This window comes from Chelmon rostratus, chromosome 5 (assembly GCF_017976325.1).
Source record: "Chelmon rostratus isolate fCheRos1 chromosome 5, fCheRos1.pri, whole genome shotgun sequence".
Lineage (NCBI taxonomy): Eukaryota > Metazoa > Chordata > Actinopteri > Chaetodontiformes > Chaetodontidae > Chelmon > Chelmon rostratus.
The window spans coordinates 8,584,474-8,728,652 of record NC_055662.1 but is presented as its reverse complement, the minus strand read 5'-3'; the positions used below and the strand labels follow the sequence as shown (position 1 = coordinate 8,728,652).

At 41.6% G+C, this 144,179-nt stretch overlaps 1 protein-coding gene across 1 annotated transcript; it reads right to left on the bottom strand.

Annotated features, from left to right (window-relative positions):
- Positions 1-56,319: 56,319 nt before the first annotated feature.
- Positions 56,320-131,201, bottom strand: antxr2a (ANTXR cell adhesion molecule 2a). The gene is made up of 17 exons (XM_041936769.1): positions 130,724-131,201; positions 125,671-125,742; positions 122,238-122,309; positions 121,085-121,166; positions 120,881-120,985; positions 120,503-120,571; positions 118,216-118,296; positions 114,890-114,950; positions 114,095-114,190; positions 111,229-111,298; positions 102,874-102,952; positions 102,056-102,151; positions 96,778-96,828; positions 95,536-95,625; positions 93,459-93,632; positions 92,651-92,731; positions 56,320-56,828 (listed from the first exon to the last, which is right to left on the bottom strand). Exons 1-17 carry the CDS (start codon positions 130,894-130,896, stop codon positions 56,790-56,792), a joined length of 1,491 nt encoding a protein of 496 aa, XP_041792703.1. The 5' UTR covers positions 130,897-131,201; the 3' UTR covers positions 56,320-56,789.
- Between the last annotated feature and the right edge of the window lie 12,978 nt (positions 131,202-144,179).

Sequence of the window (144,179 nt, the reverse complement as noted above, 5' to 3'; positions counted from 1 at the left end):
CTGGTTTGGCAATCATCCACCACCGATGATTACAGTTAAGACTTTAAAAAGTAAGACTTTCCTGCAATCTTCTCTTCTGGTATTTATTTCTTTGACGGGGGACAGGAAAAAATAGTTAAATAAAAGCATCTGTCCAGCTGACACTGTATTTGTCATCAGTCCATTTTCTTGGAAAAGGACAAAGACTCTGTGTTGTTACTGTGTTAATACTAAAGAGTGCTTCAAACATACTGTGGACTGGCCCTTCACGTACTCGTTTTGTCTTTCAGGTGTCCTGTATCCAGTTACAGTTAGAATTCAATAAATTACAATTGTGGCGTAATATATTGACATCTGTAAAGATTAGCATGTTTACATGTGTCTTCTTCAGCTAACAATTAGCATTTTAGCATGCCAAAGTTCGTCAAGAACTTTTTGCAGCATAAATGAATGCATAAATGAATGTAAATGAAAGTGGGGCCATGAAGGCGCAAACCAAATTTCATGGCAGCCCACCCAGTAGTTGTCAAGACGTTTCACTATGGATCACAGTTTTGGACCAACAGACTGATGAACCAACCAAAGCTGCCATTTCTGACTGCATGCTGCTAGCAGGGCGAAACATAAGTCCAATATTAAGCCAGGATGCATAACTTCGGTCAAAAAGTGTGCCTGGGCTTACAAAAAGACAGACCAAGGAGGTGAAAGAAAATAATTAGATACGGCCAAGTGTTTTGCAACAGCAGGGACGGGACAATTTATGCCTCAATCTAGGCACAAACTTCCACTTTTCTTTTTTTCCGTTTTTATTACAGAGCTGTACAGCTTCAGAAGATAATAATGAACTGTAATGGATGCCAAACAGTGAGGACAGGGAGTGAATGTAATTTTCTCAATGAGGGCATAAATCTTGCACGGAGGCTGTTACTGGAAAGTCTTGTGGATATTCAAATCTGCTGCTTTGATTGAAGCAGTCACAGTACATCACAGGCATTGTAATTCGACAGAAGGTTAGTGCAGGTGATCTGCCACAATGCGATCTTGTTCATTGCAGGCCTGGATGCTCTGTGGGCTCTTATTAGTCAGCCATGATTTTAAAAAACAAAGCATTGATAGCATTGCACGGGAAGGGGCGATTTAATCAACACCCCTCCTGCTTGCTGTAATATATATGTATACGTTGTTGCAACAACAATAGGGTCTTGTTTCATTTAGCTGTGAAGTCTATGGGCTTACATTAATTCAGACCACAGCCAGGGCCGTGGATTAGAGGATATTAAACATTATCTGAATAAGAACAGAGGTGCAGAGGAAGGCATGCATGAACAGCTATGGAGAGATTAAGGTCTGACTGATCTCTCTGTTAAGCCTCATAGCTGCAACGTGATGAGACCCTCTGGTGAACAGCTTTCTGTACTCGCTTCTGCAGGTGTCACCACCGGTGGTTAACTGCACTCACAGCTTTTGATCTCTTATACCTCAACAGTATATCTGTAGTAGTATACTGTGCACTGTATATATTTTGTGACATTTCATTAGTCGTACATGACTCACTCAGAGGTAAATGAACTTGTGTGACCTCTGATCAGCCTCTTGAACTCCAGCTTGAGAACTACTGGATTAGTTTGCTGTGTCTGCTTTTTTTTATTCCCAAATTGCTAAAGACGAGCAAGTGAATGATGATAACTGATTTCAAGAACTCTGGGAAGCACTATATGTGCACTAAAAACGTTTTAGCCAAGTAAAATATCACCTCAAATGCTTGTTTGACCTCCGTGAAGTTGTCAAATTACATGTCTTTCATGGTAAATGGGCGTGATTGCACAATGGACAGGTAAGTTCAGCCACTGAAAAAAAAAAAAAAAAGCTGTGCATATAATTGTACAGATGTGTCTGATTAATGGGTTATGTATTTGAAATTAATTACAGAGCAATAAATTAGCGCTTTAACACGAGACAAAGTGAATTGAATCTTTCTCTTTCTTGAAGGATAAATAGAGAGATGAAATATAATGAAGAAAGAAGGAAAGTGATCATAAAGAAATACATTTGCATACTAATTAAACCAGCGTAATAATCTTCCTAATATTCTTCAAAGGAGTGTACTCAATAGAAGTCATTTCCATAACTTATTGAATTATTGTCCTACTGTCCTACAGTACTGTGGGGAACTTCTTTGCTTCTACTGGGTAAGCATTTCTCGTTGTTTTAAACTTTCATGCTACTAAACTTCTGCTAAATTCATTGTAATTCCCGGCACACCCTGAACAGGGGGTTAAATGTCCTTTCAATCTGTTAATTGCAAGACTTTATAATTCAAAGGAAGGGATCCAAGACCTGCTATAAATCAAACAACTACTCACAGGCTTTTAATGAATTCCTCCCCGTGACATTGCAGGTAGTATCGTCTAACCTGAAGACTCGCACTCTAAGCACACTTACCACTAAAAAACGCTTGTTAAAAAGTGATCCACACTCATACAAATCACCTGCATCTGCTCAGGTGTCTGCTCTGCAGCACAATGGGAGTTTTATAAAGTTCACACAAATATTACATTTCTGAAGCAGATGCTAACCTACATTCAGCACTGCACAGTCCCTTTCGACATTTGGTGCTCCTCGACAGTTTCAGCAGCACAACCTGTCGTCTCCAAAGAGGCTCAGCAGCAGAGATGCAGTATTCACCTGCTGCAATACTGAATGTCTGTCACCTAATCAAGTATGCAAAGGAAGAAATAACAGGAGATAGAGTCTTGGGCACACTACATGACTTTCAAAGTCACCAGATCTCTGTACTGTTCACGCCACAACTGTCTGTAGTCAGGACATTTGGATGTTGATCAGTGACAGGGGCCACACGTTACAAGATCTTTCACCACAAGGACAAGCTCTTGGATTGTGTCTTTTAATATTTCACGCATAACTATGTAAAAGCCGATTTGCCTTTGATCTGAGGGCTTTCGTTCTTTCTAAAAACTGTCGGGGAGTGGAAAATCAGGGCTGCAACTCACTATAATAATCAATACAGGACTCAGTGTTGCCAAATTAATTTCATGGAGTTGTTTGACAACAGAAAGTGACACTTTTTTTTTTTCTTATTGTACATTGTATTATTGTATGTTTTTTCCATCTTGTACTGCATGTTAACATACGATACACTTCATGGGATCCTGTTCTATCACTGTTCATGAACAACAAACATGTAACATCACTCCTGTGCACCAGAGCAGACCATTTAATGCTGCACACTAAACGGCTGTCCACACCAAGAACTATAAGAATTACTATAAATTTGTTGTTCTAACTCAAGTGAATAGTGGAGTCCACACCAAAATTATAATGATGATGATGACTGTGGCAAATGATATTGCTGGGATCACTTTCAGAGCAATTTGGTAATTAGAAACACTGAGAGGCAATCAAAATCCATCCAAATTTACAAGGGGTCATGTTCAACATGGCAAGGAGACTCACTGAAGTTTAACAAAATGCACCCCTGTTCCATGTAACAGTCTACAGACGTTGTCAAGAAGGACAATTGGGATGCAACTGGGCTCAACCCCAGAATCAGCGGTAAGTGTTTTGTTATTATTAGCAACAGAAATGTGAAGACATGGCTATTGATATATATAACATAACATTAGGCTGTAAATTACACACGTTCATTTTGTCCTTACTGATGTCCTCTTTGACAATCGCCAGGATGTCCCACCTTTCAACAATATCAGAAACACTTTGTCGAAAAAGGTTTTTACCAAAATCTCACACAGCCCTACACTGTACTATTCTGGCAGCGCCCAAGAGATTAATGCACTTAGCTGTTTTGTTTTATAATGTGAAATAACACCAGAAGGGCACCAATGGCCAGTCAAATTGTGACTCCTGTCATTACTGCTACCATTTAAAAATACAAAACCTTCACAAAAGACCTTGAAGCCAACGCCGCACTGTCCAGCAGTGAGCAGCTTCTTGCTTTCTGTTATTCCCACTAATTACAGGTCAGCAGTGTCAAAAATTGTTTTGAATGCTTGTGGTACACAGTGAAACTACAGTGTAAGTGTTTCACACAACAAATATTATTTTAATATTAATTATTATATTAAAGCCTTTATGACTCAGACGATGGTTTAATCACTGTTGAGTTATTGCCACTGGACAATCATTTCTATGAAAATTCCTGTTGTAACAACAGGAAGAGGAAATAAGTGAGTGTGCACTGCAGTGAGAGTAGGTGGGTCTTACATTGTGTGTCGTATATGTGTGTGCATGCACAAATGTGTGTGTGTCGTATGTCTGTCTTTATAAGAGATACTGTAAGTTGGCCTGTTCTTACCCTAACTCTGCCCAAATGGCAGTGAACGTGGATGCATTGACACACAAAAACTTTCACTAGTTGAGATTAAATAAATCCTTCTGTTAATTTTCTGGCCGTCTGTCCCTCATCTGCAGTCATCAGGAGCGGCAGTGTGCCTCTCCATCCCACTGGGGTAAACCTCTCAGAAGCAATATGTAATTAAACTCAGAGAGCATATTCTTTAATCCTAAAGGCTATTATAGATTTATGGTCAGTGCATTGTCTGAGCTCCACAATGGCTTTTCCTCACTGCACTCTTGTGGATACTGTGAGCCCATATATGTTCTTAAATGGGTAGATAAAGGTTTTGTAACCCTTTTAAATCTGGCTTCGTAATGGGAGTGCTACAATGGCTTACCGTCCTCGTGGGGTAATACGGTGGCTTTTGTATTTGGCTCGGGATGGATAGAAAAGCTTTGAAAGGAAAGAGGAATCTGTAATTATAATGCACCAACCGTCATCAATGACATATTTTTGAACCCATTTCCAGTCACATTAGAAACAAGCAGAGCTGTACATGTGAAATTGTAATTATGGTGTATTCATTTTGGCTCTGAGGGATTAAAGTATTGAGTATGTTTAATTGTAAGTGTTCTACATTTTAGAACAGCGGAGCTCCGATTAAGAGTGACCCATCCCCACGACAGGATGCTTTGAAATGCCATTAATACTTAACTTAATTGCTACTTTTATTTGCAATATTTGACTCAATCTCCAATCTTTTGCTCAGTGGGAAATTCCTGATGGTGGGGAATTGCTGACGTACTGTTTCCCTTGTGTCCTAATGAGCATTGGAGGATCAGGGTTTTTTCTCTGCAGTGTTTCTTCTTTTCATTCATTTTATTTGGCCAAGTTACAAGATGATTCACAACAAAACCACCTTAAAACTATTATTTTAATCAGTTAAAGCATGATCAAATAATATATTTTGTAATCAGCATGTCTTTGGACTGTGGAAAGAAATGACAAAGTCACAGAGTACAAACAGGAAAGTAATTAGTATCAAAGAGAGAACATGAAAACTCCCCACAGAAAGGGCCACGGGGAGATTTAAACCACAGACAAGATATTTTCTTCCGAATTCTGTCCAATAAAAGAGCCCTTTGTGAGTTCACGTGACTTTTGTTTACAAGCTGTAAATCTGTAACAACAGGTATTTGTTCAAGAATTCAAGACAGAAGTTCAATTCGAGAATACAACACAGTTAACTTTTCCACTGTGTGCTGGACAAAAGAATCAGTATCAATTGCGATCACACCCTTTATGTGCCACAAACAAGTAGTGACTTTTTGTCTTTTCCAGCAGCAGTTGGATGCCTTTGTCCTTTTCTGTCACACACAACTGAAAATCATCAGGTCCTGGTCCCTCAATGATAATGTATTCTCTCTTATTTGACTTTTTAATGGGCTTTCACCTAATTATCATCACATGGTTCCTCAGATGTGTGCTGGAGAGGGAACTCAGGAGTCGGGGAACAAAAGGAGGTCAGATTTGGAGGTGTTGGCACATGGCCTGATCCGCTCTGGTACCCCCCTCTGCCCGCTTTTGCATGATGATAAATTTTCCCCTTGAACATGATGTCAATATGTTGATGTGCCTTCCTTTATTAAGATACCATCCAACTGATAACAAGTCCTGCTGTGTGTTACCAACATAAATAATTAGAACAGAGACCAAGGAACGGCAGGTGGCTTTTGGCACAAAGAAATAATCATACTTGATGTGGAAAATAAAGTAAAAGGACCCATCTGTTCACGGCGGGGGGAGCTGAAAAAACACGTTAACATATTGTCAGTAACATTATGAAATACACAGTTAATAATTTAGTCATGGCACATGGCTCCGGACACTTGTTAGAAATAATCGACAGAAGTGAGCCAGGTCTTCAAATTAACCGCTGACTTGCACACTCATGACTTGTCCACCGGCCATTTTGTCACACGCTCTTACAATTATTTACCCTAAGGGCTGATGAAGAAAGGGGTAGCAAAGCCATGTAATGCTGAAATAATCATCGCTGATATACAGTAAGATCAGCCAAGAGGCAGCAGCAGAAGGGAACTCTTGAACCCTGAACTCTCTGTCTGCCCAATACTCCGGTTCAACAACCAAGATCTTAATTGTCTCCAAGAGCATGAAGTGCAATTTACTCAATTTATGTCACATTGTTTAAATTATATTTGGAAAAATTAAATTGCTTTTTTCATGTGTCAAAAATTACAAGGAATGAAGCTTGGATGGATTATGAGTAGGGCAAGGTATCAAAAATGTTGGATACCAGTACTAACCAGTACTTTTCTAAATTTGGTTAAAATCTAAATCTATATTTGCATATTATATCAATGCATATCAATACAATGAGAGACATACTGCTTGTATATTATTTCAACATAAACATGCCTTTTAGAAAATAAACAAATAATCTAATGTCCTATATCATGTTGTTGTTGTTGTGTGAATTTTTCGCTAGTTTCAGCTTGACCTACATTTTTGTTTTTTCAAATCGATGAAAGTGACGTGCAGTTTTCAGCTGGTACTTCACCACGTGTCACCGGAGATTTCAATGTCCAGGACAAGCGGGAGAAATTTCAGTCAAATATTATCTGATTATGGTCTTGATTTTTTTTTGTTTGAGTGACTTATTGAGTCAGGACATGCCTACATGATAACTGAGCTGCATGACTTTCTAACAAGAAACATTAATAACAGTTACTTTAAACACAGGTACTAGCTTTGCACCCCTGTAAGCCCACTTCAGAAATCCATCTATGCTGAAGTTCAACAGTGCAGTATTAAATAAAGCGATACTTAGGAGAGATAAATGCATAAATGGGATTTAAAAAATATAATTTATGTCGTGAATAAATGTATGCCATGGCAAATGCACCATCTGTATGCACCCTGGCTCTGAGGCCATTTTGGATACAGTCAAATTACCAAAATGAAGAGGCCGTCTACAATGGCCACTTGAGCCAATCAAAGTTCAAGAGACCTCCTGTCAAGAGCTTCTTGGCTGTTATGAAGAAGCACTGGCACATTAAGGCCACTGCGGGTGCTTGCATTGATATAATTTCCTCGTATTCTGTTGTGTATCAACAGGTTCATCTGTGGACGGCCGTTCTGCAAATGAGATTTATTTACTTGCTTGTTTGAGATGATCAGTTTAATGTTTACTAGTGTATGGAATCATCCTTGGTATATAAATGAGACGATTAAAGCTGCAGGGCTTCCCCGCTTAGGGAGTTGAACAGCCGCCTCCCAACGCAGCGGTGCCTCCACTACGCGACCAAACTCCAACACACATCTCGTGCTTTTTCTCTGTGAGTCTGCATAAAGACGCAGTCATTACAGTTTGAGAATACTGCAGCCTACAGCCAAACCACTGATTAACAAACCTCTGCAGATGACAAGAGCTATTTGGGTTGAGGATATAATCCACTCCTCAGGATTCCTGTATGTGTCTCTGCAGTATAGTTCATTTATCCAAGGTGTAAATATATAAGAGTAAACAGAGAAGAGGGGGAAAAGAAAAAAACACATGCTCCTCTGGATGTTTTGTGTCTGTCTAAGACCAAAAATAAGAGAAGTTCAGTTTATAGCTGTGAGCTACTGCTGACACACGTTCACCCTTGTCAGGGTGTGACCAGTGCTCTGCACCAGTGGGGCTATTTAATAGACGGTCGTGGTTTGTTCATTTTCAGATGTAAGACTGTGATATTAAAAGGGGTTACTGAAAGGAATATGAAATGTTTACTTGATGTCACATGGATAGATAAAAGCTGCAGCTGACAAAATGCAGCTCCTACAACTACAAAGTTCAAGGTTCATCAACGCTGGCAACGCTTCCATGAGCCAAACCACAATTCTGCATCAGAATCTTGTAACCTCAACAAACCAAAGGACGAAATTCACTTTGAAGAATCTTGGCTTATTTCAGACCCATTTCAATAATTTTTACCCAAAACACTTCAAACTAATTCAAAACACAACTCTACTCTACTTACACTACTCCAAGCCTGCATACCGGTGGTGTCTCGACACACACTGCTGCAGGTTGGCATGCATCATCTCGTCAGGGTGCCCCACCGTCCCCATTTCCCATTGCTGACATACATCCAGTCTTCAGAAAAGCAACAAATGAATCACTTCAGACTCCTGCACCTCGACTACTTCCTTTGTCTTTATGACATGTCCGGTGTGTGCTATGGGTGAAACCCTTTTAAAACTGTTAAACTTAAAGATGTCTCAACATGACACTTCCATAAAAGTCAACAGGACACTAGTTTGGAGGATAGCATGTTCAGATCTGTACAGAAATCATTTGGTGATTTAACTGTCAAATAAGAATCACAATACCTGTACCGGATCCTCTAAACCCCTGTACAATACCAATCCACTTATGTGTTATAAGTTGAAATTCTAGCATCTCTGGTACTCATTAATTAATTATCCTGACTAATGGCTGAAAGAAGTAAAAAAAAAGCACCTATCAGCAAAAAGACAAAGGTTAGCTCAACAAGTTTGCAGTGAAAAGTGTATGTCACATCTCTAACATGAAAGTTTCAATTCTCATCTAACTCCCCTTAATTCATTCTTTTAATTCCCCTTTAACAGCACATCCAACTCAAGGCTCTTTCCAATCTTGTTTCAATTAAGTGTGACATGTTCAGACAAGGTGGTGAGGTACAACAGCAGCAAAAGGGGGAGAAAAAACAACAACAAAAAAAGCCAAAAATGGCTGCTCCTGTATCCCTCGCAGGGAAACATTATTCCTAATAAAACTCTTTAATAAATACTTCAGGTCCTTGGAGAGTTCCTTGAACCTGAAAGGAAACGCTGTCTATACCCAGGAGCAAAGAAGGCCATTACAGCTTGTAGTCGAAGATTTAATAGGTGTCATAATTTATCATGTAAACCGAAAAGTGTTTCTTAATTAAGTACGCACGTTAATGAATTTTTTAATTTGATCCCTGTAAGTACTTTGCCATGCTAATTGCAATATTCCACACATTAGTTATCGGCTATTGCCCTTGGCTATTTGCTGTCGTGAGGAAGGGAGCCCCTTTCCCCCTCAGCTTAAGTTCATTAACAGAGTCTGAGCCTCCAGTCTGAACTACAGGGGTATCGTGTGCTTGTGTGTGTATACATGCACGTGGGTCTGACACTGTGGTCAACAAACAGATACTGATTGTTTTTACACTGACTGAACTGACTGCAATTGGATTTTACTCATGGAAATTCTTTTTGTATTGATAAAGTTCAATAACTTGCATTTCCTTTGGTAGTTTGAGCATCTGTTAGCTCATACCACCACATCCCTGTGCCTCACACTGAAATTTTGCATGAGAGTAATCACTGAGTGAGCTATTTAAAATGACTAATGTGAGCTGGGCTCAGTCTTGATGACTGCCTTTGTATCCAAAGTCTCGCTATCGCTGGTGGCAGGCTCATATTGTTCAGTGCAATTAATCTGTTTGAGAAACATAATAATGGAGTTGCCAACTGCTGCCCGCGCTAGTATTTTATTAATCAACTGCAATTAGGCAGTGTCGCTATGTCCTTAGGATGACTTTTCATTCACTTGCAAGGGAAAACAGTGCGCCAAACACAACAGTGCACTCAGTGAGAAATACTGTTCGCTGCTACAGAGATCACAGATGGGCTCAGACAGACATAAAGTAGCAACAATGTGGGGAAATTATCGTCGGCAACAAACCAAATGCTAGTGCATTTTGGCGGTGGCTGTTAAGTTTGTCTACTTTATCAGTGACTTCAGCAAATAACAAACGCTATTTCAAGGCTGACTTACACTCTGAAACTCCAGCTGGCTGCTGAGTTTTAGAAAGTATACCAGCAGCACTACTGTCGCCTGAGGATGAAACAGCTTCACATCCCAGACTGCAACCTAACAAGTCACAACTTACAAACACAGGCTGATTATAAAATGAAGACAGTTTACAGGCCACACCACCATGTTTGGTAGACTAGTGACCACACTGTCGCGGATGTTCATGATGATGAATTTTTTCAGCAGACGCTATGACATGATGTCAATACTGAACCTAAACATAAACATAAATATAAAATCTTGGAGGTGCTGTAATGGCTTTTTTTTTCTTTTTGAGAAGCTCAAAGTGAATGCTTAAACTGTTTTAGTTTTTCAATGGGACATTTTGTACTTGCAATGAAATATGGTGATAACAGTCACTTTGCACCCAGGCTCTGATTTAGGGGCGAGCCTGGGCCTGAGCCTGGTGGGCCTGTTTTGTAATACATACTTTTAAAGCTCTGGGTATTGGTTAAGTGCAATCGGAGGGTAACTAGCACATTTAATATTGCTTAAAGTGATTTTAAACTTTAATTTTCTAATAACACCAAAATTTGTGTTTATTTTGAGAACAGACAACTGAAAAGAAACACAATAGTATTTGGACTTCTATCAGAGTTGTTAATAAGTAAGTTTATAAGCACCACACAGATTCAGAATAGTTTCCGTTAATAATGAACAATTAATGGTAACGTTATTCAAAGGATACATGAATTTAATCTAATTACTGCACAGTGAATCAGACCTTCTGAGTGAGTCTGTTTCTGACAGTCTGCACAATGCTGCAGTGACTTTCTCCTCCCTTCAAGCCCTTGCAGTACAGTCACGGTTAAGATGGATTTGCTAAGCCCTTTAATTTAGCCAAAGCCAAAGGAACACAAGGCCATTAACACAAATTTTACCCTCAAACCCCACCCCCTTTGTGTCATGACATTCAAGCTTAATGGAGAACTCAGCAAAGGCAAACGCTTCCCCATAAATGTTTCATGAAGTAATTCCACCCATATGAAGAAACTCAGAAAAAAATCTGTTGACATTATCCTGCTGATGTTGTCGGAGCATCTGCAGAGGAAATGTATTTAATATTCACAGGCCGTCTTACACTGTGACATTAGCCGAGGAAGATAATCCCTCAAAGATTAAATTAAATGTAGGCTGGAGTGTTTAGTGCTGCTATTGTTTTCATTAGTGCAAAAAGGAATTGTACTCTGTGCGTACGATATTAAATTGTGCTGCTGGGCGAGTACTTGACATCCACACTCCCCCACCCCTCTGATAAAACATAATGTCATTCAGGGTCCATAATCTCCAAGCAGCAGGTTAGCATTATAGTTTTTAACTACACTTAGCGGTTACTAAATATGCATTTGTGGTATTAAAATAAATCTCCTGTTGAGATAAAAGCAGAAGGTGCACTTCACTCCCTGCCTGCTTCGAGCCATTTGTTCATCTTCACTTCATGAGGTGAAACAGGGGGGTGACGTGGATTGTGAGGATGATAATAATGCAACATTTTACTATTTATTCATGTATTCAGATGTTCTCTGTTGCAAGGGCTTTTTGTGGAAATGTCAACAGGTTGCAGGAAAGCAACATCTGCGAATGTTGATTAATTATGGTTTGACAGATGTTACTGAATGTCTGCAGAGTCTGGGATTTCAGAAAACAGTAGAAAGCCTCATCCAATCCTGTTATCCACAATGAACAAGTTGGGTTATAAATGGACATCAAGCTCAACTTTTTTTTTTTGCACTTTGTAGCATACAAACTTCTCTTAGATTACTGTGCAGAGTTTGCATATGGTATATTCCATTATTTCATTTAATATGCAGGTTTAAATTAAACACCATTCTTCCCAATGAAGAATGACGCTCATTTCAGTAGAAGCCAGAAGTAGGACAAACCAGAGAGAGTAAAAATAGAGGAAATGGGAGATAGAAATATATAGTATATACAGTTTTGTATATTCCACCATGGCTTGATATATGGATTAAAATGTGAATAAAGTATGATTTCTTCTCACAAAAAAGTTGCAGAAACTTATACAAAAATTATAATTTTGAGAGTTTTAAGAATTTTAAGAGTAAGAGTAAAAATGTACAAATTTGTTTTTAAAAAGGGCACAATTGTGTTAAAAATATGAAATATAGATGCATGTTTGACCATATAAAGAAGGTGAAAGTACAGTAACTACAGTGTGAAGCTGCATTTAAGTGTTGCGGCACATAACTTTCTAAGCACTTCAACATCACTGCTTTTCATGTACATTTTAAAGATCATGAAGGGAAGAATTAGTTTTTGAGTTCATATCCAAAAGGCTCCCCGAGGATTTTTTAAAAAGCCACAAAAACAATGACTAAGACAAATTTGCACTATAAAAACAGCCCAAAAATCTTTATTTTTCCCCTTTTCCTGAAGATGCTCACTAAAGGGTATCTTCTGGGGACACAGAGTGTCTTGACTGACATCTGTGAGACTGTTCAAGGCGCTGCACTGCAGGCCAGTTTTCAAGGTGATGTGCTTTGATTGCTTGTCTCTAACTTGTCATGCTACTGCATTTACCAAGAGGCACAGTGATCCCAGCAGGCCAGAGCACATTTAATAAAGGCATGTTTTCAATTCACTTGTTTGATTGTTTGCTCATGTATTTGCTTCTGTATGTCACACTGCTGGTTTGGGGTTTTATTCATTTAAGATACAGTAAGTACTTTATCACAACTCCCAACTTTCTCCCACATTATTTACTTCCTAATGCATATCCTTTTTGTCAGAAAGCAATGTATTCAGAGGCATTTCAAAAAGCAGCCTTTAGCTGCAGTATACCACTACAATATACTGGGGACTCTTTTGCTTTTATCTAAGTTCCCACACAGTCCCATCATAAATTAAGATTAATCTAGTGATGCTGAAGCGTGAGTAAGCAAGGACATGGCTGAGACAAGAGACAAGCAAAAATATTGCTAGGGTAAATACTGTTGCAACCTTGCTGTCAAAGAAAATGACAATAAAGGTTTCTTGAATCTATGTGTCTCTGGATGATGTTAAAAGTGAATATATGCTATCCAATTATATAATATTATACAATATACATTATAGAATAATATACGAATAAGGTGAATAGTGTTGACAGCATTTGCATCATAATATAAGTCAAAGTTTTCCTCATTGACACATTCAATTCCATGGTACCATAACACCCTGCTTTTTCCCCCTTGGAAAACCATGTAGGTAGAGGTGTTTCTGTTCTTTAGCCTGTCCTCCCTGATATAAATGGTGTGAAGCACCAATCAGTATAACGCAATATAATTCAACAGCACAACAGACAGCCAGTTTCAACAAAAACTGAACATTGTAACAGTCATGGAGGAAGGATTTTTTTCAGGACTTTTGTGTTAGACTGCATTAGTCTTAGCTAGGTGTACCTAATAAACTGACAACCACATATATGCATACTTGAAAATTATGATCCATTCTATGTTGCCATAACAAGTGCAGATTTTATCAGTGGCTTCCCTGTTGACATCTCTTTTAATTTGACCTTGAAAATTGCGACCAAACCCCTGTTGCCCCTCATGTCTCAGCCAAATACAGTGTCTTAACATTTTCCTCATGAAAAACCTTGTAGAGGACACTTACTAGGGTTGGTCAACCATTAGGCCAGATGAGACACTGGATCCAGGCACTGGATAGTCCACCCCTGCACCAGGGTTGGCCTCTGTCACCTCAGGATCCCTGACATGGAGGGCTGCCCCCTCTGTCAGCCTGGCGTGGCTGATCAAGCTGTTCCAACAACTGGAAGACATCACAAGTTAAACACTCATTATTTTAATTTGATGCTAATCATGTGTTAATGAGACTAATCCTCGCAATGATTCAGGTAATTTGCTTAATGGCTCCAGTCCAGATTACAGCAATCAGTCACGTTTGATAAGACGTCTGTTGAGGGGCAGGGGGGAAAACTCGGTGGAGGATAGGAGGACAGGGAACAGGTGAAGGCCAGCAGGCCTCCGGGAGAGTGAAGACATGCTAGTTCACCAGCCCTCTCACCTTTGAGCCATTAATGTCTCAGCTCTGCATGAAGGAGAGATCTTTTTGATATTTCCCCTTATTACAACCAGAAGGAACTAGAAGAAAAGGAGGCAACATGAGGCTGGTTTTATGGCATTTAGAGCCAGGTTCTCAAACTTAGATATCAAATACAAATTGTGGAAAGGGATGTGCATGAAGCCAAATCAATTAAACAAATGGCAATATGATTACTTCCAATCAACACGGGATGGCTGCCTTGATGGCAATTCAGAACTTAAAACAAAACCTGATGATTGATTATGCTAATCTTACCTGTTAAAACAAAATACATAAGAGGTAATCATCCCTACACCAAGTGGACTATACGCCACACTACAAGTTAACAATTCACGTTTCAGTTAATCACTCCATACGCCACTCACCATTCCCACCAGATGAACGCTGAACATACTGCAAAAACACTCAAAGTCATGAATGTCCATCAACTGCCCACTGCTGTTCATTATGAAGTCATTTCCATACACACAGTTCATATCAGCAGATTCAATGGGTTTTATCATCATAAACAAGACAAGTAGGTTTGAGTACAAAAATGTGAAGCTGTATTTGTCTATTGGATGGATGTGTGATGAATGTTTATTTTCATAGTCTTGTAGTCTTGTATCATATCTTGTAGTACTGTTAACATTGCTGTAGGTCTTACAGTAGTACTTTCACATTTCATATTGTGCCTTGTACCAAAATAGGAAAAAAAAAACATTAAGACATATAGTTTGCACATTATTTACTAACTATATTGTACTAGTAAAACTATATTTTTCATTATCATAATATACTAGAGGGGAGTTTATAAACATTAGCCTTTCCAGGCACAAATCAGTTCTGAAGTCAGAATTAATCACATTGCTCGAGTAATATTGTGCAAAGCCACAAGTCAATATTTCAGAGTTAGCTACACAAGTAAACCTGGATAGGCAACTTAAAAAATTAAATAATAAAACATAAACGCTTTTATTCCATTCATACATAGCCATGGTATTCATGCTAGCAAGCTGGATGGTTTTTTTAGTAAGCTAAGTTGCTGCCTTACTGCGGTGATTAGCTACAGGCTAGTCTGAAGCTCAGTTAACATTAGCTAAATATTGAGGTTAGCTTGTCTAAAAAACCTAGCTAAATCAATATAAATAAGTATTTTGTGAGGCCTGATAGACTTTTTTCAGTGAGCAGCCATAACATTAGCTTCATAACATCATAGTTTCTTCTTGTCTTACCTCTTGACAATTTTCCACTGTGCTCATTTTTTAGATATTACTCCTGTCTGTCTGGAGCCTCCTGAAAATTTCAGCTAACACAACAGTGTTTAGCTAGCATGGGGGGCGGGACTTCACTATTTATGTCCTGGGAGGACTCCCACTTCCTCCAAATACAAAGTCAATATACTGCGTAGTTTTATATTTTTATGATTTTATACATTCTTATTCAGGCTCATTTAATTTATTGATAGGGCCTTAGTGGCAATTTTCAACAATCCATTCAAAAAACAATGTTTGTTTTTGGAATGTTTGCTTGACTGACAGGTGTCTCATCCTATGACAGTAAGCTGTAGTTCCTGCTTGCTCACCCCACCTCAGCTCCACCATCTTTCCCCAAATTAAGACTCTTTTACCGCATTAACTGACAATATGGGTTATGCAAGTGAATTTGTTCTGGACCCACTGAGGCAGAGGCAAACACCAGTACAGAGTTCAAGGTTTTTAATGGAAACAGGTTGGTAAAACAGCACAGATGGTGGTGGCAAAAGACTGGCTGGCTCGGGAGCTGGAAAAGCTGAACGCAGGGAAACGCACCATAGCAGCAGCAGCAAGGCACACATTGGAAAAAGCACAAGAAGACACTGATGATTTCTTAGGAGAAAGAACACCCAGCAAAAAAACTGATCTGGTTCGCTGGATACAACAGGAGAACGTTTGACTCTACTGAACAGGATGGAATTATGTGGCACAGGAGTGGAGTCATGACCGGGTTTATATGGAGAGGCTGATTGGTGGGAGTTGAGACCAGGTGTGCCTCATCTGCCGAAGTCTCAGGGAGAGAGTGTGTGCCACAACAAGCCATGCCTCCTGCCACACACACACCCTGCAGGGAGAGAAAAGAAAAAAACAGAACAGAGAGCAGCATAAAAGTCAAAACAGACTAAACACAAAACCCAGACCACAACAGCAAGTTGTAACCACCAGTACCTGCTCAAAAGTGTCCTGTGGCAAAAAAAAAAAAAAAAAAACTGTTTAATTTTAAAATCAGTAATGCTTATGAACTATGCATGTTGAGGAGTGTGTTTGTTTGACTGACAGTTCTCTTAGCCAATCACAGTCTATGGCTTGCTCAACCCACCTCAGCTCTGCCCAAATTATTATTTTCTGGTCCCCAAAACATTAGTCTTCATTTGGATCCCTTTTGAACTCCAGAATGGTCCCTAGTCCTTCTGACGATGCACGCAAGAATAATAAAAAATCAATGGCAATTTAAATTTACAGTATCAACGGAAAACAAACGGCAGAACAAACCAAATATAAACATCAGAAACTAGCCTAAGTAAAGTAATTACGCATAATAACACAAGGTGGCTAATAAAAAAATTCCAATGAAATCAAAAAACAACCTGTCCAAAAACAACATCAACAGCAACAAAGAGAATTATGAAGAAATAATTTGAAACAGCACTGCTGGGCTGGAAGTGAGGTGTGAAATCATACAACAGTAAAAACAAATAAACCCTAGGCCTCTTAGAATTACAGATGGACCCCTGGTGGGAAGACACATTGTCGAGCAGATCAGTCCATCCTGAGAGGAGGAGTGAATGAGTGAGCTCTCTTCCTAACTCAGATCAAGCAAGAGACGCTACGCCCCTGACAAATGGCCACAGCATAATGACCTGTGAGTGCTAACAAATATAAATCGTTTCCTCTTGCATTTTTACTGTCGTCAAAACAAATGCTCATTAGCCTTTTATGAGGGATTGTGTGAATAATAAATAGATCCTAATTACCCCCTATCACAAATGCAAATGTGTGAATTAAAAGCAACGGGTTGTAAAACAATAGAGCTTCTGTCCTGGCCTAATATTATATATACAGTTACTGAGTTATTGAGCAGTTAATGGTTTAAATTAAATTATTTTTTGTGCCCAGTTGCTTTACTTAACATTGATCTTTAATCCATCCTGTTCCCACGGAGTTGTAACCATTTTCTATTCCAATTATTCTAAAATGTTTTTCTTTTTCTAGCAGTTCTGCCTGAGACGATTATTAAAGCATTTTCCATTTCTCTGACCTTTGCCCTGCTGATGATTCATATGACAAATGTTAATATTTTGCAGTTCATTTATATCATGAGTTATGTGACTAAACATGTATTCATTTTAAAAATGTGCATTATGATATTTGGACTCACCCTGTCCCACAGCTATTTGCATATTGTTCACCAAACAAACAAACAAACAGCATTAGACAGCATTATTATGGAGGAGGCTTTAAAACAATGACACTTAGTCAAATCGACACATTTCTACGAAGTGCATTTGTCACCTAAATCAGAGGATAACCTATATTTTACACACTAATCTGAGCTAAGCATGTCAGATGCCTTTACAGGGGGCCCAGCCCATTGTTCAGGCTGAGGGCTTATCCATGTTTCACAAGCTGAGTGACAATGGACTTATGAGTCAGCCCAGTTGGCCTCTGCAGCTTCTGATCACACAGTCACCAGGTTCCTTTTAGTGGCAGCTGTGTTAATGCACCCACACCTTCTGCTGATGCCTCGTCTCACTCCGACAGCTGAGTTTAAGTTCACTGAGAAACACATGTATACACGTTCACACACCTACACACATCTAAGTTGGACTATGTAGGACAGAATCAAAGCAATTAACTTGGGTGTGGACCTACATGATGGGTTCTCATTTCTGTGAACTCCTTTGGCTTGTTCAGGTCACGTTTCCTTTGTTTATTAAACTTGTCAGCATGCTTAACATTACGTTACTGACACAGAAAGAAGGATGCAGGCAAATTTTGCATTAGGAGAATTGACTTTGTCCTCACAGAAAGGGGAAGAGTTGTGACTGTGCCAGAAATGATACTTAAGTAGGAGTAGGATAGGAGGTTGCTTAAATCATCTTGTTGTCCCAACTCCTCGTTGAAGCTATATGATGTTCACACTGAGTAAAACTCCAAAACTCCATGGAAGTATTCTTTTCCATTCATACTCCAAAATCACCTTACATGTTTAGATTACCTTACCACCGTTGGAAAGTCTGGGACCTCTTCTACAATTGAAAATCAGGTTCTGCAGGAGCAGCGTTTGGCCGTGCAGCATGAATTTGTGATGACTGGTCCTCCTACAGGTCAGAGTTTAAAGCATGAAAATCTGCTAAGGTCTAAAAAAGCCAGACACTTTGATTTTGCATGCGATTAATCATGCAAAATTAATTTCAAACTTACCTTGAAGCATAGAATGTTTCTGTTTTCTGACAGCTTCGTTATCAAAGTCTAAACTCTAAGTCTAAGTTGAATGGATCTTCTACAGCGCATGCATGGTGTTTGCCTGTGAAAGACCTTAGAGTCAATTTCATAATTGGAACTAAAAACCGATATTAGTTTATATTTCAGTGAATTTCAGCATCCAAATGTAATGAAAATGTGTTGGGGTGAAAGTAAAACCTCTTTGATGGAGGTGATAAATGCTGGAGCTATAAGGTGCTTTAGATTTAAGCTGGTTCAGAGTCTGTCAGAGATGACGGGGTGACTGACACTGACTTGTAGCGACCCCCACTGTCATGTAGATTATGCTTTGTCCTACAACAAAAAGCTCTTTCTCTTACACTTGAACTCATCATGGGGATTACAGAAAAGGTAGCTCACCACAGCGACTTCCATTTCTGTTATTGTTTGTCAGGCAGCTGCATGTGTGGATTTAGCAGCCGCCAGCTCAAGTCTAACTATGTGTGGATTAGGTCTGCCTGATCCATTAGATGGATTATTATTATTACTGTGTCCCAATATCATTTCAGTTGTCACACCCCAATACTTTGGGCTGCATATGGGTGCATGATTTATGTAATGGGCAGACAGAATTTCACTGATATAATGTGCAGGACAGATGTGGCTGTTGTAGACATCCCATAGTTTTACAGCATTCTGCATTACTGGTGCCCAAAAAGGCCACATGAATAGAGGATCACTCAACCAATTTTACACATGGAGATCAGTTCACTCATCCTGTGTCATCTCTTCACACTCTGTGGCTCTGGAGGAAGATTCCTGAAGGCTGAAATTTAAATAACCCCTGATGATGTCATCAGGGTTTTCTTGGCATGGGCTTGGAGATGACTGACAAAAAGCCTGTGTTACATCCTGGGACGCTGAGTTTATGAGACACGGTCATTTACCAGGCAGAGGAAGCATAATACGAGACAGTTGAAATGTGTGAAATGCAGGATCTAAAAGTCATATTTTGGCCTCGGCTGCTTCAGTTTTGACCCTCTTTTATCTGTTTCTCACAAGTCACACAACTTGGCAGAAGTAGAATACTAACCTCCTGGAGTTCCCCTTTAATTATTGACCTGTTTTCACTTGTCAGGAGCTGTGTGAATGGTTTTAATCTAGCAGGTGCATTTAAACAAAGGTCACTTACGGTCTTGAGGTGATGAGAAATTTGTTCTCTGCATTCAAGCCACCTGGGGACAAACTCCAGCTCTAAGCCAGGAAACGAGGCGCTGCAGGAAACACACAGTAGCTAGTAAGTAGATATATAAAAATCTAACTTAATTTTTAAAAGATTTAGCAAATTTTAAGGAAAAAATACAAACAAAGCTGCTGGACAACAAGGTAATGCTCCTGCATAACCTAATTCAGTTAAATAAGAGAGATAGTCCCCATAGTAGGGAGTTTTTAAACAGAATATAGCCCTCAAATAAGGGTTGGTTACCTTTTGTGGCACAGAACTAACATCCTCCCTGTAGTTAAAGCCAAAACGCTGAGAGGCAGAAAAACATTCCCTTCAGAAATGATCCTCTTGTTGTGAATCTCACACAGCTCCCTTCACAGGTCTCTGCAGGAAATGCTCTGCAGCGTCTGCCTCTCTGATCACTGGCCTGATTAATAGGGGTCTGAATTGGAAATTTAATTGGATGTGGTTACAATTATAAAGCCATGCTCTCCCCGGAGCGGCAACTATGACTGTCGGACGGCGATGACGGGGGAACAAGATATCAGCGGGGGAAACATGTTCTGTCACACCACCCCCACGTTATTCCAATAGAGAGGGATGTGAGGTGTGTCAGATCGGTGTCGCCCACAGTGGAGCTGTTAAAACACCCAGACTGCTCTCATGGTGGCAGCCGTTGACCTCTGTGATGGTCTCTGCTGAATGGTCAATTTATCACAAACGGCCGGTGTGGACGTTGATGTCGATGTCAGTGACTTTTCCACATGTGGTGCCAGGTTTTACTGCAGGTGCTGTTGTGGCCGTTGAGGTGGAAATTCTTACAACACTGCAGCATGCACAAACAACACCTTTCTTCAGGTGTACTTACCCAGAGAACACAAAACGCTCTTTTTCCAGCACTGTTGAACACATCACACGTGGGAGCTGCATAGTACAACACAGAGTTTTATAGCAAGCCAATGAGCAGCTTCACTGGAGCAGCTCTGTGCAGTGCTCGCAGTAAGCCTCACCGGTAACCAATATGGTAAGCAGGGCTTGTGCAGACATGCATGTTCTCTTCCTCTCTGCATCATTTTCTCTCCCTCAACATTTCCTCAGCTTTGAGTGTATTTGATCCATCTACTTAGATTTTCCAACCGATAAACCCTCTCAGACATCACCCTCTCACTTGCTCACATTTCCCCTCTCTGTAATTGCAACCCCCCCACCCCGCCTCCAAAGGCCTCCAGAGGTTGAGAGAGCCCTCTTTTGGCTGGAATTAGTATTACACCATCCCCATACCACCAGTCAAATCTCATCAGTGAAATGAAAAGGGCTCTGTCACAACCCAGGGATCATTCCACCCAGCTCTGGCACAACCATGCGTGCTGTTAGTCCAGCATACATTATAATCCCTGACATATGTAAGATCCGTGTCATGCTTTTTTTCCATAAGCTAAAAAACTTAAAGAGGATGAATTTGAAGCATCGGCCACCTATAAGCTGCTTTTATCCGTCTGTAGCAGCATCCACGACCGACAAAGGAACCAGAACAATTATTTGATTGAGGCCAAGAAGCAGTGGTTGTGTACCATTGTCCACGTTGGGCTGGATCTCTATCTTGTATTGTACACAGTAGAAAGTAAAAGACTTCGACTTCGCAACATCTTTAGAGCAAATTATTTAATCTTGATTTACTCCCATGAGTTTCTGTAATCCTGTACTTTTTCAGGGAGTCATTTGAGGAGATTCTTGTCTTATTTATCAGCCCTTTTTAATTTTTTTGCATTACATGCTCCCAGAGCCCCCATTTTTTTAAAAAGGAATTCCAGTGAATTTATTGAAATTCAGAGACACATGACACAGTCATGGTGGGGGGCTCAATGCTTGAATGTCAGTCAGCACAACATGAGACCGAAGCAACAGTGGGAGTGTGTGTGTGTGTTGCAGTGCTTATGTGCAGTATGTGTGCATATGCATTGTGAAGTGGCTTCTCTGACCAGGTTCATGGCTAGTAAGCCATGTGTGTTGACCCCTCTTTATACTCTCTCTCCTGTCCTCAGTGAATGTCTCTGCACCCCCCCCCCCGCCCCACCCCTCCTCACCCGCCAGCACCCCCCCACCTTTGACATGCCAAGTTGATAAAGAGAACGTTTTATTTCATGCCCGGCATCGGCACCATGGCTGCTCTGCATGAGCGGGTCGTTCGTCAGAGCGTTGGACAAGCGAGGAAGATCCTCAAGCAGCAAGCCCTGCAACGCATAAAGTGAGATACAAAACAAATGGGCCAAAAAGAGAGAGAGAAAGAGACAGACAGAGAGAGACAGGGAGAGAGAGAAAAAAAGAGAGAGAGAGAGAGAGCAGGAACCAAACATATGTGTGCATCTGAAAGTCATGTCCTATTTAAGTGACTATTATTAGAGCGGGTCACCATCTGCAAGTCTAGTTAAAGCAAAAGGGGGGAGGGGGGTGGTGACTCTGCAGAAGATAATGCTCCAAAACAAACAAACATATTAGCACATGCTAATGTTAGCATGTTAGCAGACAAGCTGAAATCTAACATATGGCCTGCAATGACTTTTCAGACACAGCAGCAACTGTTGTAGTGTGTCTCTTCGTACATCGTCGTCGTACATTCGTCCTGGACATAGATTAAATTATAAAGGTTCCTCAGCTTTTAATTGCACCCTCGCTGTTTGGTGAGCACCCACATCTTTCAAACTGTCTTTTAATGCAGGATGTCAATGAAACTTGAGGTTTCAAGACAAGATAACCCTGATGACATCACTATGATGCGATGAGGGTCATTTTGTTGCGCTTGACAGCATTTTCTCCCAGTAAATAAAACTTCATATTTCATCTGTTCTGAATTACTGCTGATATGGAAATGTATTAATTCCTGGATATTCTGCAATAGACACAAAATGCATCAGCACACCTGAAATATGTATATTTTGTCTGAAACTATGTCTCAGGCACGGAGCCAGAGTGCAGCAGCAGTTGAGCAACGCTGCATTAAAGAGTCAGACCTCTGCAGTTGCTCCAGTGTGCTGCTAATCGGAGTGGGTATGTTGTTCTCAGAGCTAATGTCACCTTGCTATGAAGGCACATATTGCGCAGTGTGAGAGCAACTGCTTTTCAGCCCACACAAACAAAACAGATGTTGTGGGTGTCAGGGGTCGGTGTGCAAGCTGCACGGGCCTTAATCAACTATTTAAACAGCTGAGAGCTAATGACGTCATTACAAACACAGATTTACAGGCACTTTCAGCTCCCTCTGGTGCGACTGGACACATTTTCATTTGAATTCATCTCATTATATTTGTAGTATGATATTTTACCTGTGTATCAGGCCCACAGTGTGTTTGCGTCTGTGCTGGGTGTCATCCCGCGCATCTTATCTGCTGCGTGAGCTGTTGGTCGGCTTGTGTCAATCACACTGTGTGACTCACTCGAGATGTGTCACCATCCATTAACCAGGTCACCAGGCCAACACCTTGTAGACCCATTGTTTTATTCAAAACATGTTCAGGATTCATCCAGCTGTCAAGACAGCAATGAAGAGATTTTAGATTTTCTAAAAGAAAAATACAATAGAATGTGTGCACAAGTGCCCCCGGATAAAAGCATCCATCTCATGGAATATGCTGTATTAGAGAAAGCAAGCTGTGTTGCATCCCAGCATTTAAATATGACAAGTATTCTTTCATTTTCTATTTAGCAGACATTTTTTGTTCATTTCTAATAAAAACACATCTCTACAACCAAAGACAAGCTCATTCTGTTTGTCCCTTTGGCTTTGATTTATTCAAAAGCAGAATATGTATTTCTTTTCTCTCGCTTTGACTTCTTAAACCTGCGTTACCTGATTTTTTTTGGCCACTTGGGGGAAAACGGTGTTGTTGTTGGCAAACATCTAGCAGACATGGAGAAACATTAACATTCATTTTGAGTCGTGTTTGTGTCCACCTGATGAATGTTAATCTCCTTTTGGTTCTGTTTTGCTCTCCACTGACTTAAACTCTTATGCAGGAAGTGGTCAGTCTGTGTTTTTTTTGTTTGTTTTTTTTGTTGTTGTTCACTGAGAGAGCTGCCTGTTGCATCTGGAAATGGGCCAGAGAGATGGTGAAGGTGAACCACAACAATGACGTTTCAGGAAAGCCAGAACACTGAGCGAACAGATCCTTAAACATTCCGGATGAGTTTGTTGGATCCACTGAAATGAACCATCCTGGTGGGTCTTCATGCAGCAGCTATGACTGAATTCTAAGTAGATCCGGCGAGACAGCCTCTGTTAGAAGTCACCGCTCTCAGGATGCTCATAACCTCAGCGTATGCACCTCCTTCTCTTTGTCCCACCTCAACTTTTACTGTGATTGCACCCTCTTCTCCTTTAAAGCATAGCGCTCTGATCCAGACTGATAAGTGCTTACACAGCACTCATGTACACAGAGCAGGTCGCGTTTCCCCGAGCGTCCCGGCGCATCCTCAGAAAATTAAAAAGCAGATCGAGGAGACGGACTCTGTGTTTCCCCAAGCCTCCCATTGGCTGCTACAGCAACGATGGCGGCGGCTTCCCGTCTCACTGAATGACTGAACAGTGTGGCGTGGCGGAGGGTACGTCAGAGAAGTGAGACGGACAGATAGAGAGGAAGGGAGCGGGAGAAAGAGCCTGGGGGTGCTGCAGTCAGTTTGTCAGAGAAACTCAATGGCCACCAGAGCTCCAACCTGCGTCACTTTGAATTCCTGGTCTCGCCACATGATATCCCCCCCTCCCAAACCGCCCCCTCCACCCCATCCTGTCCGCCTGGAGATAGAAGATAGTTGCCCTGGCCGTGAAGCAAGGCCGGCTGTAACAACATGTAGGCCCAGACAAATGATTGATTCCCTCCTAATTCTCTCAAATAGGATGAGGAGGGTGGTGGTGGAGGAACGGGGGGCCGAGGAGACTGAGTGGTGGTGATGGTGGTAGATCCGATGGGTGGGGTTGTGGAAGAGGAAAAGGGGCGAGAGACAATAAGTAGGCCACCCTGTGTCAGGTAAACTTTGGGCTTGTAGCTAACTGGACATGTCAGGGCGGCTAAATGTTGAGCTGTCGCCTTGGAACAATGGAGTTAAAGATATGGCCTAAAAATCTTGCTAGCATCACATAGAGAGAGACGTGAAGAGGGAGCAGAGGACAGGGGGTGGGAGAGAGGGCCATGAGTCGTGCACAGAGTTCCTGTGGTTCAGGTTTTACTTTTATGCTATATGTTGAGATGCACAGGTTGTTGGTTTTGTAACCTACTTTTTAAACATTAAAAAACCTTGAGATGCACTGGAGAGTTCGCCTGATGATCAGATTGAATCGCCAATTTTTTTTAGGTCATCATTTATTTTGGTAGTTGTCTTGTTGGTCCACCTTCAACGACCATCACCGCTGCATCGATCTCATCCACACTTGTAACAGTTATTCCCTTAATAACATATTCTTGATTAATCCCGCCTACAATGCTCTGATTGGCTTGAACTGAAAAAATCTTGGGCAGCAATGGAGAGTTAATGGACCTCTGCTGAAAATGGCTAATGTGGCTAAAAAATAACATTAACACAAAAAGAAATACACATATAGCTTAGCTGAATGGATGGCTTGTTGTATGGGATTGTATGTAAATAATACATTATTGCAATAATAGCTGGCAAACAGCTGTTGATCTGTGGCTCTGTGTTAGCTACAAGTTAGCTACAAAGCAAGCCAGCATGCTAATTTAGCAAAATACCCTTAAACCCTGCAACCAAGCACGTGGGAAATGCAAGTATGTACTTAAATTAGTGTATTTGGTACAGACATGTTTTGATTAATTGGACACCAATTTTTTTGTGTGTGAAACACATCACTTTGCACACACCTGCCAGCGGTTTACTGGACTCAGTAGATCGGCATCAATCACCTAACTATCTGAATTAATACCAGGCTGACTCACCACATTTATTTAGTAGCTACAAGTGAACAACAATGGTGGCTGTCCTATCAATAAAGCATGTTGAGCACCCTACTGGTGCATGATCTATACATGACTAATATGAATTCATATAACAATATATGATATAAAACAGAGAAAAGCAGCAAATCCTGAGAGATTTGACATTTGAGAATGTTTGACATGTTTCAATGTTAAAGGACTTAATGAACAATCTATCATCAGAGCTGCAGTAGTTGGTAAACAAATGGACAGGTCAATAATAATTTCAAACCTTTGACTGCGAGGGTATTTTTATGTTCTTCTTCCTTCCACTCAGCAGTCTCTAGCTGTTCTAATAAGTCATGTAAACGCATGGGACAAACGACAGTGATCCCGAGCTCCTCTACAGAGACTGGGCATCTGCCTTCGTTAATCAACGGCCCCTTCCCCCTCCCCGAGTACGAATCGGAATAATGAGTCAATTAATGTGCTAAAACGTCAGTGAGAGATAGCAGAGAGTGGGAGAGAGAGAGGGGAGGGGAGCTGGAAAAGACAGTGACATGAGAGACAGGAACGCCGTGTGAAAAGGAAGGAACTGAAAAGGAAACAATTTACAGAACAAACCGGGTATTGTGCTATTTCATTGACAATGAACTGTTTGTGGATCTCTCTCTCTCTCTCTCTCTCTCTCTCTCTCTCTGTGTGTGTGTGTGGCAGCCAGCAGTTGTTTGCAGTGCAGTGCTTTGGTTTTTTTTAATCGCATCCACAGAGCCACACCGCGGCGTCCGTGCATGACTGATGGTCTCGGCTGACACCCGCCTCCCCTGGCCTGTCTGTCTTAAGTGAGGAACCCCCGGGTTTAATTGCAAAGGGCACATTGGAAATGAATCATGAGAGAAAAGAGAGAGGGAGAGGGGTAGAGGGAGGAAGAGTGTGCATTAGAAAGTGACAATAAAGTGGGCAGGAATGTGCCTGGTTGTGGTTTCACTTTGTTAACCAGCTCTGCAGTGTTTATTTTCTCAGTGACCTCTCTTACAGCGTGACCAGTTTTTGTGCTTAGTGCTCACTGTTGGTACTTCTGCACCTCTTCTGTTAGTTAACAGTGTGGGAGGAACCGTAGATATCTTTTAATCTAACCTCTTACCCGTACCCAACATTATCTCTAAATATCTACCGTCTACAGGAGCCAAAGCTCAAAAGAGTTGGTGGAATATTTTTAAAACACCCACATCAGGATCACCACACCCAGACCAGTGTTACTGACCTTTACCACTACTTAACCACCATGAAACAAGAGGCCATGCGAGGCAGTCATCGTCGCAGTGATCAGTTAAATACGAACAACATCAACATCAGGTCAGTACCAAGGAGATTTTAAAATCTCCAGCCAAAAATATCATCCGCACTGTCAACATTTTCATTGAAGCATGAATAAAATCAGCAGCGTAACAGGTTTATCCCTCAAATGAAGATTAGCAGAAAAAAAATCCACCACACTCCACTAGTTTCTCCACACACACACACACACACACACACATACACACACAGTACTAGTAGTATTAGTAACCCCTAACCCTAACCCTAATTCTGTTCATCTCCAAGATAAAGACTTCTCTTAAATGACCTGAGCACCTGAGCCCAGAAATACTGTTATGATTTGGAGATTTGGAGTGTTGGACTTGTACAAATGCTGTATTTAAGTGCTTCGGTCTTTTTCTGACTGTAGTGAACTCCTGAACAGGCCACGCATTTCCATTAATCATCCTCTCAGCAGTGACACATTATGAGGAGATTCAGCTCATCATTTGATGTTACCATTGTGGCAAGTGGAAATGAGGTACTAATTGGTAATTTCTGAGACCTTTCAACAAGGTGACCAATCAATATGGAAATATAACTGATGGGTCAAACCATGGCAGCAGGCAGTGGAGCGAAATGATTGTATCCTGTTTGCATTCACGCTCAGCCAACTCACCACACGGCTCTACAGCGGTTTGTTTAAGACAAGACGATTTCAGCATTAGTTGATGCTTTAGTGCAAAGAAGTGTGAGCACTTTGAATATACAGTAACAAAGTATTCCTGTGGCCTGCTGTTATCATGGGGGACAGAATAGCTGGTAAACAGTCTGTCCACCTCCAGAGAGCTTCTGCATGTTCTTAACGGTTTGAAGCACAGCGAAGAGAAAAATATCGCTCTTGGATTTTAATTAAATCAGGCGAACACATGAGGTCCTCAAAGAAAAGGAAGCAGTTCTATCAGGCCTTTCATTTAAGATTTTTTTGTCCTCCACCTTATTTTGTTTCACTTTAATATTTTGCCTCATTAAGCAGTATGAACTTAAGAGGAGAATGGGAATTTGACAAGACAAAAGCCAAGTCAAATCAAGCTTTAATTATGTAAGTGCATTATCACACAATGGCAGAACGCTGTGCCATAAAGCAACATCAACACATTATTAAAGGGGCTCTCAAGCGATGTATTATCATACTTTCATGAACAAGTTTAATCACTAGTATGAGTGACGCTACAAAACCCCTGGATCCTACATTTCCAATAATGCAACTTGGTGTGGCATCCCAGACACCTGTGCCTGGTTAACTTAACATATCTTTCAAACCGTTCACTCCCCGTTTGTAAAGCAGCCTTCTGTTACAAATTTGTTGCAGCAAAAAGCTAAGATCACCTTGCTGACATCATAATGACATCACCAAAGTGATTTTGTCAGACCTGCAGAGCAACAGAAGACATTGTACTGTTGTTTTCAAAGGCTGCGTCGTACTCCTCCGCCTTTAAGTGGAAGAGTGTAGAGTCAGAAAACAGAACAGTATTTACACAGGGAAGCTGCTCAGTTAAACTCCATTCTCCTGCTGTTGACCAGCGGTAAACTGAGATAATCTGTTAAGTGCACAGCGATCACCACAGCTCGGAAAGAAGCATGACACCGCATGCCCACACCAGAGTACATATGTGGCATTAAGAGACGCCGGTATTACAAATTGGCTGTAAGTGTAATTACCCCTGTTTCTAATTGTCCCCAGTGGAAGCGGCACTGCCCATGCCATTACAATCCACAGCCACTTCAACCTCGCTGATCAATTATTTCCACTCCTGAATAATTAATAACAGCTTAATTGTCCACGTTGCCGGCGAAGAGTCAGGGCCTCATTTACATCATGTGAGCTCTGCAGGAGGATTCTTTATTCATACATCTTGTTGTGCATGTTTTCACTTTCTCACATGTTGTTTTTCATTACAGCTAAACACACAGACGGAAATCAGAGAGTGTTCACATGGTTATAATCCGCAGCCACAGTGACCTGACTGATCAATTATTCAAAGCCATTTGCCTTTGAGTCAGTCACTGACACACTGCACGGCCGACAGGAGCTTGTACAGCTACTAGGAGAACACCAGGGGGTCCAGGCCCCAGCGGAGCTGCAGGTTCAGACGCCTGCACACTTACTTTCAGCCTGTCACTAAGAGTCACCGACGACCTTTAATGCTCTCAACCCCAGCACGACCCTCCTGAGGCTAAAGTAAATTAGCATGAGTCTCCGAGGAGCTCCTTTACAAGGCGAGGGTCTTTTAAGATACAGCTTGTGTTACGAACGTGTGATTGTAAAATGGAAGGAGCGCCGCTGTAGCGTTCAGAGTGATTCAGGAAGAGCAGGCAGCCGGGTTTTGATAGCGACAACCCTGCAGGGTGGAGGACGACGATGGGTTGGGAGCGGGAGGCACCTGAATGCAACATCAGTGGGAATCAGTGTTTACAGCAGCACACGCTGAATATCGTCACGCAGACAGGTGAGAAATTAAAGGGAAAAGCTGAACAAATGCAGATGCCTCCACACACGACGGCTCACTGAACAGCTTGATAAATATGGCAATGATGTGAATCACGCTGTGGCCTTCACAGTCACCAGATCTCATCCAGATCAACACCCCTTTAAGAGCATCCTCTCATCAAATGCTATAACACGTTTAACCCACTGCCAGTTCATGGGGGGTTTTTACATTCTGTGCCAGATATCTGATAGGTCTGAGCGATGATGCATTTCACGTTTGCTTGGAATAAATAAGAGCACTTTGTACTGTTTGAGGAGCGCCTCATCATGAGGCTTGAAATTTATACTTCTGTCAATTAAAACATCGTAATTTCAAGTCAAAGTTTATTCTGATTGAACATTGAATTTGTTGTGCTCTGAGTGAAGACTTGGCTGATGGATTTCTTTTTGGATAAGGCTGCCTTTATTTTAAAGTTTCCCCTTTTTAAAAAAAAATTCTGATTAGTGAAGTATTATTTTGTGTAGCCACAGCACAGCCTTACTATTGGCCTCCAAAACCACTTAATTCTACTGGGCAACATACTTCTTCACTACACTGAACAGGTCCAGTGTAGTTTCTCCTTAAGCAGCTCTGTGGATGTTTGATACCTGCAGAGCAGCTCCATGTCAGCTGAATGTCACTCAGCACGCTCAGTATGGCTTTTTCACCTGGTTTTAAAATTCAGACTAAACAAGAATAAACATAACCACTGAGTAAACACACAACACCCCTCGGTCAGGTAAGTGTATGGAGCTGTTGATAAAATAACACTTTAAATCTTAACAGCGAACAGTATCATTTTGCTTCCTCCCTTGCGACCAGTTTTACTGTTTCAGCGGTGTCATATAAAACACACCACTGTCCATACTTTGGTCTTTTATTTGCTCTGTAAATAACGCTTTCTGTGTCATTTCCTTGATTGCATCCAAACACGCACAAACTACTGAATAGCAAGACAGAGAAGCCTTGAAAGCACTTTTCCTCTTCCAGATGTTGGTGACATCTCCCAGGCCAACCGAGCCTCGCACAGACAGGCTAAGTCGCCCAGAGACTGCAGTCAGAGGGGAAATTACATGAGGAACAAGAGCCAGTTTGTGTGCTTTTCCATGCAGGCTTAAGGGAACAGTGGGGAGGGCGCTTTAATAGACAGTGCGAGAGGTGGTGCGATGGCACTGGATCCATGGCAGCTGTTTCCTTCAATGTTTCATGCTCATAGCCACAGCTGCTCTCCAAATGAGAGTTAATATTGCAGGGGGGCCGTCCACCCTGGGTCGAGCCTTGTCGCATGGTCTGAATGTCAAACTCCGCCCAGCAGGGTGACACCGGCTCAAAGGACACACTGTGCGATTTTTCCCCTCTCTCCTCTTTTGCCCTCTCCTCCCTGTTGATGTGTCTTTCTGCCTCATTGGATCTTTTTACCCCGACTGGACAAGGGTGAAATCTGTATTTTTCATGGGCACACCAATGTGTTCCAGCTTTAAATGAAAAAGAAATGAGGGAATAAAAGACGGCTGTCTCGTTATGGCCAGCAGAACTTGACACTAGGATTCGGCTGGTATGTGTTTTTGAAGGCTGTCACTGATACTTCAGAATTTTTCCCCCGCTCCAGTTTTATTGTTGTTATGCAAAGATTCGCTGCTCATTAAGCAGCATTTAGAGCAGCACAAGAAATTAAAACAATAAAGCAGTAAATCCGCTGATGTTATGCTGTTTACAGCTGTTTAACCACTGGGGAACTATTTTGTACACAATTACAGAAATATTTTACACAGTTAACATTTTTTAATTCAAGTAATTCTACATGGTTGCTGTCATGTCTAGAATCAATCTATTTTTTATTATACCTTGAGCTACTGCCTCAAAGTAAACATAAAATATTCTCAATATTAATTGATCTTAATGTAATTTTTTTTTCCCCTAACGCTGTATTCACATCACATGATCAGAAATTATGTTTACACCACTGATGATTCCCATGAGAGTATCTCCAGTATCCTGGCTTTTAACCATGCCGGAATAACTTTCGACCGTGCTACATGGTGTTCATCCATGAATGGTGTTTTGTCGAACTAGTACTTCAGAGGTTAGGAATGAAAGTTCATTTTCAAGCACAGATTGTTTTAAGCTTTTGCAGTTTCAGCAGTAATTAGAGAGAAGCGTTCAGCCCTCCACGCTGGGCAAACTTTCGAAAAAAAAACCCAAAACATCATAAGTACAGGATGCCTTTTGGGTTTTGCGCTGTACGATATGAAGAGTAGCAGCACGTACTTTTACAGTTATTTACCATAAGAACGCCAGCCAAAAAGCACCTCCTGTGATTCACAATTTCTCATGAATAAGCAAATATCATTAAGCTCAGCTGGGCCAGTTTGCAGAGAAAAAGCGGGCGATGTAAAAACTGAAAGGAAAACAAAGGGGGGAATTAAGACAAACCTTTGAACCAATTATTCCATTTTTATTCCACCTCTGTCCAACAGAATAACATTTCTGGCTGAGTGCGTCAGGTTATTCCCACTGAGGTGGTTCATCAGGCATTTTTGATGCGACTGTTCTGGAGACACGTGTAGAGTAACAGCATCCATGTCACCACAGCCAGGGCCACACTCTTCACACAGACACACACATGGCCCGCGCAGTAGACCTGTGTTTCCTCTGTGCTGATAATATCCATAGTGATAGATGTAGGGTGCCCCTCGACCCTCTGCTGTGTCTCACTGCAACGTCGGCCACTAGATCCCTTTGGACTGCCACACACACACACACACACACACACACACAGTGGTGGCAGCGATGAGCATGATTTGAAGTGTCCTGTCTGCGGCGGTGCAGCTGCATAAAGGAAACAGCTGCTGAAATATCACAGGCGGCCTCCCCGTGTCTCCTAGTATCTGTCACACACACACAGTGGCCAGCTCAGCCCGGAGAGAGCGGACACAACAAAGACATCTGCAAGATGGCCTCGGACACACAACCCCAGTGATGTGTGCACTGCTGTGATGTCGTCTTCTCTGAGCGCATGACAAGCTGTGATGTGCTCCTCTCTCCGGGATTTATCCTGCTCCTGCTGTTTTCTTTTTCTGCTGCACGGCGAGAGGCTGACACGCAAACAGGAAGTGATGCTCGGAGTCTCTGTTTGAAGCAAGAAGAGGTTTTCCTGATGCTGCGTCTCCGTCCGGTTCGAGGACGTCCAGGCCTTTCAGCGGTCACTCTGGTTCCCGCTGTCTCCATCCTCTCTGCTTCGGCTCGTGTGATTGTTACTACCTCTGATGGTACTCTAGACCTCATGTCAGTGCAGTTCACGTGTGTTTACATCTTGAGTCTAAATGCAGCCCTTTAAAATCCTTGGAGTTAATCTCGACCGCAGTGTGCAGTAAAAAGCAGATGGTCAAAGACAAGTTGTGACACAAGTGGCGCCCATCTTAAGATACAGAAATGTGCACAGGGAAATAATTCAATGAACTAACAATGTCACAGAAATCTGAAACTGCATGTTAAATGAGATTCAGAATAAATGCTGAAAGGAGCCTACATGTATTCTTATGAAATCTTCTCCTACCTTTATCTGCACTTCTGGCTTACATGATCTTCTTATCTCATCCAGAGCTCAATATTTAAGGTTGTCCCGTCACACGCACCAAACATCAGTCCTGATAAGAGTGTAAGCTGAAGAGAAATGGCGTCAATCTCGTTCCTTTTCTATATACTTGTGTAGCTGAGTAGGTCAAGGCTTTTCTGGTTTATTCTCAAAACACTTTTTTAACACTGGTGTCATCCAGTCCAGGGCTTCGTACTCATGACCGATGAACAACAGGCAGACTCGGGAGCAGGTGGCTGGAGATTAACCTGAAGCAGGTGAGAAAACACGCAGGTATGAGGAGGCAGAACATACAGATACTGGGTGAGGAAGCGGTGCTTAAATACTGGCAGATGAGCGTCAGGTGTGATGAGGAGGCGTGGGCAGGAGGAGCCAACCTGCTGGGTGTGAGCTGCTGCCCACCACAGACAGACAGGGAGAGGCAGACAGAGGGAAAAGGCCGCAGATCCTAACACGTCCATCAAATGACAGAGAACATCAATGGGATGTCCCTCACTTTCATTTGATTCCACATGTGGACAATTGGTGGCATTAAAACACTGTAAAACGTGTTCTCCACTAAAAGAGAGGATGAAGAAATGTTTCGTGAAGCAGCATTCACGCAGCACACTGAACAGGCCTTCACGCAAAATATGATATGGTGAGAAACACTGAACGGAAACAAAACCATATTTGATTACAATCAAAGCTCCTTCGGGTGCCTTTAATGATACTCTGCTTATCTGGTCGATAGAATTACGACCCCAGAGGAGTAAGAATGAGATGCAACCATACATCAGCAAACATCTGCTCACTGTCAGTTAATGATTCATGCCCCATTAAACCATATCATCGACCAAAAATATATAAAAAGACAATATTTCTTCAGGAAACACTCGAGGTTTCCTTTTCACCTCATCAGCTGTTTAATTCTCAGTGGGAGTTTTAGGTTCCTGCAGACTTTCAGCTTTCACGATGCTATCTCATCACACTTTGAAGGGAAACAGAGAGCCCTGCCAAGTTATTTCTCATAGACGTCCCATACACCCCCACACCTGTTGCGTTACGGCTCCTTGGGGGATGTGCCATACTGCTGACAATTACAAGACATAAAAAAAAAACTGAACGTAAAGAAAAGTCAGTGGCATATGGATCCTATCTGAGCGGCTCGGGAGGAGTTGAGCTCAACCAGATGTTTTGGCAATCCGGCATGCTGAAAGGTGGAGTGCGTTATTTGACAGATGACCCCATGGCTCATACGAGCCAGCGACTTAACTGAGCTCTGAAACATTTGGCCCTAAGTTGCTTTTCCATGTCTCTAGCAGGACCCTCCCTTTTCCTTCTGAGAATACTGGTGTGAAGCTGCCATTCATGCTGCCATTTCTACATTCACATCAAATAATCTGTGCTGCATCGCTTTTATTGACAGATTATTTTTGAATAAAAAGCTGAAAAGGAACGTCTCTTTCTTGGGGCTGATACAAAGATGCTCTATTTTACCTCAGAGTTTTAAGCAGGACTCTGGGTACAAGCATGTCGTCAGCTGAATAAGCAGCTGGAGATCTTCAGGTGTTTCATGTACTCTCTCTCTCTCTCTCTCTGGCAGCCATATTGGAGGTCTCGTGTTTGTTCATTTTCATGGAGGTGCTACTCTGTCAAAGATCTACACTGCTGCCTTTCAGTCATTAAACATTTACAAGCTGAGCATTCAGAAACACTGCTGCAGAACAACACGCTCCGAGGTAAGCAAGCTAGCAGCCTTTTGTAACCTGCGGATGTCTCTGCAGATGTTTTCACAACAAACAGGTATGTTTTTGATTAATCTAGGGGTCCATTTGTTGGCCCAAGTTGAAGGGCTCTCCATGGAGTTACAATGCAGCTCGCACACTCCATGGCCTAGCAGCAGGTGTTTGCAGGAAAGGATCCATCCATCCATCTAGCTATCTGGCTAGGTAGCATATGGGCAACGTACACAGTATGCTACCCAGTTGCATTTTGGGCTCCATCACGGCTGTCAGAGACAATCTGCTACCATTCTCGCCGGTGTGTGTGTGTGCGTGTGTGTGTGTGCGTGTGTGTGCGTGTGTGTGTGTGTCCACCGGGTCCATGTCTGGAGTATCCTACGCTTTTTCTCCCCTGCTGTCTTTATGCACCAGGTCTATTTTTGCTGGAGCAGCTCGTGATTCTGAATGATGAAATTCAATTATGAATGTGTATACATGCTTGTATTTAAATTAAATTACATTTTTAGTGATGCACTTCACTCGTTTCTGACTATTCTCACACGTAACAAAGCAAAACTACTGTGTGTGAGAGAGAGACAAGGAGAAAAGCGAGGGATGGAGGCCTGTTCTGTCCCCTCCTGCTCTCTCTGATTACTAACTTTCTGGCTTAAGGATTTGCTTTAAATATAATCACATATATATCCTGTACCTTTCCTGCTGCTTGACTGGTTACACAAACTAAAAGAACTCTGTCTAAACCACTGAAGCAGCGTTGTTGCTGTCTTTACCTACAGTCACTTTATTTAGATGGGAAATAAACAGAACAGACTTGTGGTTTTACTCTCTATTACAAGAAAGTAATGAACACCTGCAAGCCAATCAGGACTGTGGTATTTTAGTGACTGTGGTGCAATATTTAATGACAGTAACTACACACAGCCACACAGATCTGGAACCCACACACTGACTCCATCTATGGCAACTGTGATTTCTTATCTAACTGCATAGCTTCATGGAAATAGTTTGACTGCAGACACTAATCTATATTTCATCATAAGCATATTTTGCATGTAAAGTAGCCAATCAGCTGCCCAGCATGTCAGAGATGCGTCAATGAGACAATGTATGTCTGCGTCCTGGAGAACCATTTGTCTTACGTCTGGTTATCTCTGCATGCTACTTCTCCCATATGGCCTTCTTCAAAGAACAGGATCTCTGTTGGAGCCGTTTTCCCATCTGGCAAAGTCATACAGAGGCTCTCAGAGCAGAGCTCGCAGGGTGACGCTGAGCTGTATCAACAGTGACAAAAGTATATTGAATAATTATCTTTGGAATTAATACATTAGCCCAAACTTAAGTAAATGTCAGCGGATCAGTATATGTGGAGATGAGAGGCAGAGCGGAGGAGAAATGTGAAGGACGCTGCGCTTCATTAATCACGTCGTCCAAAGTAATGTAGGCAGATGAAATGATTCTTACAGAGAGCTGTCATTACAATCACACTGGTCATTTTAGATATCTAATTCACCAGTCACCATCACAGTCTTCCTAACTAGATGGGGGGGTGGCAGAAAATTAACTCTCTCTCTCCTGATTCCTATCCTATTGATGCACGGGCATATGTGAAACGGGGCGTTTCAACCAGGCACTTTTACAGTCATGCTGATCTCCACACAGCAGCTGACCTCAGCCGCGTGAGCAGCAGCCTTTCCTCTTCTGACTTTGTCGGCGTTTCCAGTGTGTTTGTCTGTTCGATCATTCACATTAATCACCAACCTTCTCACAGATTTTATCCAATCTTCTCCACATTTTTTCACATGTACATATAATGTGTTTGGATGACACCCAAAATGTTGCTCATTTGTCTTCTGATGGTGAAACTGGTTAAAAATGTCTTGCTTAACGGTCAGGTATATTCATTTCATGCAAGATAACACTATAAAACAACATATTTTAGTTTAGTTAGGAGTACATAGTCCTCTACAGGGCGATGCTGGCTCAGGAGGCAGAGCGGCTCGATCCCCAGCTCCACCTGTCCACCTGTCGGAGTGTCCTTTGGCGCTGAACACCAGGCCAGCACCATGCATGGTAGCTCGTTCTAGATTTTTTCTAGATTCAGGTTTGACTCGGTGCGGGCCAGCGGCCTCACCTGTGTGCTCTTGACCAAGTCTAGTTGTCGTTGTGGTGCCCTGTGCTGTTGTGCTGTTGGCTGCTCTTCAGGCAGGCTGGCGAGGCTGTTCTGCCGTCAGCTCTAAGTCACCCAGAGAGGAGCAGTGTTCCTCAGCTGTGATCACACTTTCAGCAGAGAAGTGCATCACTAAGGCAAATTTATGCTGTTGTTCCTGTCACATTTCAAACTTTTCTAGATCCAAAGAGATAAGAGTTATTGAAATGATGCTCAGTGGCCACTTCATTAGGTACACCTGTAAACTACAACATCCAATCCAATACAACAGCTCAGCCATGAACTTCAGTTTTGACTGACACTATCAGAGAGGTAAAAATGAATTTACATTGAACTAGATTATATTGAGAAGTGTTTCTAATGTTTTGTCTAGCAACAGATTTCATTATAGTGCAACACCAACTCTAACTACCTCAATAATAAATATACTGTATATAATATACACCTCTCTGAGAGTGTCAACAAAAACATTCTAGCATTATAATAAAAGGTAGACTGTGTGGCAGAGCTGTTGTATTGGACTGCATCCATAGTTAACCTCACCCTGAAACATGACTGATATTTCCTCTGACACGAACATCAGTTTGTCTTGAGTCACACACACCCAAACCAGACCCCGCTCGCTCAAAAAGTGTGTTTACATTATTCACTGGTATGAATAAATCACTCCCGACTCTTGATTGTGCAGCATATGTGAGGCCTAAGTTGTGTTCATCTGCCATTCCAAACATCTGTTTAGCCACAGCCTCTGCGGAGCGCTGCTCAGTGGTGACCTAGCCTGAGCCGCGGGGACGTGAGGATGAAATATACATGACGAGTGTAGAAAAGAAAACAGAAGTGAGCTCAGGGCGGTGGGTTATTGATGATCCTCCATCCTGTCTCCTGAGCTCCTATTGCTCCTTTTTCCGTTCCCACAACTTCTCCATATTACATGATGGTTACAGGGTCAGAGGGGCTTACATGCGTTCCCGATTACACTTTAATTGGTTGCACGCAATGTTGTTGATTTGTAACATACATTCTAATCCTGTTCATCATTCATGTAATTTGCTTTGAATAAATGCTGTGCAAAACAAAGATTACTGCAGTGAGGTCATCTAAGGAGTAACTGACCGTTTGATGAGAAAATAAGCTGCATGACACCATTATTCTCACCTTATTTCATATTCCAGTTAAAGAGTGACACAGGGTTTGTTTACTTTATTAGCAATTAACCAAAACCACAGTGTCTTTAACCTTAAGTGCTTTTGTAGAAGTCAGCATGTAAACGCCTGTCCACCCTGAACTGCTACCTGCAGCTACATTTCAAAATGTATGTCTGCACAGCTTGCTGATAAATATCATTTAGTCTGGGAAAGAGTCACTCACTGGATAATGAGACAGGAAGTGTAACTCACTAGCAGCCCTCTGCTCGTCCCTCAGAGGACAGAAAGAAGAGGTGCATGATTTGTTCTGTGATAACAGGATGCTGGAGCATGCACTCATGTTAATAGCACTTAAGAAAACACGGGATATAAAGGCTATAATGGCAATTTAAAGTCTGATCCTTTTTCCTGTTTGGTGCATTCAATGTCATTAACAACTACAAGACACCATGAGCCTAATCAGCTGTTGCAATGGAGAAGATGTTAGACCAAGCTGGGAAACTCCAGCTCCTCCATATTTGGTCTTCCTCATCACTGCACCCACAAACAAAATGAGAAGCTATTGAACCGATCCAAAAGCTAAAATGGACTCAGTTCAAGTCCTTGAGCCCAGCCTTTAAATTCTCCCACCAGTAGCAAATGTACTCTGGATGTCAAGCTTGGAGGCTGGATGTTCCCTCCTCAGTCTTTAGCTGCTTTGATTTTTTCTACCATGAAGCAAAATCTTTTCAAAGCAGTTGCTAATTGCTTATATGAAGGATCTGAACTTGAGAATTTCGTGGCTGTGATACAGTTCAAAAGGCCTTAAATGACCAGTCACAAAGTACTGTGGATGAAAAATCATAAGGACATTGACTTCTAAAAACCTTTATTGCTAGATGAATAAAAGCCCCTTTCCAGAAAATGACCATAATGGAGTATATTTACAGGGACAGATAAGACTTGCACGATTTAGGGCAGAGAAATTGGATTTCCAAATCTTACTTCATGTACTTCATGTGTCTGTACTCTTTGAAAAAATTCAAAACCTACAATTGGGAACACGTGTTGTGAAACTGTTTAATTTCCTTTGACTAAAACAAGGGGGAGGAATAAAGAAAGAACTCTCAACAACGTGGACCTGATCCCACGAGATAAAACTCCGTATGAAAGAGCCGGCTGGGCTCAGGAACGTGGCAGGCGTCCTCCTGGCACAGTCTGCGCTGCTAATTTATCTAGATTAAGTTGTCTTGATCCTGTTCAAAGTGTGACCTCCTCCATACAGTAGCAGGTGCTGAGGCAAGTGAAATGGCCCCGGATGATTGATGCCTTTTCAATTAGTCACAATGTGAGACCTTCACATGTCACTCTCCCTTCCTTATTAATGACGTGCTGTGTTAATACTGGGTGTGTTACAGAGCCTCTGAGTGAGGTTTGTAATTAATGTGCGCGGCCTTAAAGACACAGGACGACTGAGGAATCATCCGATAACAGCTTCAGGTGTTTCAGGTTGGCATTTCATCTCATATTTATGTACTTAATTATCTACATGTACACCGAACTCATCAAAATGTGCACACAGAACACACACAACGATTTTGTGTGTGCGCACTAAGTGTCATTTCTATGTATTTATGAATGAATTCCTGTATAATTGAAAAGAACCCCCAGTTGTAACATTTGACTGATAGAGAAAAAGTTCTCCCTCAGGCTTCCTGTAATTGTGAGAACAGGAGAGATGTCTCTGATGCACTGACATTTAGACGTGCTTTTAATGCCCCTCACTTCATTACATGTTTTAGCCAGCAGCATCAGTATACAGTATATTGTAATTTGATAATGTGTCATAATTATAGGATTAAAAAAGGTGATTTTCTATATTGGTGTTATGGTTAACCAATCCCATGAAAATACTAAATCTAACAATAAACTGATCCCATTAACAACAACTAGTACTGTTTGTGTATGAAAGCCTGATGTAGCTCCCTCCTCTGTGCCACACAGCTCCACTGTTGTCCAGAAACTATTAAAAAGGCATCAGTGAGCCACACTGTTGCACCGACTGACACGTTCATTCATTATGAACCACTGTAGTTTATTTTGACTCAATCACACACACTGTCCTGCTGCCTCAAATACTCACAAATGTGTATCAATCCGCCACTGAAAACAGTCCCCAACAAGCGCACTTTTGATTCTAGCTTGAGTGAGGAGAAACTAGTGGGCCTGAGTGCCACAGACAGGAAGTTGGTGAGTATTGAGAGATGGACTAAGGGCCTGATCACACATGCAGTGTGTGCAGGTGAATGGCCATTGTCTGCCAGTGCTGAATGTGGGCAGTGCAGGGTGTGACGCACACGGATGTCAGATTACTGGTTTGTAGTACGCCTGAGGGGTCAATCAGGCACACTTCTTTTTGGACTACAACTTCAATGATCAGCAAAGCTGGCAAAGCGTAAATGTGAATCGGGTTTGCCATCAGAAGCAAATGTTTTATTGAGCCTTTTACTCACAAAGAATGAAAGTGAACGGGAGGCGAATATTTGCCTCTATGTGTTTATTTCGAGCATGTGTGACTGTGCCTAAAATATATAACATTACCAGCTTATTCTTTTATTTGAACAGCACAAACATCTTGATTTTAGCTCTCAGTCAACAGCAACTATATTTGAAATGTCTGTGTGTACTGCCAACTTGATAGATGTATCTAGCTAAAACTAATGCAGTCTAATAAAATATTCCTGCCTCAGTTGTCTTTCATAAAGGCTATAATGTTCAGTTTTTAAGGTTTTAAAGAGGTGTCAGTGAGTGGTGTCGAGAGATGCTTCTACTAATTGGCAGAAACCATATTAAAGTTAGTATAATTGATTATATTAAAGAAGAACTAACAAACAAACAATGCGCACATTCACAAAAGCAGCCCGTGCCTGCAAGTGACATGTTCTACATATTTTAATCTCATCTAATGTTGAATCCAGGAAGACGTTTCATGTATGTTTCCCAGGCATTACAGTATTAAGAATATACTAGAAACAGGATAAGCTGCAGAGCTGGCCTCGCGTGACTTCCGATCACCACTCCCTGCCTTAAGAAGTGCAGGAGCTAAGCTGTGTAATATGTTTCTCCAACAGATTTTCATTTGGCCCTCATTACAACGTCAGTGACCTGACAGCCATTGATCCTGCAAGTTTGGAGGTCACTTAAGTTTGGTCACGCTATAGGAGATTACAACAGTATCTCCAGACAAATAAAACATACAGGATTATAGAGTATATACACTACAAATGAAAATACATATGTGTTCTCAGTACATTTTGTTGTTGTCAGTTAATACCCCAAGAGACACCTCTGATCTCAGCACTGGCTGACCTCTCCGAGGGGGCAGACAGCCTCTTAATGCAGTCAAGACCTTTCTCACTGATCCTATTGGCTAGAATCCCGTAAGCAGGGGACGTGCATTAGCCGTGAATTCAGTAAACGCGCACTCTACATGGAACCAAAGTGGACTAAAGCTCAAGTTCTGACTGCGTTTGAAATGAAAACTAATCTGCTAAAACAGTTGAGAAACTCCAGATAGCCATCTGTTTTATCTGGTCCCAGGTCAGAGTTGCTGCAGGCTGAAGGCATCGCCATGCTTCTCTGAGCTGTGGAGATGTTTGTGAAGCTGTTTTGAACAAGCCTCCTGATGCAAAGTTGGATCAACCGTCTGACGTCTTGAGCCACAGAACGCATATATGGAAAGTGTCCTCTGCAAGCCTCTGTCTCCTGCTGCTACCCACAAAAACCCTCCTCTGCCTCGATGTTTCTCTGCAGATCCTTGTGGCAAAACACGGCTCATCCCAATCCCAAAAACCCTCTTTTAAAATCTACCGTACAATAAAGAACTAAACGATTTCCTGGTGTGAGGTGGCTTAACAACTAATCCTAATGTTTGGCCAACTGAGTAAACTAAGCCTGATTCAGAAGTAGTTGGAGCAGAAGTGAAGATTATTTTGAAATGATAACATTAACACGTACCACTTCCTCTTGATATTTGCTGCTTTGGGGCTGCAAAATTGGCAAAGGTAAAGCATTTCAATTCTATTTTAACTTTCGCAGACAGTTGTTTGACTTCTCCACAATAATCAGAGCAGACAGTGACACTGCTGGTGTCAGATCTTACCCAGGACTGAAGGGAAGGCTTCATATCACTGACTGTGTTTCTCCCCAGCAGAGAGGGGGGAGTGAAGGTCTTGTAGTGAACCCAGCGGTGGGTTGCGGGTGAGGTCAACCTGCGCCCAGGGGCTTCCTCAGGTGAGAAGACGTCAAGGGAATGTAGTACTGGAGATGGATTTCTTCACCGCAGAGCCATACGGACCCCCGGGGGCCACTCTCGCTTTTTCTTAATGTCATTCTCTTTCATCCACCCAGGCGGACGAGATGATTGAGGCTGTCCCAGCCGATTGTCCGAAAAGGATCTGATAGAAGAGCGAGTTGGTGAGGAGGAGAAGTGTACTGTAATATGCAGGCAGAGGAAAGCATTCACAGCGAGTGGGATTGTGCAGCTGGATGGTGGAGAGTTGGACAGTAAAGGTATATAAGATAAGATAAGATAACTTTATTTATTCCCAGCTGGGGAAATTTGGGCATTACAGCAGAATGTAATAGCAGTTGAAAAGGAAAATAGCAAAAGAGTTCACAAAACAAAATACAAAATAAAAAGTTGACTATATATATATATATATATATATATATATATATATATATATGTATGTATATGTGTGTGTGTGTGTGTGTGTGTGTGTGTACATATTATACAAGCAAAATTATATTTGTGACTATATAAAAGAAAAAAAAATGTTGAAAATGACAGGAAACAGCTGTTCCTTCACAGGACTAAATCTGTTTTGGTCATTTTTACAGACATTTATTTCTGTTGTGCTGGCTAAGCTACCTGCCTCCAGGAGATGGGCTACATACTCCTCATCTAACAGTGGGTGTCAGTGGCTTCTGGAAATGTATTTAATGGCAAGAAAACCCGTCGTTTTAGTTCAGCTCCATGTGTGAATTCATCTGACAGACAGACCGCTGCTGCTCTGTGTGCATTGAGGTCAGGTTACATTTTTAGGTGATTTTCCACAGGGCAAGAGGTGTGGAAGTGTGATATCTTTGGTCTTAATGACTTAGCATGTATTCCATGTTTTTCTCAACAAACATGTGCATTTCACTCACTTGTGTAAATGCATGCTTTTTCCTTCTGTCGGAAAAGTGTAAGAAGGCACCAAAAACATGGATTTTGGTGTTTATATTTAGTCTAGAAGTCAGAGAAATCCCATTTTTTAATATTTACCTATGTTTACGAATTTCCTTAATTCCTCTTTAACTATTTACTCATAATCCGGTGGCCCGGGGACCTCGTCTGCAAAACAGGATAATCATGAGGATAATCTCAATTATTATTATTATTATTATTATTACTCGGACGGTACAAATACGATTCACTGACCAAATATGACTCGTGTGTTTGAACACACAACAGAGCTGAGGCAAAACAAAGGCAGGCCAGCGGGGTCAGAGGAGGAGGCCGCCAGGGAATTATCATGTATGTGTTGTACATGATCAATCCGGGATCAGCAGTGTGATTTGTTTGAGCATCATTGGCTGTGAAACTCGTGCTCTATTGGTCGATTGATCAGGAATTCGACCTTGACGTGTTTCATTTCAGGCACTTTCCGCAGATTTAGGGATCAGTAAATGCTGAGCTAAATGCAAAGTTAGATAGATTCATCCATACATCCTAAAGAAATAACTAAGTGAAATTCAGTCTCAGCACTCTTCACCACACACTTCAGATGGTAGCACCCACCATCCTGCCAGCCTCATGAATAAATGATTTCACTCCTCGCTGCCAAACTGTGCTACAATGAGCTAGACTGTATTTTTGCCATTTAAATTTCTGAGCCCATTTTCATGCAAATGGGAAATTTATTGTCACAAACCGTGTAACGTTGGCAGTAACACCTTATCTTAATGAATATCAAGTGCGGCTGTATTTCCCTGCTGCAATAGCTCACTAATCAAGTTTTAGTTGGAATGTGATTCATAAAGGGACGATTCATGGCCTCTCAACTTACACTTCGACTCCGCGGCCGATACGACTGCGTTATAAGGATTGATGAAGTCATCCATCAGATTGATCGCCAGCATTCTACCAAATGAAAATGATTATCGAATTACTGTGGCCGAGCCGTTTAAAGACCCCAGACTCGTAAAACTTGGAAGTTAGAGCTTCTCTGAACCCACTCAATTAAAAAGTACGAGGTAATCGCTGATACATGCTGTTAGTTTGAGTTATGGTGGTTAGCACAGTCTCTCGTCACTGCTGCTCCTAAGTCTACTGTGCAATTACTTAAGAAATTAGACATTAAACCTTTAAAAAGTAGCCCAGGTTTAAGTTCAGGTGACCTTTAGAAAGTGCAGTAAAGTTAAACAGAAAGTTGGAGTGTGAGCGTTTTTTATTAAAGCTGCTCAGATGCTGCCGCCACACATAATCCTTAAGCCTCCTCCGCTGTCAGTAGCGTGACATGGGGTTAGCCCGTAAGCCAAACATTGATATTAATCAAAACCTGAAAATGAATTAAGCCTCTTTACTTGTTTATCGATTTGTTTTTGACCTTTCCCACCAGGATGAATATCCAGTGCAAACGGTAGGTTTATTGTTTCCTGCTGAATGTTTGAGCTGCACGATGCAAATATGAATACGAATGCTCAGTTTTAACAGTCACAGGCAAACTTAATATAAAGGACAATCTCTCATCCACATGTAAACAAAACAGTTATCATTGTATTATTAACACAGAAACTCAAGGTCTCCTTACTACCTTTTCCAAATGCTGAAATGTTGAAAGCTTTTACAAAGAATAGACAGCTCCTGCAATTATAACAATTTACAAAAATACCTTAAAAAAAATAAAAATAAATAAAGTCGTGATGTAGTGGTATAAACCATTATTACAAACTCTCATATGTGCTGCTAGAGGCAGCTTTGTAGCTAACACTGCCAACATCTGCAACAAGAAATGTCTCATATGAAAAATAACGACATGTGATTTGTGCAAGTCTGAATTTAGTCCACGATCAAACCTAGATTTTCAACTTCCTGTCACAAGTTTGCATGAAAAACCAGAGTTCCTGTTAAAATCAGGGGATTTGGTGCAGTTTCAGTGGTTATTTGGATTTGTTGGTTTGATGATTTTTGAAACAATACAACTTGTTGAGTGTGATTCCATTTTTTTTCTATGTATAAAGGTCAACACGTATACAGCTTGTAACACAAATATAATACAAACCACACAGTCCCCCTGCTGCTTCCGCATTTAACTTTAATCTTAAAAGAAAGAGCAAATGTATTATTAATTTCACATATTAATAATATCTAATGACATCTCCACAATGGCTGCCATTACTGTTCTGCAAATGTGAATAAATGATGAACTTCAAAAGATGCATGTGGATGGCTGGAACACATGCAGCACTGCTTCATTAATTAAAGCCATCCTCTGTTTCCACCCTAGAACTCTGGCTCCGTGTGGCAGCTTCAGTGAAAACCTGCTGCGTGCTGCTCAAACCCTGAGAAGATCTGAAATCATCTCATTCACACTCTTCAAAGCTGCAAGGAAAGACCAACGCGAACGTGACATATTTTCCACATTATGAGGACGTTCTACAACAACAAATGCTACGGCAGCGTGTGGGAACCGTGCACCTCAGGGTGAATGCAGATATTTTTAAGACAGATTTTAGTTTTTTTTGCGATGAAAAACAAAAACATTCATCCTCACGGATGCACGCTAAGCTTTTAATTCCAGTTTGGGTTAACAATCAAAACGATGTCCCTGCATTGAGGAATCTCTCACCTTTTGTCAATAAAGATGCTCTATCGAAAATAAGAGCTTTAGCACTAACAACAATGATGATTGGCCCGCATGTAACGCTCTCGTTTTCTGGGGGGAGAATAACAACCGCAGCAGTTCCCTGAAGGCTTTTGTCCCTTTGTTTTTGACAGCTACTTCAATTACCACCGTGTGACACTGGGGACAAGGTGACAAACATGTTGTTGTCTGTGTGCACACGAAATGGTTTGTTTGCCTTCGCAAACCAGCAGGTTGAGTTAATACCTCACAGCCTTTGGTAGATTAGACAGTTTGGGAGGTGTCAATCAGCAGCCCTGCCTTCTACCTCTCCGCAGCCACTGACCTGCAGACCAGCAGCACAGCGGAGAGGAGGCATCGCCCTCCACCTTTCCCCCCTTCGCTCTCTCTGTCTCCCTGTCCTTCTCTCCCTTCATTCACTGAGGATCAAGCCTCCATAATCCCTGGATTTTATATCCACCAAAACAGCTTGGGCCCATCAGCAAATTGCGATGGCATATGGTATAGGTTTATGATTCATCTGGCACAGGCATAGCAATGAGAGCCTCATCATCCGTGGGCAAACACCAGGAAAATATCGTAATGTTCAACGATGCCAGCCACGGAGAGAAGTGGCACCGGGCGTGTGGGAGGGCTGTGTTTGTTCGGCCCAGCGAGCGCAGCAGCTGAGGTTGTAAACAGCGTTTCGGATCTGTCAGCCCTCCTGCCGTCTGAGCTAGATTAGGGACAGGCGCCGGGACTGGACGCTACAAGAAGAAGCTCCATGGGGAGGAGCTGGAGAGGGAGACAGGCAGGACGACGGGCCCCGAAAACACCAGTGTTTGTTAGCAACGTGAAAGTCTTGACCCGAGCTTGACAAAGATGGAAGCTTTCACATTCACGGTGTATTAACTTCATTAATGTGTTTCTACAGCTTCACAGTGTAAAATGACCTTTAAATAAAAGTTAACAAAGTCATTGATTGGGAGCAGGAATGTCACACAGCTGAGTTTTCCGGTTTCATATTCGATGTTCATGACAGGCACAGGAAGTGAACGCATGAATTTCAGCAGGTCAGGCTGTTTTCGTGAAGCACAGTTATAAAAACCTTTTCAGGAACCTTCCGGGGTTATAGCACATGTTTGGGAAGTTAATAAGGGATTGTGTGTAATGAGATCCAATAAAAAAATCCAATAGCTCACTGAACATAACAGTCTTTAGACCAGGTGGACAGATTACTCTGTTTTGAGGCTGGAGGAGTAAACAATAAGCAAAGGTGGACATTAGTGTCTTTAAAGGACAAACGGACAGCGTTGTTGCTTTGTTCCCTCCACCCTCATTCACCCACTGACGCAAGGTGCATGGTACCGTGGGGCGAGGTGGAGTTCAGTGTCTTGGACATGTGGACAGGATGAGATGAGAAACAGGGCTGTGATGAAATACAATCCACGTTCGACTAACCTACCAGGCATGACTGCTTGCAGGTTTTTGATTGGTCATTGCAGCACCTCTGCAGATGACGTCACGCCGTCTTGGGCCAGGTTCAACTTTTCAGCTCGACGAAACTCTGCGCTGTCGACAGACTTGGCCCATTCAAGTGAATGACGGAGCTTTTTTACAAGGCTAAAAACTGGCGTGATCGCAGCCTAAAGGAGTTATGGCCGGCCTCAAAGATGGAACTGCACATCAGGGCTGCACTGGCAAAATTTAGGTAAAAAGGCCCTCACCAACTTATCTCAAATTATGCTCTAGTGGTGCAGTGATCCAGGATTAATTTAATTCCAATAAATTACAATAAACAAATTCCCACTCAGTGAACTCGGGGCTTTGGGGGCCTTCAGGGTCGGTGGCTGCTCACTTTGCTTGTTGCTGATCAGGACTCGGTCCCTATAAGTGGCTTGTTCTGACACCCAAAGGAACGATGGGCCATAAAAGGCATTCTGCTGCAAGACGATTCATTGGGAATGGGGGCTATAATAAATAAATAGGATTTTACTTGAAAAATAAGTTTAATTTAGCTTAAATTCCTCACTGGAATAGCTACTATGATGCTCACAGCAACGCCTCCATGAAAGCGGTGATACAGTAAGACATATTTATGCATACATTTCTGTTAAAAGCCAGTTAGCTCAGCTGTCATTAGCATCAGAGCGTCTCTCTGCTTGTTCACCCACAGACGTAATGCTCGACATTAGCACCATTTCCAAACATCTGCTGGAGAAGTCAGAAGCGATCTGCTGCCTCCGCCTCTCTGGGAATGTGACATGATCGCATACAAACACCTCCAGCCTCTGCCTTTATTAAAGCTGCGACGCAGAGCGCTGCTGGCAAGGTGACTCGGCCAGGCTCCGCCACGGCCCCACCCCCGCGGGGCCGGCGCGGGCTCGCGAGGCCCCCCGCGCAACCGGCTCAGAGGGCCTCCCATCAGCCGCCGCGCCGGGTCAATATGGGTTCAGACGCGGAGCAGAAGCGACCGCGGCTGCCTGCCTGGATCTGCTGCTCGGAGAAGGCCCGCCGTGAGCTGACAGTCAGTATGTTGGAGGTTTATCATTAGCAGGCTGCAGACGGCCCGCCGACCCCTCCGGCCGGACAGGTGATCTCACTCGGCCGTCTGACTCAACATATGCCCCCGCGGAGCTCCAGCACACATATTGTGCCATCATTATTTCATACCTAGCAGGAGCATCTCTGAGCGCAGCCCTGGTTTAGGTGCAAACAGTTATTTATTTTTTCGCGTCGCAATAGGTGGGAGAGAGAAATAAAGGGCAAAAATGGCATCTGCAGCGTTCTGCATGTGCTGACCATCTGTTCATTTAAGAGCACATTCAGACAGTATACCATTCAAGTATTTCTGAGGAAATGATTCTTACTTTAAAATGAGATGTTTATTGTGTTCTTCAGAAGTGAGCAGATCATCTGCCAGCTTTGCGTTAGATGTCGTTACATGCTCTGTACGTACACATGTGTATCAGTGCTAATGCATTTACGCTGGAAATGTAGCATATAGCTTCAGTTTTGCATGCTTGCTACCTGGTAAAAGTAGAAACACCACAGTGTACAAATACTCATCGGATTAGTACATTTATGATAGAACTAGTACCTTAATTAGTGGTACTTTATCAAGGCTGAAAGGGCTGATCATGCACCACGGCACCTGTTACATGCAGTATATTGTTTAATAATTATTACTAATGCAGTAATATGGATCATGCTGTGGGCTTTCTGACACCTGTGAGAACATGACACCTGATTTCCTATAAAATACCTTTTAGTAACATTCTCAAATGTTACATTTTGCTTAACACGGGCAACATTTCGATGTAAATCAGGAACTGTCTGATATATAATAATGGATGCGACCACGTTTGATGACAGTCGTGAGTACTTGACCCTTTTGATACTCTGTACTCGTGTACCAACACTCAGCACTATTGTTGGGAAGTTTAATCTGTCACAGTGCAGCCACTTTACTGGCCGATGACATGTTTTGTATGTAAAATCTGAATCTGGCAACAAGGGTATGGTTTGTGTGTAAGTGGTGATAAATAAAAAGGGGCAAACACGGACAGTACCTGAGTAAACGCACTCAGTCAGCCCAGTCTGTTTCCTAGTTAGGGTTACAGCTTTTGGAGAGACAAATGTTTTAGTCTCACGGTTCATTACGATCACATTTTGAGTGTCCTGCTCAAGTCCTGCTTGTAATATGATCGGATTTATATTAAATATACATACGTGGGCTTCGGCTTCCTTGCTGCTCTCTTGAAATAACTGTACACCATCACTGACATACAGTCTAATCGTCTTACAGGAGTCCTAAATCTTTATCAGCATATATAGTATATTGGGCTTTAAAATTCGCAGGGAGCTCACAGAAAAGAGCATCAACATAAAGCTCTGAAATCCCGAACCGTCAAGCTCTTCTAATCCCCCCACCTGCATTTTCCACAGCCGTCGCCGAACAGCAGCCCTCCATATCGCCTGAGAAGGGGATTTAGTTGTAATGCTCTCAGAAATACAATGCATAAAATCAAGTGTCAACTCTAACAAGCTGTTCTTAGGGCGGACGGGCTGCCCTCTGGATCCGACGGGGTCGGGGCTCAGGCTTTGAAAGGTTAGCGGCCGTGCAGAGCTGCAGCATTTGATCCCACAGTTACCCAAATTTCAGAGACAACTGTGCAAATCGGGATAACCTGGGAAGCCAGACGGGCTTTCGGGGGGCAACAGCTGCTTAAGTCTGTTCCTGCCTGCCAGAGAAACTTTATCAGGGGAAGTGGAGGTTGAAATTTTATGGCAGCTAAGCCCCCTCCATCAAATTGCGAAAACAGAACCTTGTGGCACAGCTCAGGATGGATTTGGGAGTTTGCTCTGTGTTTTCTTGGCTGCGAGTGTTAATATAAAAATAGAAGAATGCAAAGACCTTCGGATGCTGCTGTCCTCATGCGCCACTTTTATTCCAATCAGTGTGTTAGACTTGGGATCAACCGAATATAATAGGAACTATTTCTTCTCAAAATCACAAAAATTCTTGTTTAAACCCACAAATTGTTGCCTAACGAGCGCGAGGACGTGAATTTCATCAATTTCGGTCACAGAAATGAGCTTGAAGATGAATTTCCGTTCTTGTATCTCTTTTGTATCACGTTTGTGAATTTCCTTCCCGCCGAAATAAAGAATATTTGCAGCGTGTAAGCCTCTTTAAATACACAGCATCTTTTGGGTAATTCAGCTGCTTTCTTCTCCTTTCAGATGTCTTTTCATCTCCAAACTATTTTGTTTGTTCAAGTATGGCAGCGTGTCGCTATGCACTGAGCCCGTTTACATACCACATGATGTATAAGCTTGAATGGCAGCGTGCTATACGAGCAGGCTCCAGTGTGAAATCATGGCTCGTCATTAGAGAACAAATTTGTCACAAATAGTGTTTGTAGACTGGAAAGAAAGTCCTTTTTGCTGACACTGAAAGTTTGTTGTAATTTTCCTGCTGACTGAGTTACTTTTTGAGGATGAATGACTCCTTTTTACCTTCTCGTTTTTTTTTTATGCAGTTCTTTTACACCGACTGTTCGCTCGCTTCATGGCTTTTGTTTCGGTGGATTTTTGTTTGTCCCTGCTGTGTGAATGCAATCATCATGTGTGTCTTAGACACTCTTTATCTGTTCTGGGCCTTCTCCCACATTTTCCCGCTCTTGCTCAGTATTTTAGCGCACAAAACAACCAGAGAGGGAGAAAAGGTCAGACTGAAGCGGGACTCAGAACATTTCATTTCACAAACACTTCAGCATTTTGTTATGGATTTCTTTAACTCAGCATCAATTATTTCTACATTCATTTGTTTAAATATTGATATTCAAATTATTCCTGTCGTGAGCACAGGTACTGTAAATATTATAACTTAATCATATAGACCTTTAAGTATTCAGTGGTAATAAAGTGTTACAGCTAAAATCATACAGATGAACTTCTACATTTGTGTTGCCAGCAATGTACAAAGGCAGTAATGTGACTGTGGAGGAAAAAATAAAAAGTAAGGACGGGCTATGAGCTCCTGGGCTGAAGTCGTGCACCAGACTTCAGTCTAGAAACATCAGCTTCTGCAGGATGAATACTAAACTCAGTTTACCGTCGAACAAGTGTTTCCTGCAGCCGGCTCTGTTTAAAGCTGCTGCTGCTGCTAATCAAAGGCAGTAAACAGTAAACAGAGCAGATAAGCAGATATTTTGATAAAGCAGTTTATAAAACTCTGTGATTTTGAACACTCGGCCTCTAACGTCTCCAGCTGCTGGTTTTGGTTTTCTAAAAGCCGTGTGAACTGGTCAGCTGAGAGCAGTAATCAGCTTATGGTGCTGAATCAGTCGCTGTGGAGCCATACTGTCTGTGGATCAGAATGACACATGGAGGATGTGTTTAGTCCAGTTTATTCACAACCAGCAGTTAAAGCTTAGGGAACCTCGAAATACACACTGAGTCACTGGTTTTACTGGTTTTGGTTTCATGCAGCTGAGTGAAATATTTGCAATCAAGACTTCAGTAAACTAACAGACAGTAAACAACAAGCTGATGACTTCTTCATGTCTTTGCTCATCAGGACAGCTGATCCAGAGTCCATGCATGTGTGTCTGCAGCACGGCTGCAAATAACAATGTAAGTTCGTTATTTTTCTGATTCATTGATTTGTTTTTGTCTCTCAATAAATAAGCAGAGGTGGTGGCTACAAGTTTCCAGAAACTTTTGTCTGACCGACAGTTAAACAGTTTTCCTGGCTCAGATCTGGCATCATTTCTTCAAACTTCAACAAAATTCAGTCTATAATAACATGAAGATGTGCGATAGAGAAACAATAGAACGGCTTCAACCAAAAAGCCAAAAGTTTGTCATGTGTATTTGATATATTACTTCAAACAGTTGATTGGTAATCACACTTCTGGCCTTGGTAATTGTTTCCATCCAGTGTTCTCGTACGGCTGTTTGTGTTTGGATCAAAGTTTTGCTTTGATGTATTTGACTGTTAGAGGCGGTGACCGTTTGAGAAAAGTTGTCACGGTGGAATAATTACTGGTTGAGGTTTATTTTGATGTGTTAGTATGTCTGGTCTGAATGAACACATACATGACAAACCGTGTAAATGTGAACACTCTGACAGAAGCTCGTGATGAGGCTGGTTTGTGTAAAATCGAGGAGTAATTAGTGTAGGTGAACTCTTTAACTCTGCCCTGATGGAGAACAGAGGTGGAACAGAACCAAATACATGTCGTTACATAAGGGACTTATTAGTGCTGACTGTGAGTCAATGCTATTATACTTTCTACTTCACTACCTTTGTCTGACATCAGTTACTAGTTACTTTTTCATCAAAAAACTTAGAGAACATACAATACACTGTCAACCTACCTCACTGTACAGTATATTTATGTGTAAAGTAGTTAAAATGAGCTTCAGCTCATAAAGCTACATCTTGCATCTTAATGCATCAAGAACAATGAGCCAATAATATAATATTTACAGTACAGCAGTCGAAAAAGCAAAGGCCATTCTGCATTATTTTGATGTTTTTAAGCACACTTCGCTAAAAACACTATAATTTTTAAAACAGGAATTTTACTTGGAGCAGAGTGTTTTTATAGTCTAATACTGCTGCATTTACTTCAGTAATTGATTCAAATACTTTTTCCCCCACTGATGAGAAACCTGTGAGGCTAAACCATTTGGCTTTAGCCTCACACATTTCATGTCTGAGTACTGAAGAACTTTCCTGGGATCAGTTTTTTTTTCAGGATCAGGAGCACTGTAGGGTCACCTGGCCTTTTTTACCCCATGTGAAGCTGATCGAGCACTTTGTCTTTGTATTTCCCTCAGGTTAACAGAAAAAAATGGTGTTCCTGTTCAGCGATTCAAGCAGAAGTCATGCTTTCAGTCTGAGTCTACACATGACAATATTTTAAAACACAATATGGTTCAGCCAAAGAAGGAGAGGGATCTCTGTGACATCTAAACCTCAAACAAGCAGGCATCCCTTTCCCTCTCTCACTTCCAGCATACAGGAGGGGTTATTGCATGTACACACACACACACACACACACACACACACACACACACACACACACACACACACACACACACCTCAACTGGCATCTTGTCACAGCATGCAAACGTGTATAAAGCAGAAAGTGTACGAGTGCATATTTTTACTAAATGCAAGACCTCATTTTTGGGGCGTTGAAGACCTTGGAGGGATTCAGAGAGTGTGCGTGTGTGTGTGTATGTGTGTGTGTGCAGTGCCTCCGGTGACTGACTTCACAGGGGGAGAGGCTGCACACTGTCCATTCCTCTGTCCATACACACTCTGTATAATCACGTTCCCTGTCGGGCCCTATAAATCTGCAAGGGCCCAATTAAAGATCGCCTTTAGCATGTCCACCCCTACCAGCACACATGCGTGTCAAAAAAAGAGAAAAAACAACAACACTGTTTGCTTTTCATTGAATGTATATTTGACACAATGGACTGCAGTGTAACACAATACCAGGAACTGTTTGACTGCAAATAAAAACAGTGTAAAACTCGTAAAAAAAGCTTTGCAAAAAAGATGCTTTTGGTATTTTGGTTGCAGCTCACACACATATGTGCAGCTTGTGTGACCTGAACCTGGACTTAAAGGTGCAACGTGAATATGAAAAAAGGCAGCAAGAGAGACAAGAACTGTACAATTTAAAGGTAATAAAATGATAAATTACAATTATTGCACCTTAAATGAGCTGTTAATAATGTACTAAGCAGAAGGCTGTTCATGCAAATCAAATGCAATCCAAATTTAAAAGAGATGTTGACAAAAATGAAATGAGGATACATCAGCAATTGAGGTGATCTACTTTTTTAAAGCCTAAGTTGCATCTTAAAGTGATGAAGCTGAAGTGAATAAATGCTTTAAAAAAAAAGTTAACATTTTCTGTTTTTTACATTTGGTGTTTAACCTCATTTAACAAGTGCAGAAATACAAAAATACTTTTTTTTCATCAAAGACATCAATTTACAAGAAGGCACAAAGAAATTTAACAATTCTCTTTTTTTTATCAACAACAACAGATTTTTAAAATGATCACCGTGGCGTGTGATGATGCTGGAGAGGATGCAGGCATGACGTGTGGCGTGTTTTTAGCGGGGCGACTCGAGTCGTGACTGCTATGTAAATATCTCATTAGTTTGGGTTAACAGCATTCCTGTGCTCTTGGTTGTAACATAAAAAAGACAAGATCTAAGTGCTAAAATTTCCTCGTCCACCGTCCGTCCAGAAAGAGGCTGATGAGCCTATTAAATGTCAGCCTGCAAAATTATGCAAGAGGCTAAAAGTGTTTAAATCGGACACAAATACCAGCACACCCCGAGGATTTGATTTGGAATTATTTATGTCCCTCCGATCGGGACGCAGAGGAAACAAAGGAATAATTAGACTGGCGTGCTGCGCCGGCCGTCTTGCGCGCTCTCGTGCCCACCGAATGTGAGACGCTCACCCATTCCCCCTCAAACTTGATGGTTGTTGAACTTATTTTTAGTGTCATTTGATAAGCTTCCCTGCTTGCACAGAGACATCCCACTGACCCAGCCACTGGTCATTGTCTATACCGCTTCCCGTCAAAGCCGGCGCGCTTTGTCAGGTTTCGACTCGAATATCCATTTTGCATCTGAAGTACGGTATCCGAAGTGACTGGATCATTCGAGCCTTTTTCTTCAGCTGCTGCCCCCTTTCCTCCCCCACAGTGTTTCCGCTCACACTAACATCATTTGGGATTGGCATCATGACAGCGCGCTTGAGAAATCCACCCTATATATAAATATATATCCCCTGCTTTTTGGGGTGAGGGAGTTGGGGGTGGAGGGGGGACATAATTTCTGGAAATGAACAATACTTATCCGTCCATCGCATCCGTTGCTTTGGGTTTACGTTTTGGACGTGGCGCATCGTCACCGCGGCGTGGTGTCCTCTTTTTTTCCTGTGAATAACGCAGTAATAGGTCATTCAATGTCAAAAGGCATAAAAAAGAGACAGCCAAGTCTTCACAGGCTGCTGCTTGCTGTTGCCTTTAATTATTTTAATTAAACTTTGATATTCTGGTGCTGAGAGAACTAGTGAGTTGTGACGCGGCCGGCAGCCCTCGGAGGATTGAGACGGTGGGCAGAGGAGTGTCGAGGCAGCTGTATCTATATCTTTAAAGTCTTAACTGATAGGCCTGTTTATGGGCTGTGATGTGCTACGCCTTGCTGAGCAGAGAGCAGACTGCGCTGAAAACAGGGGCAAAAAACACCAAGCGCCATGTCAAGGTCTTAAAGGCATCAATCCCTCAAACCAAGCTGGAGATCATCCTGGTCAGGAGGCTGTCCTGCGGTCGAATAACGCTCTATTAATTTCCTTGTCCCGAGTGCATAATGAAAGGAAGGTGTCTTTAAAAAAAAAAAATAAAGGCAAAGTCTTGGTGCCTTCCAATACCTTGGGGCATCCTGTCTACAATTTGTCATGCGTGTGCACTTCTCAGTGTTAAAATGACAAGATAAGCCAGTCAAAGGGCAGCCGCCAGGCATGCAGCACTGCTGAAGTTGGAGAGGATTCGTGATGAGACATTGCCAAAAGGCAACGGACTTCTGCACTTGTGAGGCCCACTGGGATTATTCCGACTTCTACGCCAAAGGCAAACAGCCCCTTTCTCTGTGTTTTTTTTTTTTTTTTTTTTGAGATAGCTTCCGTCTGTGTCCATGAAATTAGGTTTTCCACAGAAGGCACAATATGGTCAGAATATGTTAAGCCTTTGGTGCGCACAAAAAGCTAACCGACTCTGAGTGCTAAGTTCCGGGGCGCTCGCCTCTTCTGCCCGACTTCTTTTCTCTTAATTAAAAAAAAAAAAAAAAGGTAATGGAAAAAGGCAGTAAATAAGTTAATGAATAAGAGCCAATATTAACATTTCACCCTGTGTGCTTCAAAGGTCTAAGGGCGGAGAACCAGGAGGGAAACTTTGTGCACAGAGTAGAGCGGAGTGAACAGATAGTGGTTTTAGCTGCAGGATTACAGATCTTCAAAAACCCCCCGACATTCTTCTCTCGTCCACAGCGATCAGCACATGTTGGTTTTCACACAGTCGTCCTTCTCGTCTACTGATGCTGCACGCGGTTGAAATTAATACACCGACCCTAGAAGGCAGACACACACACACACACACACACACACACACACACACACACACACACACACACACAAAGAATATTACAACCTTCACAGTTAACAGCCACCTCATACTGTACTGCAGTGATGCTATTAAGACCTTTTTTAGACATTTGCTAATAATCTATTTAGCATTTACAATTTTTTTCCTCATCATAGAATTTGCACAAAAAAATTGTCACCACGATTTGATAATTGACTCTTTGATTAAAGATATTTCTAATGAAATAATAAAAATATAACTGTCTGTAATTATAAAGACAACATAAAGGTTAAAGTATAAATAAAAAAATAGCATGTTTATATATTAAATATGTCCCCTGATACATGGAAACACACGGAAAAACAAATAAAAAAACCAAAGAAGGTAATGTTCAAAACACACAGTGTAATAATAATAAGAGTTCATACAGAAATAACATATATAAAACATACAGAGAAATTCTCGACAGTATTACTTCAGGACAAACAAAGTAAATTGATTTTAAATACAATCAAAGCGAGCATCAACTGGTGAACCAGCTGCAGACACTGCTGTTCTCTCACCACCTTTCTGACAATACTGACAAAAAAAGACATCTCACTTTAGCCTCCCTGTGCGCGCTCTCACCCAACATGTGTATTCCTCTGTGTGTGTGTGTGTGTGTGTGTGTGTGTGTGTGTGTGTGTGTGTGTGTGTCCAGGCAGCTGTCTGAGCCTCTCGGTGCAGCGGCAGCAGCCTGTTCACCAACAGTAGGCCGACTGGCACCAAGAGGGAGCTCTCGCACAGCGAATCCCCAGCAGCCAGCAGGCCTCCAACCTCACACTCACACACAGCTCTGACTCTCTGCAGCTCTGTCAGAGTATTTACATGTGCTCTCTGTAACCTCATTCCAGCATCCTAAAGGTAGTTATCTATACTTTGTTCAGTGGTCCTTGTTGGGAAACGTGCCCCCTGCATCCTCTGACTACTTACAATATTTACTGAGCAGCATCAGTGCAGCAGTGCAACAAGGACTAACTCTATATCGAGGGCAGCGCCCTGCTCAGACAACAGCAGCAGTGTTAATAAGGGATAGGTTCAATGGAAAATAGAAAAAAAACAAAACAAAACGCATTTTCTCACTTGCAATGAGGGTGAATGTAATTTTTTTATCCTGCTTAAAGGAGTGAAAACATGACTGGCACAACACAATTTCTCAGTTGTGCTGGACAATCTACAGAGCTCACTGAAAACTGTTCTCACTACGACAATTTCTGGGTTAGAAAGTAGCTCCTAAAAAGTTTCAAATCACAAGCGATAAGAGAGCTGGTGTTTTCTTGTAATTTGGGTGAGCTGACCCTTAAATACGCAACATAAATGCATCCACTGGAGAGGAAAGTGAGAGGAAAAACACAAAATCATGGGCAAAAACTCCAAAGCAAAAGGTCTCCATTCTGCTTGGAAATCAGGACCTGTTAACAGAGCCACAGTTCTGCTGGAGACACCCGTTTTCTTGACTGATTATCTACCTGGTTATAAGTCCACATGTGCATGACAGAGACTTGAGACAGAGAAAGTATCCCACTATCACCGTGTGCCAGGATGAGAGAAAAGATCATGATTCTTGTAGCCAAAATAACATGAAAGACTGAAATCAGCCTGAGTACGCTGGTTTCCACAGCTCAAAACACAAGAAATCCAATAAGAAAAACCTGTGACCTCGCACTACAGAGACGGTCCTTTCCAAGATCCTTCTGCATGACTACACTCATCTGCAGAGGGAGAATCATAATAGAGAGGGTGGTTTGTCAAAGAAAGTGACAATTATCACTCGAATGAAAACGTCTTTCATTGATCACAGCCCGTGTTGCATTGGTGTTGACGGGAAAAAAACGGAAATTTGGATTTCAATTTTTTTCAATTCTTTTTTTTCCAGAGGTGTGACCAGAAAACGTGTGACTGCAAAGTTCTGAATTAGCACAGAATCTGATATTAAAAGACCTGATTCATGGGCTGAACTGAATCTGCATTAAAACGTGCACATATTTGAGCTGCACGTCTCTTTCTTTCTCTGTTTGAGACAACAAAGGCATATTCTTGCACATGCAAGCCTCGCACAGTCCAGGTGGCTGCTTCCCATTGAGGTATTATGGACGGAAATGACCAAGACGTTTGCTCCTGAGCTGCAGGGGGAAGGCGGGCGTCAGCAGCCAGTTCCTCTGGTGTGGGAGCTCTTACAGTATCTGCACTACAGTCTGGCTCCAGAGCAGAAGTGTGCACGGACCGACTGTGACGAGGGCTTTAGACAAGCTGCAGAATCCTCCATTTCTCATTATTTGGCAGGGCTGCTGGGTGTTTGGTGGAGGGGTGGGGGCTTCGCTCCATCTCTGCATGGTAAGCCCCTCGACGTGTACCCTCTACAACTAATCTCACACAGTCAACAAATAAGGCACATCAGATGCTGTTTTGGCCGCGGCCATCAGAGCGGCTAAGTTCAGTGGATTTTACGGGTTTTACGGCGCGGGGGCTCGGTGAGGGAAGAAGTGCTCTCTGCGGCGGCAGAATGGCAGGCGAAGCAGGGGGATCTGGTGCGAGGGTGAAGCAGGTGCAGCACAATACGGTCAAACCCATTCCAGCTCCCCTGTTCCCGGATGAGCGGGGCCTGACTTGGCAGGGAGCGCCGCCTTGTAACTGGGCCATGTTGGAGAGATGGAGGCCCACCTGTGCCACCCGGAGCGGCAGAACAATAGTCTGAATATGTCAGCATGAAATGTCAGTGAAATCTCATCAGACGGACGGGAGCGTGACTGCAGATAGACGGGTGGATGAGTCAGGTGGAGAGATGGAGAGGTGAAGAGACAAGAGGAGGGGGTGAGGTGGAGGGGTCAGACAGAGGCGTCGACTTCCAAATGAAGAGTGTGATTAATAAGGTTCATTACAGACACTCAGCTGACTATCGCCTGAAATAAATGAGAATATATTGAATGGTGATATCAAACTAAACTGATTACAACAACATCCATTGCTAATAAAACCCGAGAGGTCCAACACACATTGGAAGGTCGTATTATCTTTAGTCAATCTTTTCTTTTGACTTTTCACTATTCTTTACTGAGTAAAATGTCAGAATGTAAAGTAATGCCAGCTGTAGCTTAAAAGTGTCGCCTTCCAATTGTTTATTTTGTCTAAATAAGAGTTTAGATAAAAGTGAAAAGATTCAGTATGTGATGATGTGAGTTGAAAAAAGCTGCAAGTTGTCACACCGAAGAAGCTGGAGAATACTGTAGAAATGCTTGGCATTATGTTTGATGAACTGCTTAAAATGATTAATCAATTATTTAAGCTGTGGATTAATTTTCTCATCAATTCATTGGCTGCCCATTGCAACACTAATAAAAACATTTTTAGAAAGAACAAAGAGCTAAACTGCTGCCAAAAATGACAGGATTCATGGTTTATTCAAATTCTGTTGCCTTGTGTAGTCAATAATCTCAGCATCTGAAATAATCCTCCCAAGTCCCAGTCTCAACTCTACATGTTGAATGCTTCACTATCTAACCCGAGCTTTAGCCACCTACACTGAAGCCTTGTTAGCGGGCCCTCGCTGCGTGTTGACAGGAGCTGCAGAGGTCCACATTCGCCCAGTCCTCAGACAACATGTTTGTCACTTGGACTGTTGGCTTGTAACTTGAGGCAGAGCTCCAAAAGTAAAGTGGAGAGAGTGTGACTGTATGTGTTTGATTCTGAGTCTCATCTCTCGCAGTGTTTCGCACCCTGAGCAGCTTGAGTCCCCCAGAGCTGCAACTCTCTGAGGAGCTCGGCTGCACGAGATGGTGAGAGAACGCACAGCGGCAACTCGGAGCTCGGAACAAACTCATTTTATGTGCTTTGAGCTCTTGATGTACGTCGTAGCAAGACATTCTGCACGAAAATTGTGGGGTGGGGCTTTAAGACCTACAACAAGATAAACTGAACAACTCACTATTATTTGGCTCCTTAATCGCATCACAGAGTATTTAATTCGATTATTCTACAGAGCATTTCAGGCGGGTGGCAATCTCTGCCCCCACTGTCTAATGTCCAAAAAAGGGGATGATGGAGGTCTATAGTTCCACTGGGACTTTGGAAAAGATCACTTGAGTCAACAAAGGCTTGAAGGTTGTGTAAACTCTTCAAAAGACGTCAAACAACCAGAGCAAAAGCTGGCTAGCTTAATATTTTCATAATATGCAATCATTCAGTTGTCCAAGAAATGACCTAACATGAACAACGTCTCTATTATTGACATGGATACGGTTGCAGATGAAATTTGAGGCATTTGAATGTTTGTTCTGTGCAGGAGAAGCTCTTAGTGAGCTCGACCAAATGCAGGTTGCAACAGGACACGTCTTCCAACTCACCAAAGACGTGGAAAGTAAACATTAGTCATATTTTTGAATTAATTCATTGTGCGCAGGTTCTGAATCTGAGGGTTTTTAGCACAGCAGCTCCATGGTGGAGCATGCCCAAACTGTCAGTTCACCTTAAAATCATAACATCAACACATTTATATAACTTGTAGGTCATTTTGGAGTCCGGTAGGATCCAATCCAGAGTGTGAGTCAAGCACTAGAAGTTACACCCATGTCTGTTTCTTCCTTTCCGTTTCTTCCATAATTTAGAAAATAATCTTCTATAATCTGTAAACTAAACAGAACTACAACTGAAAAATTAAGTTGCCATGTGTTTGTCTCTTCATGACGCCTACTCAGAACCAGTTCGAAACAAGTCTCTGAAACAATTTTTGGGTGACAAATAACAGGAAATAAACACAGCTGATGGTGAGTTAGCTCCCTTCCAAATGTTTGCACTGGATTTTCATATTAATTGATTGTATAGTTTGCAACATTTACAATATCAAAGACAAAAAAGATAGAAAGAAGGCATCCATTTAGGTTACAGAACGAATCTCCCATCTGGACTGTAGTGTGAAAACACTTGCAAGCATGAGAGTTGTAATCCAGTTGCAAGATGCTTATTTTGCAGTGATAAGCTACAGGCTTTGAAAGATTTTATTACCAGAACAGAGACTTTTTTCCACATTAGAGCTTTGCGGCCTATACAGTATCTTAGTTAATCTAGGGCTTACTTAATCCAACAGCAACAGGACGACAGCAACACTCATCACATTATTCCAACACTAGTCTGTTGTTCTGACAAAATGTTAATGAGCTGTGAATGAACAGTGAATTCATAGAGCAAAGTACTCATATAGCTGATGATCTGCTTCTTACTGCATGAACTAGCTGCAGTATTTACTGCGGCCACATCTGCACCTGAAAAGGTTTGTGAAAAGTAATGGTTTCTCATCAGGTTCTACAGATCAGAATGAATGTTCTGCTAACACAGAGAGAATCATTGTTCTCTGTGCAAGCTAATAATCGGGACAACAGGTCGTAACAAAGCTGAGCCTTTCATGAAATAATTTAGTCATACTGTTTTACTGCATCACCTTCAGGACAGACCTGTCTGCATCTGTCTTTACTTCCATTGTTGAAAAATCACAACTGAAATCTTTCATTGCGTTCTGTTACTACTAAATAAAGTACGAATAAAAAGTAAATGGAAATTATACATGACGTATGGATGAAGCAGTGAGCTCCTCTGTTCTCTACTTGATTCTGGTTCTAAGTTATTAAGGATGTGTTTCAAGATCCTGAGCTGTTTTCACTTTAAACCGATAGCTGGGATCGTTTCACTTCAAAAATGGCTCCATATTTGAGATGGATGGAGCGAAATGAGCAACTTCCTGGAGAAAAACAAAGGAATGTCTTAACATCTGAAACTTAAAATTTGTCTGGTATAGAAGGCAAGTAGAGGACACAAGAGGACATAAAGACAAGAGAGACAAACAGACAGTTAGCTCAAATAGAAGGCCTTTGGTTTTGTTAAAGAAAGCCTTGCTCTAAAAGCAAAGCAAGAAAGCAAAGTTTCTGATTTGCTATTATTTCTTTTTTTTTTTAAAGATACTAGGAAACGGGGGGGCAGACAGTCGCAGTGGCTATGCAGCTGTGTGGCAATGCGTCCTAACCTTTCAGCTACCATGCCACTGGTTCACCATTACATTTACAAAATATATTTCAAAACCTTTTTATAATCTAAATGTATTTCTGGAGAATGTAGCAGCAATGGTGTTTGGGTTCTTGTCAATGATCATTTCCGTCTGGAGCTCATTCATCCTGGACTACATGGTAATTACTGTGACTGTAAACCGACCGAGTTCGACTTATCCAGGATTTAACTTAAACTGTTAATTTTAAATCAGTCAGAATCATTTAAAAAATGCTAACCCTAAACTGATCCCTGCTGGTACAATCCACCCTAAGTGCAAGAAATCAACCCTTCGACAAAAAAAAAAAAAAAAAAGAAGAAGTGTGAACTGTCCCTGCCTGTCGAGCCTCAGCCACCAGACATGTGTTCTGTTTTACTCTGTGTCCTCTGCCACATATTGAATAAATTAAAAGTTCAAGTTGGAGGGAGAAGCACAGCTGCACGGGGACAGAGGAGAGAGCCAGGGTGTGAGCAATCCTCCCTCCACGAGGCTGCTGGCCCTCTTCTCACAGCCCCTCGTCCACACACACACTGCCCACACAGCGCTGCCATCTGGCCTGCTGGGAAATCAGAGCCACCTGAGACTCGGCCAAATACATGACGCTCGCTGACAACTCGGGCATTTCTTCTCATTGTAAAGAGATGAATAAAGATTATACAAGCACATAAGGTACATGGGAGGACAACATTTCAAAAAATAGTTACTCCTTTCACAACTGTGAAGTTTGTCCCGGAAGAGGCTGGAAAAGAAGTGATGCCTTCAGGATGAAACTGCTTTTCTGTTCTAAATCAGGAAAGAGTTTCCATCTATACTTAATATCTGTGTTAAAAATGGCTCCATGTTCTTACGTATACACCAGTGCATAAGGCTGTAACACATATGGAAAAAGGTGTTGTGAAGAACTTTGATACTGACCTGAGCTTCTGTATTGTTACCAGGAAACATGGACAAAAGTATACAGACACAAATCAACAACATCACGCATCATCATTTGTCCTTGTTGAGCATCTTTTTCTCAAACCAATGACATTAATCTGCTGCTATTACAGGCTCCACTCTTCCTATTTCAGGCTTTCTACCAGCAGGGATTTACTCTCATTCACACACAAAAGCATGAGTGAGGCCCAACACTGATGTTGGGTGATAAAGTCTAGCAAACAGTTGGCTTTCTATTTCATCCAAAAGATCCTGGATGGGGTTGAGGTCAGGGCTCTGTGCAGCCACTGCACAACAAACTGGGAAAACCATTCCTTTATGGAGCTGGCTTTGTGCACGGGCCTATTGTGATGTTGAAACAGGAAAGGGACAAACATAAAATGTGGAAACAAATTTGGCAGCAAACTACTGCCAAAAATATCATTGCAAGCAACAGATTTCCTGTCATTCGGACTATGCGGTCAAGCATGACTGAAAGACCCAGTATCCACTGACACCTTTGAGTACTTTAGTTTAAACTGGTGCTGCAAACACAATTAGTTAGTTTGATGCACAGCCCTACATGTGGTTTAAAGTTTGTCTAAACTTTAGCAAACAAGTGATTCACGACTTAAGCCACTTTGAATGATGGGTGGAGCCAGAAAAAGAGATTTCCATCCAGTTTTAACAGGGTTTTCCTAATTAAGAGGTCACAGAGTTCTGTACAGCCAGCTGTGCACTGCAGCTGCCTTTTACCAGTTAAAGTTGACATCACGCTATGATAGATCATTGTGTACTACAAATACATAATGTTAATGAGATTCAGACACAACAGTCACCCTCATTCTGAGAGAAAAGCAACAATAAAGATTTACCACCAAATCTTGTGATGATATAAAAATCCAACCTCTGGCACCATTCAGTATTTATGTACATCTTCAGCCTTTAAAACAGCAACACTGCCTCCAATAGTTTCAGTGTGCATTAAGTGGTGGTTGATTGGCAATCAGGCTCCGATGGCTACTTGACTGACCCAGGGAGCAGGGAGGAAGTGAGCGACAGCTTGCAGTAAAAAGTTATGCTAGCAGGCAGCAGCATATGGTCTGCAGACTGTCAGAGCATCGCTGGCTCCCATTTCCTGCAGACAGGAGAATATTTTACTGAGTGGAGAAAAAAGAAACTGATGGTGAAGAAAAAGGTCAGGTTCTTTGGTCCGAACCATCATGCAAGGTTTACACCACCATTTGGAAACAATGTTGATCAGACTGATTTGACTGACCAGTGTGTACTGTTACACAATGGGAGCTAAGGAAGATCAGGATGCTCACTTGACTTCTGAACAGGCTTGAAACACCATTTTCATGGTTCTTGTCACGATTTTGAGGTCTTTTTTTTTTGGCATAACTATTGTGGGCACACCAAAATCTGCAAGTACATGTAAACCCTTTTCCACCAACAAGGAACAAGTTCTGTTCTGGTTAGTGCACCTAAAGTTGAACCGCACTGTGCCCAAAAATAAACTGGTTCAGAAAACAAAAATTTGGTTCCCAGCTGGAACCAAAAAAGCAGGTTTTCGTTGACCCTAAGTGAAAACTGCGATGACATCAGTGGGCGTCGCACATTCTACAGGTGGGAAAGAGAGAATGGTGAGGATGCTTGTTTTTTGGATAAAAAAACAAATATGTGTAATTACAGAAACAAAAGCTTGCAGGTAATCAATGTGATTCGCCATCTTGTTCTTAGTGGTTACTTCTCTTGTGCATCGTGCCCTCAGTTGATGATGCATTCTCGATTACAGTGATTCCAATCAAAACTGGTAGAAATGCTGGCTGGTTCGCTAGACGGCACCGAGGTTCCAACAATCCTGAACAGAACCAGTGAGGAATCTCAGAGATAAACTCTGCTTCTGTGGGGAAGTTCACTTTCAGTTTGCTACTTAAAGGCCAAGTTCAGTCATATCAAAATATCGTGGAGCTCTTAGGAGTGTTGCTCAAAGGCACTTCAGCAGAGGTCCATGTTTGCCAACATGGTGGTTCACATCTTCCAACTGAAGGCCTACAAGGCTACTCTGCTGCATGATATTATTTACAAAGGTTGCATTCGGTTTCCTGTCAACCTGTACCTGTTCTCTCATGCACTCATTGTGCATCATTCTGTCAGCTTAATGTCTAAAATGTAACAGCTCTTGACTCGGTATCAGCTGTCTTTTGTTGCAGGGATAAGTGGTTTCTCCTGAAGCTTGAACATGGCGACTGCATACTGTAGGTGCAGCTGTTTCCTGCCGGGGCCTCCTGCTTGCTTCCACGCCCGCCCGCCCGCCCCCCCCCCTCTCTGGTTTTGTCAGAGTAAGTGCACATCATTGGCAGCTAAAAGCTCTGGGCACCGTCCCTCTGGTTGTTCCAGAGAAATGCCAATCGTTTTGGCGTCAACGGGGCTCTCACAGACGGCGCAGGAAGGCACAGATGGCACTAATGGACGAGCAGAATCCAACCGAGGGACCGGGACAGAGCCACACCGGAGCGCCGTCCAAATAACTGTAGTGTGAATGTACTGTATGGCCAACGCGCCGCTCTGCTCTAGCGGGGACGATGCCACAGCAATGCGGCATAAAGAATTTAAATGATAAAATAATCATAAGAGAGGGAGATCGTGGGAGGATCTGCATGGAGCGGTGCCAGGAGGATCAGACAGAGGAGAGATTGTTCTTGGGTTTGTGCTGAAGTGAGTTAGACAGGCCTCGTCCAAGTCAACCCACTTCAGCCAGACAACTGGGTTTACAGCTAATGGACTGACTGAGACACTGTGTCTGTCAAGGAAGAGCCAGCTTCAAGACTGCACCTTCTCCTGGTACAATGGTACTTTTGTACAACAAGTGAGCCAGCCGATAGCCTGTTTTACGACCTGTGAGGTGACAGACTTACATTTAGACTTTTTTTTGTCGCCCAAATCTTTCCCTCAGTTTCCCACGTGATGCCCACATGCTGCAGATCTTAACATTTGTTGTGTAAAGCATTGACAAAAAACATTCCTGTGTGCAGTCTCTTTTTTAGCTAGTAGTGCTAAGCAGATGCTTGTAGGAAGAACTAGTCACAGCTTTAAGTGGCGCACTGAAAACCTGTTTGGAGCTCAGTGTTCTTTTGCTAAAAGTTTATATACTTCTGAAGGGTCACGGTACCTTAAGTTTGAGCCTTTTTCAGCCAACTGTGTGGTTTCTAAAAATGCAAACGGCCTTCAGAGCTGAGAGGAAAAGCAGATAGGTGGGCAGATTGGAAAAATTGTAGCATGACATTTTTAAATTCTGCACTATATAGATAAAAGTTTTTCAGGTGCTAGTTGGCATTAGAAAATACAATAAAAAAGCATTTGAACCTCAAAAGATGACACAAGTAACACACTGAGTTATAGCACTAGCTGGTTCAAATCATGGAAACTGCAGCAGAACCCGAATTCGACCAAAGAAAAAAAAAAAAAGAAGCCAGTTCTGCAGAGGACACACAGCTGTTCAGTGTCCCAAAAGCTCAGATCTTCCGCACAACGCGCTCAGACAACATGTGTAACCCTTCTGAACGAGGATTCCCAACACAAACCAAAAATAAAGAGGGGGCCATTTGTTAATTTTTCTTCTATGTGCCACAATGTATCAGCGTCCGCACAGAGCCGGTAGGCTCATCTGTACTTTTAAATTACGCGTCATCGCCACAACTGTCCTCCCAGAGAGGCCAGAAGAGATGCCACAAACACTCAGAACTGCACTCAAAACATAAGCTCACATCATGTCTCCAGGCCACGACCCTACCAACAAACGGCTCCTGAATTTGGCTAAATAAAGTCTGTGTAATATTTGCCTGGTAATACATGATCATAAAATGTGTCTGTTTTATGCTAAACAGAGTGAACTTTGCTGTTACTTAAACCTCAGGGCTTTTAGATGCATATCGTACACAACACCAGTGATGATAAAATATGTATTGACTTGATTTCAGTGTCTTGCTCACAGACCACAGAGAGGAAATGAGGAAGGATGAAGAAGCACCATGCATATGCATGTAAGATGGACAACATCCTCTTTTCTGATCAGGTGCAACATACAGAACTGTAATGCAATGAAATTCTTCAATTGCTGCTGTTGAACATTAAATTTGAGCTTTCAGCTCACACTGAGGCCTTTCCCTATGATGACAGCAGCTGACAATTTGCAGTCATTATTAAGTTAAGTTTAGTTTTTTTTTTTATCCCAGAGATGTACAGAAACAGCAACAAAGGATACACTAAAGTTAAAGAAATTCATCAAAACACTACATAATGTCAAGGGGCAAGTACTGGGTTGTTGGTCAAGGTGTGTCAATGTTTTCCTTTATGTACAGTGACAGAGTAAGTGTGTTTAACTATTAAAACTTGTTTTCTGACCTTATAATACATTAAAGTTCGAAGACTTTACTTCAAAAATTCAGCTAATTGCTTTCCAGTCACATTTCTGATGTGACAAGGAGGTCAGAACATTTCATGAATCAGTAGAATTTTTCAGTGAAATGGAGCCGCAGCTCTGGTTTCCATCATCACTGTTTCAGCTAAAACTGTCTGACCCGTTACTACTGTAGACTGTTTTTAACACGGGCCCTTTAATAGCAGCAGCATTCACTGCCTGCATCTTCAATCAGAGAGCCTATAATATTAATCATTCCTGTCTATTTTAAGTCTTAAAGAAAAAAAATACATTTTTTTTCCAAAAAATAAATATGGTGATTATCTATTTGGTCTAAACTTTGTTGCCTTAAATTCATCTGTCAATATTTCAAAAACACAGATGATTCAATCTTCAAAAACCTATTTGTAAACAAAGGTTTTAAGATGACTCATTACCAGCAATGTGCTTCACTTTGATGCCAGTCCTGTTTTTGTCAGAGTAGGCAGATATATTTTCAAGTGGTGAAGATCTCATTTTGGAAAGAAACTCTTTGATTGGCCTCAATTTTTGGAAAGTGTCCCTTTAATGTGTGTAAATGTGTGAGTGGGTGTGTGTTACTAATCCTGTTCCCTGCATGGTTCCCCCTCTTCCCCCTCCACCAGCGGCATGCTGGACGGGGTCACATGTGATCTGCTCTTAGCAGAGATGCAGGCCATGCGACAGGGAGGGCCAGTAATTGGAGTGAGCTGTCAAGATGGGGCGGTTTGTGTGTGTGTGTGTGTGTGTTGTGCACGTGCCAGGGAGGCTCCCCTCCCACAGGGTGGCACATATTAAAGTCCCTGATGAGACTAATGCAGGAGGAAATGGGTTTGGCGTTGCGCCCGGTCGAGAGGTGAAAAGGAAGGCTAGTCTGGGTCAACCATGACCTGAAATGAATCTGGAGCAAGTGCGAGAAAAAAAGGCAGAAGACGAAGACGATTTACATGTTTCTCTTTCATGTGTGTAATTCTGGAAAGTTTTTTAATTGTTCCTCTGGAGTTGATTTTCAATGAATATTCATATTTTTTTTCATGGCGATCCTTTAAATAAACACACACACACACGAAAAGAAATGATTTTCTGTTCCCCAAATCTAAAAAAGCAACATCTCATATTTGTATCATTACTGAATCATTGATCCTTCAGACGCAATTAGTGAGAGAGAGATCACAGCCCTTGTTTCTCTTTTAAGAGTTAATCAACAAATTAAAGATGCAGATTTGCAGCTAATGGCGTGCCGACGTGAACTGCCAAAAACATGCAACTGTTTCCTGCGGTTGACATGATTAACTACAATTATGAAAAAAGGTAAAACAAAAGAATTAATGGAAAATTGCGTCTAATCAAAGATACAAAGGAGATAATTGCGTTACGGGTTGATGAATTAGTTATTATTAGTTTCTCTGACAATTTTAGTTTATTTTATCTTTGCCAGTACATGAACATCTGTAGCTGCCTTATTAGCGTTCAGCGCTGACGGACAGAAATGTTACTTCTGAAACACGTCGAGTTTTTTTTTAAACTGTTTCATCAATTAGCCTGTGTCATTCTGGGTATTGAAGGTTTTCTTGTTTATTATTTTGTCTCTGGAAAATTACAATAACCTGTTTAATCTCGCTCTATAATAAACTGATGTTTTATTTATCAGCTCAAAATATAACATTTTAAGATGTGTAGATGAGACGAGGTGTTAACATCTCCTCAGTTGAACTCATATTTTGGTATCAGTGTGAACAATCTTTACACTTAACGAGTAAAAAAATGTCAGCTTAAAATGTGCAGAATTTCTTAATTCTATTAAGTGTTTTAACCCACACATGAAATTTCGATCAAGGCTAAAAGAAATACGAACTTTAAAGCAGAACAGTTTTATGACCTAACGACATGTATATGTGACAGCTGCTTGTTGATGATTTTTTGAATATTAACTTTGTGTTGTTGTGCTATATATTTCAAGGTGTTCTGCTTATTTAGCAGAGCTCATAGTTGATTTATAATAAAGCTTCTGGGTTCATAATTCACCACCAAAATCTGTCTCCATGCTCAAAGTTAAATCTGATTTTACAGCAAAATCTCCAGCTTTAAATCTCAACAGGAGAAAAGTTGTTATTTACGAGGCTGTAAACTAACAGGGTGGAAATACAGGCGAGCGGCGGTGGCCTGCTACGTCGGGTGGAAAGGCTCGGTGATAAAGCATCTTGTTAGCTCTACTGAGGAAAATATGCTTATCAAGCCGCATGTTAATACAAGCAGTAAATAATGTGATCATCGGCCAGCGATGCTGGAAATATAACAGCGTGAAGGAGCCTGAAGCCACGCTGACTACAGGGAGGTGTTGTGTGTTTTTGTGTGTGTGTGTCTTTTTTAAACATGGGATACAAACTGTGAGAACTGGGTTAATGTGACCTGAGCAGTGAAGACATTAGCAGCAACACACACATACATACATGCACCACACACACACACATAGGGTTTGCAAAACCTCACGCAGCTGTGTAAAGGCACGACACATGAATAAAAATCTATGTGAGGTGATAAATCAATTCACAAGACAAACTGCAAACAGATGATTATTATAAACAAATTACTGAGTTTTTGCTGGATGTCTTCTGCTACACTCTGATGCTGGACAATATTAAATGTCAGGTTTTGTGCTGCCTTCAGGTGTAAGTGAAGCTGCAGCAGAAATAAATAAACTAACAGGCAAATTTGGTTTACACAGTACTATCTAATAGGATACGTGTGTATGTTCGTTAATGTCACTGTTCATCATCTTTCAGTAGAATCATATGAAGACACAGAAAGAATTTGGTCTCATGTAATCCACTGCAGTGTAACATTTAATTGCTTTGATCATTGTGTAGTATGTGATTTCATAGAGAAATGCCCATAATAACTTTATAATGAAACTGCCTTTGATAATTCTGCACCATGTAAGTGGAATGATTCACTGAGGATTTTAAATTTGTGTGTCCCATTTTACTGGGCAATGTTCAATATTTAATTCTGAACATATTCAAAGGCGTCTGTGATTATTTGTCATATATGTGACTGAACTACAGTATGTCTGTTTGTCTTCTCTTTCTCTGTCCATATTTCATTGGTTATTTATGCCTGCATCCTAGTGTGACTACCCACCATGTTTGCATATTGCACAGAATAAAATTATGTAAGAATCGAGGACACCATATTTCATTTTCTAACCGCTGGTAATTACAACCTTTTCTTTTTAATCCAAGTATTAGTAAATATGAAGAACTTAGAAGTAGAAGCTGCATTACAATGTAATTTTGACCATTAGGAGGCAGAAAGTTATTATCAAGCTGTTATGGCTAACATGTTAGCCAACAACTGCCAACTCAGACGTCCATTATTCACTCTACTTTTAGCTCTGGTTTAGTCTCCCTCAGCTCCTGCGAACACTACATTTGAGTACATTTCTACCTCCACCAGCTCGTTGCTGAGAGCCTGAAATACTCAAGCATACAGTCTATGCGCAGCTGCAGTGACAAAACAAGGAGGGAAAAATGGCTAAACTCTGCATAGAGCTGCTGATAAATGTTAATTCTTTTTGAGTTCGGCACCAGAAGCCATTTTAAGAAATTATCAAGGGAGCTGAATAAGGCCTGATCTCTGTTTCTTTAACCACACATGTCCCTGCTGGCATCAAAGACAATCCTGCATTAAAAACTTTTCCACTCCAGTGTGTTTCCATCATGCTGTCTTCCTCTCAGCTTTCCTAAAGTCTCACTAAAGAGGAAATAACACAAAGAACCACAGGATGGAAAGAACGGAAAACAAAGGAACAGACTGGAGCTCTTTAGTTTTGATTAAAACAAACCAACAAATCGAATACGGCAAGTAAATACGTCTTTGGGAAGAATCAGCTTTCCTTGTGAGCTTCTTAAAAGCTTTTCAAAAGTGCACATCAACAGTTAAGGCACACAGGTGTTCAGTTTCACTCTCATCAGGGCTTGTTAATCTTGAGGCCTCATCATTCCTCTTTACTCAAAATGCATCCAGCACACAGGAAAACGGACGGTGACCGTTGTGACCCTTCATGACTGCAGACATCTGTCCAGGAATCTTTTCAGGAACTCAAAAACTTTACCTGCGCTCTTGTTTTCCACACAGTGGAAAGTTTGGTCTGGCCAAAATTTCTGTTACTGTGAATACTTAAGTGAGTAGAGACTGGACTGATCTCAAAAAGGCATAAAATTCTTTAATATTTTAAGCAAGACAGATGTATTATATCTGTTGTATTATATTTGTCATCTGAACGAGCCTGATGCATCTTGGAAACAAGTCTGATGAAGTTTAAACAGAACATTTTGGCCATGATGAGTAAAGGTATGTTTGGAGAAAATGGGGTGCAGAATATCATGAAAGATAGAAGAACATCTCTCCAACTGTCGAGCATGAGGGTGGATCGATCATGCTTTGTGTTGCAGAGAGTGGTGCAGGGCACATTTCAAGTTCTGAAATCAAGCAGCGCACAGTCTGTAAGAAAGGGCGAAGATGAAAAGAGGATAGCTTCTACAAGACAATGATCCTTAACACACCTCAAAATCCACAATGGACTACCTCATGAGGCTCAAGAGGCCTTCACAGTCCCTGCACCTAAACATCATTGGCAATCTGTCGATGCAGTGCATGCAGACGGCCCAAGAATCTGATACTAGAGGCCTTTTGAGAGGAAAAATGGGCAAAAATCCCACAAACAAGACCTGAAAGACTTGTAGCTGTCTACAAAAAGGCCTTTGCAAGCTGTGATACTTGCCAAAGGGAGTGTTACTAAGTACTGACCATGCCGGGTGCCCAAACCTTTGCTTTGTGCCCTTGTCCATTTTTGTTATTTTAAAACTGTAAAAGATGGAAATAAAAAGTAATCTCACATCTCACTTGAAATATTTAAGAAACGTGTCATCTTGAACTTTATGCTGTTTTGAAATCGGGTCATCTTATACTCACTTATTAACAGTTCACTGCTGATGCTTTGAGACAATACTATGCTGAGTTATGCACAGTGCAAAATCAGGGTTGTATCTTTAAGAAATGCACAGAGTGCCGGACACTTAGCAGAGGTCTTGGGGTGTGCTATATCGCAATCAATCCAAATAAAAACAACTGCTGTGTGCCTCTGTGGCACATCTGCTTTTTTAAGGGGCCGTTCTCACGACTGTCCTAAACACTCTCGGCTACGATCGTGAAACGAATGGCTGTGAACTTGAGTCAACTCTGGTTGACCTGGGAGTTGGTAGAAGAATGGGGGTGGGAGCCTTGATTTGCAATATGATGAATCGTCGCACAGCATGCTCAAACCTTCCCTGAGGCCCAGCAGTGAAATTAACAAGTTTGGCAGCCTGGCGCTGCCCTCTCGGGCGGTCGCCGAGTGTTGCTTTGCGAGAGGAGGGCGGGCACTGCCTCTTTGTCTCAATGGAGACAAATCTTGGGCGGACTGTTTGTTTGGGGAAGGGGTGTGAATGGCACACAAGTCCATCAAATCAATTAGAGTCTTATGCAGAGACGGCCTGGCTTGGCCTGGGCTGAAGGAGCTTGGCCCGATCTTTTGTGAGGGGTTATGTGAGTCAGAGTGTTGCCACAGCCAACAGTCATGACTCGTGTTCTCACAACACCAGTATGAGAGAAGGGAGGAGGGGTGAAAAGCTTGCATATGGCCAGAGCCAGTGTGTCACATTTGGGCTAGAGTTCACATTGGGCTCAGATTCTCACACCAATGAACTCGTGAGGATTGTCGGGTTGCAACGCTGCGGTCGTGTTTGAGGGTGAGATTTACCAGCTTAGAAGCGATGGGTAGAAGACTGCACTGCATGTACACTGACATCCACAAGTCCAACTGCATACATTTATCCTCCCTCTTATCCTTAGTCCAGCAGACAGTGTTGCTGCTCTACAGTTCAGCTGCTGTTAAAAATGTCATGTATGCTACTCTAAACTATTTATGCATGATGGATGTGAGATAAATACATTTCCTGAGTGCGATTCCACAGAATCAGCACCATGTAACAGCGCAGAGAGGCAGGAGTGTCTTGTTATGAAGTGAACTGTATAAATTATAGCACCTACAAAATGACAGGTTAGCTGAGGAGCTTGTGTGCAAAAACAAGCATAAATGTAAATTTGCCGTCAAAGTACAAAAGCTTTTTGTTTATACCTCCTTGTGTAAAGCTTCACTCGCAGTGATCCTGGATGAGAGAAGTAGTATTCCTGTCCGTCAATAATCGAGCTCGGATCCTTTCCAGATCAGTGTCAACTTAACACATCAATTAACCGCCATGTGATTTCTCAGGTGATGGAGGCTTTCTCACCTTGACTTTCTAGTTTCGAATATACGCAAATTAATCTGTTCACACTTTCCGACGTGTCCGATTTTCTTTTTCTCTCTTTAAAAATGTGCAATCAACAGACAAACGTTTTTCTGCTTGAAGCAAATGACTGGATTTCATGGTCTCACTGGGCGGGAGATGAGTGCAGATGGGTGTCTGAGTACAGCAAAAGGAGGCAACTTTTGGGATGCAGCTATATTACAAGTTATTATTATACTTTGAGAATACATTGTTTTAACTCGGATGCTGTGAAAAAAGCTTATTAAGAAAAATATATGACAAATCACTTAAAATGCATTTTCTTTCTTGCAAATCTGCAAACATAGAAACATATAAGGTTAACATATAACACATAATAAGCCAATATTGCCTGATAAAGCAGTCGCTCTCTAGATAGCAACTGAAAATCTCCAAATGTCAACCTCCACGTGTGAAACGGAGGTTTCAGTCCCTGTTCTTTCCCTGATTTAAATCCCTGAAGTAACACTGATTGCACTGTTTAATTAAGCAGGTTTTCAAGCTCTGCAGTGGGTCAACACTCGTTTCTACTTCTGCTGCAGCCATGAGCACAAATCTGAGTGCGATCTGCATTATGGTAATTTATTTGCATATGTTGGTAACTACAGACATTCACAGTTGCCTGAAGCCTCATCTCAAACTCTCAGTATTAAGTGTAATTATTCACCAGTGTGGAGCGCCTCCATTCTCTACTGCACGGCATTAAAAAGGCTAATATAACTGCTGTTTTCCTAATGGCGAGGTTGGTGGCCATGGAATTCATTACTATGTGCATACTGCAAGTCTCAGAGGATATTTCACCAGGAGGACCCACATATGATGTTACGTTAACTGGCCGAGAGCATTTCGTTGCAAGTTTCCAAGTTTTTTGGGGAGTCAAGCTGTACTGTTAGGGTGACATGCATGCTAATCAGCAATGCCTCATCCTCTAGTCTTTTATTATGCGCTATTCAACACAGCATGTCAAGATTATTTCGTTTGAAGGAAAACGCCAGCTGTCATGTTTTATGCATTCACTTTTCAGTTCAATTTCTCATTCACGTGGTTGTTGGAAAATGCAGCTTGACTTGTGCTTCAGCTTTTATATTTTACAGTGTACAGGTTTCATGCAGTCACTGCAGATGCTTAGGCCTTGATCGCATGCCAGCAGATGAGACTCCATGCAGCGGTGATGGAATATGACACCAACGTAGCGTCTGGATGGACGTGCGTTGGCATGCAGCTTAATTTCAACTTTATCTAGCTGAAACAATTATGACTACACAGTTCACTTTTTCCTGAATGGGTAAAGCACAAATGCTTTTCTGGGTCAATTAATAATTCTCAAATGATATCTTACGAAACAGATTAAAACAGAATGACAACAGGTGTGTCTTCAATCCACATGCTTGCTTGTTGTCTGCTTTATGAAACTGAATCACTGACAAAACATTTTAACGCCAAAATCTCACTATTCTGTTCTGACAGAGCCCTTATATCAATCAATCGATCAATATGATGACATGGTTCATAGATATCATTGACATGTAGTTTAATACCTGGACAGGTAGAACTCAGCCTTGATGGCAAAATAAAAAATGTTTTATAGGGCTGGAACCTCGATACTTGTAACTCGTAATGTGTTTGCAAAAACAAGTACTGACTGTCGAGCACAATAAGCTGGCGTTAAATGCTCTTGCACGAGTGCTTAAGCAGAGAGAGAGCTAAGAGAAGTTTGCTGTTTTCTTGCAAAAAGGGAACAAGTTTAGAAAAAGGGTTTATTAAAAAAAAATCTATTCACACTAAGGTTAAAAAGCATTGTTTTGTTATCTATCTGTACCCAACCCAATGATCATATTGACATCAGTGTCCGAAGTATTTGAAATAACATTCCCCCCTTACTTTTTTGACATCTTAGTTTGTGAATATAAATGTGACTATGTTTGTTCACTTTAGATGTATTATATAGTACGTAGGTGCAAGGCTGCTGTAAGCTAGCATGAATGAAAAGAATAAAGCCTGCATACTGACTCCAAACCACAAAGAAGTTAATCAAAATGACAAATGTTTCCGTCCCATTCGCTTGAGCTTAAGATTCTGACTGAACATTGACAAGCAACTTTTGACTTTTGACTCACTAACCAGCTCTGCTCAAAACACGAGTAAGACTGTTTTTAACAACATTCATATATACTACAGCATGACAAAATATCCCATATGATGCAGTGACTCAGACTCACTTTGATAACTTCTTAAAAAACTTTGTTTGGAATCACAAATTTGAACAACTGAATTGAATAACTACAACTGATCACGTCATCGTGATATGAATGAGAGTCAGTCAATGACAATACTGAATTATCACCCGGCCATAAGAACGATCTTACTATGAGCAGTAGACAGCAGGACTATCAGATCAGTCTAAGTGCAGGGCAGCAACTCTCACGTACCCGATCTGTCTAATTGACTCAAATATTCTGCCCTGAAATCCCAAAGGCCTCTGGAGCAAAACCTGCGCACACACACACACACTAACACACACACACACACACACACACACACACACACACACACACACACACACACACACACACACACAGGCCCCCTGTCCCCTTCGCTTTCTCCTCCATAGCCCTGGCTTCATTAGCAGTGGTTTGCATCATCCCCGGTGAAAACGTCACATGTCATCAGTGACTCCATTCCTTATCACTTCCTGCGGTATAGACAGTGTAACCTTCAGAAACCTGCTGCCCACAGTTTTACGTCTTAATTAGGAGCACTGTCAGAGGCGCCCAGCGCCCCTCGTCCCGATGCGAACGGACAGAGAGGGATGGAGATGGAGAGGGAGTGTGAAAGACGCAGAGGAGGACAAAGTCAGACACGAAGGCAGCAGACAAAGGCTGTGAGAGAGAAGGAAGGAGAAGATGTACAGCAGAGGAGAAGGAGAGAGGGGCAGGGAAAAGTGAGGGGGGGTTACAGGGTGAAGAGGATGGAAGTTGTGACAGTGTGCAATGAAAGAGATGAGAAAGTAGGTAAAGGATTTTGTGTGAGGCAAAGTTTCACGATGCAAAACAAATGAAAACACTCAGGCTGCTATGATTAAAAACACAAGTACATAAGTACATAATCTTCTGATACAGAAAAGAATGCACTCTGATTAAAATAAACCTTACAATATGCATATGTACGGCTGAATATCATTAGGAATGCATCCATACATGTGTCAATATGACATCTCAATTCACTAGAACCATGCTTGTCGTGTACCTTACTTTTTTAATTTCTTAAATGTTTAATGTTGTCTGAACACAAGCAGCCATACAGCAACTTTGCTGTCATCTGAAATGGACAAAGTTTTGATTCAAATCAGGAATTATTGGCTTAAAGAATATATTAACAAGTTAAAGGCTCTGATCAGAAATTCCACGCCATGTTTTGGTAGTTGGCAGTTTCCACTTGGTACAGTAGGCACATTTCAGTCCGTACCAACAAAGTATTGAGGTTTAATAGCAAACCTTATTTACATGGGATTCACTGTTTTTTTTTTCAAAACCATGCCCCCAAAACACACACAAAAAAAATGCAGGGGCCAGGTGACTTTTCAATGTGAACTGCAGTTTAACTGCTGCTTTAAGGTGCTCTCTAAGTTGAAAAAATGGTGATGAAACCCTGTGGTTAAACCCAGTGGGTGTTTTAAACCATTACTAAATAAAGACTTCTAATATGATGAAAAAACAAAACAAAACTGCATTTTTTTATAAGGCACAAAGGACAAAAAAAAATTTCATCTGGAGAAAAAAATAATAGCTTCCTGCATTCAGCAGGAGAGTCGAGAGAGAGAGCAGGGAAGGAGGAGGATGGCTTTCAGTGGAAGTTGTGTTGGCTACTTGCTCGGCGAGAAAGAGTGAAAATCCGGCTTAGTGGCGAAAACACTGGAGACGCTTGTGTCCTCAGTTTGGGGACAGCTGACGGGTTAACACTATTAAGACTGCAGAGAACACAGGACTGAATGTGCATCTGTGCTCTCAAACAGTGGGATTGAACGCCGCAATAGAGGCGTTCACTCAGTTTCAGATACATAGACAGACGGACCGCAGAGAAGCGAAGGGACGACGCTGGAACACAGATCCTTTTTGTTTTTTTTGTTACTACATTTCTATGATGGCTTTATCTTTTTGGGAAGTTCATAAGCAAACACAGATTTGAGATGAATTAAAGATTTTATCTGATGAAAGTAGATCATCACAGTATGCTCTGGTTTAATTCACCTAATACAGTTTTTCAGTTGTTTGGCATTTCTGTTTTCTGTTTAATTTGCATTTTCACTGCATGTAGAGTGTTACGCCTGCATTTCATCCTATTTGTGCCCTGTAAAGTGCAAGTTTCCTCACGGCCCCTGGGCGAATATCTGCTACAGTGGTTCTGATGAACAGTTATATAAATAAACAACAAACAATAAAGGAAAATCCCACCGAAGCTGCACTGCTGCTGTACAGCCATGAAAAAAGCCATTAGAGCACTTAAGCATTAATTAAATCTATATCATCATTACTCAGTATAATTGAAGGTGAGACAACCTATCAATTGTAAAAGATCACACTGTCATTAAGGTTAATAAGCTGTTTTATAAACTATCGTCATTAACATCGGATACATCTATTATAATGATAAACGACATATTGATAAAATAGGTGGTAAAATTGGCGTCTTCTTCCACGATGGTGTACAGTGGCGTGGACGACGTGAGACAAATGAGACCGAGAGACGAACGAATCAAAGTCTCACTGAGATGAATTCTTAATTCTGCACTTTGCTGCAGGAAAAGAGAAATGACAACTACATCTGGAACCCCTTCAAGAATGTTTTCAATTAGCCGCTGTGCCGTTTTGCCAACTATTGTCACATCTGCATCTTTTCTCTCAATCAATTATGAAACGCTGTAATTTATTCATGGGACACTCAGGCTCCAGTTGTGAGAATGTATGACAAATTCGACCCCCGAAATGACAGAAAAAAAAGCTTCCAGCAGCATCCTTAAAGAAGACATCTGTTTAAATCACAGGACATGCAGTGAAGACTTGCATAAAGACTGTTTTCAGTAAATAAAACCGCCATTTAACTGTGTGACCGCACAGCTGCTGACACATTTTCAACAACCGCGCAAATGTCGGACAGGTCCCATTTTGAGTCTGCTCAGCCACAGGACATTACAGGAAAGCTGTTCAGCATATTTTATTTCTTTTTTAAAGTATAATGTGGATGTAAATCCGCACTGAAAGGCATTCACACCTGCTGCAAAGCACGTGTTGAGACAAAACCGGGTCGGAAACGAGGAGGCTTTTTCCTCTCAGCTGAGGTCACTCGACACGAGCAGCAAAAAATTAATCAGTGTCAAATACGAATTGAAACGTCTTCAAATAGGTGTTGAGCCTACAGTTTAGGATGAAAGAGCTTGGCCCATTTGCATGCTTAAGCTCATTAGCATAATTAAGCTCATGTTTAAAAAATGGCAAAGGCCTGGCGTTGAAGGAGTTAACGAGGTGGAGCCAGTAATTGGACCAGGAGTGACCCTTTCACGGCCGGTGACGGGGACGCGGCTAATTCACTTAAATGGTCACTGGAGGCCGATCCAAACAGAGACAATTAGCATCTCCGGCTGCCTGACTATTAATAATAAAAAAATATATACATGAAATAAATGACCACATGTTATGGATGGATGTCAAAGTTTCTTTCTACTACTCTACTCTTCAAGTCTGAACAGATACAATATCTAACTCTGAGCTCATCTGATATGACTTTCACTTTTCGACACAAATAGAAATATCATCATCAAAAAGTTGAGATCCAAAGAGATCCACTCAGCATCTTTGGGTAAAGACAAAAGAAAGGCTTTAAGAGCAAAGACATGTTGGACCTTGGGGTGAGTGACATATCAATCACTGCAGAGATGTTGAGACATTTTCTGTTAACAAGCAATCTACAGCTTCACTCATCAATTATGAAATGCACTGATTCTGGGCCCTTTTACTATGTGTACATCTAATAGATGGATCACATATTTTCCACATTTGAGTGGAAGCTGTGCTAAACATTGTTTAGTAGCAAATCACAAAATGAATTTATGAAGCTTAATTTCCTGCAGTGTTTTATAGTGTAGGTCAGAAAAATTAATAAAATTTCATGAAAAAAAAACAAAAAAAACCCACAGGCATTGTTCCATCTAGCAAATGTTGTATATTTTAATGAGAGTGCCTTTGTTATGCACTGTCCTCAATAAACTGATCATGAGATGGGATGTATCAAGATAACATGTGGCCCAGTAAAGCTGTTCTTGTCTGCCTGTCACAGGATCAGTCACGTTCTAACTGACGACTGGATATCAGCAAACATTGAAACATAAGTTAGTGGTTCATGGAGGCATCTTTGGTGCATGTGCCTTGGGTGTGGTGCCTGTGGACGTTCCCATATGGGTGCAATCTAGGCCTGGGTGACACTTCCATTGTCTTTTTATTTTCCATATTTTATATTTAGAGGTTTGCCTGCTATAAAATGTAATAATGGAGACTTGCACCACTGGTTGTATTACTTCAGCTATTGTATGTTTGATTTGGCACTCACTGATGCATCAATATGGTTAAAATATGCAAATTACAAATCTAATACAGAAGTCACATAGACCAGGCCTGCAATCTGAAGCTACGGTTCTTCAAAGACTGACTGGCCTTTCAGAAGGCCAGTGACCTGTAGGAGTTCCCTCATCTTCAGTGCAGCAACAGGACAACAGCAGAGGGAGAGCGCGAGGGACAGAGGAGCACAGAGGAGGAGGAGGAGGTGCGTGTGAGTGTGTGTGTGGTGGGACGGTCATGAAGACCAGACTGCAAACCAGTGAATAGAGCCACATTAGTGACACTTCACTGCTCGATTCACAATGGACGAGAGAGGCTCAGTGGCGAGATGTTCATGGTGTTTTTAGTTTGTTTTCTGACCAAAACAGATCAGAAATGTAATATTTATAATAAAGGCTTATTATGACTGTGACTGTGTTTTGCCAATGAAATCAGATTTTGACAAGAAAACATAATCTCATGTTTAAAAAAAAAAAGGGAATTATAGAGACTCAGTGAAAGAAAAAAACAAATACAACATAATCAATGACGGTAAAGCTTGAGGATTAAACAAGTACAAAAAAAACCTTCAAAAATATCATGTTGTAGATTAAATATGAGAATTACCATCTGAGGTTCAGTGGCACATGTTTACATGTTTATTCATAACGTGCGTCTGTTATCAAACGCAAACATTTTAGATCATATAACATGCAGCTTCATACGAGGGCCCTTCACTACATATTAGCCGGCACCGTCACACCGTTACATTCATGTATACAAAATACGAGCAGTCTAATTGAATATTCACTGTGAACATATTCCCTACATAACATTACTCCCCGCTTCCATCTTTTTAAAAATTCAAATGGATTGGAGGAGAGGAGGGGAGCATTAGAATACATTACTGCATGTATGTGTGATCCTCCCCCCTCCTCGCCTCCTTCTCCTCCCTCCTCTATATGTCTGTCAGGAGGTGAGCCGAGGAGGAGGAGGAGGAGGAGGAGGGCAAAGTGCACGCGACAGAGCCGGCCTCGGCAAAGCTGACGTTAACAATAATGTAATTTAATTAAAGCCAAGATCCCAGCGGTCCTCGCCAAACGACGGGGCTTTGATTTTAATAGGTGATGAAGAAAAGGCTCGGCACACGGCGACACCGCCGCCGCTCCAACCAGTCTGAGGGGTTCTGGGAAAAAAGGCACCGGCAGGACATCAGTTCAGATCGTATCAGGCAGAGGGGGCGTGAGGGGGGAGGGCAGTGGGTGCAGGTACCAGCCCCGGCCACCCAAATACAACAACACCGATCAGCTAATGGAGAGGAAAGGGGGAGACCTCCAACAGGGGGGGGCTGGACAGTCCCAAAAACAACATCAAGGACAATAACGTTGGAAAATACTTGACTGAGTCAAAAAATACTTTCGCAGTCGAGTGTGTAAAGCTGTGCTAAGTGGATTTCACTGCAGAATGAGATTTAACGGAAGAGAAAAACAAGAGCTAATCCAAAACTGACCGAGAAGAGATCAGAGTCAGAATCTTCACATGAAGATAAACGACATTAAATCTGGAAGGATATTAAAAGATCTAACAAACAGCTTGTTGTGATTTATTTTTTTATTTCTTTTTTGGGTGACATGGTGCTCGAGAAACTGTTTTGTTGTTTTTTGTTGTTGCTGTTGTTCAAAATCCACCTCTCTAATAATAATAATAATAATAATAACAATAATAATATAAAATATTGGTGTAAAAAATCATTTTTTTTTTCATATTTGTCCCAGTTTAATGATCTCAATGCCCAGGCTACAGGAACTGTGTGTGTGTATACTTAATGTGTACACATAGATAACACATGGAAGATCTCTGAATGACATTCTGTACATAAACATGTGTTTGACGAATACAGTTTCAATGGTAGCTGCTCTTAAAAAAATATATATTTTTAATGCTCTTGACCATAAAACCTGAAGAATTCAAGTTCTACAAATGAAATTAAAATATTTAAAATGATCATTAGAGCAGGTTTCCTCAGCGAAAAAGATCTTTGACGCCACAAATCCAAGAGTCAGATTCTGAGAAATTTGGGGAGACCTAGGAGGGATTTGTCTTGATGTCTCACTAATCATTTTCTCATTATTTCTCTTTTTCCCACATTAAATTACTTTTCACCTCACTCCTCCAACCAGCCGCCACCAACAACAATTAGCTTCCTTCTTCCTGGTCCAACACACACACACACACACACGAACACACGAACACACACGGGGAGGGTCCCCTCATTGGTAATCCTGTTACCAGCCAGGTCCCAGCCTGGACTTGCCGTGCTGGGGCATGGATGAGGAGGGGAAGGGAGAGGGGGGATTAACATGGCGGTCATTATCAAATTTACAACCAGTCATACAGACATCTGCCCTACTTTTCCTCGGTTAATGTAAAAAGAACTAATCTGGTTAAGAGAGCACGGGCGCGGCTCATAAATCGGCGGCGCTCTCCGCCATAGTTAAAGCTGTCACTTCTCTTGTGGGGGAGAGGCGGCTGAATGGAGCTGTCAGCTGGCTACTTGTTAGGGCTAACAAGGCCGTCCACTGATAGGACTAATGAGGCCCAGGGCTCGCCGCTTCCCCGCACAGCCCATCACCACCACTGCTGCTGCTGCATTATGTGCTATGTAATGTATGAAGAGCTCTAAGGTGAGAGAAAGAACACAGATCAACCTTGACTATTAGCGACAAATGAAGAAAACAAAACAAAATGCACAATAGAAACATCCGTCTTAAGTCTTTGAGTCTCATCTTGACGCTTGGGGAAAACATCTTTTCATTTCTTCAGAACAGTTTGCCTTGTTTCAGGATTTTTTTATTAAAAGATAGATATATACACAGAAATATTTTATATATATTATATATATTGTTTTAAGAAAAATAAGACTGTTAGATCAAAAATACTGTAGACTAAATTAGTTAAGAACTTGGTGCTTTGCAGTGTCAAAAAAAAAAAAAAACAAGATAAAAACTGTTTGGTATTTAAAAAGTACATGGCACTGATGAATAACTTTTTATAAATTCTTTCTTGACCAATAAACATTTTATTATTACCACTATAATTAAATATGAAATTACATCTGTTTCTTTCAAAGAAATACTTTTTGTGTTACATGCTTACAATGCTAGTTAGTGATCTGAATAAGGCCTGAACATGAATGGTGTATATTCATGCTTCTAAAGCCAGAGTCGATATGTCTTTGGTTGATGTAGATTATGTTATTGGCAATTCAGCATCTTAAATTAGCACAACTTAAGGCAGAGATGCATTCATGTACTCTGGACTTTACAAACTCTTGTGACGAAGTGATAAATCTTTAGGACCCTGCGGCTAAAGAGTGATGAACCCCTGCAGCCGTCCCACAACTGCTGTATTTTACAGTGGCCGCCAGCTATCAGTCCTGTTTGTCCATCTCCTTCTTACACAACACATATGACACGCAGTGCAACAAAGAAGCTAAGAAACACTTAATAAATGTCTCCCCCCTTCAGCACGGAGAGATAACTGTGATGTTGGTTGGGGGTTAAATGTCAAGCATGAGTAACTGATCTCATTGTTATTTTGATTTCAGCTTTGTTTTTCTGAGTCAACTCCAGCCTTTTCCAATGAAGCCTCGCCTCTTCTCCCAACGCTTCATTATTTGTGACGCTCCAGTTTAATTCCAATTACCTCTGTTAATTAGGAAATCTCATGCTCTCTGATCTAGGGCTTCGTTTCAACTTAATGTCATTTGCCAGGTTGTTTAGCTTCGATTAAAGCCTTTTATTGTGAAATTAAGTGCTACATTTGTTTCAACGAGGTATTTATTTGTGTGATGGTAAACATCCTGACTGATGTCAACATGTAGAAATCCTCCTGCATGCATTACCCTGTTTATTCTGCATTAGTGCTGCTGTCAACTCTTTCTTTAGGCATATCTTAGTACCACATTAGCATATTGTCTTCTCAGACGTTTAGGTAACAAATTATTCCTTTCAACGGCTGTGTAGAGAGCAAAACGTGGGCCTTCTGCAATCCCGAAAACCTTCAAGGATGTGTCATCGTTTGGCTCTTCTCAGGCATTTATTTTAACGCTGAACAATACAGTTTGACGGCTTTTATTAGCTTCAAGAAAGATGTTCTCACCATATTCAGTGTGGCATTGTAATGCAACAAGATAAAAGCAACAACGGGAAGCGTGAAAGGATGAGTATGTGTACATCTGTTTACGTTTTTTTGAACAATACCAAGCAAATGTTTGCTCCGCTTTACATACTGAGATCAAGTGACAAAAGATGCAAAGAAAGAAGCTGCTAAATGCATCCTTTACAGTATGCATGAGACTGAATAAACAGTCTGTTGAATGAATTTCACTGCTGAGCAGAGCATAAAATGCTCATCATCCATTCACGCTGTCTTTTAAGATTTTGTGGGCATCACAGCCATCACCTCTCTTATTTCCTAAATGGGTCATTGTGTATCTCTCAGGCCATAAGCAGCCGGCATGATTTCCTGTGAGGCAGCCATTTCCTCACTTGGATCCTTTCCATGTGGCCAGCCTGCCCAGTACATACTGATACACCAGTACAACCAGTATGGCAGCCAGTTTACTGCTGATTCTATGGCATGGCTAAAGTCCAATATTTAAAACCTGATTCAGTGGTGTAGTAAGTTGGGTTTATCTAGTCGCTACTGGTGATATTATGATTATTCATCCAGCATATTTCTCTCTCAACAGATTAGTGACAGTTTGCTCTTCAAAGGGCCTTAATGTTGCCTTTTAACATTTACAATTTATATGACCTGTCAGTTTTTAATGGTATATGTTTTTGCTTGTAGAATAATTCGACTATCTTTTGACAGGGATCGGTTAAAACTCATATCATTGCCATATTAAATGGGAAATCTTTGTGAAATTTCAATTGACAGATGACAGCATGTTCTATCTCACAGTACTGGCATCATTAGCATTTCTCCAAAGTAAATACCAGCATTGCATGCTCAGTGCAGTCTGACCACAATAAATAAAAGTGGACTTTATTATTATCAATGATCTTCAAAAGTATAATTTACATTTAAGGACGTGCCTAAACCGATTTAAGTTAAAACCTGTGCAAGGAATGCATTCAGTCAAATTGTAGAGAAAAATTCAGGTCTCTCAAAAAAAAGTTTAATCACTTTGTGAAACACGATTGTACAAAGGATATCACTTAATAGGCTCAGAAACGCCTCAGAAAACAGTTATTGGTAAACAGGGTTGTACCATGGACGTAATGAAAACAAAAATATACAATAAAAAGGTTGGATGGAGAGTAATGCACACACAAGTTTAATGGTACTAACCCAGTAGTACTGCTGCTAAAAGACTACATTTCACACAATCCCTCTCAATTGTTTTTACAAAGATGTTCAGATCAAATCTTTTCTCTGCGGCTTTTCTGAAGATGACAAACATATTGGAGAGATTTTTTTTCCCCTCATCAGCCGTTCACTTCTCTACCATCTGCTATTGAGAGAAACTCTGAGAGAAACTTGAGCTCCATTTGCGCTGGAAGAACATTTCCCACAAAATGTGACCCGGTAGCTCACAATGTAAAAATGCAGTGAAGAGGCCAGAGAAAGGCTGCCAATCCTCTCAGACATGGTCTTGTTTGTTTACTGTAATTATACTCATGTCTCATAATGAATGTGGTAATTGCCGATGAGTTACTGATGTTAAAATGCTACATGTAGCACCTTCGTGCCAGTCAAATACTGAAAGTGAAAAGCAAATATCTTCGTCCAATTTCCACTCTAATGTTTCACTTGGCTCTATTTCCATGCAAACAGTCACCTCGCAGCACCTCGCAGCATCCTAATTGAGCCCTGAGAAACCGACAGGCACTACACTGGGCTGCTGAGGAAGGAGTAAATAAACCCAAGCATGTATTTCTGTGACCTCCAAGGGCAGCTCTGCCACGCCATGCCACGCCGTGCCATGCCAGGGTATGCCAGGCAAGCAGACTGTCACCTCTACCCTCAGTGGCCCTCGGCTTATGCCAGCCTCGTCCTCTTTTTTTTTTTTTCTTTACACTTCCCTTTTACATTCCTTTCTCTCTCTCTCTCCTCCCTCCATCTGACAGGACTCTTCCAGAGCAGGTCGGTGGAGTCCCTCTGCTCACAGTCACTTAATTAAACGCTCCCACAGCACCGTCGACAACGTGACCAACGGCTGTTAAATTAAGACGCTGTCGCAGCCGGGGCACTGAGCACTGGCAGGGTGAAGGGAAGATAAACCAGCTGAGGGAAGGGAGGAGGAAGACGAGACACAGAGAGGTGGGAGGCTGCCTCCACGACTCACGTGTTCTTCATCTGCACTGTTTCTTTTAGCCATTTTAGGGGGAATCTCTGCTGTCTTCCAGTCTGCCTCACTTATTACTTTGTACAAGATTATTTTCGTGTAAATATATCCTAGAAAAACTTAAACGTTAGTTTACACTATTTAATTAAAAAGAACTAACAGTATTATGTAGGATGCAACAGAGACAAGCTAAGACAACACAAATGGGAGTTACGACCAATAATTACGTTTATTGTTCGTTGGTGACCTCCAGTGGCAGTGGCTGGGAGTCAGGTTATATAGTATAAAGAGCAAGAAAGTCCATATGTAGAAGAGGTGGGGCAGATGGATGGTTCAGACAAACACAGGACTTTCACCCAGGAACCTGCTGTTTGTGTCCTGTCCAGGTCAACTGAAAGTCAACATCGACTTATCTTAACCCAAACTATCTTTTCCTAAACCTAACCCAGTAGTTTTGGTGCCTAAATCCAACCAAACTGTGACAGTTTCAAAACGTTGACCATGTGATGATGCACGCCTGGCATGCCTGTTGCTGGTGCTTTCCAGTGGTCATAAATACCATTTGGAGAGCCATCATATACACGGTTTTGGGAATCATTGGCAATCAACTTATTCAGTCGTTTAGGTACCTATTACCTCATTACTACTTTTTATGAAAAATTCAACGATTCAAGAAGGTGCCATCTCCGCACAAAAATATGATAAAATGTATTTTAAAAACACAATGGCAAATATGCTTTAGCTGTAGTATAAAGGTCCATCAGATAATACCATTAACCTTCACACATGCCAGCACAATCAGCCCACACATCTCCCTGGTGAGGAACAGATGAGAGCAAGAGGAGCAAATGGAAATCCACACAGACTCAGAAGAACTCTAACGCCTGTCCTCTGTTTCTGGCTTGCCTACTCTTGTGTGTCTTTTTCTGGAGGAGGACACAGAGGGTTTAATGTATGGCGATGCATCATTCATTGCACACCTTGTTTGGACATTTTGTGGACAGCTGCTTTTAGAAAACAATACCTAGAGTGTGAAGGTGGTGGTCGGGGGGGGTGTTGAATGAGAAAAAAAAGGAGAGATTTCTGAAAAAAAAAAAAAATGCACATGCATGCACACCACCGCCTCTTCAAAAAGAGCCCGAGTCAACACGAGAATAAGGCCAACCTCCCTCTCTCTCTCACTGCCACCTTCCTCTCTTCCTCTACCTGCTGTCCCCAGTCGATCCCCGGCAAAACTTGGCGGCAGATGTTGCTGTGCTAAGTTGGCTCTGAAGTGCCTCCCCGGCTCCCCTGTCTCACCGACAACACAGTCAAACCACATTAGATCTCTTTATTTGTGCCTGGGGCAAGTTCGGCACTGCAGCTGTGTCCACCCCCGCTCTACCTTTGGTGTTGAAGGCCCTCCGGCGCTAAATGTGAGACCACAAAAAAGAGAAAAAAAACTGTTTCACTCTCATTTTCTGTCTCTCTTCTGCATCTGCTGACAATCCAGCAGTCTGGCTCCGGGCGGCAGCACTGAGGGAGGGATGTATTGGGGGGGTGTGTGAGGAAAGGAGGCTGCTGAGGGAGGGAAGGGGGGTGAGGATGGTAGCTCTGCAAGGAGAAGGGGAGGTGAGGGGGTGAGGGTTTGGCATGGACACCCGGGTCCCCGTGCTGAACAGATGTCTGCGACAACCTGCTTCCTTACACCTGTACGAGTCCTTGTAACCCCGCGGATGCAGCTCGCTGAAAAATTCATGACCCTGGGGGTTTCCTGTCCGCCATCAAAGACTGCTGCCCTCCCTCCCCTTCTCCCTCGCTGCCTCCCCTCCCTCTGCTGCTCCTCTCCTCTCTCTTCTCCACGCCACCGCTGCCCGCTCTGCCATCTACACCTAACCTCCCACTGGACAGTTCAGACTCCTCTTGCTTTGATCAAGTCGAGTTTATCTGTTCAGCTCAGTATCACACACGTCTCATTCAGGGCCAGGCTGAAGAGGGCCAACGACAGTAGCACATACTGACTCAACATAAACTCTATAAGACGACAAGGCACAAAAAAAACAACCAAAAAACGGAATTTATGAAAAGAGTGCATGAACAAAATTGTCACCTACACAGAGAGTCCAATATTTATGGTAAGGTAAAAACTACTCCAGTGAAATGTGTTCATTAAAGTCTAATATCAGGTACATGTTATCACTAGTGCATGGAAACAGTGTGAGTGCCCAAAGCCCAAAGAGGAAACATGCATACAAGAGTGTCTGTCTTAAATATCCTGGTAAAGGTGGCGATTCTGTTATTTTCCACTGCCCAGGTTTAAAAATTCTTCTTCTGGACAATAAAACCACAGATCTGCATCAGTCAGTTGGGTTTTGCACCTGATGCCTAGTTTTTCTGACATGGATTATTTTGGAGTGTTAAAGTAAGTATGAGTCACTCTTAAATTTGTAAAGAAAACTATGTAAATTGAATTAGATAGACAAAAAACCATTCAAACTAAATGGAAGTTTATTTTAGACCTCTACAAAAAGCAGTTTTACATCACATTTCACCCAATGACACGATCGACAGTTTCAGACAAGCCACTGAATGGACACTGAGTTGAGACTACTTTCTCCAACAGAGAATAAGCACTGTGTCAGAGTTCTAGTTTCCACTTTGAGTTAACTTGTTGATGACTTGACATGTTGAAATGCTGCTTCAAAATAAAATGTCCCTCTTAAGAGGTGCTAAAAATAAATGATTTCTGTTTTCACCAATATCCGGTTTCCATCCACTGTCGACTACTGCTCTGTTAAGACATAACTTCAAACGCACACAGCCCTCGTGGCCTCCTGTTTGATTCTCTGCTATGTCCGCTGTGTAGAGTCTTGATCAAAGACTTAAAGTGGAGTTTGGCTCAGTGATCGGCATGTCAATGAAGTGAGCCAGCGGTGCCGGGGACTCCACTGGCAGCTTTTCTTCCATGTCCTCTTCTATCCAATGAGCTTTGACACAAGCGGTTTACTCACCAGTGGGCTTCACTCTCTGTTTTCTACTCTGTTTGCTCGGAGCAACTGAGGTGACCTCTTGTGTGGTAACATCTATCATCTTTTACACAGTGGGAGCTGCAGCCATGATGTTTCCACGTTGTGCCTTTTTCTGCTTAAAACTCAGACAGTTGGATGAATATTGGGCAGGGGAATTGTTGTCATTTCAACATGAAAACAGCAGCCTTTCCAGCAAGCGCAGTGCAGGAAAATATGCCTGTTTGGTCATCTGGTCTCAACATTAAACCTCATATCACAACTCAAAGCAGCAGCCCATTTGACAATTTATCATGGCAGTGAAACAACTCACATCATACTTGAGTCCTTCTTGCCCTTACAAAGTAGCTTGTTGGACATAGATACCACGACCACACACACGACTGCTAAAGAAAACAGGCAGTAACGACTGGCCTGAACTGATTTGATGATTTGTAGGTCAAAAGACGTTTAGGTTACATGTAACTGCTGTTGACAGCACTTCAGTTCCTATACTTTAATGAGTAGCATGCCCTAACCACATGATGAAATACATTCACTGAAAAGATGTTCAAACAATGGTTATATATGACCTAGATGTCAAAAGCACGTTTTAATTGAGGACCTATTTGAGGATACACATCAGGTCAAAAGATGCTGATGTGTATTTTTTATTCTGGCATTCTGACGACACTGTCACAACACTGCGACGCCCTGAGCAGCCGCTGGCAGGCTCACAGCTGGCCCAGCGGCTCAGTTTTTTCCATGTTCTTCAGAGAAGCAAACTTTATTCCACTTGAGACATTTGCTGTCTGACATCATTCTGTGAACCATTAAAAAAACTCATGGTTCCTGCTCACAGAACGCTGTGAAGAGGAGGAGGATCAGAAGGACCTACCACTATGGATGAAGTTGCCTGTTCGTCTTCCGGGATACTTTACGTCATTCACAAAGGGGATATGTTTGGAAGAGTCAGTTTTAGTTCTCATTTCAGCTTTTATTTATTATGTCTATATGCAAATGAGTTAATGTTGTTCTACCTTGTAACTTTCGAGAAAGAGCTGTATGAGGTATTAATGTGGGGGGGGGGGGGGGGTTCCAATCCACTATTTAAGTTAGTAGGGATGACTTCATGAAAAGAGGCTAATGAAAATCTGGTCAAGAACTGAAATCTAAATGCTCCATTACTCTACAGTCAGCAAACTGACTCTGATCTACGCTGTTCATTTTGAGATTAGGCATATATCTCAGTGTCAACAGCAGATGGTGTGGTTTGTTGGATTGACTGCTGCCTTAGAAAGCAAAGAACATATCATAACATCTGGTTAACTCTGACTTGGTGGCGGTTTGTGAGCAGCGTGCTCTCCTAACCGCCTGAGGGGCGTCGGGTTTCACTGTGTCGGTTTGTGGAGCCGATATGTTTCCTGTGCTCTGACGGAGGTTGAGAAAAGCGTGACCATATTAGGATGTCCCTGTCACGCTCCCTTCAGTGAGCCTTTGCAGCTGCAACTCACATCAGCCCAGTTAGGTAACAACAACACAATGCTAGTCGTGCCAACAGCTTTCCTCTGCTGAAAGGCATTAAACAGATTGTACCTCAATGGCTGTAAATCAATGCTGGAAAAAAACAATGAGTTCGCAACTGTAATTGTGGTGACTCAAAAGATCCTGAAGCATAGAAATACTTAAATTAAGTCATACTGGGGATTAGTGCTTAAATAACAGTCAAAAAGAGAAGAAGCCCATGCACACTGCTGACTGATGCAGGAAATTCTCTATTTATATCCTCAAATACAATAAACTGCACTGATGACGACTGATGAGACTTTAACTCACTCCCTTCAGGCTGTAGGTTTGTGCAACTAAAAACCCAACATAACACTCTAACGCTGATTTACCGTATCCCACGCACACCCGACAGATAAACACCCACGTACACATCACTGTTTATTCAATCTTGCATGCCTCTGCATTTTCTTCATCATGAGTATGGTTTGTATTTTAGGCCTCCCTGCAAATAAACCTTCCACTGGGACCAGAAGTGTCAAGAGCTGGAAAACATAAAGGTTCTCTTTTTCACTGACTTACCTTGTCTGCAGATGTTGGTCGCATGAGGGAAACTCTGTCATACTGCCGCCCCAGCAGAGCCCACAAAGCGTCGAGACGACCCTGAACGTAAAAATGGGTTTTAGTTCATCAACATGTTTTCGTTCACCTTCTTTGCAGAAATCAAAGGGAAAAAAATGTGGAAGGAAAAACAAAATCACGAAAAAGGAAAATATGACATGAAATGGCCATTTTTGACCTGTGTAATAGAACAATATAAGCCCGAAAGACCGCTTACTAACTTTTACCCACATCTAATGGTCTTTATTCAGCTGGTCTGTAGTAGAGCTGGCTCTGGTAACATCATGTGAGACTTAGTGGGGAATGTCCTGACCTCTGTCTCAATTCAAGGGTGATCTTTAGGGTTAAGGTCTCCCCTTCATATAAGAGAACTTGTTATCACTTGACTGAAATTCCACACTTAAAGGTCGAGTGTGCAGGATTTATATCCCTCGCCTCACCCTCTCCTACACTGGTTGCTGAAAATGCAGAAAATGTGAAAGGCCCTCTCTTGACATGGCGGACTGGAGCCGCTCTCTCTGTGGTTATAAAGTCTTCATTCTAAGGTAACAAAAGCTGATTAATTCTTATACACAAATGAAAACATAACTTTGAAAATTCTATTCCATTTCTGCCACCACATCGCCCAAAAGCTAGCTAGCAGACCTTAGACAATTTTTTTAGATCATATACCAAATGAAAAAACATCATTAATTAGAAGGAAGAGGAACAAGAACAGCCCTTAATCACCGAGTTACATCAATGGTAGGAACATGATCGTAGAGCTCACCTTGATGGGCGTGTACCATTTGTTCTCGTTTTGACGGTAGGCAGGGGCAGCCTTCGGAGTGGGACGTTTGATCATTGGCTCCTCTGCATCCTCCTCTGGTACGGACACTACGGCGTTCTTGGCTTTCTCCAGTCTGGCCCCCTCCTCTGTTGAGCCCTTCTCACCCCAGCGCACCTGGACAGGTCAAAGCAGACATAGCACCAGTTTAAAACAAAAGAATAGCTCATTCCGTTGTTTTCTCATTCGTTATTGACAGAAATTTCATTAGTCCGGAAAATTTTAGTCAGGTTATTAATTAGTTGATTGTACAAAGGGCCGGGCATCACTTGAAATGTTTTGACAGTAGTCCTGAAAAGATAATTGAGCTTAATACCAAAATCGAGTTTTGACTTTTAGTACCTAATGCCCCAAAAACACAGGATCCTACACTTCCCATAATGCAACTTGACAGTGTATTTTCATTAGAGCCCTTCCCTTTCAGACACTGAGTTATTGTCATTCTGGCTCTTAATCTGAATCAACAATCAAAATAATAATTAGTTGGAGCCCTTAATTAAAAATCAGTTGTAATACTTATAAACTACATCCCATCAATAATAGCCGGTTAGGCGGCAGGGGGAGGCCTAACACACTTCCATCGACAGTGATGTAACCAGAACAGGAAGAAAAAACATGATGATAAAATGAGGGGAGTTTAACAACTGCTATCACTATATATACATAAGAAAACAAAATGACCTGGAAACCTGTTTTTGCTTTTATTAATAAGCACATTTACATGTGGTATAATGTGTTATTGTGTGTGTGTGTGTGTGTGTGTGTGTGTGTGTGTGTGTGTGAGCGTGTGAATGTAGGACTGTGTGTTAGTTAAGCTGTCCTGCTTTTTAATTGAATTCATCACATCTGTTGCAAGGAGGAGATAAAAAATCCACCGTCACATGAACGGGGAGAGGTGATTAATTAGCGACACAGTTTTCAAGCTGTAGGTTAAGCCGTGACAATATAGAACAGCTTTTCAGAATCATCTCTGGGATACATCCCTGGCCTGCCGCATCAAGAAAAGAGAGGGCTGCGATGAATAAAAGATACGTCGTCACCTCAGCCGGCTCAATAGGCGTTTGAAATATTGGCAGCGGCAAAGTGTGGAGGTGGAGGTGGTTTTCTCAGCGTGGCGTCTTAAATGTGGATGCAGAGGAGAACGCAGGTTGATCTTAACAAGCACCTTGTTCTCCATCCGCAGGGGGGGGAAGCTTCAGAAGTGAAGACGGGCCTGTCAGTGGGAATCAACCTGCCACAGGGAGAAGAGAGGGATGGGACAGCGGGCTCGCAGCTCGCCAACACTAGTGGGAAAAGTCAAGAGGTAGGAGCTCTCTGGGGATGCTGGGAAATCCCTGCAATGCCACTAACTTCCTCGGGGCTGAGAAGCAGTAGGGGGTACAACAATGAGGGGGGAGGAGAGTGGAAGGGGGGAGCTCGCCTTTAAACCTGGATTCCCTTCAGAGGAGGCGGACAACAAAGGGGCTGCCAAGGTTTGGGAGTTGAGAAAGGGGGAGGTGGAGGGGAGAGGTGGGTGAGGTGGATACGTCAAGTTGACAGCAGCACTCAATCCTTCATCCTGGCAATGACTTGATCCAATCAGGCCTGGACGGCCAAGGACGAGATGGCAGGGCCTGTCATGTCGGAGGAATCAGTGGACTGACGAGGACAGCGGCCGGTCGGTCAGTCAGTCAGTCAGACCCTCCTCCTGCAGCCTCTGTAACTCCACAAACTTAGCTTCTGAGAGAAGACTGAATGTCAGCAGTTTTCTCTCAGAATGATGCCAGTTTACAGGATAACAGCTGTCACAAATGAGTCACTTCCTGCTGTCTAGAATTTATCTTTATAGTATTTCAGTTCTGTTTTTGCTGCTTATTATTGTTTTATTTCAAAATCTGTTGCTCTAATAATTAAACATCGAGACAACTTCAAAGGGAGCCATATGTCAAAAATAATGAAAGTGAGGTGACTTTGTGATTGCGATGAAAGTGTTTGATGCTCCTGAAAGCAATATGTTGGGGGATGATAGTCAGGCTCTGACCTCCATGCGTTTGATCCCTCCAGCTCCTCTTCCTCCGTAGTAGGAGGCGTCCACAGTCGGCCACTTCTTCTTGGGCAGCTGCTCTGGCTCCTTAAAAAGACAGAGAAATGAAGACAAGCACTCTCATGTACAGTATAAAAATGTGCATAATAGTCTGAGCCATATGCAAACTTTCTTTCTTGTAAATGACTACATCTATCTGCTGCTGCATGTACAAAAGGAAGGTAGTGCAGGACTTGCTATTGTTCTATTTTCTTTCGATCCCATTTATCAAAATTCAAATGCATTTCCTCTCGACAGGAAAGAGTTATTTAGGTCATTTCAGGAGGAAGGAAGATAGTCTTTACATCCTTACTTGTGCTATAGCCATTAATCATTTCTAATTGGTTCAATAAACTTCAAGGGTTTGATCTACTAAATAATTAGTCGATTTCCTCAAATTATTTCCTTCAATATCTTAAATCATCTGCACATTACTGCAGCCTTGCAGAAACAGCTCCTAAGGTCTTGTGCTTGTTAAAGACCAAAAACTGTTCGTGCATATTGTGATGACAAAGATGTGAGTCAGATGATATAATGATATCATTCCCCAGAAATGGCTTATTCATCATTAAAAAACAACAAATCAGCTTAAATTTCTCAGTTTAATACCAGCAGCAACTTCTCAGATCTTTTAAATAAATACTTCAACATTTTGGGGAATATTCACAGACATATTATTCGCTTGTCGGTGCAGTAAGTATTACTTAGCATTAAGACTAAAAGCAGGGAGCAACATCTAAAATGGGTCTCTCTACGGTTAAAAAAAATCCTCCCACCAGCACCTCTCAGCTCAATTATTAGTACATAATATATTTTTGTCTAATCTGAAGAGAAACGTAAAAGTGACACGTTGCTTAACTGCGAGTTACATTTTTAGCTGTCTTTATGCTAAGCTAGGCTAACCATCTCTTGAGCTTAGCTTCATACTGAGAGTGGTGTCAATCCTCTCATCAAACTCTTGAAAGAAGACCAATAAACCAATTTCCCAAAATGTGGAAATTTTTCTTTAAGCAAAATTTCAAAGCTCAGTTTTTGTTGATATTGTTGTTTGAGTTATTTTCAATGCAATATAATGAAGTGCAGTATTTGTTCTGTGGTTTTCCTTTTTCATTTTTATCAATAATACTGTAAGGGTACACAAATGTTTACACATTCATTGACATTAATTTTCAAGATTCCGGTATTGAGTGATGTACTCACAGGTGGTGGAGGACGGGAAGGTGGAGGAGGCGGTGGTGGGTCTTTGATGACCTGGATAAACAGAAAAAGCAAAAGAGCGTCAGCTCTTTCCACCAGGGGACGTACACAGACACACACAAACACACGCTCAAACCTTGTCAAGACAAGCGCAGACGAGGCTGACGGAGGTGATTCGTGACAGGTGACTGAGTCAAACAGAGACGTCCCTCAGCTCATCACACGGCGGAGACGCTGCCGCTGCCAGGCTGCTTTGTAACTGCAACTGGCACCCCATCACCCCGCTGACTACTGATTACAAGGATTCTGCTTGTAAACCAACATCAGGGGCCCCCTGTGCAAAATAAAGAAAAGCTGAAAATCAACTTGTTGACAGGGGAGTCTTTGGGGCGAGCGCCGCTGCCCGTTTAGCTCTTAATTAATTGGATGGGGTTCAGTGCTCCCAAGCAATCCTCCCAATCATAAAGTCCTAAGGAGTTAATTAGCTCCAATGAGATACAGAGGAGGCGGCTTGGGCTCAGCTCCAAGCCCCGTCTGCGTGGAAGATGAGTAGCGGCATACATGCACAAAAAAAAGAAAGAAAAAAGAAAAAACACACACATAACCACGACACACCTCTCCCACAGCAGAGTGACCAGCCCAGCGGCATTGTTCATGACAACACCGGATGACATGGCACCTGAGGAGCAGGTTGTCCACAATGTGATTCCGCTCAACGACAAGATGCCTCTGCTGGGTTTTTCAGATGTGCATTGCAAAGCAAAGCGCAGCCTGACAGTGACATTTGTCAGGTGTCAGTCAGACGCTTCACATACTGATGTCCAACTTTTTACTGCAGGATTGCTGAAGACACCACTGCCACTCACTCCGTCTGTGAGGGGGATCACGCTGGAAAGGTAGAGTCTATTCTCTCAGGACTTGTGAGTCATCTTCCTCTAAATAGTCACTACAAAAACACAGAGTTCCTGAAAATTGTGGGGATTATGTGACCATACGGAGGTGCCCCATACTGACATTACTTGCTCATTTTTTCTGTTTGATATCACGTAAACAACTGATCTTTGGGTTTGGACTGTTATCACGTGCACTGACAACAGTTATTCAATGTTAAATGATAATGAAAATGAGGTTTAGTACTCTGCTGAAAGGCTCATCAGCAGAGATTGAAACCAAAGGAACGAGTGCTTCCTGTTCACTTCTCCATCCCAGTTTTTCCCAGTGTTGGTGTGAGAGAAGGCCTCAGCTCACTGTCTGCCTCTTAGGTGATAGCAGACAACAGGCCTATGAATACTGTACATATAATTACAGCAAGGACATATCTCAACTTGAGGTGCGCGGCAAAGTGGAAGGCAGACCTTTGTCCATTACTCATCAAAGACAGATAAGTCACTGTCATCACTGGTTATGCATTTGCTAAATTGGTTATGGAGGGAAAAAAAGAGCAATGTAATTATAGCATATCATAGATCCTAACAGCTGTTTCATTCACTGCTAAAGCTCAGGGATACCATCACACCCTCCACATACTGTTGCCATTAGAATAATGAAAAATAATCAATTAGGGTTAATTAATTGCTCATTGACACACAACTGGCTGTAAGCAAATCCAGTAAAGGTCTACTGGTAGCCTCTCCATACGCTGATTAACATCATTTCAGCCACACCTTACGTTGACAGGATAATCTCTTTTTATCAAGTAATTATGCAGCAGATTTCCTGGACATATTGTGGGATAAATAAAGCATTATACAAATGACAGGGCTCTGCTGCTCTTTCCCAGCTACCTGATGGACAGATGTGAAGAGGAGCGCTCAGCGACATAATTAAAAACTAAACCACAGGATACTTAGCCGCCTGACATCAGGCCCAGCAGCTCGCCACTGCAACCACGACACCGGGGGGAATCAGACCAATCAGAGGCATTCGGGGCATCGTCCCCATATGGCTGTCTCCGTAACTGTCCAACTGGACTTGATAATCCGTTCGTTCCCAACCTCAAGCTCAAACCGTGTTGTGTCAAGCTGTTTCAGGAGGCTTATTGTGATGGATCAGTGACAGGTAGCATATTTGGACATTTAAAAATGATTTGTGGTTTTAACTATGGACAAATGAACCTGTTTGTTGAAAATAAAAATGAACCCTAAGAGGAATGAAACAAGAGACGATAAAAGTTCTGCATCCGAGAGCAACGCTGACAACTTCTAACACAAAATAACATGAAATAATCAGAGATTATTAACATATTAAGCACCAACTGAGTGGAAAATGTGTCCAAAAGTGCATCCAATTTAGCAGCGATGCATTTGCAATTTGGTTAAACAGCGATGTTAATTCAAAACTGCATCTCCAATCCTGAATCCTGTGATTTGAACTAAAGGCTATGCCATTCTGAGTTTAATTTCCAAACAAATCATAAACAAAGAAATTACCACTCCACAGCTTGTATGACCTCTCTCCTGGCATCAGTCCATGCGGGAGAGAGACAGAGAGACAGAGAGGGATTGTGGGAAAGAGGTTCAGTGTGTGTGTGTGTGTGTGTGTGTGTGTGTGCGCTCGTGTGTGTGCGTGTGTGCATGGCCTCATCCCGACTGCTGAAACCTGGCAGACTGGGGGTTTAAATATTAACAAGCCACACATGGCCCTCCTCTTCTGCCGCGTCCCTCGATGGAAGGCAACAGCAGCTCTCTCCACCAAGACAAACACGTCCACGGCCAGACATGCTGCAGGGGGTTTACATTTTAATGCCTTTGTTGGTTTTCCAAAATATGCTTCCATCTCATCCTGGATGGGCTCCCTTCAGGTCCACAAAGCCAGGTGACGTCTATCATTTAAGGGGCGGTGCGGGTGAGCGGAAACGGAGGTGCGGCGGGGAGGGTGGTTGGCAGTAGTGGAGGGTGAATTTGCCTTTATGAGATCTCAGTAGAAAAAAAAAAGCAGGGTGCACCATCTGTAGCCCCTCTCTCATAGCCCCAAACGATAATCTGTTATGGATTTTTGTAAATGGTTAAGTGGGTAAGACCATTTTTCCAAAGGGGATGAGGGCAGGAGGAGTTTACAATAGTAGTTTTCATGAATATCCAAGACTCAAGAAAAGGAGTTTAAACAACAGATTAAAGAAAAAAATACCTTCCATCAAGTACAATCAAGTTGTTCAAAGGGAAACAATAAAGGATAGCTCAGAATTGAATTGCAGATTCAAGAGTCATTAATTAAATGCAGCCTGAAGTTTCACCTGAACAAACAGCCTGTTCACATGGGACCAGTAACATGTGGCGATCTGTGGAATTAATGAATAACCTTCCAACCTCCACATTTAGAGAAACACATTTGCAATAACTAATGAAATTCTCTTTAATCACCAGAGCCTCTGAACTTGCAGCTGCATGAGTCAAGAGTTTAGATTTTGTCCTTCCAAGATTCCCGCACACCGCCATTTACTCATACTCTGTATTAACCATGACTTGGTCTCAGATCTGTCATGACTACTTATCGGCTCTTATCCATGCACCTCCATAAATCTAGTGGTTCTAAAATGCATACCTTGGCACATCAGTGCTCTACAGAGATTTTACACTATAACAACAGTTGACAGAATGTAAACTACGACAGTCATGCAACACTATTGAATGCACCGCTAGCTGAGTAAGCATTAGGAAAAGGAAAAAGGAGACAAAGTGAAAATGCTGTCAAAGGTTAAATTAATGAAGGAATACAATTTAACAACTGATAACAGCTCTGACTTTCCCGGAGAAGTCTTTTTAAACCTTAAGGGCCCTGAAAACATATTCTCTCCATCAACGATGAGTGATGGGAGCCCACAAGAACATATTACTTTCTGCTTAAGTTAGGACAGTTTTGGTGATTTCACATGGGACATTTCTGCGTGTGCTGTTTTCCTCTGTGCTTTTCTCACCAGTTTGAAGTGGGCAGAGGTTAGCTGGAAAAACATGATGTCATTTGCCTCCGTGTACCAAATCAGAGTTTCACAACAAATGGACAAAATGTTATGACAGTTGGTGGGTTGCTTGCTTATGTTGCCAGCTCAATCAATCAAATCAAACCACGCCCACACACTCCCAATGATGCACATTAGCTGAATTTTTTAATAGAAAGTTAGGATGCTATTTTTTCCAACCTTACACTTTAATGTTCTTGTTTTTGTTACTGACTGGCTGATTTGTATATTTCAAATCCACATAACGTCATAATGTCTGTGACCTGAATTTTTCTATAGTATAATATGTACTTCGTCATTTGTCACTTCCAATTTTGTCCAACTCTGATTCAGCAAAGCAAAACATGCATTATGCACTTTCTACTCCGGATTTACATACTGCCTCTATTCGTAATGAAGGGAGAAAGTTACCAATCAAAAACTAGTACTAATACTAACAATAACAGGAGGAGTAAGAGGAAAAACAAACCAAGGGCCAAAAACAAAGTGTAGCTACATGAAAGACTCTGAGTGACAGGATTAGTAAAAGAAGAATTTGGTGTTTACCAAAACAAAATAAGTATTTTAAGCTGCAGCATGAACACGACAGATTCAACTGTGATTAAACCATAAACAATCTCTGCGATTATTATTAATCACTTCAGTCCCCAGGTAGGCCTAATGTTAGTCCTGTGCAAGCAGAGATTTTGGTAAGTTTCACACAATCTGTCACTCACATTCTTATCGTCTTTGTTCTTGTTTTAAGCATAGTTTGCTCACATGCAACCATCAGCCGTTGATCTGCAGGATGTGGGCTTTTCGCTTCCTGCTTGACGTTCTTCCTCTGTGGTGTTGCTAAGCCACAGCAGATGAAGAGGTAAACGGGAGGTGACGGGGTTGAACAGATGTTGGACACCACTTCCCTTCAGTGGTGGCCAGTGAACAATGCCGAGCCTGCTGTGTATGAGCAGCAGACACAGTTAAACCTGGCACTGCCCTGCTGATTATCGCTGGTTTATGGTTCCAGTTTTGGGCTTTCTGAATGGTCATAAACAACTGGATGTCTGCAGCTGTCATTCAGAGAAGGTATTTAGTGTTCTCACTCCTGACTTTTGCTCTTAATGCAACTAATTTTATTAAAATGAGACATTCAAAGTCCTGTTATTGTCATCAGTTTGAAAGAAGGTACCAGTAAACAGGCAGCATATGAGCTATTTGGCATGTTTTGCCAGCACAGAAGCTGCTGTTGTTATCTCCGTGCAAACCCAGAGTGAATGAATCATCAGCTCTGGCTGCCCAAAGTTAAATATGTTCAGAGTTGGTTCTGAGCAGAGCAGCAACACTCACCACTGTGCAGCAAAGAGGCCAGAACCACCACATGAGGGCCAGAGCTAAGAGGACCAGCAGCACCAGGAAGACTATCGCCACCACCAAACCGTCTGACTAGAGGACGAAAGGACAGGAAGCAATCAGTTTATTCATTCAAAGAAAGGATGCTGGTGTTAGATGACAAAACGATGAAATTAGGTGATCAAATCATTGCTTTTTGCTTCTGGATAGCAAGTGCAGCAAGCAAAGTGTCTGGCTTTTAGCTGGTGGACAAATATCAGAAATCTGCTAGAAAGAAAAGTTGAGATGCAGACGAAGAGGAAACCTTTCAATAAAACAACTAAACTACTGCAATCTTATGCTTTTAGTTTAGGGATGCCAAATGGCCGAAGCGGAAGTTGACAAGACCCGAAAATTGTATATATTACAACATAAACAATAATATCGATATATAATATATAATACGTACAAATGTAGAGATAACTAAATGGTAAATGAGATCTACTAATTATTAAATTTTTTTAAGGTTTTCGCCTTGTATTAAAACTCTTTTCATCTTAAAACATTGAAGTGCTTCCATACTGTGTGCATGGCAATTAAAAAAAACGCAGAGAGACACTTGGGAACAACTGAACACTGCTGAACAAGTCTGGTCTCATCTCATGATACACACGGAAGAGCGGAAGCGGGAGTTCTGCTTATCAGAATAGAAAAATAGCAACTATCACGTACTCAAACCACAACATGTGCAACACCAACTAAAAAACAGAATCAGAGCTCAGCATCATTTCAGACGCTTTCATTTGCTTTGAAACATGAACGTAAGTCAGACTCACGCATGTGGAGGCAGTGATGGTGTAGGCGCTGGAGATGAAGGACTTGCCGTTGTTTAGGCTGATGAGAACATCCATAGTCCTGTAAAGAAAAGAGTTTCATTGGTGTCACAGTGATTGACCATATCTGACACATACAAAGTGAACTAAATGGACATCAGAGAGGAAACCGCTGTTGAAGAGTCCTCCACAGCAGGCTGATATTATCTGCCAATATCAGTTTATTGGGAACGGTGTATATCTTGCATGGAGTGTGCAAAAATGTCAGTCTATGTATCATTTTTATGTATTTTGGACTTTTATTTTGCTAATCAAGATGTAGCTGCAGCTCAGGAAGCAGAGCAGGTTTTCCACTTATCACAGGGTTGTTTGTTCGATCCCCAGCTGCTCCGGTCTACATACAGGAGTGACACACACTTCCCTATATAAAAACAGCACATAATCATTTAAAATGGTTTATCCATATTTACTTATTATAATGATTTCTATAGAGGCTTACTGTGTTTGAATTTGTTGTCATATGTTTGTTGTTGCTGTAATCTGAGAGCAAAGGTTGCTGTTAAAATGTAAATATCAAGCCTCAGTTGACACCTTTTCAGTATTTAAGAGGCACACTCTTATACTTTTTGCAGGTTTTATCTGCACTGAAAGACACAAAATCTGAGTACTGCTTTTTGGATAGAGACAACATCGCTGTCCAACATCCGTGGATACGAAGGTACAGTCCACTGACCGTGAATCATGTCTAGATTAAACCAGGCTTTATCTTGCAGTAGCTATCTTTAACTGACCACATATGAGGCATAATTACCCAAAGTGTTGGTACACTGGCTGGTACAGTTAATTAGCTACAAATGCAACAAGAGTTACAAAAGGAAATCATCATCTCTTCTGACTTCCAGTAATAGAATAAAGTATTATTGTATTGTATTATTTCACAAGCAAGTTTAAAAATGAGTAACAAGTCCAGCGCTCATGGTAGCACAATGCTCAGTAATGAACACAATGGGTTCAAAGTCAGAGGGAGGAAATCCTCTCATTATCACATCCGTCAGCGTGCGTGGATGAAGTAACCTGACTAGCGGTAACAAGGCCCGTGAACTCCTATGACTTATTTAGAAGCAAAAATGCGAAGCCAAAATGGGCGCAATTAAAACCCTAATGATGAACGGCACCGCAATTTCCATATGTCTATTACGCCCAATCCAATTACTGCAGGTTTAATGAGAATTCAGGATATGGAACGAGCGAAACGCCTGAAATCCTCCCTTCGACACAAAAAAGAGGAGAGAGAAAGAAGTACGAGGAGTGGCATTGTGTGTGTGAGGGGCCAGCTGTGAGTGTGTGGTAGCGTACAGGGGAGGCCTGCATAAAAACTGGTGCTGTGGAATAATAACAAGAGCGCTCTTTGCTTTGCTTTGGATCTTGCCTCAGGCAGTGCCTTGGGCCACCAATTCTCCTGTGGTTCAGAACAGATGAGCAACCAGACCATGTGTCCATTACTATGCAGTGTATTCTAAATATTCTGAACTGACTCCTTTGCACCTTTCCTAATTTACCCACGCTAAATATTTAAAATACAATTCATCACCTTTAAAACCAGATGCACTTTGACACGTCACTCAACTTGTTGATACAACCACTTCTCCTCTTTACCTCTTTTTATTTGTTTAATCTATTTTCTATTTTTTCATTTGACATGTGATGCTGATCCTCCATGTAAGGGATGGTTTAGCTGAGCAGAAGTATTAATAAAGCAGAACAAATAGAAAACACAGGCTCACTTTAAGATGTAAGAGACAGGTAGTGGATAAATATTTGGTTTTGAAGTGACGAAGAAATTGAAGTGTTTTGATTTTTCGGTGGCACTGCAGATTACTCCATGAGCACCAACAGTCTGTTGCACTTACAACAAAGTCTGTTCTAGTTCAATTCTGGCACAGCATCCTGAAGCATTAAAAGAAATTCAGGATCTGACAACTATACAACCAGCATACAAGAGACAACAAACAAATCCAGTCAAGTCATGATTAGTCTCTAAAATATGGGATAGCTAAGGTTTAGTAGGATTGTGTGCTGTAGTTTAAACATTTACATTAGAAGGATGGATGTATGACAGCAGAGGTTTATATATTTATCAGACGTTTATTCCTCTCAGTTAAAGGTTACTTTGCACCAGAGAGAGAAATGGTGAGTGTTGCATCAGCAATTAGTGGTAAAACATAAAGAACTGCATTTGACTGTGTTCTGCACACACTTTGATCTGCTCTATATGCCCTATTTCCTCCAGCACCTGTTTCCAGGAGGTTGGACTGTAACAACCACCGGGCATCCGCACTAAAGATGCCACGTTCCTTCTCCCTACTCTTCTTAATCATGAATGTACACTGTGTACTCTAAAAGATTTGAAAAGTCCTGATTTTGACCAGTTTGCTTCTATCAGAAAGCATCCCTTTGTGTCCAGCGAGGATTAGCGAAACGCCGCTCGCCTCTGCAGCTCAGTGAAGCCGTTCCAGGTCCGTGCATGTTAACTAAGTGCTTGTGCTGAATGGGTGAGGGGAGAGGCTAATTTAGCTGACACCCTCAATCCCTGATAATGGTGGGCAGGTTGTTAATCAAGCTGGAGGTGTGGACCTCTGCGAGTGAAGGAGGAAAGCTCCCAAGCGAGTTACACTGACAAACGCCCCCCCTCCCTCTCCTGACATCGCTGGACATCCTTAATGCACCACAACCCAACCATAGTCAGCGAAGCCTTTTTTCCTCCTCCCTGAGACACTGACTGCTAATTTACCCAGTTACTGTTGAGTAGGCAGAATCTGCTCCACCACAGAGGCATAAGTCATACATGCTCTTCTCATTTTTACCCTCTCATTTCCAGGAGTATTAACAGAAGAACGATTAGTAATCGTGTGACTTCTGTGTATTACATGCAGTCGTAGCAGTGTTTTTGTGAAGGCCTATAAACACCACAGTGCACATCTGGTGAAGATGCACCAAAGCATTTATGCTAAATTTTCTTTCTTTTGTGAAACCCTGGTTATGGCCATTACTGATAAAGAGGAGACAAAAAGGGTTAAAAAAGAGTGAGTGACTTTAAAAAGGAACCAGATGAATAATTTAAAAACAACGTGCACTGTCATTTAACTTTTCCACGGTGAAAGCCAGTGAGTGACACTGAGGAGAGAGCTGCAGCTGCTTGGTGGGTCGATGGCTGTGTTTGAATAAATGGGAGATGAGAGGGAAGATTGTCACGGGGGCTGAGGGATCAGTCAAAATTTGGGTAGAAAGTGACACAGGCTCCCAGGGACACCAGCTGAATGGCAGAAGGCTTCTTCCTGCTGCAGATCTCCAGTTCCACATTGGTAAAACTTTGTCCCTGGGCTCGCTGTAATCTGTCAGAAAATAAGCCCGCCGTGACACTAAGCTCTGGTGATGCGATACAGCTGGAGCGGCTGACAATGGTGACGCTAATGGCTTTCAAACTTCCCTTAAAGATGTGAAAATTGAGCAGGCTGAATAATTCACGGCAGAGCATATGCGAGGCCTGTCACTCGGCATGCAGGAGTCATCACTCTGCACGAGTTTGTGTGGCAGAAGTTCTGACAGAGGGGAGGAAACTCGACTGATGGGAGGGATCGCCTCATGAAGCCTGGGGACCAGATGAGAAGTTGTGCTCCAGAGTGAGACATCCACCATTTGAAAAGACTGACATGCACTCTAAAAAACAGACTGCTGCTACAAAATTTAAATGAAGTGACGGTTTTCCGGTACCGCAGCTTGTAACTTTAAGGACCATACCAGCGTGCTGCACAATACAACTCCTTAATTACAAATCTAAACATTTTATCGACCAAATTCCAATACGTGGTGCATAGTTTTTGATTTTTGGGTTCATTTTTCCTCACTGTTGAGTTGTGTTATTCATCACACTGAACACTGAGTCTTAACTATTTTTCTCAATGTTAAACTATAGGTGAAAAATACAGTAATGTCATGAGAAAAATTACATTATCACATTATATGCCTGATACCAAAGATTATGCAACTCATGTGAGATCAGATCACAACCGGGTGATGCTGAAATCTTGAGAAAAAAGAAGCAGTTTTTGGCTAAAACTGCTTGTAACTCTCACATTAAAGGCACAACCTGTGATTAGAGGTCATTTTAAGAGGTCACAAGCAGAAAACGTTCTCTGCAGTCAGCAAACACAACGACTAACATCAGTTTTACAGGCTGAATCCTGTCCAGAAATGTCACAAACTGGGTCTCATATTATGATCGTTATTAACTAAAATTGATTGTTAGTCTTATAAAGAAAATTTTATGCATCAGTTTATTTCTTATTTTTGTTTTCCAGTACCAAGGAAAAGCAGGACACAATGCTCCTCGTGGCTGTGCCACAACATCGAGGCCATTCAAACAACAGGACAACTCTATCATCAACATCTTTATGTGCCCACTGGAGCAGATGGAGTGATGTTGCTGCTAGCGGCAACCGTGGGACAACGTGTTTTAATTATTGACGGGCATTAGCGTTCGCTACTGTACCTGCTTCGTAAAGTAGGTGTCAACTCCCCCCTCAGTTATTTTTTGCCCTCCACCGTTATTGTGAAAACACCAGGTGAGGACATGCTGCTGCGAGAGCTCAACCACTTAACCTCTCAATCGGCATCCCAGCAGGGTGTGCTGGGCCTCCTAATGGGGATATACCGAGGGGGTGAGGAAGAGGGGAGGGAACGGATCGTGGGTGGGTGGGGGGGGGTGGCATGAGCAGATGCCTGTGTTTCAAGCCTGATGCCGCAGCTGTCAGCACAGATGATGCCTCTGCCGTGAGTGCTCCTACACAGCTCGATGTCCAACTGAGGACACTGCGATTCCTGGACATCGAGGCTGGATGTGGAGCCGCCTGCTCCGAGTTCCCAGTGGGGCTTGAGGGGGCTGCAGCTGAGCACCCCAACTCGGGTGACTGCCGTATCTGAAATATGTTCCCCGGCAGTCCAAGCAGCGTTCGCTGAGGAGAAGGCCTCTCGTGTAGCAAAACATGGTTAGAAAGGGGAAACAGGACTGTGCAACGAAAAGGCGATTCTTCTTCGGATGAGTAGAGCCGTGTTACCGGAGCACCCTGCGCGCCGGGAGCGGTGATGGAGCAGAAGCAGACAGATGGACGGAGACGAAGTTTCCAGGCTCCGCCGTTCCATGCAGGTGGTCCTGGGTGCAGGGATTGTCAGTGCATGGTGAATTATTTAAATGGGGAGCGTGGAAAAGGGAATGGCTGCATCTGTCGCACATCCTTTTAAAGCCCCTCCAGCAGATGTGTTTACTCACCGCCCGTACCAGCTAACTACTTAATGGGTCACCATCGGCAGCCAAGAGTTAATTAAGCAGGCCTTTTGCAAATGGTGGGCACGTAGCATCAGCATCAGCTCAGGTCCTATCAGGTCGTTGCAGGCGCTGTAGGCCTGTGGTTTACAGATGTAGTCGCTCAGGTTCATCTTTTTACTGCATCCTTGGTGAGATGATAAAAAGATATCAGACACTGCTTCGCTCTCCTGATGTCTCTTCAAGAGAGAAAATCCAGATAGAAGGAGCAGCTGCTACTGTAAGACCATTTGTATTTAAAATGTTGCTTTTTCTTCACACTGATAAGTGAGGAAAATCAACTGCACTGCATCCCGTTGCATCGTGTGAATTTCCTATATTACTGAAAGAGACACCAGCTGGAAAAAGTGTAAAATATAGTTTTGCTAGCAGCTGGAGGAGAAGAAGCAGTGAACCAAATCTTTTTTTTTTTACACCAGGCCTGCTGTAGAAAAAGAGGAAAAGAAAGAACTGTGACAGCACATACCTCCGCCAAGGCTGCGCAATTTTAAATTTGTTACTTTATTACTTTCATCTGGATGCAAACCTGCATCCGAATACAAACGTGACTGGCACTAACGGGACACAAGTCTGATTTTTGCACAATATGTCATAAGATAATAGCAAAAGAATAAGAAAATGCAATTTCTTCTCCTTATATCATGTTTTATCCACTGAACATTTCTGGCTTTTTGTCTTCTGTTCATTAGCGTGGTTTCTGGTGTTTGTGGTTTCTGGTGTTTGTGGTTTCCTTATATAGAGTTCACCTAACATATGCATACATGCATACACTGAACAACAATACATTTATCTTTTTAGCACGTTCTTTTTATCTTTTAACAAAATACAGTATTTACTCTCAGTGGATTATTTGGATCATTTTGATGGATTTGCATTCAAGGTCACCCTAGACTGCAATGTATAATGTGTGCACTTAAGTTAAATTTAGCAAATATGTCCCGTTCTTGAAATAATTTCAAAAACTGCTACCAAGGGCCTAACTTCCTATTTATCTATCCTTGTTCTTTATCTAACAATACATGTGCATGCATAGACATATACACAAATACATGTGTGACATACAGGTGCAAAAGTCTTTGTGTATTCAGTGTGGTATGCAGTGTTGTGTTTAACTCATTATTTTACTGCGTATCAAAACCTAAGAAACTAGACCTGAAAACATGAACACAGGTCTAAGTTCATGTTTCTTATCCCTTCAAAAACTCACATTCCTCTTTTAGCACCATCTGTCAGCTTCTGGCAGAAAAACATGTTATCATGAGCAGTTTGGACGTTGGGGATATGAGGGGATTACCTGAGGTGAGGTTCACGTTGATTTGGAGTAGTTACAGCATCGGCGTTATCATATGATACATAATCTGTTTTAGAGCTGAAAACCTTCAGGAGCCAGCGGCACTCATAATCATACATTTTTGATTGGATTGCAGTCATCGAGGACATTAAAATCTGTTGTTCCATCTAGAATGTCTTAGCGATCATCTGTTATGGTTTGGGATTATAAGAGATGACGTTAAAATCAAACAATAGCTACGCAGCCGGGAATAAATCCATATTTACACTGTTTTCACTTAAATCTTTGGGTTGTATGTATGGGGTGTTTTTCTGTCAGGCTCCGTCTACAATGTTTACTGCGTCTTTATGCTACGCCAGACTCTACATCCCCTCATCTACTGCTTTAACATACAGCTGATTTATAGATTTAGGAGTTGTGTATTTGCACAAAAAAGAAGCAGAAAAAATAAAGACTGTGCATGTAAGACTAAGAGACATCAAGAGGATTGAAACATCTTCGCTAAATGTAAGAGCGATGCGGGAGACTTGCATAAAAAACTGAACTCTACAACTGAACACAGAGGAGAGCAGCACAAAAACAACACAATGCCTGAAGAAGGGGAAATTGTTTTGAAAGAGTCCTTATGTTGGTAAAGTAAGAGAGAGGAAGTATCTGTGTGCGGTTTTACAGAGGAAGACGTGACATGACTCACTCTGCCGATTTCTACAGAGATAAGCTTCTTGATTTCGAGATGCAGCTGAAAATCTAACACTAAGACCTGACTTCTACCAAACACAACACTGCTTCCTCTTCTTCACTATTTTATGACACCATAAGGATTTGCAGGAGAACATATGAATTTATAGAGGTTTTCGCAGAGATGCCAGTCATTAAAACTTCACACGTCTTCTTGTGTCAAGATGCCAAAATCAAAACTTAAATACATCTGCAGACGCACTACAGATACATATCAGCTATTTTGGAACTCATGAGACTATTGCTGTGTTTTCCGAGCATGTCGTGTTTATTTCAAGTCATCTATCTGTGTCAAACTTGCTTTAAAAGAAATTCATTTACTAGCTATATATCTGCGGTATTGATATTGAGATTATTGATATATAAGATCTGTGCGATAACATAATAAGCAAAACTTTTCAATATCACTGGTATATCTTGGCATACTATCTGTTGATGCCTTTGGGAAACAAAGAATATTCTTTGTTTGAATGGAGTTCTACACACAACGATGCATATAAAAGACACACTACGCGTTAATCATTCAGTTGTGTCAGTTGACATCTTCTTTCTGTATGAAAACTGAAAAATCTCCTTATTTTGGGTGCCTTCCCACCATTTCTTTCCATGCCCATGACAAAAACAAAATCATGACAGGGTGGAAAAGTAGGACACCAATTTCTCCTAACAACCTCATTTTCAATGGTGGAGACGTACTGTGTTTTACATGAAGAATTGATAATATTACCACAACTGAATTAATGTTAAATTAATCAAATTAAAATAAGAAATAAAATCTAAAAAGACGTGGGGAAACCTGCACAATATAAAAAAAAGACTACATGACTGGCCAAAATCTGAGAATGAGACACTAATATTTAATAAAAAGTCAATATTTGCACATATTCAAGACATACCCAACATGCTCCTCCAGCACTTCCCTCCAATAGAAATTTCACAGGCTACTTACTGTCCGACTTCATAAAGCTTCGGTGCAGGACACAGCAGATAGTCATTACGCACAGTACTTGGCTTATGATCTATAAAAAGCAGAAAGGAAGACAAATCATGGTCAATAAAACAGATCGTGTTTACTCTTGTTGTTGTAGGACTGCATCAGTATTATTCGTCTGTATATCAGTTTGTCTTGAGACAGTTACTGCAATTAGCTATGATGTAAAACGAGCCTATGTAACCGTAAAAAGGTGTCCACCCTGGTGGACAGTGGTAACGACATGCATACATTTCCAATGATTCTACAGTCAGAATTTGTTCTCAATAAGCATTAAACCTGTGTTTAGTAAAAAATATTCAAAAAAACATTATTTTATTTTAGTAGTTATTAAAACAAAAATAAAAAGGGTTGAGTTCTGAGATACTTGGCCAGCAGTAAAGGTGTTATATATCTTGAAATATTTAACCTCTGAACATCTTTTTATGTGAAATAAAGTGCAATATGCCAAGATCATCATCAACCATTTTTGCCAGATTTTGGGGGAAAGAGCCTTTTAACATAAAGAGCGCAAGAAGCAACAATCTGACCCTCTGTATGGGGAGGATAATATGAATTTCTTTTAAAGCTACATATCAGTTATATTGAAAACTTAATTTGTTTATTTTGCAGTCAAGAAAGCAACTTATATTGTGTTGTATGATTGATTTCTCAGCACTCTTCCATTGCTGGGTGTGCAAGAAAAAAGACAAAGATCACATCACATATTGGATTATGGTGTGTGTGTGTGTGTGTGTGTGTGTAAATATGTGTGTGTTCATCAGCACATGACAGAAGCCTGAACCATCTTCAGACATGGAGGTCGTTCAGATTATTGATATTTCAATATATATATATATTTGTCTGCTCGGGGTTCCAACTGGTTTGGTGATGGGGAAGACTGAAGCATCTGTTCCACATATGTGGTGTGTGTTCCATAGTTGCCATGATGCCTGTCCATAATTATAAGGTGCCCCACTGTTAAAAAGGTCTGGGCTGAACACATGCAAAAGCCAATAAGGGAATAAATAGCCCCAAGTGGGCGAATGTGAGACTGCCTAAACTGAGAAAGGACTAACAGGCAGACATCTGCTAATGGCCACTTCCTGATTCGGATGAAGTTCTTTTTTAAAAGAAAAAAAAATATGCTCAAGTGTTTTGGTTGAGTTGAAATGTTGAAAATCAAAAATAACTTGTCAAGGAGGGAAGTGTTGTCATTGGCAGTCGTCGATCCCACAGATCCCACGGCCAAATAAGAGCTTGAAGAGATTGGCTTTTGGTGCCAAATCCCGTTTGCTTCCTGAAAAATGGATTTCTCGACAGAACAGACCGCGAGCTCAAACTAAGGAGCACAGTGACCTACATACCCCCTTTCTTCTGTTGCATTTAGATCATATAGATAGCGACCTGCGTTGAGATTACAGATTTGTCGGGACAGGGGTTTGTTTTGCCATGTCTTTCCTGTGAACACCCACCATCAATTCAATCTGGATAAGAAGACGTGTTGAGTTCTAAGATTTGTGCAGACTTCGACACAACAGACATGCTATGTAATAAATCACAATGAATGCTCACAGTTTCTCAATATAAATCAACATGTACAATACATTCAGAAGGTGGGGGCTGTGCTACTGCAAGTCAGCAAGTTGGTGGGTCTATTATATCATATCATATTATATTAAATAATATAGTTGCTGTGCAGATTTTATCAAATATGCTACTTTGTTAAATGTTTTTTTCACTTGCTTCCAAATTAAAATGAGCTCATATTTAATGTGTACGAGAACAAACAAGGAAAACAAAAAATGTTGCAGAGATTTTAATGGGACATGTCAGGCTGCTGTTGACGTGAAGAGAGAGCACGACCCGCAGGCCTAACTCCACTGCGTGGAGACTTCTTACGTTGTTCTCAAAACACACTTATATGATGCTGATTAACACACAAAATCACAGTCAGTGTGCATCAGACAGTGATGGATATCTGTCCTCTGTCTGTTAGTCGAGCAGGACTGAGTCTGATATTGGTTTCTGTCGGTCTGCTCAGATTCAGTCCTGTCAGACAGTGTTGAGGGCATAGATGCAGCAACATTTTTTTGATGTGGAACCACTGTTCCAGGGAAAACTTCCTCCTCCATTATTCTCTCTACGGTGTGTTTTGTATTGTTGGTGCCATTCTTGCACTGATGCATTTAGTGCACCATACAGTGTGTTGAAAAGGTTCAAATTTGCTGCACGGACCACTGTGGTGCAACTAATGGCTAAAAGCTAATGCTTGTGCCACTACTAAAGACGGATAAATATCATGAGGTGTGAATGTGAAGGTTCGGCTGTGACGTGTGGTTGAAAGCCTTTTGTGCCAAACAAATCAGGTGTGTTTCTGAACCTGATCGATAAAATAACATCATCATTATATTGAGACTAAACTACATTAAACTATGATATATGATAAAGTGTAAATGGTAGCTGACAGATACTGAATAGATATTGTATACAACACAAATGATTCATCATTGTATTAACAAATCTCCTGCTTTTACAAAAACCCAACATGGTTCATGGGTTTTGACTAAAATTAGGCATCTGCACATATAATTTGGCTAATTTTATTTCTAACACCTGCAAATTCCAACTTGACTATTTTAATTTGTGATACCGGATGCATGCTTTGAGATACAGATTTAGAGCACATATCAGTGGGGGCCAGACAGGAATTATTATGCGACTCCACATTTGGCTTTTTTGCTGTTTATAGTGATTAGAAAATATCAGAGCAGTGATAAGTGCACAAGCTGCAGTTTGCGACTGAGTGGAAGGCATACACCTTAGTTACTACTCAACCACTTACTGAAGGTTTGCTGGTCCACTATGAAGCTGCAGACGACGCCTTCGTTGCTGCGGCCCAGAGTGAAGCCGTTCCCTCTGAGGACGATTTCGAAGGACTCTGTGGAATGTAAACAAATGGGAGATAAGACTGGGAGGAGGAGGCTACATATAGTTATAGAGTTTCTTCTTGCATTTATCTGAATTATTAGTGCTTCTGCATACAAAACCATGTACTAACTTCTGTATCTTATGTTTATTTTGTCACATCTGGACCAAACTACATCAAGACACACTTGAAAGAGTCATACAGTATATTTGGAAATGTTATTTACACCAGTGGCTCCAAATCTGGGGGTCGAAAAATCAGGGTTGCAAGATGATTAAAGGGATAAGACATTTATTCACAAAATGCTAATATTTTAGACAAGGCCTCTAAAATTCCTTCAAATGACAAAGTCTGAGAGGGATAACTTCATTAATTAAATACTCATGATTAAAGGGTTCATTTTAAAGGAGCACAAGCCTAAAAGGTTGCGAACCACCCAAACTCTGAAATCATTTGCATTTGAGGTTCTGTAGAAAGTGCCCTGTGATGGCCTAAGTTCTGTCAGGCGATTTTCAGCGACCCACACTGATCTACTTCTGGTCTCTAAGCAGACTTGCTACCTCTCCAAGGCTTGAAACTGCGGCATCTTTCCAATTCCTCTTGGAGAGATGTCATGAATTCAATAAGCAAGCAGTAAAAAGAAGGATTCCTGCAGAGAATGAACTGTGTGCAGAGCTGCAGGGACTGCCTGCAGCAGGGGGGTCCACTCACCATTCACACAGACACTGGAGGGCTCCACACTCAGGATCTCTGTGCACGATCGCTTTAATATCTAGAGGATGAGGGGAAAAAATGAAACGGGTACATTATCGCTTGAGGGCCAAGAATAAATACATCAAGTCCGGGCCGTTATCGGCTCTGTCAAGTTTAGAAAACAGATTAGGGTGCAACACCTGAGAAATGTCTCACTCCTGATCGGGCCCTGGCGGCTAAAGGAGAGCGCTGAATATCAGCGGCGAGGAGAACAGGAGGGAGAAGCGGCAGCTGTGTCAGCCTTTATGGGAAAATTATGCAAGACTATTACATTTCCCAGTTCTATTAAAAACCTCCGGGATCCTGCATTATCATATAAAGAGGCCTGTGTGAGCCTACTGTCATGGAGCTGCACTATCCGCTATGATTCAATAAATCAACAAAGGACAAACTATGCAAATCCCAGTACACAGTCGGTAAAAAGAAGCATATTAACTGCAATATAGGACACTTGAACCTTTCATTTGATGTTGAGTGAAACTTCAATCTGAGGAGAGGAAGAAGGAAGTGTTTACAGCGGCCTTATTAAATACGATGGTTTGATATGGAATCGTTAAAAGGGGAGAGGGTTGTAGATGACAGCTGGGAGGAAAAGGATCTGCTGCTGTTCCTCTGTGCCACTATTTTCCCCATCTAATTACTTCCCTGGCAGTGCCCGAGAAAAAAAGAAAAAAACAAACAAAAACAAAACAAAAAAAAAGATGAAAAGCTTAAAATGACGGAGGGACCAGAGGAATGACATCGTTTTCCCATTAACTGTAGAAATGTGAACACTTCTGCTGCAAAACGCCTTGTGGAAAAGTAGCATTTACTCTTGAATATCACTAAAATAGAGTACTTTTTAAAGCAATGCTGGTAAATGAAGTAATAGGGTTGGAAGATGTGCAAGCTGGATCCTCAGTGTTCTGGATATATTAAAATATAAGCTTTGAATGCCTGAACTGGGATCTTGTGACAAACATTATTTACAGGCTGCAGGGGGAAAAGAAGGCAGTCGTCCAAATATCCAAAGTCATCCAAATATCTCAGCCAGTGTGTAAGTGGAGGGGTTTCTCAGAGGATGAGGCCGGTTTAGTCATTTTATGGAAATAATTAGGTGAAAGGGTTCATGAGGGCATTTCTCTCAGTCATTATTTAACGGGAGGGCATTACAACATTAGCCTGCGATAACATGCAGGGTTAGCTAAACTCAGCTGAATGTGTTCAGGAGCTAAAAGGAAGCTAACGATAACGATGTGGCTACACTGCAATTTGGGGTTTTCCCAAAAGGCCCGCAGCTCAGACAACAAAGATCCAGTGCAGTTAAAAAAACAAAAAAGAAAAAGAAAAAAAGGAAAGAAAAATGGCCTAATGGTGCAGAAACACAACTTTGCAGAGCTGTTTCTGTGAGTTTTGTCATGCTGGTCACAGAGGCAGCGTGGATCCTGCAGCAAAAGGCTGCACAGATGATCTCAAATCCTCAAAATCCAACAGAGGAGTGAGGAGGCCAACTAGTCAGGAATCCAGTATTACTAATCAGAGAAGAATGCTCCGCGTTTCATTTGGATGCTGGAAGCGTCACTGTGCTCAGCGCCTCCGAGGACTGAGGGGATGAGCTTTTCTGTTGTTCTGCTGGACGTTCTTGTGCAGACTTTAAAACACTTTGGAAAGTGTTGTCTTATAAAAATATATAGATGAGTAAATGTGAAGAACGAGCATACACTCAAGACTGTGAGATTTTCTTTGCTCAGCACAAACAGACTAGAAGCTTATTTTCTTCTAATTATCAATAATCAAATCCAGTCTTTCAGAGGCTTTAAGCACATTTTAACGTGAATTATTACAAGCTGGGTTCACATGCTCATTAGAGAAGATAATATTCTAGTCAGCTTTTCCTTCTTCATTTTTCAGGGTGCTAGTCACAGTTACTCATACTTTACAATGATCCAACAACTATTACACCTGTTTTGAACTAATCGCAGTTGCATTTGGTTTTAATAGCTTTTTATTATTTTGCTGCAAAATAAATGAAAGATGCATCACTTCAATTTAGAGCACCCTCAATGACATTTGGGGGTCACAGAATTGTTGGAAATTTTAAAAATTACATTTGTCATGCATAAATTTACACTCGTGTTTTAATCACAGTGATAATTTATTTAAATGATTTAAGATAAATTTGAGGAAGACAGATTTAAAAGGCATATTTGGCATCCAAGACATTCTGCACATTATTGCTTGCATCCAGGCATCGTTCCACTTCCACATTTTTTTGAGACTACAGATTGAGAGCCGCAGTTTTACACCTTCCTCTACTTGACAGTCACGTTAAAAGCAACATGATCAATCCTAGTTGCTGTACTTTGCATCACACAACAGAAACAAGACACACCCTTTGGCTTCTGCGTCCTTCCAGCTGCATGTCTGACAGCTCCGTCTACTTCTGCTCTTTCTCTAAACACTGCTGGCCCTGTCGGCTCCGACACAGATGTAAGTCCAGTCAGGTCAGTGAGCTCCGCAGGGCTCCGGGCTCAGATTCATGTAAAAATGTTGCCATACAAACCCCCGCCTTGGCTGACAGCGTTTAGCCTAAAAGCTGCAGCAAATGGAAAGTATCACTAATTGGCTGGCAGAGCATGAGGAGGCTGCATGGGAAACTTCATATAAACACTGTTTAAGGGACTCTTATACTCTGACAGCTATTCACTGATTACAGCATTACACTGACAAGATGGCTCTGATGCGCTTTGCTGGCTTTAATTCTGAATTTTCACCGATAATAAAAAATAAAGGCACTAATTGTGTTAGACTTGTAGACTTTTGTCGCTCAGCACAATGAAAACACTGTGAAGAGGATGTCATATGGACAGTGACTAACTGTCAAGCTGCTCCCATTACAGTGTCTAATTTGCTACAGAGACATTTCCTTCTCCGTCTACGGACTGAGGACTGCAACGAGCAGTTATTTCCACAGACATTTTCCATGCAGCTTAGCAGGAAGTTCACTGAGGTTTGCTCTAATTTGCAACAAACTTCAATGAAACCAAGGCAGGAAACAATTTTGCCTATTTATCCACCTGATTTCACAAATTTACCATCAATCTGTACTGTACTACCTCCTTCAATTATTTCTAAAATAAGGAAAAAACCTTTAAATGAACAGCAGCTTTGTGTCCAAGTGTCTGGATGTGAATTAGCATGAATTCCACTTTTTCATCTCATGCATCAACCACAAACCTGAGCCGACTGAAAGTCCAACAATACACACACACACTCACACACCAACACAAAGCAGGCAAACTTACAGAATTGACAATGCCTTTGAGTGCGTGGAAGCCATCTTTGACAGGAAACACTTGGTCCTTGGTGTCCGCAATATCAGCAAGCTGTTGGTATCATAAAGGAGTTGAGTAAACAAGAAGCACGGCTGATTTAATGCTGCTTTCTTCTTTTTCTGTTTTCCTCTTTATGACTGAGCACTGTCTTTCCTTTCATATCATGGGCAGGAGGAGACATAGCAGATGGCATGACTGTGGCAAACACTTTGCTCAACCATAAAAAAAAAATCATTGCAGCACAAACTGGGAGCAATATTGCCTTTTGTTTTTGACTTGATAAGAGCTCATCACAGGGTGGTTACCAATGGTTACAAGAGACAGGCCACCATGTTGGAGGAGAGACAGTGAAACTACAGATATCACTGACATAAGAAGGAAAGATTGTGACTCTGGTGCAGCTCAGACAGCCTGACATCATTTTGTGAAATGAGCACAGACGCTGGAGGGAAGATGATCTGATGTGGAGACAAGTAATAAATAAAGTGGGGATCAGATTTTTCTGTGGTCCATTAAATTTACTGATTTCTAAACTGTGCAAACAGTGTGATTGACCAATAACTGACTTAACAGCCAGCATAAATGATGTTCTTAAGCTACAATTTCTATTTAAAAAAAACATGTAATTAAAATGTTGACAGTAAACTTTACTTGTCACACTCCCCTCCAGATTCTTAGTTAAATGACTCTGCTGGCCTGTCCTAGTGTAAATAATATCCAAGACAGAAACTACACTCTTAGTGTGTGCTGGAGACACTGCAACATTGTGATTTTTGTCAGGAAATGTGTGAAAAATTGTCTGATTGAAGATATGTTTACACTTTAACCATCACCCATTTAGCTTCTTATTGAGAACTTCAGAGGCTCAAACCATCTTTTTACGACCCCAATTGCAAAAAAGTTGGGACATTGTGTAATACATGAATGAAGACAGAATACAGTCATTTGCAAATGAACTCTGTGTGAGACAACAGTTTTACAAAGTGTTCCTGAGTCCATGTAGTAACATCCTTTATACAGTCATGTGTTCACAGAGTGGTGAACCTCGCTCCATCCTCGGTTGTGAACGACTGAGCCTTTCCAGGATGCTTCTTTCATACCCAATCATGATACCATCACCTGTTACCAATCAACCTGTTTACCTGTGGAATGATCCAAACAGGTGTTTTTGGCATTCCACAACTTTCTCAGTCTTTTGTGTTTGAAACGTGTTGTCACATCAAATTCAGAATACCAGATATTTACAAAAATCAGTGAAGTTGATGAAATCAAACATTATATATTTCAATTAAGCATAAGCCAGAAGGGATTAGAAAATAATCACATTCTGTTTCATTTATGTTTTACACAGCCTCCCAACTTTTTTTGGAATCGGGGTTATAAAACACAGTCATTTCCACGAAGTGGAACAAATGAGAAAATATCATCTTGAACTAATCTAAATGCACTACAAGCAAAACTATATGACAAATACTAATATTTTGTGTATGGTGTTGATGCTCTGTCTCTGTTTTTCCAAAGGGCCGACCCACTGTTTCATTTTGTTTCAGTTTATCTGGTATTTGTTTGTGCAATGTAATTAACTATAACTCACTAAGTGTCATTTGTTTTTACCCCACTGATGAAATAATATGTTGTAGTTTAGACTTTGTTTCTATTTACTGCATTCATTATTTACTACTGTGTCATCAGCTGATTGTGAAATATATTTTTAAAGCCTGGAAGATTAGCAACCACTATTTATGGAACGCCCCAGTAGCCAAATGGTTAAAGCACTATTTACTTTCCAATAAAAGCAGCAAAAAATTCCTGAAAAGAAATTGGTGTAAGCTCCAGAACTCCACTGGAAGCAACATATTTCACTTTACTTTGGCAAAACAATGACTATTTGGAGCACACTGAACTTGTACATGATCATCTGAAAAGTGGATGATGCTGCAGGAGTTTTTAATTCATTACTGTCTTTTAAATCCAGTGTTACTGACGTGAATTCAAGATGACCAAGGCTTCTGTTCTGTCCTACAGAGCAAACTACAAACTTTGTTGGACACCTTCTAAATCTACATGTTAGGTGGAATATCACTTTAAGACACAGATTTTCCATGCAGGTAACAGCACTCAGATTACATGTGTTTAAATTTCTTGACAGCTTTCCAACATGGTGTCTCTTGTTATAAAATGTAAGCGTTAAGCACACATTCAGTGACAGACTTCACTGGTGTTTCACTGCTGCAGATTAAGACTAAAGCTCCCTTACCTGCTGCTCGTCAAAGTCCTTGATACCCACACAGTAAACACGAGCACCATATTTCCTCGCCTCGTCGGCCTGCAGATCAAACAAGTGTGTAGATGATAAGCAACATGTCGAACTTAAAGAACATGAAAAACTGAATGTATGCGGGAAGTCAACACACCAAATCCCATTCGGGGAAAAGAAATATTTCACTAATGAAAAATGTAAAACAACAAAAAAAAAAATTGTACTTAGAATTCACATTTGCAGTTAAATTGAGCTGATCTGAAGTAAAAATGTCACGTGATCATCTTGGGGGGAAGCAGCATGAATAGTTTTGACAGCAGAATTTCAACATTTTGACACTTGAACAATACAACTGCTCACCAATATGAATCTCACCTCTTTCACTGTGAGCTCATGAACATAGACTTCAAGTTTCCCGTCCGTCAGAGCCAGGATGATGCTTGAGGATTTGGTCTTTTGCGTCTGTATCTGAGCTGAGGCCTTCAGGTTCAAAGCCAATGACAAGCATTTCATCAGATCTCAATTTCACGATAATGTGAATGTCTGTAGCTGTAAATGGATCCAAGAGTGTGAACTGACCTGTCGTATTCCCACATGCATATATGTTTCACCTGCTGGTTTCACGTCCCGCAAGCGCTTCAGACCCTCCTCTATCTCGTATCTTAAAACACGTAAAATAAATGGTTGACATGTTGCTCGACTGTACTGAACGTTTCTGTGTGACCACTAGAAAAACAGCATGCTAGCACCTCATAGACATTCATTTATAGCACTCCTGTACTGTTTCCACATGATGTAGTGGAAATTTGCAGTTATGGTTGTGCAGATAACCACAGGTTTTAAAAAGAGACGTTAACAAGCTGTTCTTTAATAAAGACGATGCTGTTTATACAGAAGTCTCAGAGTCTTTTTAGGCATTTATAGGCCCAGTGGGAATTAAACCTCTAACCTCAAACGAATATGGTAATACCATGTATTAAATTATTACAACAACTTTGGAAAGTGTGCTGCTTTCATACAAGCAAGTTCTTAAGATTGTGATTTCAAGAAATAATACTGTACTTAGTACAACAATATTTGCTATATATATATATATATATATTTACTAATACATTTATACTTTTATATTTACTATTTATATACTTTTATTTAATATTTATTAAAAAAAAAACACTGAATTAATTTGCATTTTCATTCACTGAATTTCATTTTGTTAGTTTTCAGATGTAAGTGGAGGGACTTTGGGAGACACAATAATACCAGTACACCTAAATTACATGAGGAGACCAACAATCTTTGTGTGCTGGGTTAAAATGTGAATAATCAGTCATTACGCAAATTAATTCAAGGAGTCAAACTATTTCACAAACAAGTTAAGCAGAAGGACTGGACAATATGGAAAAAAGTATTTGTTACTTCATTTCATTTCATTATATACTGTGAACATTTCCTGGAAAATCAGGTAAGAGCCTGCTAGGAATGTCTGGTGTTGGCTAATGGCAAGTTAACTACCTGAGAAATCAAGCGACATCATCATTGTCATTTCCATTAATGCTTCGTCTCCTAAAATCTTATTGAGACCATGGGACGTCTTAAGATGAGGTACAGTGACCACGGACACAGCACAGCTCTTCAAGATGAGAATTGTTCAACCAATAAAGGATGATACAAACTCAGACACGCGACAACAGTGTCATGAATCTATTGCAGAGAGTATCTCAGAGTCCAGTACCTGTTTCCAGTCAGCGGCAGCAGGACTGTTGCTTTGGCTGAGAAAACGATGAATGAGACTCTCATTCTGGGGCTGAAGAGAAAACAAAAATCAAAAATTAGGAATTAGACGTATATGTATATTTTTTAAATAGCTTAAAAAAGAGCTAGTAACGGACCAGATCTAAAACACGCATCATGATATTGCAAAAGGGATTTCTCTTTGCTTATTCCATAAAATCATCACTTCCGTTCTTGGTCCTCTTTATCAACCACCCACACAGCATGACATGCAAAATACTCAGAATGGCTATAAATGAGTCAGTGTGACTGACAGTTTTATATAAAGCTTTTACATGAGCTCGGTTCAGTTCAGGAGACTGAAAGGCGCATAAATAATGAACCAAACAGAAGGCCCTCTTTGAATGTCAACTAATATTAGTGTGTGACTTAAAGCAGCTTCTGTGGGACCGAAGGAAGTGATTAATCAATTCACAGACAGGAAACATGTTGTGATGCTGAGTCACACATAAACACACACACACACACACATCCTGTTGCACAAATATATACTTTGTACCTGTGACTTTAAAAGGGTGTGAGCTGACACTGGACACTGAGTCTTCTCTGTACAACCTGTGCTGTTCACATTCAGCGTCCCTCTGTCACGTCACAGCGCACTCGCCGTCTCAGGAATATCAACAGACTGTCTTGTAAATACAGCTGGTTTCTGATCTAATATCCAGCCGAAATTTGTGAGAACTAAATCGGCACAGGGACGGGGAAAGGGTACAACTTGAACACTTCACCTGCTTGTGTTGAGAATTGTGCAGTAACAGTTACAAACCAGTCAAATTAGCTTTAGGCTGTAACACCACAAAGGAAAAATAGTCCAACACCAGTAAAGGGCCAACTATTTAACTTGTGAAAGCAAAGCATCAGTAATTAAATGCATTCAATCAGTCATATAGTGATAAAGGGGACCATAAAACTACTCTATAAAAACTGGACAGTTTGAAGAAAACTGGAAAAGCTTTTCCACTTGACAATGTCAACAATATTGGATTTTTTTTCATTTAACAGAACTTCTCAAATGTATGCCTTTAATTTGTTCCTTACACAAAGCAGCTTTACAACAGCTTTGCTCATTTCACGTACAGACTGACATCAGCAGAAATCTGATTTAAATGAGGAGATCAAACTGATCAAAGAGTGAGAAACAAGCGTAAGAAGCCGAACGAGCTAAACTCATGATACTTTTCAATACTTTGTGCTAGCACTGGTTGGAATTAGATTTTCTTCTAATTCATGTAATCTATCTTCCGGATATTGTGATGCTGTTTCTCCTCCTGTTTCTTCTTCTGTCATTTCAGTCCACTCTGCTACCAAGAGAGCTCATGTCTGTCCATCCAGGAGAGCAAATTTGGGATTTGCAATTTTGGGCTGGAAGGAGTAAATGCTCCTCTACGGATCAATGACATTTTCTTTAAATAATTCAAATAAACTTAATTCTCTCTGACATCAAGCTGAAACGTGGCTGTTTTTTTAAAGCTACAGCTTATCTCACCCAGAATACAAAATCAGGCATTGCTGCTGATACTAACTTTACAAAACAGATTTAGTAGCAGACCAATGTGACCAATATATGTTAAATACTTCTTACTTTCTTCGTCATGGTTTAAAAAATGTGATAAACCTGCTACAACAACACAACTAACATTTGCACAAGCCTAAAAAGTGCTGGTGTATGAGCATCTCCAGCTACAATGAAGAAATGACGGATAGTTAGAGCTTCGCGTTATCTTACACACAGGAGAACACCAATCACTTCTACACACTGAGGTTTACACATTTTGAAACTGAACAAGAAAGAACAGCACCGGTATCAGAATCAGTATACGGAGAGAAAAAGTAGCACCTGAGTGTCTCTGTTTAAAATCTTACATGCTTTAAGTGACCAGTAACTTCAGCCATCTTACAAATGCGACAAAACAGTACCATAAAATAGAAACATAGAGGGGAAAATGTAGTCTCCCGAAATGGAAATACTTGAGTAAATGTACTCAGTTACTTCCCACTTCTGCTACAAACACAAAGCACACGGATGCCATCCCACAGAGCGAGTTAAACTTCAGATAATTAAGCGCACAAGTGTTTCCTTCAGGGATCCAAAGCCTTCGGAGCATAAGGAGAGGTGCTGATATTTCTCACCCACATGACACATGGCCCAGTCGCGATCCTCCCCCGCAAACATAGCACAATCTTTAAGCCACACGGCCAGATTTGGCAGGGAGCGGTAGCAGCCGTATACATCCACATCCTGTCTGCAAGTTTCAGAGTCATATGTGGACTAAAAACTAACCACTCTCAAGTCACCGATGACAAATCGTGGGTGGCAACTTAACGTCGAACTTTAAGCTTTGAGTGAAGCTCATGATTGTGTGTGTTACCTCTTAAGCAGTGTTGAGATATATTCTGTTTCTAAGAAAGACTACGGATAAAGCGGCAGCGATGCCAAGGACATATCGGAGGGTGGTGGTGGGATTTTTTTTCTTTAGAGGGGTGGGGGGTGGGGAGGGGGGGTTGATGAAATAGTCCAGTTTGCTCCACATGGCGGAACAGAAGAGCTCTTGGTGAGCGAGCATTGTTTAGCAGATTGTCCTCGTCGCCTTCCAGTGTTCTTTTGCTTTACTGTACATTGTCTGCCTGTCAGCCGTTCTGTGGTGGAAGCAGGGGATAAGTGTGGAGCCGGACCCCCCCGGTGCAAATGGCCATTCTCACAGCCCAGAAGATTGCTCCTCTCTGCCACCCACTCCCACCTGGTGCCTTTGCTATTTTCTTCAACCAACCACTTCATTCTGGCTGGGTCGCTACCGTCTGTACTGTGCTGGCAGGCGCCGTTTGACTCAAACGTTATGCAAGCTGAACGTTTCAAGCCGGTTTCTCTGGTTTCGGCTTTTTAATGAATTATGTGCAAAGAGGATGTCATTGATTTTGCAATTTTGATAGTTTGTAAAACAGGTGGGAAGCACTTTAAATCTGTGCAACAGGCTGCAGCTAACGTCGTACGCTCTGTAATTGTAGACATTTACATAATAAACAGCCAACAAATGTGAAGAGAAGGCATTCTGTCAAACTACTGTACTACTTCCCCAAACAATCCTGTCAGTGCAGACATCATTTCTAAGAAACGGTGAATATTTTTTTCTGGAAAAAACATTCTTCTTATATTTACTGCATTTATTGCTTTATTATGTGCATTTTGATATTGCTCCTTGCTGCTATCGCCATTAAATCACTGCTTGTGTTTGCTCTGTACAATATCTGCAGGTCTGGGGAGCTTAACTTCACTTCACGCTAACTTATTTCTAAATATAAGCATATACTTATATAATGCAATGATATAACTATCCAAACTAAATGTATGATACTGACACTGGAGACTTTGTACTGACCTCACAAATCTGTCAGTGAGGTTCTTCACAAAGGAGTAAATCTCGAACCAGTCAGCAGAGACACTTCCAGACCTGAAACAAGAAAACAACAGTCAGTTTGCAGCTCGTCAGTGGCAGCAGATTGTGTGCTGGGGAGTAAAATACTGTACTGTATTTGTGCTTTGTACCACAACCACAGTTGGACATTAACACCAGCCACATGCTGGATAATTGTGCTGATAAGTCTGTGTTCTATAGCAGCCACTTCAGCTGTTACAATCCTCAAATGTTCACAGGAGCTTTGTCTCTCTACAAATCCAGTTGGCTGGTACAGTTAACATTTGTTTGTTTAGAGGTGAAGGTACTCAAGTACAGTTCTCTTTAGGACAAGTTTGAGAAATTCAAGTCGATCCGAGTTCATTTGTACAGTTCAGTAACACATGCAAGTTCTTGAAGGGCTTACAGGCCAACATTAGCAGTGGCTGCTGACCCCGCCAAGCTCGTTAAGAAGACAAGGAATGATTCCTCAAACAATAAAAGATGGCCAAGTGTGCAATAGCAGCCACAGGCTGCAAGAGATAACAAAAGATGAACAGGAAATGTATAACACGTTAAAAAAACAACACAACACCACAAACAGCAACACATTAGATTTAAACATGTGCAATACTTATGTACTAAATCCAATTTAAGACTTCTCAAATGGGTGAAAGAGAAAAGGCCAAGAAAGACTCTATTGGGCATCCAGTAGAATGGATTCATTAATAAACCCATCAGTGTTCAGATTGTGAGACTCTTCTTTATTTTCCTTCTTTTTCTCCTACATTCGTATATCTTTGCAACTTCCCTTTGTCCCTTTTTATGTTTTTCTTCCTTTGTTCTGTCTTTCCATGTGTTTTTCCTTCAATCCTTCCTTTCTTCAGCAAGTACGAAACCGGAAAAAGCAGGTTTTCCTTCGAGTTATTGCCATTTTATTGGAGTATATGCATTGACAACTTCTTCCACCACTGTCTTTTGTCTCATTAAACTGATTAAGACTTGGTAATTGTCGAAAAAGATACATAAATTTCTTGCTGTGACCAAGGACAAACCAATGTTAGGTGGGTGTCAACCTGTAGCCCTTGGCCCTTCTCACCCCTCGATAAGTCAATCTCACCACAATGAACACAGTGTGTAAAATGTGCCCTTGATGCAACGACAAAGAGGTAATTAAACCAATAATTACAATTCAATGTATGTGCGGAGAACATAAAACAGAAGAGTTTGACCATTAGGAGGCTCATCTTTCATGCCACCTCGCTCTCCTCCCTGCTGCCCGAAGACAAGGTCAAACAGCGGAGGGAAGACACGACTGTGGGGGAGAAGGAAACTTCCAACTGCACTTTGACAATTTTGGAGTGTCAGTGGGTAATTAGCAGCGGTTTACTGTGGTTAAGTGTCGTGTGAAGTAGTTAAATTTTACTGCTCCGTGTCATGTTGATGGTGCTGGTAATCAGCAGAGGCATTTTAGGTGTTCTGGTTTTTTAAATTAACCTGTAAAATCTCAGTCAGCTATAACTGCTCATGCTGAGTATCCAGATGTTTACCTGGTGATAACAAATACACCAGCATCTAGAGAGGGGCAATAAATCAGTGTAAGTTAGATATAGAATAGTGATTTAAGATGAGACTTGATAGAAAGATTAAGAACTTTAAACACCACCTTTTTCCAGGATGACATTACACATAACTTTTATTTTGACGTCTGTATTAGATAATAACGGCTTACATTTTACCAACTGGTATTGTTGTTGTGATATTAAATTCCATACTCCACTATAAAAGTTGCTATTGTGACCAGATCGGTCTCCAGGGATATCCTTGGACCAGCAGGATCAATCTGGGTGTGGAAAGTATAACAGCCCCTCCCTCATTACCACCACTGAGGTGCCCTTGAACAAAGCCACACCAGACTGGAGTCGTACTGGTCAGCTTCCAGGTGTGAATGTGTGTCACAGTGTGAGTGTGATCAGGGCATTCCTAAAAAAGGGGAGCTCGGCTCTCAGTGAAACCTCCCTGAATAAAAAGGCTTAGTTACAGCAAAAGCCGCACTTCATAGGACGTTTCCTTGGAAAGAGCGACCTGTGTGCCAAACAGAAAAGCTTTCACCGCTTGGTATTAAAACACCAAAATAGATGTTTCTTTGTACAGAAACACTGCAGGTTACTGCTGCGACAAACCCTGCAGCACAAACTGCTGGCTCCTGTCAGTCCCATCAGGAAATCTAACAGTGGAGCACTTTATCTGCAGGAACAAAGTAAACTTCCGCCAAAGAGACGTGCAACTATTTGACACTTTGCAATCACTGCAGATTGAGCTTTAATGCTTCAAAAACATTAATGCAAATGTGTCAATCAAACAGATGCCCAACGTGAAAACATATGTACAAAACGCAGAGCAAAATATGATCTATGCACTTGGTGAAACTTGTGCTAATAATCTTAGCCATCATCCTGTAATTCCGCAATTTAGTTGAGGGTGGGGCGGTTTGAAAATGGGTCAGGGGAGCAGTGTTTCAACTCAGGAGCCCTGAGTAATGGCCCATGTCCAAGCCGGGGGAGGACAGGATTAAAAACAGTTGTTGTCAAAGCTGTAAACTCCCAATAATATATTGGAGCGCTTTCTGCATGACGCTACCGCAGCGCTGCAAAGGTTTGCTGAACTGACTGAATCTGGCTGTGCAGTATTTGTGCGTTTGATGTCTGAGGCAGCGCTTTGAGTGCATTAAAGACACAGGAAGTGGCACATTCTTGCTAGCTTGCACGATTAACACACAACATTCAAGGACTTCTTGAAGATGATGACAGTGGCAAAACTCCTCCTACAAGACAGATAATGGTTATTTCCATCTCCATAAATGTATGTGTGTGTGTAATCACAACACACGAGTGAACCTATTTATAAAAGCATTTTTACGGAGTAAGCATTTCTTTTTTTATTGTGAGGCAGATGACAAACACCCATTCTTCCTTGTTTATGGTCACTCCCCCACACTGGCAGCATGTCTTATGTAAGAGAAACAATACATGGACAAACTCATGACACCATGTGACATGTTCCTTGAAGACAGCATGCTTAAGGCTTGGTTAACCTTGGCTGGATGAAACTACATGGTTAGTGTTAGGGGAAGTGTGGTCATGGTTACACTGGTGCGGTTCCTTGAGGTTTGTCAGAGTACTTGCATCCTCCTATGGAACCAGTGAGCATCACACAACTCCAGCCAATCACGGTCAGGCCTCGGTTACCTATCAGATCTGAATAGTCTGGACCAGATCCATCCAGGTTCAGACTGACCAGTTTCAGAAAGTTTGAAATTTCCAAGCAAAGCATGAATGTGCACACCTTCATCTAACTTTGAGGGACTTTGCAGGTGTTTCTTTCATGTCATAGTCTACTCACTACACACATTTGACACTACTGCTGACTATTTTCAAAAGCATGCTGGTACGTTACCAAACTTTGCAGTGGGTTTTCTTCAAACTTTCCAGGCAAGAACTGTTTTAAACTAATCACCAGAAATCTTCAGAGACTTCAAAAACTCCAACTGAGTCCAGTAATGCATCTTCATAAACGTCATGTCTGTTTTTATTTAGCCAAAGCTGGTGGAGCTGCAGAGAGATTTAAAAGATCTGTACTTCATTACAATGCAATGATAACATCACTTTCACAAAATTAAATCAACTGAAACCAGTGGGTGCCTTGTTATTCAGAAACCTAAAACACTGTCACAGAATTAAGTTGGCTTTTAGAGTTTATACTATACTATATTAACACTATATTATATTTTGTTGTGCTGTGGTTCACGCTGTTGTTTTATTCTAGTGCTTTGTGGTTTGTGTTTGTATATACACAACCCTTGTTGTGTTCATCTATCCTCTATGGGATGCAAATTGTGCATACTTTTGCAAATGTGTTAATAAATCAAACCAAAGTAAAGTGCACAGTAACTTCGACTAGTAAATGGGTTAAACATGCAAACTCAGTGGTTTGGTCTTTTCAGTGAAACATTCACCACTGGAGGCTGCCCAGTCCAACCACAGTGTGTTGATGGGCACTCAGCAGCTCCACTGAAGCAAGCTGTAGCTACCAGCTGCCTTCTCATGTTGAGCACCTCTGTGATAGTTAATGAGGGAGAGGGGAAAACCACTGTAACCCAATCCAGCAGGTGCAGGAGGTGTTACAGTGAAAGTTGTGACACAAGTGGGACAATCATGGAAAAGAAAAATAAGGCCATGGACCAAATATTGTCAGGTGAGGTGTTCAGGCGATGAGTTCCTACTATCAATGAAATAATGCAAAAAAAGTATGTGTGCAGCAAAACATTACACCCATATGATATTTTCGAACATGTTACTCCAAGCCCATGGGCATTACCCAGCCACTCTTCGGGTTGTTCACAAGATTTCTGAACCTGGCTGCAAAGACTTGCTCCCACTCAGCCAGGAGAGCATCAGTGAGGCCCGACACCGATGTTCTGTGTCAGGGTCTGCCTCACAGCTGCCGTTCCAGTTCATCCCAAAGGAGTTGGACGGGGCTGAGGTCAATTTAAGTTCCACACCAAATTGGGAAACCATTTCTTTATGGGCCAAGCTTTGTGTACACTCATGTTGAAACAGGAAAGGGCCCTCCCCGATCAACTGCCATCACTGTCTCAAACTGTGCACTGCAGTGCTCAGACTTCCCGTTAAAAGTATGTGGACACCCCTGTCCACATGGCTGCCACATGCGTCCACATACTTTTGGTCACATTTGTTACTCAACCTAATACTGTGGCGTCACCATTTTTGGTGGCAGCTATCGAAGTGCGGTATGTGACCAAGCAAATAACGTGAGCAGGGGCGACAGTGTCAGAACCAGGTCACAGAAAAGTGTGTCACACCTGCGAGCACGCGCCCCCTCCATCTTCTCTCCTCTCCCTCCACAGCACCGGGTCATGAGAAAAACACATTTCAAGGGCAGCAGAGTGCAGCTGTGTTATTATTCCTACGCTTAGCGTCGTAAACAGCGGCCTGAAACAAACTTTTTTCGTACTTACTTGTCCAAAACAAAGTAGAGGTCGTACGCTCCGTGACAGGATGCTTCCTCTGCCCAGCAAGACGAAGCAAACAACCCCAGGAGGAGCACAGCAGCCGCCGCCGAAGTCCACCGACCCTTTCCGTGAAAAAGTTCACCCTCCGCGGTGAAGTAACGTGACAACTTTTCCAACATTTTGACCACGAAACACTGGAGTGTCGTGTTGAACGGTAACAATAAATAACGTTTAGGCAGTTTCGCGGGGACAGCTGAAGACGACGTGACACATGCCCTCAGTGTGAGCAGCTACATGTCAAAGTTCCTCCAAAACAGCCAACTTAACTAACCGACCTGCGAAACGGAGGAAAACACCGCGCGACGTCACCAGCTGTGCGCTTTCTTCATCGTCTTGACTCACCGTCCACTCACTCACATCCTCAATAAAACCGACCCGCCGCCTGAACCCGCACTGACTCAGTGTGTATGATAACCTAAATCACTGCTAACAGTCAACTTCACCGTGCTATAACACTCACAACGAGAAAAGTTAGGCTGCCTTCAAGGGCTGCGAGAAAGCTCGGAATGCGGAGCGCTGCTTTTATCACTGTTGTTAATGGTTATAAAACGGCTGTAATATGAGTCATAACGCCGGTGGCCTATGTTTTATTTCTTAAATGCACTGACACAGGGGCTGAACGGTACTGCATTTAACAGTAGCCAAGAATGAAGAGGAGCATGCGGGTCAATGCATTATGAAATGCTAGAAAAGAGAAATAGGTGTCATTTTTAATAGTTTATTTATTTATTTATTTATTTATTTATTTATTTTGTAGTTAAATATCAATAGAAGTACCCCACTGCAAGAAATGTTTTTCGGGAATCAATAGAGCTAAGGACAGACTGTATTTGGTATAATTCACGGTAATTCAATCTATAGCAACGAATCACATTTTATGAGGTTAGATGTGTTCATCATTTAGTAAAATAACTGACACCAGATAAGTGAGTGTAGTAGAAGTATTTTATTTATATATAAATTGCAAAATATCAACATACTCAAGGACCTTTTTTAAAACTTGTAAAATTCTGACCGACAGCACCCAAAGGCCTCATCGGTTTCCAATCCAGTGCGCATGACCGAGGTGAATCCAGCTGCTGGACTTCAACAGAGCTGGAGGTCCCAGTGCACACACCCAACAACATCTGTATCATCTTTTGTACAAGGCTACTTAATAATGTTACGTTAACAATATGTACACAGGTCAGAGCTGCATTTTTATTTTTATTTATTTTTTTTTTTTTGGCTAAGTTACACACATCATTTTCCTTGAATGTTATGCTCTATCTATGTGCATAGACAAAGGAATTATGGTGCATTTTCATACATTTGGTTAAAAAAAATATTAAGTCATGCCTTTGGCAACTGAAACATTTTTGTATTTGTTTTGCACACAGAACCACAAGGTTCTTGTTAAGTTTTGGCCTGCATACTAACACTGAAAGGAGGCCTTTGTTATTAAGAGAAGATGTCCATTTCCCAATTTTCAAGCTATTATGATTGGTTGCATTTTGGAGGAACCACACAAGCTGCATAGTCACGGGAATAGGTATCTCCTCCTTTTCTCATGGTTTCACAAGTTCCCCAAATATTCTTTTGACATCCAGGTTGAGAGCCTCTCATTGAACCATTGATATCAGCCTGGCCTGACACACTTCATTCAAACAGAATTAACAACACACGTGGCAAACAAAGCCTCTTCCCTATACAGAGAGAACAGTCACTCTGAAGGAAACAGAAAAGTCTGTTGGCAAAATGAGAGCAGGAAGAGGCTGCAGATGTAAGTTCTGTGAAATCACAGATGTTTCAGGAAAGATGTTGCATAAGCACAAGTTCTGAAGTGCAGTATTCCTTCTAAATATTTTTGGAGGGTGTGATGTGTTTGTGTAAGCATCTGTGTGTTTCTTTTCTCCTCCAGTTTGTGTTTCTTCATTCCTTCTTTTTAAGCTTTTATAACACATCTGCAAAGAGGGCGACAACCCTCATATGTACCCAAGAATAACTTTGGCCTGTGCTCCTTCGGTAACACACAGCAGAAACAGACCCCAGCACACAAAAACTGCTGAGAAAGAGAAACCAGTTGATCACTTGTGTCTTGATGTGCATTTTCATTGCTGCTATCTAATTAGAAACACATATTTTTGCTATGGTAACATAAAATAACTCCTATATTATATGATAAGTAAGAATTTTCTGTTTGACATTCAATTAAATTTGTCTTTTTATTCCAGGCACACTGTGGAAACTGCAGGTGCCTCCATCTTCAGCCTGGATGGCTCATTGTGTGATTTAAATCCCTAAACCTGGCAGACTCACTGCATTTCTCTACTCATTGAGCTACACAGGGAGCTGAACCTCCAAACCTGGCAATCTCCCACGGAGCTGTATGCATAAAACTGAAGCCTTCATCATCTTATCGCTGCCATGCTCCACCCACTGAGCTCCACAGCACCATTTAATCAAATGCAATATGAACATGTGGCCATTCTAAAACCAAAAGTCTTCAAGGGAATGCCATAGCGGATGATGCAAATGTTCTCACAGTTGTATCTATTGACTCTAGATGAGTAACTACATTTCGTAACTCCTGTGCATCTGACTACCACCACCTCAGGTTACAATAGACGCTAATGATGCATTTCTCCAGGTGGCATTTTCCAGGACATACAGGAAATTCCAGGTTTGCGCTTATCTGATCCCTTGTGACTGCTGTTTGAACAAGGTATGTGTAGCTGGTAGAGGATGTGACTTCAGGCTATGGAATTAGTTAAAAACACTGACAGGCACTCAGAGTGAAAACAGCACAGCTGTTATTGAGCTCTACCTGGTTTACCTGCACAAGCTGCAACACATGTTCTCAATAAACGTATAGTTAAAGGGGTTTATATATGCAATTTCTGTAAGTCATGTAGGTATATTTGTTTGCTGATTTTACAACGTATGTCACTGTCTCACCATACATAGCAAATAAGATGCCTGTAACAGCTGGTACTGGCACTGAAATCCACATAAAGCAGCAAAATAAAGGTTTGCTAGTTGATATTCATTTGGAGACGCTGACTATGGCATAAAAGTAAACACTAACACAACAGCATCAAAAGAAATTCAAAGTATTGTGTGTATATAATCTGAATATTACCATGGAAATATTTCATATTTTTAAGCAAATGGCTATCAGACAGGCCTGTCAGTCTTGGTCAAGATTCCTTCGTCACTACAACGAATCTAATTGCTCAACAATATTATTGAATTCCAGTTATTCATTTTAATATTTTGCTGAGTTTTTCTGCCTGGATAGAACGGGTTAATCTTTTAAAGATGTTAAACTTCATGTAAGAACTGGAAGTCTTTCACTGGAGAGTTTTAGTGCATAAAAAGAGTGTAACGTACTTGCACATTCTTCTCATGAAAACCTAAAAAAGTAAACATTGAACACTGAAAACTGACTACAGATAACGTCAACACAAAAACGCTGTTATCCACCTCTGCCTCTAGAACTGCATTTAAATTCTGATTGCTTCAAGCTCTTATTTTTGCTCTTCTCTCAGGACGTACTGTCACCTTATTAAGGGTAAGAAGCAATTACTCAGACCACAGCCTCTACTGAAACATGGATTATACAAAGGAACTAAATCTATTTTCGTTTGTTTTGCCTGAGTGTGAAAACTGTGCTGTCACACAACTCCATATCAGGGAGGTAATTACCACTAACACACCTCATCAAATCTGAATAGTCCAGAGAACAGCGACACACGAGTATAATTATCTGGCAAATCAAAGTCTAATTAGATTTTAATTAGAATGTTAATTCTTTTGCACGCCGTTTGGTTTCCGTATATGCTACCTAGCTTGGTACCCTGAGCGGGGCTCCATAAAGCAAAGAGAACAAAAAAACAAGCATGTACTTCCCATTATTTGGCAAATGTACATGTTTATGAGAATCCAGTGACTTGAGAAAATAGTTGTAGTGCATGAATTTGTCATGGGGCTTTTACGCTGGAGGAGAAATCGAAAGTGACAGTTAAAACAACAACACTAATTTATGGGAGCAGTGAAGTGTTGAAGCTAATCAAGAGATAAACCCATGACAAAATGCAAAAGTGCAAGAACAAACAAAGATTTCTAATAGTTAGGAAAGAAGCCGAGCAACATTTCTGTGAACGATCTCCCCTCAAATGTAATGGATCATAGGGAACGCTAATAACCCTTTAACCCTTTGACCTATTCTTTAAAGCTATTACTTCATTGATATATCTGAAGAGAAACTGGCTTCATCCTGCACAGTGATAAAACACGTAAGGAATCACTCATTTAAAGTGTACTCACAAGATAAAACAAAAAAAAGGCTCACTGACTTTTCCTCCAAACGACCAGATCTAAAAACTGACGCTACATAGTGAAGAATGGACGTAACAAATGACTGTAAATCACTTCATAAAGACCAAAAAGAATTCAGATGACCTCTGCAACACCATCCACTACAGCTTATTGGAGCTTACAGCGTGTTTATTGCTGCGTTTCACGATCTAAAAGTCGAAACCTGTGAGGTTGGAGGTCATCACTCCTCGACCCCCAGGAAGTTTCAGCAGCTAAATGCACAGTTGTAGATAAAAAGCCAAGTCGGTAATCAGTCCGTGATGAATAACTATGGCTGATCAGCATACTTGCGAGACTCCTGACATCATAGGCCAAATCGCGAGACCAAACCTAGCCGGGGAATCTGTCTGGGGATCTTCCCCCAGAAAATTGTTAATTTCAGAGATTTCCTGCATACGAGTCAATTTATGGACTTACTTAATTGCTGAAATGACTCCTGGGTGAACCTAGAAGCAAGTTGCTTCATTTACTAACTGTAAAAGTAAATGAAGAAGAAAAACACATTGTCCAGAAAACCAGTGATACTGTGTGATAGATACGAGCTTGGATAAATACCAGTGCATCCTGCACTACTGCAGCATAATGCATTCATTAGGCCTCATACATTAGGCCCATCTGCTGTCTGTTTGTTCCTGCTGTCAGCGGTGATCCAGTGCTGAGCCCTGAAATCTTCGAATGAGTCTGGGGTCATGAGTCAATCAATAAATATGGCAATATAAAAAAACACTATATCAAAAGACAATTATTATTATTATTATTACTCCAATGCAATCAAACGCAATCCAATACACATTCTCCTTTTTCAAAGATTACAATCTCATTATATTTGTTGACACTGTGATACGAGATACTAATTCAACTGTATGTTGATTACTGAGCCCATAGATAAGACAAGATCATATATTGATTATAAATGGATCTGGGAGGACATCGAGTAACTTCCAGGTGGGGCCAAACAGAATTGAGTCCCACGACGTCCTCTTCACCATGGGAACATGGAAGAGGACAGACTACACAGACTCACAAGAGGCAAAACTGAAGCACACCATGGAGAAAGGAAACAGACACACCGAGGGAGAGACGAGAGGAGTAGATCCACTCTAACTGACAGAGGGCGAAAATTGCAGAGGTCCGACTCTTTCAAGTACACCTCAAGTGCTTCTCGCTACATCGGTTCAGTGACAGTGCAGCAGGTGTTTTCTTTACTGGAACGACGGATGGTCGATTATCAAAGGTGTCAACCAATTGAGAGCGTTACTGAATCAGCTTCCTGCTCTCTGTGACCCACTGTGGTTTAGTGTAGTAAGTGTTTTTAACTGTTACTGATTGGACGGCTTCGTCCTCTGAAGGTCCTTGAAGTTCATAACTGCTGCATGCTGATGATGCTTCATCAAGAGGGAACAAACTCGTTATCGATAATTGGAGAGGCGTCAGGAAATCAAGGCACCTCAAGAAAACCTACCAAAGAAGTATTAGTCACAATAGCAAGCCCTAATAGCATCTATAACTCATAATTACCTTAATAACTGTTATTTTAGCTTGTTTTTCCTCCTTTGAGAAAGCATTGTTTGTCACTAATGGCATCTTAAGTTGAAATTGAGTGCCTTGCCCACAAGTAAACAGCATCTATCAATCATGACTTGAGGCCAAGTGTCACAACACACAAAAGCCAGAAGTGTGTTTCGTGTGTGTATGCGTGTGTGTTTGTGTGTGACGAGTGTGGTGTGTGTGTGGGAATAAGACAGCTCCTACACCTGCCTGATAAGTGTGAATGGTAATCATGCACACAGCGACCATCTTTTGTTGTTCTTAACAAGCCATTTTTCATTTCCTAGCAGCATGCAGGGAGCAAAATGAACTCCAGCACCATTATAAAGTACAAAAATCCATATATGAAAAAAGATCAGTTATCATTTCGCATTTTCATTTTCGCTGGTTGGTTCTGTGAATGGACAGGTTTTTTTTTAATTACAGTACTCTCAGGCTCTCAGGCAACAGTATGTTGAAAGAGTTGATGAGCACTGTGATTGTCCCTCCTCTTTATACTGCCAATGAAATCATCCCTTCATGCTGTGTTTATACTGTAAGTGATGGGGGACAAAAACCGCAGTCATGGTTTTATGCAAAAACACTTTCTTAAGTTGCAGCTGCAGCTAATATGAGGATCCAGCAGTGAGAGAGACTGCCATTAAACCTTGGCCAAACTTCAGAAGAACAAAGACTATAGATTTTGTCCCTGCTCGTTCACGAGTTGCACTATGAAGGGATCACTTTATGGCCAATAAATGCAGGAGGAATGATTGCAGTTGTCAGTAGTTCTCTGTAAACTGCAGAGAATGTCATCAAGATGCACTTGATATCTATCCTGCAAAAAGTTGCAGAATTTGTAAGTTGTCCTTGCAAAGCTTTTTTTTCAATAGATGAGAACAAGTCCTTTCGATACATAGACGTTAAATCAATTGTTGCCGATGTGCAAAAGTAATCTGCTGCCAGATGTAGCTTTGTTTGTGATTATTCCCCTTAGAACACCCAGTCTTTGAAAACTATGAGTCAAACTGTAAATTCACCTCATGAACGTGCGTGTTTGAACTGACCTCTTGTGGGTTCGCCCTCCACTACACCCCTGCACGCTGGGCCTCGGTCAGAGCACACATCTGCACCGACTCCGCGCTCCTCGGAGGCAGACGTTAGCATTTAGAGAAGGACAGGCAGCGAGGCGTCGTCCAGATAATGAAATGAATCCACGTTTGATCCTCTCATAGTCTCCCAGTAATTGTTCTTGATTCCCCCTTTGTGTTTCACGCTTGACTCCCCGCTCATATCAGGGCCCGTGTATGAAGACGTGCTCGTTCCCCCTATCAGTGACAGCAGAGCTCGGTGATTAACAAATTAAGGATCTTCTTTGCCTTAATCTGTCTCGAGGCTTTTTTTTTTTTTTCAGTTGACTCCTGCAGAAACGTGTTTGGCACTGACAGCACCTCTGCTCCCATGTTTAATTGGATTAGAGGGAAATCGGGATAAATACGCTCTCAGACGAGGCGTCAGGGAGGGCTGCATGAGGGAAAAACAGGTGATGAAGTCGTTTCAGAATTACCCTTTCAACTTCTTTCACTGCGCCGCTGAGACGTCAAAGATTTCTTTGGCGTGGAGTATCATGGGAGGAAGTGAAAGCCTGCGTGAGGGCGTATGGATTAATTTCTGGAAACATTAGGCTGAACCGATTAATGTCACAGCAGGAACGTTCAGCGGCTTCCTGATGCTCAGCGGTGGGGATGGGGCACTGCACGGTTCTATTAGGTTCTCTAGTTTATTTACCCAAAGACTGAACATGATGGCTTATTTTGCACTTTCAGTATCTTTCAAATCAAACCATTTTCATACTCCTCTGAGATAAGAGGCCTATGTTTTTCCGCCACACTGGCGGTCTCAGCAACGTTTGAGTCAGTGGCGATGAAAATTCGTACAGGCATTGTTGGTCCCCAAACAAATAAGCCTACTGACTTTGGTGTTCCCCTGACTTTTCGTCTAGTGTCATGTTAAGCTTGACATTGGTGGTTTTCGAGTTAAGCGTTTAGACAATTATTGGATGGATTTATTCAAAATTTAAAAGATATTCCTGTTCCCCACTGGATGAATTGTTTTTTGAGGTTACTAATCACCCGCACTATGTCACAGTCCATCTAGCAAGGTAGTCCCAACGTGGTTTAACATGGTTAAACTTAAGTTTCATCATGGTCGGAAAAAACACTGTTGTATATTGGGCTGAAACAGCCTGTTGCACTTGCAGCAAACATTAAAAAAATAAAAAATAGAATTACCGACTCATTATTGTCTGCCTCCACCAACCAGTTAAGTTTACATCCTTCCAACACGATGGTGCAGTGAGGTCACCTTTGTCATTATTATGCTGATGTTAGCATTTAGCTTATAGCACTTCCATGCCTGAGTAAAGCGAGACAGAACTGCTAACTTGGCTGAAGGCTCCTTGTTTGCTAAAATACATTGTTCTCAGTGTGGAAAACCTTTAAAACCTTCAGATCGTTAGCAGACAAAGTTTTCACTGAAACATTTGATGAATAATTGAAAATTGTATTGCAGGTGTCCAAACTTATGCTTGAACTAGAAGAGCGTACTCAGTGGAGCAGATGCAGATGTCTTCCAGGCTTACAGTCAAGATGGCAGCCAAGATACCCAAAACGAGGATTTTTTCACCTTGTATTGTGCATAACTTAAATTGATTCAAACATATCACGTATGGAATTAATCTGCAGATGCTCCAGTTCAAGATGAGACCAAACCTTTCTATGGATGTTGGGTTTTGAGCCAAAATGTGGCCTTCAACAGACTAGACAAGCCTTGTTTTTAGCCTTGCTAAACAGTTGTTGATCACTTGCAGCCCCTACTGGCTGGTTATGAGTGAGGAGTCAGCAGTTAATGGCGGTATACTGTGAAACAGAACAATGATAAAAGTAGCTTTCAAAATTGTAAATCACCACAACCACGAGAGGTATGAGCATACAGTCAGAAATGTGCACAGAAATATTTGTCTCATTGGTCCAGTAGCATATGAGACACTCGCACACACGACCAAACTTAGCACTCCAAAGCTCTGAATTACTTTCTGAATACCTCACTGTTTATTTTTTTAAGCCTCAGGATCTCAAAATACATGTAATCACGTCATCTTAAATGTTCCCATTTAACAACCAAATGTAACAATAATCATATAACAAAAGAAAAAAATAGTGTCCTGTTGCAACTCTAGCACTCTGCCTACACAACAAATTTCACATGAACGTCTGTGTTAAATAAAGCAGTAAAACAAATAAATGCAAATGAAATATGAATGGATGGTTTTATTGTCATGCCAACAAACATTTTGTTGATCTTGTCCGACACACTGTTTGGAATAAGGTCTGTGGGTTTTATATCCACGTCTCACATGCTGTGACAGATGAAATCAAAGCTTCATTAAGAACAATATGGAGCGACAGTCAAATCTCTCGTCTAGCCTCTCTCTCTTCCTGTCTGGGTTAAAAAAAATGACCAAAGGAAGGAAGGGAGAAAAGGAATCCAGGTTTAAGTGCAGGTCATTGTGGCTTTTCGCCTGCAGTCATAAACAAATTCTGCACTGAAAGAACATGGGGAATATGATTTTTTTCATAATTTTGGAGGGAAAAAGTAAACAATGAATTCAAAATATTTATTGCGGACTGACTGTTGTGGCAGGAGCAAAAACATTTATATGCTTGACATGAGTTGTTTCCTCAGTGGAGTCATAAAAACACAACAGTTTGAAAGCAGATTCCAAAAAGGTTTTCCAAAAGACCATAACAGAAAGCTCTGTTGAATCCACGATCAGGGACGGGGGAACACGTGAGACAGATTTCATAGTCGCACAACACAAATGATCCTCCTGGTTCCTCTCACGGTGTTAGATGGTTTGCTGACCACACTTTGGCTCCATGCTGGAATAATCATCAGGAGGACAAAGTAATCCGGTTTTTCAGTCGTTTGAATTCACAAACAGACAAAGTCTGGTGTTGCAGTAAGTGGATTTGGTTCCACTACATAGACAGAGCCTGTTGTCGCCAGAGAAAACAACCCTATAGGTCAGCTTTGCAAGTGACAGGACTTGACTTGACAGGAGAAAAGCAGAAAGTCAGGTGATGTAGTATAAAGAGCAAGAAAGTCCACATATAGAGGAGGTGTGGTTGGGGTCAAACAGGTCAAACAAACACCCAGGAGGACTTTCACCCTGAAGATCTGCTGTTTGTATCACGTCTGAAATCAAAAGTCAAAATCAAAAGTTAGATAACATTACATTATATTACGTACGTAACATACTCATTTTAACCAATGAGCTTTTCTTAAACTTAACCGACTAGCTTTGTTAGCGAATAGCTAATAGTTGCAATGCCTGAGCCCAACCAGTGATAAATGAAAGCTTTACACTGAAATGGGTTTGCTGTTTGAATACACTGTGCTGTTTCAGGTGGCTCTGCTTTGCTAGCTTAGCTTAGCCTAGCACTTCCATGATGTGGAGATTCACCTGGAAAGGGAACATAAAGCTCTTTGACATTGAACTACTGTGCATCTAAACAAGAAAAAGATATATATACATATAATATAGTATAATGTTGGTCACATGATCCTGGTTTCAAACCTGCTTCCCCAAAAACTGGCAAACAGAGAATACCAGCTTCCTCTCTCAGTTCAGACGCCGTTGCTAGTCTGCAAAAACACAACCATCAGCTTGCATCCATCTCGGTCCTCTGTCTCACACTCCCACCGGCCTCCCCCTCTCTCCCCTCCGTGCCCCCCCCCTCTATGTTTTATTTACTTGGCTGACATGCAGCCTTTGCGCTGGCAGCTTTGTCCATCAAAAGGCACCTGCTCCTGGTGATTGTTTGCTCACCTTCCTGTCCAGAGCGCTGCAGATGAGTGTCAGCGGTCCTTCGCTCCCACCACGTTTTTTGTTTTTCTATTTCTTCCACTCTGATGAAATGTCTTCAGGGCTGACGGGCCGCCTGTGCAAACATCAGGTCAGCGCGGCGTCCTGAGGCGTCACTGCATTTCATCATTGTTTTACGTATACCACATTTTTGGAGGAGTACTTTGTTGAGGCTCTTTGCATGAGTGTGTAAGGTGGGAATTCAGAGTCTTGCTCAAGGACATTTCGTAACACAGGACTGTTGATTGACACACTGCTTATTATTGCAGAGCTGATCCTGTGAACTTCCAGGTACAAGACACCCTCTGAATCAAACTTCTCTGCTCAATGTATAGGTCATAGAAAACATCCAGAGAGTAGTGCATTGCTTCTTTTCTTCATTCCTCATTCCATGAGGAATGTTCTCATTAGTGGTATTAAAATGTGACTTACTATAAAGAAAGGAGCAATGTCTCACTGACACAATTATGTCAACACCACATGTGTTTATTAAAGGGCCTTTTTCTGCCAGATCTGGTTAACCATTTGCTATACTCAGTTTCTTGGGAAAAGCATGACTAAATTAGCCCTTGTTGCAGAGAGTGGACACTTTATCTATGGTAGAAATAAATTAAAGTCATTTCAAGGAAAGTTATATGCGATAATTTTTTTTCCCTAAAACTCTAATAAAGATGTATACAAAAAACATATTAGAGACAAAATTACATCTCAATTTTTGCACATTAACCAGAGTGAGGATTTCTGGCACAACGTCACCTACTTGCACAGTGCATGGAGAGCAGAAATGTATTTAAAAGGTAAAAAAAAATCCCACTACCCTTGCAGAGAGCATGATTAAGGTCTTTTTTTATCTTGTTTTTCTTTTTGCAAAAATAGACATGTTTTCATATTAGGCCATAAATTGAAATTTCTATCCATGATAGTCTTCATTAAGATTTATGTCACCCAGAAAAATCAATGAGGATGGGTTCTCATTTACAAAGCTGCCGGAAGTTGAAAAGAAAAAGGCTGCTTTTACTTTCAGTGGTGAGATGTTGGTACAGTGGTTGAGGGTATTGCACAGAAACATGTACTGTATGTGTTGACACATGCTCTCCTTACATTTCCTCAGGCACGTTGCCTCTTGCTGTGTCACACACAAACTCTGCTTGTCTTGTACAGCAGAAGAACTCAGGACTTGTGCCCCATTCCTGCTCCAAAGGAGCTCTGTGTGATCAAAGGAGTAGGCTTAGTGCGGCATGAACGAGTGGAGCTAGTAGTGCTGAACATCCCTGGTGGTCAGACATGAGCACAAGTGTCACAGACACAGACAAAGGCACCTGGAACATACAGTATAGCAGAATAAAGGGGAAGAAAGAGCTTAAATAAATGAAATTATAGACACTGGACAGACAGGTGGCCTGTTATCAAGGGGTATGCAAAAAAGGTGTCAGCAACATTTCCCTCAGTCAGTACATCAAGACTGAAAGACTGAGAAATTCCCAAGAACAGAAAGCGTCATAGAAAAATAATAAAGACCACACTGATGACAATAGTTGCACTTCCTCCTCTGTGGTGTCTCTGTGATCATCACAATTCTTGAGATGTCGTAGGAAAACAAACACAAAATACATGCAAGCAGAATTCGCAGTTTCTCAATTTTGGGGGTCCAGAACTTTGAAAGTTCCTCTATTTCCAGGATCTTGGTGGTGGAAAGTGTCTCATACTGGTCCCAGTTTCGTACATGATGACGGTGTGTCCATCTGTGTATTACTGTTTATTCCTCTGCTTCGCTTCTTCAAATGATGAGAATCAACATGAGTAGAATGAGGTCACAGGAAAAGTGAGTTACACAGCGGCATTAAGTAATATACGACCTTTATCAACCTCTATTGGCAACCAGTCGCAACTGCAGCAACCCTGAGAGACTCGATCTGCTCTGACGCAAGTCCTCTCATGTCTCCATTGGCAGGATCATCACATTTTTAATTTTGCTCCAAAGGAGAGTACAGCCTGGAAAATCAATACTGAAAGCAAACCTAATCACCTGGTGAGCAAAATCGTTCCCATGCTGATTGGTTGCTATGGGCAACAAAGATCTTGCCGCTGCCCACTTTAGGTTTGTATTCAAAGTCAAAACTACGATTGAATCGAAGCTTCATGTCAGAAATGCTATTCAGGGTTAAAACTTTGCTCTGTGAGTTCAGAAAAAGCAGTGAATGGAAGATTAGGGTTAGGGTTACTTGTGTGTTTGACTGAATGAGTACATAAGAGGCAGAGAAACAGTGAGTGGAACAAAGAAAGACAAAGAGAACGAACAGCAAGAGCGCAGCCGCTGATGTGAAACCAAAGTGGACGAGGCTTTCGATTAGCTGTTGCTTCACATGTCAGGCTGCGGCGCTGCTGAACACTGACGGAGGCTGATTGGTGAGGGCCATCCCTTTACAGCTTAATGATTGTCCCACAGCGCCCTGTCCCCCGAGGGGAAAAACACTTTTTAAAGAATAAGGAAGTCCATGAGCCTTGCTGTCGCTTAAGTTAAGGCAGCAAATAACCCTTCCAACCTCGTCACCTCCAGTGCAACCCACGACCCCCCCCCCCCCCAGCCCC

Excerpts from the sequence above, each read along its gene's own strand:
- antxr2a (XM_041936769.1), bottom strand. The coding sequence starts at position 130,896 with ATGTTGGAAAAGTTGTCACGTTACTTCACCGCGGAGGGTGAACTTTTT. Across the intron at positions 120,986-121,084 it reads TGCATGTGGGAATACGACAG|GCCTCAGCTCAGATACAGAC; the intron begins GTCAGTTCACAC and ends TTGAACCTGAAG. Across the intron at positions 102,953-111,228 it reads AAGCTTTATGAAGTCGGACA|GACTATGGATGTTCTCATCA; the intron begins GTAAGTAGCCTG and ends TTTTCTTTACAG.